Source organism: Anolis carolinensis, chromosome 1, assembly GCF_035594765.1.
Source record: "Anolis carolinensis isolate JA03-04 chromosome 1, rAnoCar3.1.pri, whole genome shotgun sequence".
NCBI lineage: Eukaryota > Metazoa > Chordata > Lepidosauria > Squamata > Dactyloidae > Anolis > Anolis carolinensis.
The window spans coordinates 331,119,270-331,263,448 of NC_085841.1; the positions used below are offsets into that span (position 1 = coordinate 331,119,270).

The 144,179-nt window shown below is 40.4% G+C and overlaps 3 protein-coding genes across 10 annotated transcripts; 2 read left to right on the top strand and 1 right to left on the bottom strand.

The window, feature by feature from the left end:
- Nucleotides 1–14,640: 14,640 nt before the first annotated feature.
- On the top strand, nt 14,641–35,791 carry vash1 (vasohibin 1). Its single transcript, XM_008120950.3, has 8 exons — nt 14,641–15,209; nt 16,857–17,205; nt 24,389–24,477; nt 25,518–25,574; nt 26,464–26,538; nt 27,471–27,852; nt 32,433–32,545; nt 33,276–35,791. The coding sequence occupies exons 2-8, from the start codon at nt 16,927–16,929 to the stop codon at nt 33,346–33,348; spliced, it is 1,068 nt and encodes a 355-aa protein (XP_008119157.1). The 5' UTR covers nt 14,641–15,209; nt 16,857–16,926; the 3' UTR covers nt 33,349–35,791.
- A 9,097-nt stretch (nt 35,792–44,888) lies between these two features.
- angel1 (angel homolog 1) lies at nt 44,889–68,280 on the bottom strand. 6 transcript variants are annotated; one of them, XM_008120772.3, is made up of 10 exons: nt 68,123–68,280; nt 64,695–65,297; nt 61,340–61,566; nt 59,799–59,868; nt 57,210–57,643; nt 55,832–55,958; nt 49,980–50,090; nt 48,987–49,056; nt 47,858–48,021; nt 44,889–46,254 (listed from the first exon to the last, which is right to left on the bottom strand). In XM_008120772.3, exons 1-10 carry the CDS (start codon nt 68,184–68,186, stop codon nt 46,094–46,096), a joined length of 2,031 nt encoding a protein of 676 aa, XP_008118979.1. In that variant the 5' UTR covers nt 68,187–68,280; the 3' UTR covers nt 44,889–46,093. The 6 variants fall into 6 exon arrangements, 5 of the variants coding, with proteins under 5 accessions (XP_008118979.1, XP_008118933.1, XP_008119072.1 ...); XM_008120726.3 differs by having other exon boundaries at nt 64,695–65,300; nt 68,123–68,278; XM_008120865.3 differs by having other exon boundaries at nt 64,695–64,832; nt 68,123–68,253.
- Nucleotides 68,281–72,400: 4,120 nt separating this feature from the next.
- Nucleotides 72,401–104,414, top strand: lrrc74a (leucine rich repeat containing 74A). 3 transcript variants are annotated; one of them, XM_062968338.1, is made up of 14 exons: nt 72,401–72,997; nt 74,671–74,793; nt 76,919–77,094; nt 78,215–78,322; nt 81,502–81,598; nt 83,022–83,071; nt 83,506–83,587; nt 84,909–84,994; nt 91,817–92,011; nt 94,523–94,618; nt 99,969–100,112; nt 102,087–102,194; nt 103,192–103,277; nt 104,194–104,414. In XM_062968338.1, the coding sequence occupies exons 1-14, from the start codon at nt 72,961–72,963 to the stop codon at nt 104,258–104,260; spliced, it is 1,455 nt and encodes a 484-aa protein (XP_062824408.1). In that variant the 5' UTR covers nt 72,401–72,960; the 3' UTR covers nt 104,261–104,414. The 3 variants fall into 3 exon arrangements, with proteins under 3 accessions (XP_062824408.1, XP_062824409.1, XP_062824410.1); XM_062968339.1 differs by lacking the exon at nt 94,523–94,618; XM_062968340.1 differs by lacking the exons at nt 91,817–92,011; nt 94,523–94,618.
- The last annotated feature ends 39,765 nt before the right edge of the window (nt 104,415–144,179 follow it).

Below are 144,179 nucleotides of genomic sequence, written 5' to 3' on the forward strand. Positions count from 1 at the left end.
GCATTTTGAACTAGCTGTAGTTTCCTAACAGCTTTGAAGGGCAGCTCTGCATACACTGTTAATCTAATCTGCATGCTTAACTGTAACCATCTCTGCTTTCACCAATAAAAGGTGCAGTTGGTGCATCCACCAAACCTGAAGAAAGGTTTTCTGAATTAAATATAGTTTAGCAGATTAGGGCTTAAAAATATGTATTGCATCACATTTTCCTGGTTTGCAGTAACTTTGTTAACATCACATACGTTAGCATAACTAGCAACATATTTTTAAGTACATAAAACTGATTATTATTTTTATGCTAGTATTATTATGTGTTACCTTTTGTTTTTTCTCCTCTGTAAATATTGGTCTGAGTGTTGGACTAGGACTCTTGGAAAACAGATTTCAAATCCCTGCTCAATCTTAGAAAACTCATAAGGTGATCTTGGGTAAGTCACACTGAACAATGGCCTTGGGATCCATGATAGGATTGCCATAAGTTGAAGGCACCTAACAACAACAACAAGTGATATACTTTCTGAAGACTAAATAAATCTTACTATATCTACTCGTCTAGACCAAAAACTGCAAAACAGGTGCTTCAGTGTGCAGTCCTGTCCAGCATACAATGCTTGTATATTACAGGCAGAAATTGATCTTATCACATCACCTTGAAGTATCTTTAAAAGTTATTGTGTGTCTGCAGTCTTAAAACGATGTGCCTCTGTGTTTCAAGGTGCTACTCTGTCAAAACAAGTTTTTCAGAAAGAGAGCATTATCTCATTTGCTTTGTGACTTTGACACATATGTGGTAAGAAGAGATTATTTTAAATTTCATCTGGATGTAATAATACAGTGGCCGATGTTGCTTGCTGTGAACACATACATAAGCAGAGGAAAAGCAAATGTTGATTAATCCCATTCTAACCAGCTTTTTAGGAGTGCCCAAACAACGTGAAATAAGATTTATTAAATAATTTATGGGATTAAAATCCACTCACATTTATTTGGATGACTGCTTAGTTAATATTATTCAATCTGTTCTAATAAATGACAAAACACACTCTGCAGAAATGAAAGTTCTCAGCCCACCGCCAACAGCCAGGCAAACGCAGCAAAGCAAGAACATTGAACAGTTTTGTAAATTGAAACACCATTTAATTAAATTGAAGCACTCTCCTACAGTCTATGCAAGCATGTTATTTATAGATATTCCTGGGATCGGGGAATAGATTGAGTTTCCTGCCTATATTCTGATAGTAAATTGAGTTCTAGATGACTGAGCTCCTCCCAAAGACTTTGGCAGCCATTTCTTCTTGAAAACATAAACACTACTTTATTGTTTTTAACAAGATATGCAGCACATTTGAAGGCATGTGCTAATTTACCCAGCTATCATTAGGCTTTTAAAAAAGGCTTTGTTATCTGTGGTATGGAGCCCTTGGTGGTGCAGCGGATTAAACTGCTGAGCTGCTGAACTTGCTGACTGAAAGGTTGATGGTTCGAATCCAGGGAGTGGGGTGAGCTACCAATGTTAGCCCCAGCTTCTGCCAACCTAGCAGTTCAAAAACATGCAAATGTGAGTAGATCAATAGGTACCACTCCTGTAGGGAGGTAACAGCACTCCATGCAGTCATGCTTGCCACATGACCTTGGAGGTGTCTACGGACAATGCCTGCTCTTTGGCTTAGAAATGGAGATGAGCACAAACCCTTAGAGTTGGACAATACTAGACTTATTATTAGGGGGAAACCTTTACCTTATCTGTAGTATAGGTTGTCCCCAAAGTCTTCATTCACAGGGAAACCTAACAAACTTGTTTTACATTTTAAATATTTTTATATTTTGATACTTTCAGATACACACTGCAACATATAGAGAGTACTTTGTAATTATTTTGTAAAAATTTGTAATGATTATTTTGTAAATAAGGATACATTTAGCTACAGTTTCCCAGTTACCCTGTGTGTGACAACTTTTGAGACACCCTGTATTATGTAGAGAAGGCTGAAAATAGAGATTTTTCTGGAGAAGACACATTTCCAAAGATACAATTCTATGCCCACTTACCTGCTGGCAGTAAATCCAAATGCTCTGTTTGTGGCTTGCTTCTGAGTAGAATTATATGATTTTGTGATGGTTCGGCTTTAATTTATTCTTGAGGACAAGTCTAGATGTTAACAAGATCCATTATGTCTAGACAGAAGGTAAATATGAGCTCCAGAATTGGTATTTCCGGGAGGGGTGAATGGAAGACTCAGGCATATAGTAGTTATAAGATATGATAATCTACCCCACCGGTCCCCAAATTTAGGTCCCCAGGATGTACAGAAAAGGGACAGGTTTAAGCACTCCCATCTCTGCATGTCCTTCTTGATTTCATTTCACATCTTAACATAACTATTTTATTAAACTTTATTTGTACCCCGCTAGCATCTCCCGAAGGACTCGATGCGGCTTACAAAGGCCAAGGCCTCAACACACAATATAAAAATACAAACAAAGGCAAATTAAAAGAATTAAAACAGTATAAACCACAAGCAATAACAATACGCTAAAACACAATAGAACTGGGCCGGGCCAGAGTCATGGGTACAAGATTAAAAGTGCTGATGTGACAGGTGATATATAAGGCTTATAGGGCAAGTGCAGAGTGCGATATGCGATCTTATGGGACTTGGTATTGGAGATTTCCTATTAATCTGGGAAGGCACATTGGAACAGCCAGGTCTTCAAGTTCTTTCTGAACACTGCCAATGTAGGAGCCTGTCTGAGATCCTTGGGGAGGGTGTTCCAGAGTCGGGGGGCCACCACAGAGAAGGCCCTGTCTCGTGTCCCCACCAATCGCGTTTGCGACGCAGGCAGGATCACGAGCAGGGCCTCCCCAGATGACCGAAGTGAACACGTGGGTTCGTAGACAGAGATGCGGTCACGGAGGTAGGATGGTCCCAAACCGTTCAGGGCTTTGTAGGTAAGCACCTGCACCTTAAATTGGGCTCGGAAAATAAATGGCAGCCAGTGGAGCTCCTTGAACAGGAGGGTTGACCTCTCTCTGTAAGGGGCCCCAGTTAACATCCTGGCTGCCGCTCGTTGGACCAGTTGGAACTTTGTATTTCTTATCATGGCACTGAGTAAAAAGCAGGACAACTAATGACGAATGGATTCAAGAGGGTTACATTGAACAGTGCCAACTAAATGGGGAATCATAGCAGGAACACTTTGACCTGAAAGAGAAAACTGAAGCAACTTAGATGCAAGATCATGTCCTGAATCTTGTTTACTTCAGTAGTTGCATTTTCCACCCAGATTTCTGCTGTGATGGAGCAGAGAGGCAGGAAATATCTGACAATTCTAAGCAGATTATTTCTCCCATGCTTCCATCGTCATTATATCTATGTTTTTTTTTATTCTTGCTGCCATCTGTGGTGGTATTATATTAGTACAGTGCACCAACAGGATTAAACAGGGAATGTACAACAGTTTCACTGGCGATCAGTCCATTTCTGGGAACAACTGAAAATGTAAATCATGGTACACTGTGCTATAAAGTCCTATGCAGATTCAGTCCTATGCAGATTCATTCCTGACTGAAAGACATGTGTCCTTATATGAACCTGCGCAAACTTTAACATCTTCAGAAGGCTCCCACTCCCACCCCAACCCTCTATCATCATCAGTATGGCTGCTCCCCCCCCCCCACCCCCATGTCAGGAGTGACTTGAGAAACTGCTGAGCACACAGGACAGATTCTTCCCAGTGCCTGTGCCCATGCTGTGGAGCTCCCTCCATGGGAGAACAAGGTTTTTGTCATATGAGGCAGGCAAATTTGCATTGCAACAGGATCAACTCTCTTGCACAACACTGTACTTACTTACTTACTTACTTACTTACTTAGGCGATCCCTCGTAGTTCGAGGACAATAGTCTTCCATCCTTGGTGTCTTGGGGGTGGGTTCTTAGGTGGCTGAAGAGACCTATTCTTGACCCGCATATTCTCCCGCAGTGAGGACATCGGTTTCCAGGTGGAAGGCGGTCCCGGTCGGGGTTGGCTTGACGGGCCTTCCTCTTGGCACGTTTTTCCCTTAAGCCCTCCATTTGTGCCTCTTCGAACTCCGCAGCACTGCTGGTTACAGCTGACCTCCAATTGGAGCGCTCAAGGGCCAGGGCTTCCCAGTTCTCAGTGTCTATGCCACAGTTTTTAAGGTTGGCTTTGAGCCCATCTTTAAATCTCTTTTCCTGCCCACCAACATTCCGTTTCCCATTATTGAGTTCGGAGTAGAGGAGCTGCTTTGGGAGCCGGTGATCGGGCATTCGGACAACGTGGCCAGTCCAGCGGAGTTGATGGCGTAGGAGCATTGCTTCAATGCTGGTGGTCTTTGCTTCTTCCAGCATGCTGACATTTGTCCGCCTGTCTTCCCAAGAGATTTGCAGGATTTTCCTGAGGCAACGCTGATGGAAATGCTCCAGGAGTTTGGTGTGACGTCTGTAGACAGTCCACGTTTCGCAGGCGTAGAGCAGGGTTGGGAGGACAATGGCTTTGTAAACAAGCACCTTGGTATCTCTACGGATGTCCCGGTCATCAAACACTCTCTGCTTCATACGGAAAAATGCTGCACTCGCAGAGCTCAGGCGGTGTTGTATTTCAGTGTCGATGTTGACTTTTGTGGAGAAATGGCTGCCAAGGTAGCGGAAATGGTCAACATTTTCTAATGTTACACCGTTAAGCTGTATTCCTGACTTTGCAGAGGGATTAGCTGGTGCCTGTTGGAAGAGCACTTTGGTTTTCTCGATGTTCAGTGAGAGGCCGAGCTTCTCATATGCTTCTGCGAAGGTGTTTAGAGTGGCTTGTAGGTCTTCTTCTGAATGCGCACATACTACGTTGTCATCAGCATATTGGAGTTCTATAACAGATGTTGTGGTGACCTTGGTTTTGGCTCTCAGTCTGCTGAGGTTAAATAGCTTGCCATCTGTCCGATAGATGATTTCCACTCCGGTGGGAAGCTTCCCATCAACAAGGTGAAGTATCATAGCGATGAAGATGGAAAATAAGGTGGGGGCAATAACACATCCCTGCTTGACACCTGATTCCACCTTAAATGGGTCACTTTGGGAGCCGTTGCTGTCCAAGACTGTTGCCATCATGTCATCATGGAGGAGCCGCAAGATGTTCACAAATTTATCAGGGCACCCGATTTTTTGGAGGATGGTCCAGAGAGCGCTGCGATTCACTGTGTCAAATGCCTTTGCAAGGTCAATGAATGCCATGTACAGAGGTTGGTTTTGTTCCCTGCATTTTTCTTGGAGCTGTCGAGCAGTGAAGATCATGTCCACTGTTCCTCTGGAGGGGCGGAAGCCATTCTGGGATTCTGGGAGGGTGTCTTCTGAGACAGGGAGAAGGCAGTTTGCAAGGATTCTTGCAAGGATTTTGCAACACTGTATGCATCCTACTGCCAGTTTTTCTCCTTCCTGTGATTCTCCTGACCATAGTTATTAAAGGGTAAACTCCAATCCTGCAATGTTCCTGTCACCTACCTTGGTGCAATAAGTCTCTTCCACAAATGATGTTAGGCAGTGAGATTCTCTTTCTCTCTACATCCCCCTAACTCTTCCACAGTATTCATCATAGGAACAAAAAAATCTTCAAGAGTGTACTTCCTCTGTTACTTATCACTCAACTTTATTCAATTATCATTTTGTTTCATTTATTTTATTTATATCCTCTCTTTCTCCCATTGAAATAAGGAAGGGCCAGAAAAAGGGCAGACTGGCAGGACTGAGAACTGTAAAGCATCCATGGTACACTGCATTCATATAAAGAGTTACACTAAGGACCTCATCACATGGAGGTCCTTAAGCAGGGAACAGCAGGGGAATCCATTGTGACAGTGAGGGAAACCATTGAGCAGCACCCCACATCACCCACAGTTTCCTGTATGTCCCCGGCTTGGTCCCATGCTGTCCCCATGTGATGAGGTCTTTAGTCCAACCATGTACTAAAGACTTTTCGATCCCACAGAAAAACATGAGGCTATGTATGAGTGATCAACATACAACAGACTACACATGCAGTACTAGTACTAGGTGTTTTGTAAGCACATGGGATAAGGTTAAACCCTTCTAACTTGATCTGACTTTGACTGATGTGACCTATGTGATCAAACCAATCAACTACCCAACACACTTTCCTTCCATGAGACAATTTTTGTTATTGTATCTAGACAATGTTTTATAAGGCTCTTAAAGATCTCTATCCTTTCTTGTTCAAGGGCTTGTGTGAGCTGGGTTTGATGTCTACTTAGCAGAGTAACTGCAACCAATTACAATGGTTCCCATCAATGCACATGCATTGGTGTTATGAATTTTGCAACAAAACATGGAAGACAGATGTGTAGAACTCCCAAACAGAGATTTGTATCACACAGTCTGCTTCATTTTAGTATAGGATGTCATGATTTTTCTTTTGTAGGATGTTCATAAAAGGATTTTACATTATGTAGCTAATTTTTGTTGTTGCGGTGAACAAGATTTAAGAAAATACTCTGTCTATCTATCTGTCAATCTAATGCCCTGTCTTTATTATATGAAATCCAAGATTAAATCCAAGTAAAATACCATTACAATAATTGGGAATATAAAAGGGTTTTAAAAAAAACAACATTATTTTGATACAATGATAAAAATACAGAAGCAAGGTAAACCTCCTTTGAAGACCTTTTACCACAAAAGTCATATGATGAGGCAATTCCAAACAAAACAAGATGATGAAGTATTCAAATTTTAAATTTTCTCAAGTAGCCACTAGATGGCTCTACAGAAAGTTGTGAATGTCAAACAATTTGTTACATGATTTGTTTATAAAATGTCATTCTTTTAGAAAATGCTTCCTCAGGTACTTGTCACTCAAAAAACAAAAGGCAGAACCTCCAATTAACACAGTTAATGAATTACAGACAAGCTATTCCTTCTGGGAAGCTGTGAGGGAATGACTCCAGAAAAGACATTACAACCATTGTACTTGCATTACAATCAAGACTTCAAGTTCCATTCTTTGCATTCCTGATGTCTTTGACGGGGAAAATGTGAATCATATAATTGAGATCACACCAGACTACAGACCTTTCTATGCAGTTAAACACAACACACTGTAACTGAGCACTGAAGTATATTTTTCAAAGAATTGAAGTAGGCTAATTTATATGTGATCGTTTACAATTTAAGGCTGCAGTCCTGTACTTATGTAACAAAAGGAAGGTCCCTTGGGCTCAATTGGACTTTGTTTTGATTTGTTGTTAATTGGTGTGCTGTGCATTTCGACTTATGGTGACCTTGTGGGCAAGAGACCCTAATTCATCAACAGGTCTCCTCAGGGCTGTGGCTTCATTGATTGAGTCTAACCCTGTCTTTTTAGTGAGTCATGTCTTCTCATGGCCAAAATATATCAGTCTCAGTTTAGGACCTCATCAGACAAGTTTAGGGCTCTATTTCCATTTGCTTCAGAAACGGAGTCCAACAGAGGCCATCATACAACATAAGGGCATTTCTGGTGGGACTCTGTGGGGCTCAATTTCCTGAGTCTGTCTTCAGGAGTCTGGTGCTACCTGACACCAAATGACTTAAAATAGCAAAAAATGAGAAGAAGACAGGGAAAGGACATGGGATGGCTGGCCATCACAGAAGATGGGGAAAGTAGCGAACAAAGTAAGGTGGTTCCATTGTTTTTCCTTGGCTTGTGGGATGAAGTCCTTAGTCGGCTTGGTTTCTAAGACGTTCTCAGACTTGATTTGCTCTAGGACACCTAGATGTGTCTTTTTGGCAGTCCATGGTACTTAGAATATGTGTCCAATTCTGGACACTGCAATTCAAGAAGAATATTGACAAGCTGGAAAGTGTCCAAGAGAAGAGTGACCAAAATGAGCAAAAGCCTGGAAACCAAGCCCTATGAGGAACTGCTGAGGGAGCTGGACATGTTTAGCTTGGAGAAAAGAAGGCTGAGTTGGGACATGATAGCCATGTTTAAACATTTGAAAGGAGGGGGCAAGCTTGTTTTCTGCTGCTATGGAGACTAGGAAACAATGGAGCAATAGGAAGAACTTCCTAATGGTTGTTTGGCAGTGGAATATGCTGCCTTGGAGTCTGGTGGAGTCTCCTTTTCTGGAAGTGTTTAAGCAGTGGCTTGATGGCCATCTGTCAGAAGTATTTTGATTGTGTGCCCTTCCAGACAGCTGTATAAAATCCACATTGAACTGGATTATTTGGCAGTATGGGTTCAGATAACCCAGTTGAAAGCAGATAATATCAAGGTTATCTGCTTTGATGGCTGTGTGGAAGGGCCCTGTGTTTTTCTGCATGGTCAGTGGTTGGACTAGGTGGTCTTTGTGGTTTCTTCCAACTCTGTGATTCTAGGATTATCCTGAAATGATCATGCTTCATAGTGAAAGTTTGCCTGTTAAATGCAGCTGTTCAACATTCATGAACCCTGTAACGGATGGGGGAAATTAACATTTCTAATGTATGAAACGTAACAAATTTTTGTGATTATGCATTTCATAATTTGTTGTACATTGCTGCCAAATATTTAATCACTCCTGCATCTGTTTCTTTAATAACCGCATAAAGTACAAGATGATTTGGCTCTTTCACACTGCACAGTGTGATTCAAGTTTAACTACCGGGTGTCATCCAGTGGAATGCTGAGGTTTGTAGTTTAATGGGTCACTAATGCTCTCTAGCTAACAAATACCCCCTAAACTGTAAATCTCATAGGCTGCATCCAATGCAATTGACAGCCATTCAACAGAAGAAGCTTTTTACAAAATAGATAAAAAGAAAGGTGAACAATGGGTTGCATACAGAGATTTAATAGGAAGAAAATACTTGTAGCCAATGGGCACAAACATGACGGCAGTTCCCAGAAAACACTGGGAAAATATATTAATTACCAGTTCTCCACATTGGATAACTTGAGATACACTGTTCTGAATTATTTTAAAGATAGTAAGCTTGGCTTTGCAATTCACCCAGAAATGGAATCTCCTCCTATTTGGTTTGCGGGAAGGAGGAACAGAAAGTAGTTTCCAGAGAGATAGAAACTCTACAAAAAATTTACTAGACTAGAACCCATCACCCCTTTCTGAATTGTCTATGAATGCTGTTTTTGTTAAGAATGTGGGTACAGCCATTTTAAAATATATGCCCTTGATAAAGCTCATCTTTGGGATTATTTCATATGTTTCCTTTTTATAAGATACCGCTGCTTGAATAACAAAATAGCATTTCTTCTCTCGGGTGCTTGAAGCTCTGAGCAGTAAAGAGAAGGCAAAAACCAAAGCAGCTGACAAGCTCCAGGCAAATCTGTGCCAGAACTTTATTAGGTCAGAAATACTTCATTATTAACTGGGGGGGGAAGACATGTGATTTTCCAGATGTTTTTGGATTGTAGCTCCTATAATTCCTCACAATTGTCCGTGCTGATTTGAATTGCAAGAGTTATGGTATGAACAGCATCTACAGGACAATCGTGGCTCATCCTGGATTAACAATTTCTAATCTAGTAAGAGATTTTGAATTCTGAGATTAAGAATTGTTGCTTACCCTTTGTCTTTGTTGTTTTTATGTCTTGTGGGTACATTAGTATAGTTATATAAGGTGGTTTGTAGCTGTAGTGTTAATTTAGGTTAGTTTATTGTCTTTTTGTAGTTTTACTCTATATGTTGTTTTATATTATATAAAATTTATATATTAATAAAGATATTTTTGGAAAAATGCTATAGTCAAATAAGTAACTTTTCAAGCTATGAATAAGGGTGCATCTATGCTGTAGAATGAATGCAATTTGGTACCACTTTAATTGCACAGTTCAATGCTATGGAATCCTGGGAATTGTATTTTAAAGGCCTTTAGACTTCTCTGCTAAAGAGTGCAGTACCTCACCAAACGACAAATCCCAGAATTCCATAGCACTGACCCATGGGAGTTAAAATGGTGTCAAACTGCATAACCTTTACAGTGTAGATGCACCCCTAGTCTTGCTCCCTGGAAGAATCTGGACAGAGAATGGACACCTCAAAATCATCTTTGGGGCCACAGTTTGTACAGCCCTGTTTGAAAAGAAAGTGATTGAGGCAGGAAAGGAAACACAATATAGAAGGCAATAGAAGTCAAGGTCTAAAAAGAAGGCACTGTTACTTTTTAAAGTTAAGGAAATTGTGAGTGTGGGAGGAAGAATCCAAAATCAAGACACTATGCTGCCTTTTCTTTCATTTGCTTTCTGCATTAATGTTCATCCTATCCTTTGAAATAATCGTTTGCTTGTTTGCTGTGTTAGCTTTCTTCCCAATTATTACTATGCACACATAGGTTTGGAGACAGACATGTCAGTTATATTGTCTGCAGAATGTTTTTGAAACAGAAATACCTTTCTTTGTATTTCATTGGCAATAGTGTCTTGAAAGGCAAAAGACCTGATCTTTAGCTCAAAATACATAAAGATCAGCAACGGCAGTTTCCTATCTAGGAACTATGATGTTCTGCATATTTTTATTTTCTCAAGCACTCAAACTGATTTCTGGACATTAGTTATGTTTTTGTTGGGCCTCAATGAGCTCAGATTTCAAACAAAGCAAGAAAAGTGTAATTAATCTTCTTCCCACAAAAGCTGTTAGATCATTTGAAGAGTGCTTATAAAAACAATAATCTTTTTTGGACTACAACTTGCAGAATCCTTCCAACAGCATGACAGCTGGCTATATTGAGTGGTGGATTCAGAGAGCTAGGATTCAAAACAAATAACTTTTTTATCAAACTTTCTTTTCAAGTGCTAATTTATAGAAACAAAGTTATATTGGTTGTCTTTAAAGATATGTTTCTGCTCCCAGCTTCACGTCATTTCTTCTAGACCAAGCATGGGCAAACTTCAGCCCTCCAGGTGTTTTGGACTTCAACTTGCACACTTCCTTAGGACTCACACAATTCCTTGGGAATTGTGGAAGTTGAAGTCCAAAACACCTGGAGGGCCAAAGTTTGTCCATGCCTGGTCTAGACAAATATTAGCAGAGCATTTTTAAAATTTAACTACATTTAACAGGTTTGCACAGACCTCACTAAAAATAGATAAGGTTCTGGAGTGAGGGGCATTGAAAGGTTGTCATATGGCTCAACCTGAAGCTAGTAAGATTATACCATCAGTTTGCAAGACTTACAGTTGGCCCTCCATACCCACGGATTCCTTATCCACTGTCTCAATTATCCACAGCTAGAAAATATAGATTTAAAAAATCCAAAAAGCACGATTTTGCCATTTTGCATAGGGAACATCATTTTACTACATTGTTGGCTATCATGGAACTTGAGCATCCATGCATTTGGGCATCTACACAATCTCTTGAAACTAACTTCAGTGAATACAGAGAGCCCACTATATGAATGGTGCCTTGAACTTACTGAACTAGAGACACTGTAGTCATTGTCTTTTTCTTTGTTGAGGAAGAGGATGTAGCAGGTGGTCTACAAAACTGCATGGGATTCCACATTTTTTAAAAAAATATGAAATAAAAAGTAGGTGGGGAATCAAACAAAGAATAGGGGGGAAAGAGCAAGAGGAAATGAAAATAAGGGTGTGAAGATTATGGCTTTCCTCTTTCTGTCAGGAAGAGTTGGATCACCATATGTTTTCCTAACAATACCTGGAGTTATTAGCACAATGCAATGTTTCCATGGACATTATGATCACTCAAACCTGATTGGTAGTGTGAAGAGAACACATACATTTCTCATTACCAGTCAAGGAAGTAGATAAAGTATATCTCTGTGTGTTATTTCCAACCCTTCCCAAATGTTTATGAGTTTTAAATTGATATTTTATAGGTATGTGGCCCTCCAAGATCATTCAATAATAATAATATGTGCAGTGTGCATAGGAATTCATTCATGGTCTGTCCGTCCCCAATAGAGGACACTGCTCTAAGCCAGGCCTGGGCAAACTTCGGCCCTTTATGTGTTTTGGTCTTCAACTCCTACAATTCCTAACAACCTACCAGCTGGTGTGAGTTTTCCAGGCTGTATGGCCATGTTCCTCCTTTCTGTTGAAGTTTCCACATGTTTCTGGATTTCAATGGCTTCCCCGTTTCTGTCAACTTAGCAGTTCGAGAACATTCAAATGTGGGTAGAGCAATAGGTACCGCTCTGGTGGGAAGGTAACGGTGCTCCATGCAGTCATGCTGGCCACATGAACATGGAGGTATTTTTGGCTCTTCGGCTTAGAAATGGAGATGAACACCAACCCCCAGAGTCAGACACGACTAAACTTAATGTCAGGGGGAAACCTTTAAGTTTACCTTTTATTGCATTTTAACTCTGTGTTGTACCCCACATTGAAACAAAGATTATTATTATTATTATTATTATTATTATTATTATTATTATTATTATTATCCCTCTTGTCTTTTGCTGAATGTGGCATTTATTAGATTTTCTTAGTACATCTGTAGATAGTTTGTGGAGCCCCTGATTGTGCAGCCGATCAAACCACTGACTGAAGAACTTGCTGACCGAAAGGTCGGTGGTTCGAATCCAGGGCGCGGGGTGAGCTCCCGCAGTTAGGTTAGCCCCAGCTTCTGCCAGCCTAGCAGTTCAAAAACATGCAAATGTGAGTAGATCAATAAGTATGGCTCAGGTGGTAAGGTAAGGGTGCTCCATGCAGTCATGCTGGCCACATGACCTTGGAGGTGTCTATGGGCAACACCAGCTCTTTGGCTTAGAAATGGAGATGAGCACAAACCCACAGAGTCGGACGCATCTAGACTTAAGGTCAGGGGAAACCTTTTACCTTTACCTAGAGAACCTCTGAGGTTCTCTAGGTAAACCTCTGAGGATGCCTCTGAGGATGCCTCTGAGGATGCCTGCCATAGATGTGGGCAAAACGTCAGAAGAGAATACTTCTGGAACATGGCCATACAGCCTGGAAAACATACAACAACCCTTTACCTAGATAGTTTGTAGCAGGGCTGTAGCTGGGGGTGGGTGGGGGTTAGAGGTTCAACCCCCCCCCCCCCCAAATTTTCAGGTTAAAAAAAATACCTGGTTTACTCATGAATTTTAACTGGTTAACCAAACCCCCATGCTAAGTCTATGAGATGCAAAAAATTAAGAGTCCCTCCAGGCACTATCTCAAGCAGATATTGACAGGTCTGTAGCGGGGGGGGGGGGAGTGTTAGGGGTTCAACCCCCACCTCGAAATTTTCTAAAACTCCCCGCGAAAAAAAAAATCTGGCTACGGCCCTGGTTTGTAGGTTGTGTTTCTGCATCAGCTTCCCTATGCGGTCTGTGGTTCCCTTGATGAACACTTTTCCTCTGGGTTTTTTTTGGTGTCAGGAGCAACCGGAGTTGCTTCTGGAGAGAATTGGCCGTCTGCAAGGATGTTGCCCAGGGGACGCCCAGATGTTTTGATGTTTTACCATCCTTGTGGGAGGCTTCTCTCTTGTCCCCGCATGGAGCTGGAGCTGATAGAGGGAGCTATCTGCGCTCTCCCCGGGTGGGATTCGAACCTGGCAGCCTTCCGGTCAGCAACCCAACCTTCAAGTCACAAGGCTTTTATCCCCTAGGCCAGTGATGGCCAACCTATGACACGCGTGTCAGCACTGACATGCCTAGCCATTTTTGCTGACATGCTGCCACATGCAGATTGATTGGATGACTAATGTCTTTTGTGGCCAAATTTGGTGTGATTTGGTCCAGTGGTTTTGTTGTTTACTCCATGGGAATTATGCACATTACATTTATATATATATTTCTATTATTATTCTATTATTATTGTAGTATATTATTATATTATTACTATTATAATATTATTATATTATTCATTATTCATGATTACATTGAAACTACAACCGAGCATGGAAACTGCGTGGAAACTGCAAGAGGTACCATAGATTGTTGTACATGGAGATAATGGCAGTAAATAGTTTTTGATTTATTCAATACAGTTATATATTACAATTACAGTAGAGTCTCACTTATCCAACATAAACGGGCCGGCAGAACGTTGGATACGCGAATATGTTGGATAATAAGGAGAGATTAAGAAAATGCCTATTAAACATCAAAATAGGTTATGATTTTACAAATCAAGCACCAAAACATCATGTTATACAACAAATTTCACAGAAAAAATAGTTCATTACACATTAATGCTATGTAGTAATTACTGTATTTACGAATTTAGCACCAAAATATCACAATGCATTGAAAACATTGTCTACAAAAATGTGTTGGATAATCCAGAATGTTAGATAAGCGAGTCTTGGATAAGTGAGACTCTACTGTATATATTTTTGTTGTTTAAACTTTATATATTGTGAAATTATGGGGTTTTTTTTCTCGAAGTGACACACCACCCATGTCATGTTTTTTGGCGAAGTTTGACACACCAAGTGCAAAAGGTTGCCCATCATTGCCCTAGGCCATCGGAGGCTCCTTCCTCTGGGTTGATCTTTGTCTTTACTCTCGTGGCTTGTTCTACCCGCTGTCAGGAATAGTGGGAGCTGAAGTCCAAAACACCAGGAGGGCCGAAGTCTGCCCATGCCTGCCTTAAGCGCTCGCTCCCTGCGCTGCTCTGTCTCTTTAATGAGCCCAGCTGGCCAAGGAGGCACGCATGCGCGGGGAGGGCCGGGCTCCTGGCATAGTGAGGAGGGGGCAAGCCCAGCGGTGTCCTCCGCCCCCTCCCTCCCTGCCTCCCTCGGCTGCAGCCCCCGGGCACTGAAGCCCCTCCAGCAGCGCCAGGGTCGCGCCTGCGCCTTCGGGGCCTGGAGCGGCAAGCCGGGCCTTTGGGCAGCGGCCGGCTTTTGTCCCCTGCAGGCAGCATCTGCCGGCCGGCTTCTCCTCCTCGCCCGGCGGCCAAACGAGCCCGGATCTGGCCAGGAAGAGGAGGAGGACGAGGAGGAGATCGCGTGGACCGCCTTATCTCCGGCGCGCCGCGGGAGCCGCCCTCGTTGGCTTGCCTTCTTCCCTCCTTCTCAGTCCCTCCTCAAGCCAAGATCCCCTGCAGCTCAGCCGCCTTGAATAGAGAGGAAACACCTCCCTCCCTGCCCATAAAGGCGGCTTACTTCAAAGCTTCCCCTTTTGTCTGCCTCCCTTCTCTGGAGAGTCTGGTTGCAGCTCGCCTGGTTCTGCCCTTGGGATGCTTTCTTGGATCTGCTGCTGCTGCTCCTGCCTCAACCCGTGGCCATGTCTTGCTAGGTGAGTGGGGTTTTTTCCCTCCCTTTTCAGGATCAGTATACAGTGGACTCTCATCTAACCAAAACTCTCAAGCAACCGTTAAAAAAGCGAAGAAATAATGATTTCAGTGGACATTAAAAAGAATGGGTTGCTTGCTGTGGGTTTTCCGGGATGTGTGGCAATGTTCCAGAAGCATTCTCTCCTGACGTTTCGCCCACATCTCTTGGCACACATCCTCAGAGGGAGCCATTGAAATCCACAAGCATATGGACAATTTCAACAGAAAGGAGGAAACAATGAAAATGAGCAAAATATGGCTACCAGTATTTAAAAAAGACTCTAAAATCAGGACAATAAATAAGCAAGACTCAAAAACGGGAATTCCAGACAAGAAACAATCAGGGCCAGCTAATCACCTCCCAACAAAGAATTCCTCCACGCAGGAAGCAGCCAAGCTTTGAAGCTGCAAGGCTATTCAGTGTGTTAATCAAAGTGATTAATTGCAATGCTGGACCACTCTTAACAACCACCATGTCAGACTACACAGAGAAGCCATTGAAATCCACAAACATGTGGACAATTTCAACAGAAAGGAGGAAACCATGAAAATGAAAAAAATCTGGCTACCAGCATTTAAAAAATCCCTCAAATCAGGACAGTAAATAAAGAACAACACTCAGAAAACAGGAATTCCAGACGAGAAACCATCAGGGCCAGCTAATCACCTCCCAACAATGGATTCCTCCATGGAGGAAGCAGTCAAGCTTTGCAGCTGCAAGGCTATTCATTGCTAATCAAGGTGATTAATTGCAACATTCACACTTGCCTCCCAAAGACAAGAGTTCTTTCTCCCACCCTGGACCTTCCACAGATATATATAAACGACCTTTGCCTAGGCCTCACAACCTCAGAGGATGCCTGCCATAGATGTGGGAGAAAGGTCAGGAGAGAATGCTTTAAATTACAGGAGTTCTTTCTCCCACCCTGGATCTTCCACAGATATATAAACCTCCTTTGCAACAGACCTCACAACCTCTGAGGATGCCTGCCATAGATGTGGGTGAAATGTTAGGAGAGAATGCTTCTGGAACATGGCCATACAGCCCAGAAAACTCACAGCAACCCAGTGATTCTGGCCAGGAATGCCTTCAACAACATGTTAAAAGCAGTTTTTATAATATGGTAAAACTGTATTACGCCAAATTTGTCTTTATTTGCTTTTAATTTCTCTATTTCAGTATGAGTATCAAGTCAATACAGAGTTTATGGTAAGGTATAGTATTAATTAAGCCTATTTTTAATATTGATATTAAAACCTGGTCTCAAACAATCAGAAACAACATGTATCCGGCCTCTAGCAACCACCATAAACGCCGGTTAACTGGGAGTCTACTGTATAATCTGCTACTTCTCCATCCTCCCTTTAATAAGGGAAGCTCTTAGCATTGTTCTCTCTCTGTATCCAGGGAGAAGCGCTTGGTTTCCTTGTCTCTTTTTTAAACTCAAAGGTCTGGGTTGAGTAAGGAGATTAAAATCTAACCTTTGCTGTCTGGAAAGGAGGGGGGTCTTGTATGAATGAGCCACACCCTAATTGTCTGTCTGTTGCCTTAAAGGGGCCCAGCCCTCTAAACTGCCATGTCTTCCCCCGCCTTGTTGTTGTGCCTCTAGCCCCTTGAAGAAAGCAGCTGGCAATAGAGGAGGTGCTGGGCTCTAAAGCGGCCTCCAAAGGTAACCTCGGATGGATGCAGGGATGCCGGGTGGCAAGGTGGATGCTGGTGGCAATGCGGCCGCCCCACGGAGATCCGAGGCCCGAGACGGGGTGGCACAAAGAGAGGAGGAGCAAGAAGAAGAGGGGGACGAAGACCTCCGAGATGGTGGGGTCCCCTTTTTTGTGAACCGGGGAGGGCTCCCCGTCAACGAAGCCACCTGGGAAAGGATGTGGAAGCATGTGGCCAAGATCCACCCGGAGGGAGAGAAAGTCGCTCTGAGGATTCGGGGAGCCACCGACCTACCCAAGGTGAGAGGGGGGTTTGTGCACAAAGCGTTTGTCACTTCTCATTGTGTTATTGAAGGCTTTCATGGCCCGAATCACTGGGTTGCTGTGAGTTTTCCAGGCTTTATAGCCATGTTCCAGAAGCATTCTCTCCTGATGTTTCACCTACATCTATGGCCTCACAACTTCTGAGGATGCCTGCCATAGATTCAGGCAAAACATCAGGAGAAAATGCTTCTGGAACATGGCCATACAGCCCAGAAAACTCACAGCAATCCACTTATCATTGTCTTGGAAGAGGTCTTTCCTTGCCTTTCTCTAGCCTGGGAGGAACAGAAATGAAATGACACAGATACAGACCAAAGGTTGCTATAGGCTTAGAAGAGAGGAAGTACTGTAGATATGGGAAATGTACGATCCTTCAGATATTGTTAGACTGCAACTCCTATCATCCCTCACCATTAGTTATGCTGACTATAGCTGGTGGGAGATCATGTACAACTGCATCAGAAGATCCACACAATCCACAGCCCTGTGTTAGAATCAACTAGCTTAGGAAATTGTATTCTAGATAAGGAGCTTTTAAAAGATACATCTGCACAATAAAATGAATGCAGTTTGAACTGCAATGGCTCATTGCTGTGGAATCAGTTGCACCTGTACCCTAGGAAGTCAGACTTGGCCATGGTGGTACATACACTGGTTACATCTTGTATAGACTACTGCAATGCGCTCTACATGGGGTTGCCTTTGAAGACTGTTCAGAAGCTTCAACTAGTCCAACATGTGGCAGCCAGATTGCTAATGGGAGTGGCATACAGGAAGTGCACAATCCTCCTGTTGCGCCAGCTCTACTGGCTGCTGGTTTGCTACCAAGCACAATTCATAGTGCTGGCTTTGGCCTATAAAGCCCTGAATGGCCATGACCCAATTTACGTGTCCTAATTCATCTTCCTCTATGAACCATTTCAGAGGTTAAGATCCTCTGGGGAGGCCCTGTTCTCAGCCCCATCAGCTTTGCAAGTACAACTGGTAGGGATGAGAGACAGGGCCTCTTCAGTGGTGACCCCTTGGCTGTAGTACTCCCTCCCTAGTGGGATTAGGTTGGCCCCTTCCCTCCTGTCATTTCGCAAACAAGTGAAAATTTGGCTTTGGGAGCAAACGTTTGGCCCAGCATAATTACCTGTGAAATATAGTTGGAATTGGCTTTGGATTGATGAATATCTGGCTTTGTATCTATGCACAATAGTCGTCTAATGTTTACATATGTTGTTTTAATGTTGTTTTAAATTGTTGCTTAATTGCTTTTAATTGTTGTTGCTGTTCGGCCATGAAATAATGCCACCCGTGTAAGCCACCTGAGTCCCATTCAGGGTGAGAAGGGCGGGATATAAATGTCCTAAATAAATAAATAAAGGGAATTGTAGTTTGACTTGGTTTTTGGCTTTCCTTACCAGGCTTCTAGTACCTCACCAAACTACAACTTCCATGACTCCATATCATTGGGCCATTGCAGTTAAAGTGATGAGCCCCCTGTAACTTGTGGCAAAAATGATAGCTCATTGTGATATAATAATAATATTAATAATAACTTTATTAAGGAGCCTTGTGACTTGAAGGTTGGGTTGCTGACCTGAAGGCTGCCAGGTTCGAATCCCACCCAGGGAGAGCGTGGATGAGCTCCCTCTATCAGCTCCAGCTCCATGCAGGGACATGAGAGAAGCCTCCCACAAGGATGGTAAAAACATCAAAACATCCGGGTGTCCCCTGGGCAACGTCCTTGCAGACGGCCAATTCTCTCACTCCAGAAGCAACTCAGGTTGCTCCTGACATGAAAAAAAAAACCCTTTATTTTTGTATTCGGCCTCCATCTCCCCAAAGGGACTCAGGGCACCTTACACATTTCATAAAGTGCCTAAAACAAATGCAAAAAACACACCATACAATACAAAATAAAACCAATAGCATATAAAACAACGATTTAAAACTGAGAACCGCGCCCAACAACCTATAGTGACAAGTGTCATAAAAACATAGCCAACTGTGGACAAGAAGAAGGGGATGGGGTAGTGTTAAGTTGTAGCTAAAGAACAAGGGCATGGGATGAAAGTTTTGTGCTGTATCATTAAATTGTGGACCATTGGGGGAGGGATTCTCAAAGGCTTGTCAAACATCCAAGTCTTCAATTCTCTCCAGGAGGAGGACAGTGTGGAGGCCTGTCTGTGTTATGTATGTTCCTAGGATCAAAATGAACCAAATTAAATAACTGAGGGAGCTTAGGAAATTAAATTGCAGAATATTTGCACATGCTAACTTGTATCAAGTTTGTGGTGAAGTACATCTAGATCCGAGTTGTGCGCCCATGGATGGAAAAGGTCTCACTGTCTATTGTTAGAAGTCACTGTTGTGTTCTGCATAAAAATGCCAAAGAACTGACTATAGTAGGTGGTGCTGGCAGACTCTTCCACAAAGGAGTAATTCTTCACTTCTATATTGTTTTCTGCTCCAACACAGTATATCTGCACATTTACAATATGAGTTTTATCAAACATGGAGGTAGCTTTGTGAAAGACGTTTGCAAAACAAAACAACAACAAAAACATGGTGGAAAATACCAAATGGTTCCTGCAGTGCAAGAAGATACTGCTTGTGTTTGGTGAGCAGCAATGGCAGATGGCTGAGCTGAGTGGGCAAAGGGAGGGGATTCTCTGGGGATGGGAAGACAGATGGGAAATCAGTTACTAAATGGGAAAAAACGGCAAAGCAGAGGGGACTCCACTCAATATAGACTAAGCTGCCAGTGAACAGTTGTCTTGTACATGGCAAATTGTTATTTATGCTGGCTTTTATGCATCTTCACCAAGGAGACATGTTGTCCTCAAAGATTTCAGCTTGTAGTCTGTATGATCCTGACAGTTTTAATCATAGCATTGATAATCCCTGAAAAGGAAAGATTACAAAGGTGTGGTTGCAGTGGTCAGAGAGTGATCATACAAACTGCTTGTAGCAACACTACCTTGGCTCTCACTGCATTGGCTGTTCCTAAGTATACTTTTTAATTAGAGGCCTCCATTTTGTGGTCTGGTATTGTACCTTCTCATAGACTGGGCACAGATATTATTGAGTGATAGAGCAAATGAGCTCATTATGACATTTTGCTGGGAACAGCAGCCTCTTCAATGATATTGTTGGATGACACTGTGATGCAACTTGGCATTTGGTGCTTACCATGTCACTGGAGACAGGCATGGGATGGGCACTGCTCTGCCATAACTACGTATGTTGAGTAAAGTTCCAAGGCCCATTGGAATCATGAATATTAGTGCACTCACATTCCAGGCTTTGCAACCAATAAATAGCTTGTTAATGAGTTTTACTATGAGCCAGATTGTTGTACTTTGCTTGTTTGGGAAAGGTTCTCTTTCCCTCTTTAGCTACTCTTTGTTTTCTTCTTGGAGAAATGGATGATTTCCCAGAACAGTTGTACGAAAGGATAAATTTGTTCTGAAATGAGAGTACACAATGGATGGAGAGCACAGAAGTACATTTTAGAGTTAGTACTGCTACCTCAGGCTACATAGGAGAGCATGAAGACACTTTGTGTTTTGTTCTGCATTATTGCCATGCTTTGTTTCCCGCAATGCTTTTGGATTTAGTGCCCTGCTGTCTGAATATTGAGAACAAGTGAAACCTGCCAAAACTCCATGGTTCCAAAGCTTGGATGTAATCTTTGTTCTGTAGACGTTTCATGTCTGGATGAGATCCAGTTTCAAGCTCTCTGAGTCAAATATGGGCTTCTGGCAAGTCTAGTGTCAGGAGTTCATATATAGATTTATAACTGAGGTTATGTCTGCTTTGTAAGAGCTCTTTAGGATGGTTGAAAGCAGTGTTTTCTGTCCTGCTTTGGAAGAAGCCAGCAAAGCAGAGCAAATCTTTTATAGTGTGATTTCTCCATTAAAGCACTGTCAAGCCTTATCCCAACCAAACTTGGATAAATTACATTCTTGACTTTTAAAAAAAATTGTGTCAGAAGTGAATTGAGAACATACTGCAAGTCGCTTCTGGTGTGAGAGAATCGGCTGTCTACAAAGGCATTGCCCAGAGGATGCCCAGATATGTTACCATCCTGGTGGGAGGCTTCTCTCATGTCCCCGCATGAGAAGCTAGGGTTGATAGATTGGAGCTCACCTTGTCTTGCGGATTCAAACCGCCAACCTTCAGGTCAGCAGTTCAGCCGGCACAAAAGTTTAACCCATTGTACCACTGTGGCCCCTTGACTACATCTCTCAGAAGCCCTCAGCCAATCAAAAATTAGTAAGTTGTCCAATCACACTCTAAGCATCAAACTCTTCTTTATGGATGCTCTGCACTAGTAACTGGTTGGGAACACACATTACCAACTCATATTGTTACCCAGTGTTTCTCAAACTGTGTTCCTTTTGGTGTTCTGGACTTCAGCTCCCAGAAATCCCAGCCAGTTTACCAGCTGTTAGGAATTGTGGGAGCTGAAGTCCAAAACATCTGGAGGAGCACAATTTGAGAAAATCTGTTGTAACCCAAAAATCTATTCAGGACAACAACCCAAGGAGAGAAGAGGTAACAGCATGCAAGGCTTACTTTCAGCACCCTTTCTATAATCAAAGACAACTTCTATAGGGGAGTGTCTTCTGTTTCTGGGTGCCTATAGGACCCTGGAAGATTAAGAGGTTTGAGCTGAAGAGAGCCTCCAGCAGTAAAAGAGGCTCACCCACTGTAGAAATAAAACGAGAATCACAAGAATGGGGACAGAGGTGAGAGTTGGAAAAGTTACTTTGGAGGCTATAGTTTCCAGAATTGTCCATCTTTGGAATTGTAGTTGAAAACATCCACCTTTATGAGCTCTGGACATAGAGTGCTTGTACTCGCCCTCTGTTGCAAAGAAAATGTAGAATGACTGAAGATTAGTCAGCTTACTAAAATCTCTTTGCAGATGTCTTAATGTGATGAAATCGACCCTAGTCATGTTGATGGGTTTATTATTCATGTATTTGTTATGTTTATTTTTCACCCTTACTCTGCTGAGCTCATGACAGTGTACATGTATCTCCTTTTTCCTACTTTACCCTCACAACTACTCTATGAGGTAGGTCAGGACAAGTAGTTTAAGGGAGAAACATCAACTTAATAGGCTATCTTATGATAGTTGTCACCATTTAAGAGGGGGAAACCATTATAATGTAGATCCACCTACAGTTTGATAATATTGAGACTGCTGCATAGTCAAGGAAATTTAAATGTCAAAGCTGCCTTAAAGGAGTTGTACAGTCACTGAAACAACAATCCTCAATAATCACAAGGAAGAAAAGTATGTTTCCTTTTAACAGTTACATACATCAATTAAATCTTGACTTTGGTATATTTTGAATTGAAGAAATTGAAGCAGGGCAATACCCCAACAAAGCCATTAATGCAGCTTATCAGTTACTTCAGAGATAAGAAGAATAGATTGCTGTCTCTCATCCTGTTCCAGCTACTGCTAAGTGAATTGCTGAAGACCTGAATATGGAGGAAACCTTAGCTCAGTCTGGGCTCCAGGCCCAGGTTTGTATATACTAAATTGTTCATCAATCTAATTGCTTAAGTGAGAGCCTCATTATGCTAGGAGAATCCTCCACACTTTTAGTGGTTTATATTACATTGGCTGGGACTATTGTGCCTCCCCTAGTGGTACAGACCATGGGAAAGAAAAGCAGTATGTGTCAGGACCCAGGCTACGGAGCACCAATAACCAAGCGCAGAGGCCGGATTCTATCTAATATCTTTATTAAAGGAATATATAAAGTCAATAAAAACAAGTGAAGAATAAAGTTCAGAAATAGACCTTTCAAGAAAGGTCAAATATAGTCCAGGAAAATAATGTCCAATATGTGATATTAAGGTCCAAAGTTATAATCCAATAACCGAAACACATACTTTGCCGAGCAATAGTGTGGGGAAATGACAAGGTCTTTTAGTCCATTGGAGCTTGACAACAAGGCTGGAAAACAACTAGATTCTTGGCAAACAAGACTTGATACGAGGCAACAAGAAGCAAGAACAAGGTCCGTGGCGAGGTCCGGGGAAACAAGGCAGGCTTGGAACTTGGTCCTGGAATCAAGGAACTGGAGTTGCGTAGTCCACACACAATCTCACTCCTCAAGCTGACGAGTTGACTCCGCAAGGTTTCCTTCGCGGCAAAACACCTAAATAGGGTCTCGTTTCCCGCCAGAAGAACACTTTCCCTGGAGAACTAAAAGTGAAACCCAACTCTGTCCAGATGCATGACTCCTTAGAATTTCCCAAGGGAAGCAGACCTAATCAGCTAATTGTTTGGCTGCGATTCTGGCGCTCCGGCGATTCGCCTCCCTAGTTCCTCTATCTCTATTATAATTGTCCCTTCAAGAAAACGGGGGAGAATTCTGCCCAAGGCTTGTTTGGCTGACTTCTTGAGGGCAAACATCCTCCAGGTGCAGGGGCTCCGATTCTGGCTGAACCGGTGGAAATCCCATGTTTTCCTCCTCATCTGCCACAATAGTACTAGGAACGGGACTACAAGGCCCATGAGACATCACAGTATGAATACTGTAAACTTGCAAACTTTTGTAAATACTTTTAAAAATTCTGGATATTTTTTCCATCTTAATTTGGGGGGGGGGGTACCATTGATAAGACACTTACTTCTTTGCAATACTTACTTCTTCTGCTGTACTTAGAATCATAGAGTTGGAAGAGATCCCAAGGACCATCCAGTCCAACCCACTGCTATCCAATAATATAGAATCAAGGAAGTCCATCCAATCTTTGTTTAAAGTAAACCTCCAGAGAAGGAAATTTCACCATGTTTGCTTTTACAATAACCTTGTTAAATAGTTCACTCTTCCTACTTTCATAACAGCCTCTATCAGTGTTTCTCTCATTCCTTCTCAAGAGTTTTGAAATAACCGGTCTTGCCTCTTAACTATCTAAAAATGGAGGAATAAATGGACTCTTTGATTTCTTTCTTTCCTTCGCTCATTTTCCCTACGCATGACTAACCTCAGGTAACCAGCAATAAAAATGAGCTATCTCATATAATTATGTGGGGTGACCTCATGTGCCTTCCATGCTGAGCCTGGGTGTGGTCTCTTGTCTTGTCTGTAAATTGAAGTTTTTCTGGTGAGCTCACATCTTTCCTCCCTCCCATGTACAGATCCCTATACCGAGTGTGCCTACGCTCCAGCCGTCCACCCTGATCCCTGAGCGCCTGGAAGCCATACAGCGCTACATCAGGGAACTTCAGTATCCTTTCAACGTTTTGCTAGACTGACCAGAAAATGTATGGGAAAGGAAGGCAACCTTTCTCACTTGAGCATAAGAGAACATTTCTGACCACTTGGTACTCAACTGATACTCAACCGGGAAATGAAACTCCCTCTTTGAGGAAACTGCTGTTTCTTGCAGCCTGTGGTTTTGCTGCCCTACTAGTTTCCTTTCATTTGTTCCCTTGGCATCCTGACATTATCTGTGTAAGCAAGAAAAAGTCTGTTGCAAGCTGCCCTTTCTCTGTTACCAGGAATGCAGTATCCGGACATTTTGTTTGATACACATCATGATTCATTTAGGAAGTCAGGGACAGACAGTAGGAAAGGTACTTGCTAACTTTGCTAAGGAGGAGAACAAGCTCAGCATTTAGTTGTTCATTGCATTTGGCTCTTTTCAATGCCAGCTGTTGGTGCCTATAAGTGAAGCCAGCACCAACAAAAGCAGGAAAGGGGATTTTTTTTATCAATCACAGCTGGACAGAAACAATGAAATCCATAGTTTGGGAAAGTAACTTTTTAGGACTACAACAGTAAGGAAAAGTACATTTTTCGGGTTCTAGTTAAATCTCCTTTGCATTGCAGTCCTGGTGCAAATGGAGAAAGAGGGCTTGCAATTACTGCTAAACATGCACATACCAATCTTGACATGGTTTTTAATGACTCTTAGAATAATCTGTTTTTGTTCTTGGAGTGTCATTTGTTGATATCTTTTTGTACTGCCAATGTATTATATGCTCACACCTAAGCAATTTTTTAGAGTAGTGACTGATTTCTGTGCTATCATAGAGCAGTGTTTCTCAAACTCTTCTCCTCCAGGTGTTTTGGACTTTAGCTCCCAGAAATCCCAGCTAGCTTACCAACTGTTAGGAATTGTGGGAGCTGAAGTCCAAAACATCTGGAGGATCAGAGTTTGAGAGGCTTCCCTGAGCTAAAAAAAGCTGCATTTGTGGTGGGATCTCCCAATAACTTGCAGCCAAGAACTTCCAAACAGTGTAGATCTTAACTCCTTGGTCCCAGATACAATCATACCGGGACACAGTTCTTTGAAATCAAGAAAAGCAGGCCTTTGACTGGGTAAGTGCTGTTGCTCTAGACCTCCTTTAGTTTTTGTTTTATTTATTTATTTTTGGACATTACTTCTTGGGATGTTCTTCTGAGTTTGGCCAAAGGCCCTGGCTCAGCTCCAATCTGGCCAATGACTGACCTCCCAGAGGAAGCTCAGCACAAACTCTAGTGTTGAGCTCACATGCAGCTGCTGAGAGCTATGACTTGTTGCTCTATTAAAAGAGCAAAGTTGTCTTCCAAGTGTTCAGGAACCATTAAACAGAACTAGCATTATCATTCCTAGTAGCTTGAGAAATGCCAGCTTAGTTATCTAAACCCATATTGACTGACATCTCTGTCATCTTGGTTCACATATTAAACATAGTTAGAGTCATTGCTTAGGCATTGCTTAGGGAAACTATTTATTTTGGCTTACAATCCTTGGCCAGTATAATTAAGCTAGCTGGAGAATTCTGGAAGCTATAGTTTAAAAAACAAGTACTTGCCCTATGCTATAGATGGAGGCATTACATTTCTTGATTGCACATGGTATCCATGAAGCAGACTTCTTGCAGGACTCTATTCAACATTGGGCTTACAGTGTTATATGAGAGTGATTGGAGAAGCATTACTACTCCAACTGCAATAAGAATTATTCCAAAGATATTTTGAGGGTGCAATCTGTCTTGGAGAATTTTTGTTTCTGACTCATTCAAAGGAAATTCAGTGTCAGCTGGGAGAAAAATGTGATGAGGATCTGTGTCATAACAGTTAACTTCCTCTTCTTTGAGTGATTAGGCATTCCTTCCCTTCCAACATGCCATCTCCCCCAAACCATCCTCTGTTCCATTTGACAATAGGTTTTTTTAAGAATGGAGTTTGGATTTTGAAAAAGTCTCCCTTTTTTGTCATCCTGTAGGCTGATGGATCTAGCCAAAGAAATGACGAAAGAGGCTCTACCCATCAAATGTCTAGAAGCTGTGATCCTTGGAATGTATCCTTTATTAAGTCTACATGCATTTTCCTTCAGTATGATCCCTGTATCCATGGAAGATGCATTACTGAACTTATTGTGGAAACAATAAACTGTGTATAATGGTAAACCTTACTGAAATGAACAATTTCTCCCAGACATTATCATAGAATCATGCTGGAGGACCTAGCAAATTATCTTCTCTAGGAAATTGTTAGTTGCTCCAGTGCAACCCTATTGTAACTCCAGCCCAGGACCTTAAAATTCCCAGAAAATACATATATTTCATTGAATGTGGTAAGTGAAATGCATGTTCTGGTCCTGTAAGTATGGGAGTTGTACTGTAGTTTCAACAGTACTGATCTTGTACTGTAGAATGTGAGACCCAGATTTGGAGTGTTTTGTGTAAACTGGTGCATCTTGCCAGGAGGTTCTACACTGCACTCTGTTATTTGTCAGTATTTACACACATGAGTGAGGACATTTGGTACTAAAAAGAAATTATTTAGATGGATGTGTGCTATATGTTAACAATAAGAAGTAGTAATTGTGTTTGTAAGTATCTGTTTCTGTCCATCCTCAAGTACTTGAAAAGTTCACAAGGGCAGAGCAATGAGGAACAGTTTATGCAAAGATTTATACTATTCATGGATGAAGCCACAGAAAAAAAGCTGTTGTGTTTCAACCAAGTATACCTCTAAAGCTAGAAATAAAGCCTAGCACCAATGAGAATTTGATTCTCAAAACCACTGCCAAATTGATTGAATGTAGGCAAGATTGGAAAGTCTCTGTAGGATAAGCTTTTTGTTTATATATTTGTATTTTCAGGTAAATATCATGTAGTATCTAAGATTGCCCATACCTAAGACCTGAAGCTAAGTAATCAGACTAAGAGTTTTTATTAAGTTCACCTTTCTTCACTACCAATTTCCTAAATATGTTGCTATTAACAGTTACCTCACCAACAACATGCCAACGCTGGAGCGTTTTCCCATCAGCTTCAAAACCTATTTCTCAGGGAACTACTTCCGCCATATTGTGCTGGGAGTGAACTTTGGGGGGCGCTATGGGGCTCTGGGCATTAGTCGGCGTGAGGATCTCATGTACAAGGCACCAACTTTCCGCACCCTGAGCGAACTCATCTTTGACTATGAGGAGGCATACCGGCGCTGCTGGCACACCCTAAAAAAGGTGAAGCTTGGCCAGTGTGTGTCCCATGATCCACACAGCGTGGAGCAGATTGAGTGGAAACACTCCATCTTGGACGTGGAAAAGCTGGGCCGTGAGGAATTCCGTAAGGAACTGGAGAGGCATTCCCGTGACATGAGACTAAAGGTGAGATCGCTGGAAGAGCTGAGAGATTTTGCATGCTTAGGGCAAGCTCTGTGATCTGCAGGCCAGCTTCCATTAGCAGTCACTTCTTGCTCCAAGACAGATAGGCAGGCAGACAAATAGACAGACATATTGATAAACTTTAATTGGGGGGAAGACAAAACCAATAACAACAACAATATTTTTATGCAACTTTTTCTCTCTTAAAAAAAACCTCGAATGGTTGGAAGCCCATTTCTGTTGTAGAAATAATGGTTTTAAGGCATTCTTCAACTCATTAAAAGGTGAATTGTCATTCTTGGATGCTATCAAAATTCCCAAACTATTTCAGAGTGGTAATTCATCTTTTTTTTCCCCCTTCAACTGTTTAAAAAGTGTCAAAAGTTACATTAAAAGTAACTTTTGAATCAAGAAAAGAAATACAAAACAGAAACACAAGAAGTGCAAAGAAAAAAGAAAGAAAAAAGAAAACATTGATGACCTCCAATATTTCCTCACCTAGCCAATAGAAAACAACGCAGGCACCTCCCTCTAGGCCTCCCAATGTTGACTCCATTTCAAACAAATCCCCCCACCCCTCAAATAATTCTTCAAAACTCAAAATCTGCAAGCCCTTCTCTTCCTTGTGCAAAAATGCATAACAGGTTTCCAGTCTTTCAATTTTTTCCAATATCCCTTCTTTTAGTAAACATATTAATTTGTCCATCTTGGCCAAGCCCATCATTTTTATTATCCAATCCTCTGTTGTTGGTGTTGCTGAGTTCTTCCATTTCTGTGTGTAGAGCAATTTGACTGCTGTGATCATATATTGCAACAGTGTATCATAGACGTTTTAGAAAGCTTTTCAGGAGTCATGTGCAATTGATGCATAATTTTATAAACCTTCTCTTTCAAATTATAACATAAAGTAAATTTTAACCTTGTTCCACATTTTCTCCCATTGATCCAACATTATATTATGCCCAACATTTTGTGGCTATTTTGTCATGCATTCTTTAACTTGCTCATCTGCCATTTCCCATTTCAATAACATCTTATACATTTTAGCAATTAAAGGTTCATCATTAGCACATAACTGCAACTTAAATTCCAATTTACTCATTTCCAAACCAACTAATTGCATGTCTTGGCTAAATCTCTCCATTAACTGTAAATAAGAAAATGGGAGATTGCAGAGTGCATGGGAAGTAAAAGAGGGGGCGGGAGTGAGTGGAGATGTTGGTACTGAGGGAGAACCACCAACACAAAATTGTTTCAAACCATTTTTCCATCGCAGGACCAAAGCCGAATTGTTCTTTTTTCCCTCCTCCTCTTTTTTTCTCTTGTTGGGAGCGCACTCGCTTTCATGAGGTGCTTTAGGAGAAATAGAAGTACAGTAATGCCTTTGAGCCATAGATCCATCTTGCAAAGCTACCATGGGAGTGGTAAGTTTGCAAGATGTTTGGCCACCTTTCACACTAGCTTTCAGGCTAGTTCGCAACTCGGATCTCAACTTGCATCTCAAATAAAAAAAACCCAACAGGGAAGAGCTCGTAACTTTAAAAACCTGCAAGTTGAGTCACTCATAAATCAAGGTATCACTGATATTACTCAACAAAACCCAGTCTTTTATCCAAACTAAATAGCAAGAGGTAAAGTAAAGTTGCAGGTCAGGTGCACCTAGTCCACCCATTCTTTTGCATCTTGTAACATCTTAAAAGTTTATACATTCATTTGTATCACAAAGTCTGCCCGATTATGACAATTGTAACTTATCCCAATATAATAAGTCTTTCAAAATATCTATCCATCAGATTTCACCGTTATTTTGGAGCAGTAGACAATTTTTATTTGTCAAAGTGATACTTCACTTTTTTATTTATTTTAAAACATGTTATTTCTAACCATTTTTCCTGATCTTTTATATCCATATTTTTAGTTAAAACTCTTATTTTCTGATTATTGGTTTTATATTCTGATAAAGATTCAATATCTTTCAACTTTCTCATCAAGGTTTCTATTCCATTCAATGGGCTTTCTAAAGTAATCACCAAATCACCTGAAAATGCTCACAATTTGTATTTTTCCTTTTCCTTATGTTTTTCCAAATATTCCAAAATATACAATATATTACCTACATTGTCTTATAGTTGTCTTTTAGGCAAAAAAAAGTTTGATCCTGATAAATCAACAGCTGAAGTATACATTTCAGTATTTCGGCCAGTATGGTTGTAAACAATTTATGGTCATTATTCAGTAAAGATATTGGTTAATAATTCTGTGGTAAATTAAATCCTGATCGTCCTTAGGTATTAGAGCAATATTAGCTTCTCACCATGTTTCAGGTATATATCCTATTTTAAGTATGAAATCTATTATTTGTTGAAACAGCCCAAGTTCATTTTCAAAATGTTTATAATATGATGCTGGTAATCCATCTGTGCCTGGTGCTTTCCAGATTTTTTTTATTATTATAGCCTCAAATATTTTTTTCGGTGTTATAGACCCATTGATCAGTTACTTTAGTACTTCAGTAATTTTTGGCAACTTTTCTTGCATTAAGTAACTGTCTATGCCTTCCAGAGAGATATGGTCAGCCTTATATAAATTACTGTGTGTTGAAAAACCTGTTGAATATCGATATCATTCATTAATCTTTTATTTTCATGTTGTATCTTAACAATTACATTTTTTTTTGCTTTTCCTTCCTCAATTTGTATGCTAACCATTTTCTTGCGTTATTAGCTGATTCAAAGTACTTTTGCTTTGCACTCTTCATTTTAGTTTCTAATTTACTAACCAGTAACATAGATAATTGCCTTTGTATTAGTTTTATTTGAGTTAGATTGTTTGAATTCAAAGGGTTTTGCTTTAATTCCCCCTTTTTATTTTATCTGAGATTTTTTAGTTTTTTCTCTACACTTTTTCATTTATGTGTTATATTGGATAAATTAACCTCTAATATAAGCTTTACTGACATCCCACACTTTTCAAATATACCTTGATTTAAGTTAAATTCAAAAAATTCTTTCAATTTTGGTTTACAGTTCTTAATTATATCCTCCTTTTGCAGTAATGATTCATTCAGTCACCATCTAAATGTTTCCGTTTTTCCTTTCGGTACTAGGGTCACTGGGTTATGATCTGAAATAGTTTTAGGCAGGATTCCATCTTTAGAACGAGTTGTAAGTTTGGCAGATATCCATATCATATCAATTCTAGAGAAAGTCTTATATCTTTCTGAAAAGTATGTATATTCTTTAATATCCCCATTTACATGTCTCCATATAATCACCACTTCCAGCATTTCCATCATGTCAAAGCAAACTTTTGGTAGTGTGTTACCTTGTGTTGCTTTAATTGTTTTCCCAGAGAGTTTTTCTTTCTTTGGAGATATCACCCCATAAGTCACCAGTTTTCATAATGGAAATCTGCTAACTTTGTTAAGAGTTCTTTTTAAAAAATCTTGTTTTATTGTCGTTTGGAGCATAAACCCCAACTATCAAAGTTTTTAATCCCTGCATAGATATTTCAACCCCAACATATTTATTTTTAATCAGAAAATATCAATTTTGAATTCAGTTGTGGCTTGATATATAGTACAACTCCATTTGTCTTTTAAAGTCCTGCTGAAATAAATTATTCTCCCAATTTCTTATGAAATAAAATAACCTTTTCTCATGAAAGCCCAGAAGCTGCAAAAATTCTTTGGAGGGGGGAACTGTATATGACTATGGACTGCATATTTTCACACACACACTTTACAGTAATGCTCAACCCCATCAGTGAGGCAAAGCCTCAAAGCAGGGATAAAGAACATATAATCATTCATGTATTTTTAGACTGCAGTTCCCATAAGTAATAACGAACATAGCCATGATTCTATGTGAAAGTGCAGTCCTTAAAACAAATATTCCCAATTGTCCAGTCCAATCCTTTTAGTTGCAAGCTCCGTTGTGAAATTTATTTGCTGCCTTGTAGTACAAAGTCCTAAAGAGAAGGTTATGTCAAGCTAAATCAGTCAGGATTCCTCCGCTGGTCCACATTTTAGATCTTAGTTTTGTTTTTTGCATCATGCATGTATATATTGCGTTTCTACCAGAGTAGGAACAACAGCAACACTGGGATCTGTGTGTCAAGATGTGGAAAGGAATTGTTACAAGGAATGTCCAATATTGTTTTAACTTTACCCAACTGTTGATGTTAGAAGAAAGTCGCATTGTATGTGGTACAAATAAATGCACTGTGATGGGAGACATGCAGCATGGGAGTCAATGCCATAAAATAATCAAGAATCTAAACTAGGGCATTTCTCACTCAAATGTTTCTTATCTTTTATCTGTACCTCAACTGTGTTTGCTCAATGGCCTTAGATGTGTTCAGTCTTAGTCCCATACCCATACAATATAGAAATAATTCTGATGTACCTTACAGATTTCTTGTAAAGATACATAATGGATTTGTGTAGTGCTTTGAAAAACTAGGTTACTGCATTAGAGTGCTCATTATAATTTCCCTCTTATTTACTGCATTCTTCCCCAGCCTCCCAAGGGAAGTAGCAAATGGATTATGTGGCTTATGTATCATTTTCTCTCTCCTCCTAGATCAGCAAAGGAACAGGGCCACCATCACCCACCAAGGATAGGAAAAAGGATGTATCATCTCCACAGCGAAGTCAATCCAGTCCACATCGTCGCAATAGCAGAACAGAGAGGCGGTGAGCTCATAATGCTCTTCGTTTTGCATGATGAGCAGTTTTTATTATGGGATTTTCGTCCCCACATATTTTAATTTAAACACTATATGCAAAATGCAGTTTGGCCTTTGCAGCATATATTACACAGTTATGCTTGCATTTTTCAGTACATACAACTCTTTTGCTGTTTTTCTGTTCTTTTGCTTAGAAGTTATACATTTGATAATAGTCAGGAAAGATATCAACGTTGGCTTAGGAGGTAATCATGGTTGTAAATCCCAGTCTAGACTTGGGCATAGACTTCTTTCTGGGTTCCATCAAGAACCTTTCTTTGAAGAACACTTAGGATGGTAAGATGGCCTCAAATCCACATTTAAAAGAGCCATCCTGGATGAGTTCAAAGATCCTTGTAGGCCAGGTTGCTATTCTCTAGAGCAGTGGTTCTTAGCCTGTGGGTCCCCAGGTATAACTTTTGGTGTACAACTCCCAGAAAACCCAGCTAGTTTGCCAGCTGTTAGGATTTTTGGGAGTTGAAGACCAAAACATCTGGGGACCCACAAGTTGAGAACCACTGCTCTAGAGACAACCAGAAGCCTAGAAGTCCACAAGGACAACCTAAGCGCAATAGCACTTTGCAGAACACCAAGAAGAGGGAAGGAAATGTTTTCCCATACTGGGGATTTCATAAGTGAACAGTCTTTAAGAAGGTCTCATAGTTTCCTTTTTGTTGTTTTGTTTTGCATTTTATTAGACCATCTGGAGAGAAGAAACCCGCAGAGCCCAAAGCCATGCCAGATTTGAATGGTTACCAAATCCGAGTGTAAAGAATTTCCTACTATTTGTGGACTACTCTCTGGCCAACATTTTTGAACCATTTCTATCTGCAGTATGCACAATGAAAGAAGAGGAGGCAACACAGTGGGCACAATGTCTTGTGAGTGTGTGTAGTTTCTCTCTCTCAAGGTTTTTCCTGCATTATTGTTCCCAGAGTTTTAGTCTGCAGCATACTGTGCATTAATTGTCTGACATCCATGGGGAGATCTTTTTTGATGGCATGGCTAAACTCTTAAAGTATCAGACCTGCTGACCAAGATAGGGGATCTATGCTCTAAAAGCCCTGATGAGAAAAGGACTATCCCAGCAACCTACTGGTCCATGCAGAGCTAGAAAGCTTTTAACTGTTTCTAGACTCTCAGTGAACCCCTTTCTCTCCTTCTAAAAGAATGAAGATAATATGGAAACCCCAGAAGAATGCAAAATACAGCTGGGAATGAACAAACAAGTGCTAATCCCTGTAGAAGGATTTCTGAATTTTTACTGTCTTGACAATTTTAATATTTTTTAACAAGAATGGGAAGGGGCGAGGGACAACTGTATCTTCACATATCACTGACTTGATGCTTATGCTCCAGTTTCAAATGATGGTGTGCCTTGTATGATGACAACTTGCTCCCCCATCACATAGCTCCATCAGCCAGCCAACTGGCTCAGTCTCCAGGAAATGGGTCTTTGAAGGAGGCAACTCAAGTGGCACCTGAGAAATCAACTAAAGGACAGTGATGGCTTAATTGTCTTGTAAGGACAGTTTCCCATTGCAAAAGATGCAAGAGGATTGGTTGGAGACCAGATTTCTATATCTTTACTTACTGGTGCTGATTTGTTGATTGAGCATTCTAGCCTTTCAAGTGACAGGTGCCAGAGGGAGAGAAAACAGATCCCTCTGAATAGATTCCATATGTATGTTTGCCTTTTGATGGAAAAATGTCTTACTCTTTTTCTAGCAACACACACCTTGCTCTGTTCCCTTACCAAGGTGTGTTTGTTCGTACTGTATGAAGATCACATATTATTTTTATTGCTTTTAACAATTGAGTTATCTGGCTATTGATGTATGAAGGGGGTGGGGGGCACATTATTTTCTGTGTAGGATGTGTCATGTTTTGTGCTCCCTAGTCTTTCTCCCTAGTCCTTTCCCCTGTCTTCCTGACTTCTGCAACATTTTAACAATTGCAGGGTTTTCTTGAACTGGTCTGGACCAAAGTCTTGAGCTGCCTTTCTCTTTGTCCTTTATATTTCAAGTGACTTTACACCTTACTTAAAAAAATCTTGATAATTAAACATGATAGCTGGTTTTAGTAGAAGCCTGCTTAAATATGGACACTTTGAAAGCATATCTCAAACTTGGTTCACAACTTTTTATAACCAATCTGATTGGACAGAAGTATCTAAGTAAAATTCCATAAATTGAGGGCTACTTTAAAGTAGACAGTAAGGATACAACTTTTTTGCCCATTTGCAATTTTTGAAGGAGACACTTCATCCAGGTAATGAGGGTCTGGTTTAATAAAGGACAAAACTGAAAGGGGAGATGGGATTGTCTGGTCACAGCATTAAGGAAGCCTGTATTGGGAGAAGAAATGTGGTAAATACTGATTGAGAGAGCTCTAGGGGAATGGACTTCCCCCATCCTAGTTGGATATCTCATTCAATGGGAACAGTTAAAGTTGGGAAAACTAATCTCTTAACATTGTTAAAAGAGAATAAAGACCTATCAAGAGCTCATGTATTATGTACAGAGGACCTGCACCATGCTTTCTATACGGTGTCTTGTTTCTCTGTTCAGCCTGACCAGCTCAGGCTACATTTCAATCATCACAGGAAATGTGATTGCTTTCTTTCACTTTTCTATTCTTCCTCAACCTCAATAATCAGACATTTTTAGTCTTTAATTTGGCCATCTTTTCACAACAAAGTAACTCTGATCTATCTAGTGAACAGCTACGGTGTAATTAAACACTTTCAGAAAGTATGTGCTGTGGATATCTCTCACTGAAGAAGCTGGGTGTATTGTTGCCGATCAGGACCATGTTTTTGTGTATATTGGGGAATGGGTGTGAAACAATGTGATGTGAGTTTCCAGTCCTGTCCCACTGAAAAGGTGAGACTTGCAGTATGCTAACATCAAGTGAAGGGAGGGAGGGCGGGGTAAATCTACAATTGAAATATTTATGCTACAGAAATTGCATAAAGACTTATGAGCCAGGTGCAAACATATCATGTATGTCCACAAAGAGTATTAAGATGTTTGGAGCATTGTTTAGGGCACTGTGCATCATGCTTGTGGCTAGTTCCTTTTTGTCTCTACAAGTAAAAAAAATACCACTTTTCGATATGACTGGATCATATTTATATCTAAAAATGGATATTCTTTTTGTAGTTTACAGTGAATCTGATTTTTGGATAATAAATTGTGGAAACTACTGCAAATGGGGCCCATCTTGATCTGTCCACAATTGCTTCTGTGAAGTGTCTTAAGAGTAAAATACCTACTCTTGTTTCTGTTTTTCTAGCTTGCTACTGGCTAAATCTGTCTAGAAAAGATGAAAAAAAAGGACAGGGAACAGGAAATGGTTAATATTCATTACCAGGCCATAATCTGTCAACAGCTGACATAATCTTTATATTTGTGTCATCCTTTTGATCTTGAAAAGTTGAGCCAAGTTCTAGGAAAGATGGTATTAAATGATTGGCATTCATCATTTAGTTGAGCCATTGAAGTGAACCGTTAATTCCCATTAGTAATTGCTCTCTAAGAAGATGCCATTGTGAAGCAGCCTACCCCTTTTCTGCTGGTGGTGAACCACAATTAATGTGAAAGTAAACACAAGACCCACATTGAATGTGTTCCTTTGCCAGACATGTAATGATCCCTTTGTGTGTATGTGTGTTTTAGAGAAGTTCAGCTGTAAGTAGAGAACTTGGCAAATTGGGAAAGACTCAGGAAAACTGCATCTAGAGGACTCATATACTTATGTAATGAAAAGGTGTGTGGGAGACGTACATATTTTAAAGGCTCTTCTAAGGAAGAGAATCTGTACTGAATGTCTAGGTTTCATAGCATCCTTTTCCATAGAAGTGCTCCTCCCTGTGCCATGATATTGGCAAAGCATGTGCCAGTGGTACTTTAAGGATAGGGAATTTGTGTCCTTCTACATGGCTTCTTAATTTCCACTGGCACAAATGAGAATAGCAAACAGATGAAGCTAACAAACACAATTTCTGCTTCTGCCATACAATGCTGTTTCTGTTTTACAATTTCTTGACGAAGAATGTGGCAGATCCATCCTGTGAGCCTGGAAAGGTAATATGAATTTTGTTGATTTGTCTCACAAAACTACAAGCTGGGAAGAACCACATTTATTAGATTAGCCTTCAGTCCTACGCTTTGTACAGTCAGCCTTTTTTCATTCACTGGAGTCGGGACAGGATCCAGTGAAAGTGAAGAACCACAGATATTTTAAAAAATGCTCATTTAACCTGAGAAAATATTTCTTGGTTCTCTAATGTGACACTGTGGCCACCTTTCTCTTGAAGTTGGCTGTAGTCACACTGGCAGACCTAGACATTCCTAAAGAATCCAGTATGGTTAACCTCATGAGAAAGTCGCACTGGAGGACCTACAGATTCTAAGAACATTTTAATCAAATCTGAAAAGGTAAAATCAATAAATGTGGAGAGCCATCTTTACTACTTCAAAGACTGAATGCTGTACCCTGGAGTTGAGTTTCAGTCCACGTACCTCTCTCACAGGTAATTATACTAAATGTGTTAAAAATAGGAACTGCTGCTATCTCAGAACCACAGCTTGGAAAAATATGACCCCAAAAGGCCATTAGCTATAGGCTTTGGGGTAAAGTTGTCCAACATACCAATGTTTCTGAGGTTGGCACAAACAAGTATAATAATGGCTGGTATTTGGCATTAGCAAATGCAGCATAAAGTTCCATATCGAATAATGCCCTGTTGCCCTGACTTATCCCCATAAGATTCCTCTACGTTCTGCAACACTCTCCCAACATGACCTTGTAATTGCTGAAGGGGAACTAGAGAAGTGGGGCAGAAGGGAGTTTGACGGTGTTTCTATAGCTTGATGCACAATAGCAGTTGCATCCTCCAGAACATCTGGAAGACCTAGTGCTTTTCTGTCATCCCCAGGAGGTTTTGAGAGGGTAAAGGTAGGTACGATGAGAGATGGTTGTTACTGGTTTGAGTGTTTGGGACTATGACTCTGGAGCTGCTGCTGCTCAATTGCATAGTCGTTTCCGACTCTTTGTGACCTCATGGACCAGTCCACACCAGAGCTCCCTGTCGGCGGTCACCGCCCCCAGTTCCTTCAAGGTCAACCCAGTCACTTCAAGGATACCATCCATCCATCTCGCCCTTGGTTGGCCTCTCTTCCTTTTTCCTTCCATTTCCCCCAGCATTGTGATCTTTTCCAAGCTTTCCTGTCTCCTCATGATGTGACCAAAATACTTCATCTTTGCCTCTAATATCCTTCCCTCCAGTGAGCAGCTGGGCATTATTTCCTGGAGGATGGACTGGTTGGATCTTCTTGCGGTCCAAGGCACTCTCAGGATTTTCCTCCAGCACCAAAGTTCAAAAGCATCTATCTTCCTTCGTTCAGCCTTCCTTATAGTCCAGCTCTCACAACCATAAGTTACTATGGGGAATACCATTGCTTTGACTATGTGGACCTTCGTTGCCAGTGTGATGTCTCTGCTCTTCACTATTTTATCAAGATTGGCCATTGTTCTCCTCCCAAGAAGTAAACGTCTTCTTATTTCCTGGCTGCAGTCTGCATCTGCAGTTATCTTCATGCCTAAAAATATAAAGTCTGTCACCGCCTCCACGTTTTCTCCTTCGATTTGCCAGTTATCAATAAATGTAGTTGCCATGATCTTGGCTTTCTTGACGTTTAACTGCAACCCAGCTTTTGCACTTTCTTTCACCTTGTTGATAAGGCTCCTCAGCTCTTCCTCACTTTCGGCCATCAGAGTGGCATTATCTACATACCTAAGTTTGTTAATGTTTCTTCCAGCAATTTTAACTCTGGCCTTGGATTCGTCAAGCCCCACATGCCGCATGATGTGTTCTGCGTACAAGTTGAATAGATAGGGTGAAAGTATGTTTTATGTTTTATATTTTATACTGTATTTAATTGGTTGAAATATATTTTTATATGTTATTGTTTTTAATGATGTATTGGCATCGAATTGTTGCCAATTGTACGCCGCCCTGAGTCCCTCCGGGTGAGAAGGGCGGGATAGAAATATTTGAACTAAATAAAATAAATAAATAAAAAGTATGCAGCCCTGCCGTATTCCTTTCCCAATCTTGAACCAGTCTGTTGTTCCGTGATCTGTTCTTACTGTGGCTACTTGGTCTTTATACAGATTTCTCAGGAGACAGACAAGGTGACTTGGTATTCCCATACCACCAAGAACATGCCATAGTTTATTATGATCTACACAGTCGAAGGCTTTAGAATAGTCAATAAAGCAGAAGTAGATGTTTTTCTGAAATTCCCAGGCTTCCTCCATTATCCACCGGATATTGGCAATTTGGTCTCTCATTCCTCTGCCTTTTCTGAACCCAGCTTGTACATTTGGCAACTCTCGCTCCATGTATTGCTGGAGTCTTCCTTCTAGGATCTTGAGCCTTACCTTACAGGCATGGGAAATAAGTGCTACTGTACGGAGGTTTGAGTATTCTTTAGCGTTTCCCTTTTTTTGGTATGGGGATATAAATTGATTTTTTCCAATCTGATGGCCAATCTTGTGTTTTCCATATTTGCTGGCATATGGCATACATCACCTTCCAAGATTTTAAACAACTCAGCTGGGATCCCGTCGTCTCCTGCTGCCTTATTAGCAATGCTTCTTAAGGCCCATTCAACCTCACTCCTCAGGATGTCTGGTTCTAATTCACTCACCACACCGTCAAAGCTATCCTCTATATTATTATCCTTCCTGTACAGATATTCTGTATATTCTTGCCACCTTTTCTTGATCTCTTCAGCTTCTGTTAGGTGACTGCCATCTTTGTTTTTGATCATGCCCATTTTTGTATGAAATTTGCCTCCGATGTTTCTGATTTTCTGGAAGAGATCTCTTGTCTTTCCTAGTCTGTTGTCTTCTTCTACTCTGGAGACTAGGGTTCAATTTCACACTCAACCATGGAAATTGGATAAGTCACATACTCCCAGCCCCAGAAAATCCATGATAGGGTTACCTTAGAATCACTATAACTTAGAAAATGACTTGAAGGTACATAATAAAAATAGGAGCAAATATTGAGGGAAGATTTTGAGTTCCTCCCTCTATTACAACCAGAAAAAGATATAATTCTAGCATTATATTGGTTATTATTATTATTATTATTATTACAGCAGAGTCTCATCCAACACTCGCTTATCCAACATTCTGGATTATCCAACGCATTTTTGTAGTCAATGTTTTCAATATATCGTGATATTTTGGTGCTAAATTCGTAAATACAGTAATGACTACATAGCATTACTGCGTATTGAACTACTTTTTCTGTCAGATTTGTTGTATAACATGTTTTGGTGCTTAATTTGTAAAATAATAAACTAATTTGATGTTTAATAGGCTTTTCCTTAATGCTTCCTTATTATCCAACATATTCGCTTATCCAACGTTCTGCTGGCCCGTTTATGTTGGATAAGTGAGACTCTACTGTAGTAGTAGTAGCAGTAGCGTCAAGTTAACTTATATGATACCTTCTCAGGATTAATTTTAAGTAACTATTAGCTATTAAGAAAGCAAATGTATGCAGAATCAAAGGTAAGAGGAAAACTTAGTAAAATCTCTTGTGACTCAGAAATATGTGTGCTTAGTTTAAATTTGTATTCTTTAGCATTAAATCTGCCTATGTACATGTGGCCAGACCTTGTTCAGCGCTTATATGGTGGCTTAAAAGTATGAGTTACCAAACCTTTTGCCTTCAGGAAGCAGTCCTTTCTTCATGCAGACTCTCTGCATGTTACAAAGGTTTTGAAACATGTCTTAAGATAAACTATTGTTCCCGTGAGGGTAATCCAATGCATTCTGTTATTCATAAATTGCAGGGGTAGCCCCAAATTATGGAGAAATACGTACAAGGCCAGGGAAACTTGTCAGTTGTTGCTGGTGTCTTACTGAAGAATCCTGGACAACGAGTTCCTTAGAATATAGTTCAAAATCAAATAGGAAAAATGAGGAAATTGCAAAAAACAAACAATCAGAGCTCATGCACTGCATAGGGCAAATGCAGACAGGAAACAAGTTTGTGAAGACTGATGGTGGAATTCACATCAATAAAATGCCAACATCACACCATTGCAGCTAGGTGTGAACATGATTTCTTAAATAGTACAACTGTGGTGAGGCAATAGACTGGTGTCATAAAGTCCTAAAGGGATTAACAACACTCAAGAATCATCTTCTATCTCATTTACATTTGTCTTTCTTTTAAGAAATATATAAGGAATTTGTGACTCAGTTTGTTGTCCTTGAATGATATTTCTGCCCTGTCAATAGGCCAGACAGCTAGCTCAGCTGGGCTCCTTAGGGAATTTTGAATGAAGTGTGTATTGTTTATCCATAACCCTAAATTTAAGGTTTTGCTGAATTACTGACTAAAATAGCTGTCAGTGCCTGTAAATTCAGCGGGGCAAAGATCGTCAGCCTGCTTTTTAGAAACAAGAGAACATTAACATGACCTGTGGGTTTGTTTCCAACAGAATCAGTATTTATCTGTGGGCATCTTCTCCCAGTCCAAATAAAATCTGGTATATTAGGGTTGAACCAATGGGAGAAGGATTCCACTGGGATAAGAGTAGTGTATAAAATTAAAAGGATGGAAGACAACCAGATTACACTCTTCAAGCCAAAGGACAAAGTACATTTCCATAATCCTCGTTACTGTTTAATGTACTAAGAACTGCAAAACATAATAAAGCATAGATGAAGTGTCAAAGCAGATGCTCCAAGTTGTAAGCTAGGAGTAACTAGCATGAAGCCGCCTTGAGTTTCCAATCACATACCATGAGGTTCTCTAAATGCTCACACCTAATTCACCATGACCATCAGTTGGTAGATTCTCAGCTTTTCTATGTTCTCCCTTCCCATCCCAAAAGGCTGAAAATGCTCTTATCAAAGTTTAGCCACTAGCATAGTGGTTATCAACCTGGGGTCTCCATATGTTTTTGGCCTTCAACTCCTAGAAATCTTAACAGCTGGTAAACTGGCTGGGATTTCTGGGAGTTGTAGGCCAAAAACATCTGGGGATCCCAGGTTGAGAAACCACTGCACCAGCAGTAAGAGATAAACATGACACTTTCCACCTCATATTTTGGCCTTTTATCCTAACGATCATTGGAATATATACGCTCCTTTCCTCCACATTTCTAAAATTGAATTCTGCCCATGGGACGAAGTTGATTCCTTACCTTTGACCTACGCAAACAACTGGGAGTTGTAGGCCAAAACAGCTGGGGACCCACAGGTTGAGAACCACGGCTCTAGGGCTTATTTATCTTTTTGGCATTCCATGATACCTATTGAACTTGTGTCGTGCACCATATGTCAAATGAGTAATTATTTCACTACCTCCCAGCTTTTTTTCCACTGGCCTGCATTCACAATCATATATGGAAATAAAATAGAAAAATGTGACTTCAATATTCAATTATAACTTTGTACCTCAGGGTCTTGTCTAGTTCCTTCATAGTTGCCCTTCCTAGTCTTAAATCCTTGACAGCAGTCCTTGTTTTGATATATGACTGAGCTGAGGTATGCAAAGTTTTTAAATACAGTACGACCCCCATGTTCATGCGCCTAGACTTTGTGCATTCATGAAACAACAGATAATAGTGAACTCTATTATTTTTAATATGGCAAAGAGCAGAGGTATTGAGACTAGGGTGTCACCTGTACAGGAGGCCCCAAGTGAGTAAGGTGTAAGGAAAACACTTGCCAAATATTAAGCTTTATGATCCTGGCTCTTCAATTGTTAAAATCATATTTCTGTGCTCAAGAAAGTTCACACATGTATTTAACTACTTATCACCTCATTAAGTTTTTCTGTTAGTTGAAAGGAGCATCAAACTGTTGATGGTTTTTAAAATAAAATTAAGAAAGTATTTACCCCTGATAGGGTTAAAATCTGGGGGAAAGCTCGACATTGCAATGCAACTTCTTTCAGCCCTGGTCAGCACAGCCAATGCTGGGTGAAGTCACTATAATCCAGTTCAGTATTGTAATCTGCATTAGCATTGTTCTTACATCTGATCCGATACACATCTGCAAACAAGTTATATGTAAGATTGTAAAGATAGCATTTGGAAGCAAGTTGAAAGCAGGTAGCTTTAATTTTTCAAGACCACCTGCTTTAGACTGAGAAACTAGAATTATTTATCTACTCAGGTAATCAGGCTAAAAGCCTCCCATCAGCCTTATAAATACTTGAATAGCTAATGCATAATGAACTGCAGAAGTCTGCAACCACTTTAAAGGGGATAGGTACAATGTTTGGCTCTAAGACATTTAGATTTAATTCTTATAATACAATGTCTTCACAACAGGATTGCAACTTTGTCTTTTTTTTCTAAAGAAAGGATACATATCTCTAACAGTAAAGGATTAAGAGCAGCTACCTGTTCAAAACAAGCAAACAGTCTAGTCACTGTTTATCTACAATGTTTTGATTTCAGCTGCTGATCTACAGCACAGGGTTATACATTTTTACCCAAATGTATGCCCCATTTAGTTTAATGACACTTATGCTTGGATAAAAGTTTATAAAATTTAAATTTTATGCAAAAGTCCAAGAGAATCCAAAAGAAAAATCAGCTTTAAAAATCTGTGCCACTTGAGGCTTCAGCGCGTATCTTAAATAGTATATCTGTTTCACTGCTGATTACTGGTGTGGATTTAACAGAATAAACTGCATGTAAACTCAGCCTTGACAATTTTCCATCCACTGCTCAGTTCTAGAATTACCTCTGTTCAATAGACCATTTTGTAGGCGCGTGTATCCCATCAATTTAAGGTAGCAGTAAAACCTCACACTAAATAACTGTTGCCACCAAAGGCTCTCTCCAATAGGTTTCCCTGCCACTTTATTATATGGTGTTTGCTATTCAAAGGTGGTGGTCCATGGAACTAATACATGTCAGTCCATGAACCACTGTGTGAGTTTCTAGGAAAGAAACGTTTGTAGACCAAGGCCACAAATATGAATCTCGTCCCAGGCACTCTTCATGATCTTCAGAACACAGGAAACTATAGCAGGCCAGAGGGCTATCTAAACTAGCATTTTGGTCACATTTACTCCCCCCCCCCCCCAATTAACTGTGGGAAATTCAGAAGAAGAAATTTTGTTTGAATTATATTGCTTCATGAGTTTTTACAAAGACCTGGCTAGTGCCCTCCTGGTTTCTCCTTCTGGGTAACATTATTTTTCACAACATTATTACCTAAGAGAATTATGATCTTCACATATAATTAGGGATCCTTTTTTCTTAACTGAAATGAACACTATTTTGGGCTTCTGACCAAAATATACCTTAGAATTGCATACAGTGGTCAGAGCTAGATGCAAATAGTGCCTTTGAGAAGTGAAACAAGATATAAGTGACTCCGGACAATACCAATCACCTCTTGCATTTTGTGACTTCTTGCACTTTACTTTGGATATTATGTAAAGTTGTTGTTGCATGCATTCAAGTTTTTCTGACTTATGGCAACCCTAAGATGAATCTATCACAGGGATTTCTTAGTAACATTTTCTAAGAGGGCATTTGTCCTTACCTTCCTCTGAGGTGTGCAAACATAACTTGCCCAAGTGGATTTCTGTGATTAAGGAGAATTCGAGTCCTGGTCTTCAAAGTCTTAGTCCAAAGCTCAAACCACCACACTACTTGGTTTTAAAAATTTTATCTACCCAGTTCCACTTCTACACTAAAATTACTGCATACCAGGAATTCTAAGAGAAACCTTTAACAACGGCCAGCAGAGCTGCATAAAATGGAGTCAAAGCCAGCTCAGCAATCTTCCTAGGGACACTGGGCCTGAAACACTCTCAGGCACAAATGTATTTGCTATTTTTCCACTTCTGGGATGTCAGCTGTGTCAGGACAAGCTCTAGCAGTAAATAATAATCTTCATTCTGCCTACCCCTGAGATTGGGTGTAGTCTTGGCAGTCTTCTCCATTTATTACTAAATATTCTGAGAAAAGGGAGCATCAGCTCTTTAAACATGTTTTATCTACTCTCATTCTGGTTCAGAAATCACCTGACACACTAAGTGTTATTAAACATAAGGTAAATTACCCAAGCTGCAGCATTCAATGTTTTAAGCAGGTTTTTCTAGCACCTGGGCATTGCTGTGAAGTGTGAACATGCATCCTAAACCTTTTTCACTGTGACCACCTGAGGGCACCCTTACAGCCAGAACTCTGTCCTCACAAAGCATTTCTTTCCATTCCCATTTCTTCAGTCCCAACTAGTAGTTTACAACATTTCTGAAATCATAGAATTTTATTTTTTGAATTTAAGAAAAACTTTAAAAATACAGAGAACTCCCAATACATTTTCTTTTCCGAAATAAAGTTGGCCCCCACATAGCTGACATTAGATCTTGTGGTTTCCATGTTTCAAAGAAAGGGTGGGGTTAATCTAAAGCTGACCACTTACTCTGTAGCCACAGTCCATCAGTACTGAAGGAAAAGAAATGAGCATCAACTGCCAGGCCCAGCTGAGGTCTCAGTGGCATGGCCTCCAAGCTCCAAACAGACAAGCAAAACACAATCAAGCACTTTTCTTTTTCCTACCAATTTTAGCAGTCCTTTCTTCTCTGGATGCCATCAGAGGCAACAACGATGTCCCAAAGCGTACAGTGAGAAAGAAAAACAAAAGCAAACAGAACCTGAGAATAAAATGCAATGGGGCTCTTAAGAGTTGAGATATCACTCCTTCACAATGTGGGCTGAAAGCATTCAAATGTCTCTGGCATTTTTGCAGAAGAACTGAAGCTTGGAATGGGAAGCCTGAATTAAAAAGTCTCTCTGGTGTGGTCAGGTGGCACCAGTTGCTTTCATTTCATTTCAAACTAGACAATAGGGAAACACCTGTCAACAAGCACCTACCTCTGAAAGGTAGGAGCAGCACCACCACCAAAATTGCTGTAATTTGCACACTAAAACTAGGCAGCACCACCACTTTGACAGGAGTGCCATGGAAAATAATAAATCTAACTATCTCCTGCTGTTAGCAGCATAAAGCAAAAAAGGAGACCGTGTAAAAGATTCAGCCTAGCTCTTGCCCTTTCAGTCAAGATCTTTGTGGTGTGCACACAACAAGCCCTTCCACCTTCTATATAAAGGTAGCAAAACGTATTCTCACCAAACAGAGAAATCTGTTCACTGGCAGGATGTCCTTCCCAGAGATGAAGTAGCAAACCAGAGAAAAAGAAATCAAAAACTAGAAGTGAAGTTTGGACTAGAACTGCAGCATTACAGGGTAAATCTTAGGTTATCCTCTTATGGAAAAAAGAACAATGGGAGAAAAGAACAAGGACATCTTAAAAATAGGGGAAGGGTGAGGAAGGAAAACATTTCTGGAGTAGGTGGGGGTTTTCTTTTTGGTTAGTTGATGCAAACTTCAAATGGCATGATTTTTCCAGTCAGACTAATTGATGTGTAAGTCCCAGAGATCTGGCACATGATCAGAAGCTGGAGATCTCTAGGCCGAAACTGGCCAGCAGACACAGATGATCTGATGAATAGAAAGGGTTCGGTAAGCCATTTGCTGACCAAAGGATGTCTTCAGAGAGGAGAGAAAGACGTCCAAGTAGCTTCAGGGCTCCATCTTGATATAGCCTGGGACCTAGAAACGAACCAGAATTCAATGCAAAAAAAGCTCTCAAATCTAAAGCTTGGAAAATATTTGAACTACAACTCCCAGAATCCCTAGCCAACATGTCCCTCGGCTGCAGGACTGTGAAAACTGTAGTCCAAAAAATTAACAATGTGAGGCTCTGCTTATACTCCACATAGAGATCTATGTGCTCTAATCACAAACTGCCAAGGAAGCCACAAAGTGTTTTTAAAAATGCACAATTTGTCCACAGCAACTTAAGAATCAATTTCTACAGACAGGGTTACATCTCCCCACAAAATAATTACATACTGTGCCCCCAAGTGCAATCTAGACATTAATTTACACAGCACCCCCCCTTGGTGTCATTTGCTTTCATTCTATAAAAATCTGCTATGATCTTCCTTGTCTAATGAGATCACAATATCCCTACAGTTAATCTTTCTGAAAATTTCAGCTGGAAGAGCATGAATAGCTGAAACATGCAAATATTTTATTTATTTATTTATTTGCGACATTTATATACCGCCCTTCTCACCCCGAAGGGGACTCAGGGCGGTTTACAAGTATATATACATACAATATATTATATTATACAACTAAATCGCAATATTATTAGTAATATTGCATGTAATATAAATATGCAATGCCACACAGTGAAAATGTGGTTCAAGAACTTGTAGTTACCCTATAATTGCCATACATGCAACCTATAACCAGTTTTCATCTGAGCTGGGGAGAGTTACTTTTTGGACTATAAATCCCAGTTTATTTTTACTGTTTTAAATTGTTTATATCAACTTCCATTGTATATTGCCGTAAGTCCTGCTGTTATAGAGTGTGGTGAAAATATCTGGAGGAAGAGACATAGACACAAGCATGTCCCCATGACATCCTCTAGGACAGAAGTGATCAATAGTGGAAGGGTAGAGGGTCATATTAGCTCCCCAAAACTTGGAGGATTGCATCTCACCACAAAATGATTAAGTACTGTGCCCCCAAATACGATCTAGTGGTCATGAGGACATTTCCACCATCTTTTAAGGTCTTTCTGAGACAATTTAGGCCTAAGAAGAAGGGTTGTTTTTTTAAATAACATGAAGTTAATGGAAGTAACTTTCTAGGTCTAACCTGCCCCAAAGTAGACACATGGTATTATGATTTGCAAAGAAAATGATGCCAGGAAGAAAGTTAAAAACACTTTAACTTATACTGATCTACTCTAGGGAATAAACTGCAGATATAAACAAAAATGTTGCTAGGAAAATGCAGCAAGAACAGGTCAGAGCTGAATTATGATAAGGAAAAAGAAATGATGTCAAGAAAAAGGAAAAATACTTTAGCCTATTTCTGATCATAATTCAAGGAAAGGCCACATGGGGTAGGACAGGTATATTATCTACATATTACTACAACTCACTGCAGAGCTACACCCAAACGGAACAAGAGGATCAATATATTTTCTGACTTCTGTGTCCACTATTAAATCAATGGATAGATCCAAGGATGGGGAGAAGACCCATTAATAGCCTTAGGAAGATCATCATATGCAGGCTATAGCCACCTCATCGACTAAGTGTGTCACCCTCACATTCCTGATTATTACACTCACATTCTAGATTGTCATTCTTGATTGGCTTTGCTGAGTAGAAGATGTAATCCACAGTGGCACCCACGCCCATTGGCATGGTTGTGATCTCAGGGCGACCTCTTGTGGGAAGGAAGTGGTTGTAGACAGAGGTCAGATTGAGGACATGTTGAATACTGCCTGGGTAGCTGCACAAAAGAAAGCACTCCCCTTCCCCAAAAGAAGGGGAAGGGGATACAAAATTCAACAATGGAGTCAAAAGCATGGAAATTACAACTGCTATTCACAAACTATGGTCTACAACAATATTTCATCAGTTACGGTATTTAGAAATAACAATGCTTCTCTGCATTTAACTCCTGGAGAATGAAGGTGTTAATGATTTATTGGAATTTGGGCTCCGGACATACAAATAGAATTAAGTCTTTTTCTTCCTGCTGCAATCCAAACAAAAGCTGTGAATAGCAACAGGAGGAATTAATTAATGGAGCATCTAGAGAATAACAATTTCGGCATTTTAAACATCCAGATAAGTATGCAAGGATTGTTTTTATTGATGGTATATGATCTTGGCAGTGAAAAAATTGTTCTAAACCTGTGGCTTAGCCTGTGCATGCTCAAGTCTCCTGACAGAACTCTCATTCAGTATCTCAATTTTAGTCTGAAGAAAGGACTTTACTTAGGCCAGTAGTTTTCAAGCTGGGGTCCCCAGATGTTTTTGGCCTACAACTTCCACAAATCCCAGCCAGTTTACCAGCTGTTAGGATTTTTGGGAGTTGAAGGCCAAAAAACATCTAGGGACCCCAAGTTGACAATCACTGACTTAGGCCATCCGAGTTGGCTAAATGTATTAAAAGGATGGGGGAAACATCTCTCACTTCACCTGATGAGTCTGTGACAACTGGGAAGATCCAGTTTCTCCAAGAACTGCTTCTCAGCCTGCCTCTGGCAATTCCCTTCTCTTGAGAAGGCTTTCTTGGGAGGGGGGGGGGGGAACGACTCATCTATTGCTATTAGCTCTTCTATTGCAACATGAGTGTTATGATTGGAAACACACTATCTCCAGTAATATCATTATCTAGTCTTTGCATATTATTGGTTATGAGCCTGCTTTAGTTACTGAAACCCCTGTTCTACTCCCCATTCAGGTTACCTTGAACAAAATAGTTCTGAATCAGAGTTGTTGACTACAATAGGTTCCTTAGGCCAGTATGCAGGACAATCTGCAATACAACACAATAAAATTAAAACAATTATCTATACCACTGAGTTTATAGTATTGAGTATGACATGCAAAAAAGGCACAAAGTTGCTGCCTATCGCAACCCCATAGTTTAACACCAAAATTGAAGAAGCACTAGTTCCACTGTTGAATGCGGGAGCCCCCAGTGGCGCAATGGGTTAAACCCTTATGCCAGCAGTACTGCTGACCGAAAGGTCAGTGGTTCGAACCCGGGGAGCGGGGTGAGCTCCCGTCGGTCAGCTCCAGCTGCCCATGTGGGGACATGAGAGAAGCTTCCCACAGGATGGTAAAACATCCAGACATCCCCTGGGCAACGTCCTTGCGGACAGCCAATTCTCTCACACCAGAAGCGATTTGCAGTCTCTCAAGTCACTCCTGACACAAAAACCCCCAACAAAAACTGTTGAATGTAAATTGCCTTTATTCTTCTAAGAAAAATGCTGGCAGGTCCTCATATTCTTTCTTGGCAAACACTAGCAACAGGTCTACATGCCCTCACAAGGAACACAGAATATGCAAGGATTTCTCATGTTACACCAGATCAGGCAGGTTCCACAAAGTAAATTATAAGAATATTTTAAAAAACTGATATCCTTCCTCAACACAAGAGATGCTGTGAAACCCTCATAAGTTGGACAAGTTTGGTAGACCAATTGCCAAACTACATGCAGAAAAACATGTCAGAAATCACCTATCAGTTGTAGATCAAGCTAAAGACCAGAGCAGGGGGGGCTGACCGTTACGCACATCCCAATGTGCCTGCCCAGACCCCATTCATACAGAAACATACGGAAGGTCTCACCTTCTTGGGATGTATGAAATCATTAACTATTACAAGATCTCTGCCTATGAAGCATATCATGGCTACAAGCAGCAGAACTGGGTGAAACCATGTTTGGGTACCTGGTATGGCATCCGTCACACCTTCCAATAGGACCAAGCCTGAGGGTCGTTCACAAGCAGCATCACAGTAGCGGAACTGAAGCAAGAATGCACGACTGTATTTGCGCCTGTCTGCAAGGAAAAATAGTTCAGGTGTTCAAACTGATTACTTATATGGAATTAGCTCTTCCTCCTCCTCTTTTTGTGAATCTACATTGGAAAACATCTAGGTTACAACTTAAAAAACATAAAATCTATTAGGAGAAAATAAATAAAAATAAAATTCAGCCCCACCGATGATACTGGAAGGAATACACACACAATAATGAAAATGTACCCAAGTTTCTTATATGGCAAGGAAAAAAAAGTGACAAGCCTTATGACCTGAGACGTCTGTACAACGCAAAACCATAGATTTATAACTTTCAATGTAACAGAATAATAGAGTTGAAAAGAACACATGGGCCAACTAGTCCAACCCCTATCATGCAGGAAAAGCACAAAGCACTCCTAACGGATGGCCATCCAGCCTTTGTTTAAAAGCCTCAAAGGAAGGAGCTCCCACCACACTACAAGGAAGAGAGTTCCACTGTTGAACCGCTCTTACAGTCAGGAAGTTCTTCCTAATATTCAGGTGGAATCTCCTGTCCTGTAATTTGAACTCACTGCTCCGAGTCCTAGCCTCCAGGGCAGCAGAAAACAAGCCTGCTCCACCTTCCTTATGACATCCTTTCACATATTTATACATGGCTATCATGTCTCCTCTCAACTTTCTCTTCTGCAGGCTAAACATCCTCAGCTCTTTAAGTCACTTTTCACAGACCATGGTCTCCAGACCTTTGATAATTTTAGCTGTCCTCTGAACACGTTCCAGCTTATCAATATCTCCCTTGAATTGTGGTGCCCAGACCTGGACACAGTATTCCAGGTGAGGTCTGTCTAAAGCAGAATAGAGATGCAAAATTACTTCACTTGATCTAGACACTTATATCCCTTTTGATGCAACCCAAAATCCCATTGGATTTTTTAGCTGCTGCATCACACTGTTGCCTCATGTTCAACTTGTCCTCTAAAATGTCAAGATCTTTTTCACATGTTCTGCCATTGAGCCAGACGTCACCCATCATGTATCTATGCATTTGGTTTTTTCTACCTATGTGAAGTATCTTATACTTCTCATTGGTGAAATTCATTCTGTTAGTTTTGGTCTAGCAATCTAATCTGTTGAGGTATTTTGAATTCTGACCCTGTTTTCTGGAGTATTAGCTATCCTTTTCAATTTGGTGTCATCTGCAAACTTGATAAGCCTGACCTCTAAACCTTCATCTAAGTCATTAATAAAGATGTTGAACAGCACCGGACCTAGGACAGAACTTTGTGGCACCCCACTAGTCACTTCTTTCCAGGATGAAGATGAACTACTGGTGAGCACCCTTTGGGATCAGTGGCTTAACCAATTACAAATCCACTTAACAGTAGTATTATTTAGTTCACATTTTACTAGTTTGTTTGCAAGATGATCTTGGGAGATCTGATCTTTTTTCCCTTCAAAAGTTTAGATCAGGATGCACAAAGTGTGGTCCACTAGCAGGAGGGTGGGGGTGGATTTTTAAAAAATCCTGTTTTTCAGGACTGGCAAGTAAAAAAAAAATGGGGGAAATTAAATTGGAAATGGACCAGAAACCACTTCCTATTTACATTTGTCATGGGAACTGGAATTCTGAGACCTAGGGCCACCATTATTGGGTTTTCTTGGCAGGATTTATTCAGAAGAGACTTATCAATGCCTTGCTCTTAAGATTTCCCCAAGATCATTTAGTAGATTTCCCTCATTAATTGGAAACAATAGGGGGAAAAAACACCAATACAGCAAGAAGAAAAGAAAGGTGCTGATGGAAGGGGGACTCATTGTTCATGGGCATAGAGGGAATTGTGTGCCAAACATACAAAATGAAATGGTAAGTGTGCTGTCTTCCTGTGCATATGTAACCAATAATAATAATAATAATAATAATAATAATAATAATAATAATAATAATAAAACTTTATTTATACCCCGCCACCATCTCCCCAACGGGGACTCGGGGCGGCTTACATGGGGCCGTGCCCAGAACAATACAATGTAACAAAATATAAAAACAACATATCATAACACAATTAAAATACAATAAATAATAATGTACAGTACAACACGAGATCAAAAAAGCAATATAACATGGGCGGGCCGCATGAACACTAAGTTAAAACTCGGGGTGGGAAAGAGATAAGAATAAAAACCACGGGGAACAGAGACATAAGATAGTAGAACAGTCTAGAGGATAGATGTTGAGGGGAGTAACAAAAGAAGTATATGACAGTTACTCTCCAAAAGCGCAACGGAAGAGCCACGTTTTAAAATCTTTCCTAAAGGCTAATAAGGTGGGGGCTTGCCTGATCTCAATGGGCAGTGAGTTCCATAATCGGGGGGCCACAGCAGAAAACGGCCCTCTCCCTTGTTCCCACAAGGCGGGCCTGAGATATAGGCAGTGGTGACAGGTTGTCAAAGCTCATCAAGAACAAATAGCAGTACCCCTTTCTCCTAATTCATGTGGACACCAATGTGACTGCAAATAACACTTCTCAGCAGAAAACTGAAGAGTGTTCTGAGTCCCCGGTGGTATTCTCACCCATTTTGCCAGTGAGATATATTTCTACCAATTGTACCAGTTAAAGATAGAGACAAGAATTTGAAGACCTTGTAGGAAATGACTGGCTATGCAGATGGTATTAATGGGAGAAGTTTGTCTTCTATGAAGGTTATCTTCATTTTGTAGACAAAGAATTATTAGTTACAGATGGGCTATACCTCACAAAGATTGACCTTGGTTACATCCAGACTGAATTACTGCAATGCTCTCTACGTGAGGCTGCCCTTGAAGACAGCCCGGAAACTGCAGCCCTATACGGCTCAAACCCTGCATATCTCAGTGATCGCATCTCCCCCTACGAACCGGCACAGGCTCTAAGATCTACCGGGGAGACCCTTCTCTCGCTCCCGCCACCATCACAAGCACGGCTGGTGGGGACAAGGTAGAGGGCCTTCTGGGTGGTAGCTCCCCAGCTCTGGAAACCTGGTGCTTCCTGCGGATCTGGAAACCTGGTGGTTTCTGCAGCTCTTTGAGCTGGGTTAGCCCTTAGACCTCCCTGTTATGACCCCGCTCAGCACTTTATTTATTTCCTAGCCCTATGCCATTCTGTTGCAGTTGACCTGCCTAGCACCTTATAGTTGGTCACCCCAACGCTGAACCCCTGGTTGCTATATCTTGGCCCATTGATGGAGTATTTTGTTACTAGTTTTAATTCTGTCGTTGCTTTGAATTCTTTATTTAGTGTACTTATGTTCATTATTTGTATTAAGTTTTAATTGTTGAATGGTTTTAAGTTGTTGTATGGTTACCTTTGCTATGTTGAAAACCACCTTGAGTCCCCTTAGGAGACAGGGTGGTATATAAATAAAGTTTTATATTATTATTATTATTATTATTATTATTATTATTATTATTATTAGATTGGGAAAATATATTTGGCAAAAGCATGGCAATCTGATCAAGAGGGAATTAAACTAAATCCTTTGGAGTTTGGAAATGGTAGGTTGAACATCTATCAAATGTTATCTTCCAAACAAAAGGATGTGGGAGAATGGAAAGCATAGTAAAACTCACAATAGAATAAAAGATGAGAAAAATGCTCTTGATGCCTATACACCAATGCACAGAGTTTGGGGAACAAACAAGTCAAGCTTGAAGTTCTTGTGCAGGAAGGTAAATATGATTTTGGGGTTATAATAGAGACTTGGTGGGATGATTGCTACAATTGGAGTATAATAATTGAGGGGTATAGAAAATGAAGGAGAACATTAAATTTAAAAGACAAATTAACTTTTCCATAAATCCATGCAAGTGATCAAACCAGTGGGAGACCAACTGGATAAAAATAAATGGAGAAAGAAACAAAAACAACTATGTGGTAGGAGAATTTCAAAATAGAGAACCCAAAAATATCACTGACCAGATGGCATAAGAAAATTAAGGGAGCTATAGCCACCTTAACAGTATTACATAACCACAGAACTTTAGGTGCTCTTACTGCCTATTATAAAGAAAACCAGCTGATTCCTAATCCATCCAAAACACAGAAGTGTGCTTTTCATCTTAAAAACAGATCTCGAGCTCTGAGGATTACCTGGGAAGGTATCCCACTGGAGTACTGCAGCACACCAAAATACCTGGGAGTCACCCTGGACTGTGCTCTGACTTAAAAGAAGCACTGCTTGGCTATCAAGCAAAAAGTGGGTACACAACCTGGGGATCACAACCAGGTACAGTGAAGACATCTGCCCTTGAGCTTTGCTACTCTACTACTGAGTATGCACGCCCAGTATGGAATATACCTCACCACGTCAAAACAGTGGATGTGGTTCTTAATGAGACATGCTGCATTATCATAGGATGGCTACGCCCAACACCGCTTGAGAAATTATATTGTTTAGCTGGTATCCGCCAGGAAGTAGCAGCCAGCAATGAAAGGACCAAGACATTGACACTCCGGCCCATCCTCTGTTTGGTTATCAGTCAGCATGCCAATGACTTAGAAACATCTTCCTAAGATCTACAGAGATACTTGCAGGAACATCTCACTCAGCAAAAATGGCAGGTTAAAAACCCAGAACCTCAATCAGTAGCTGATACCAGATGAGAAATTCCCTCCTGGGTACACAGAAGACTGGGCAACATAGAAGGCACTGAACAGACTGTGCTATGGTACGACGAGATGCAGAGTTAATCTTAGGAAATGCAAGTGTGGAAAAGAGCATAGACCACTTACTACAGTGAAGTGAGCCCTGCCACATGCAAAATGGAGGACCTTCTTACAGAGACACCAGAGGCACTTGAAGTGGCCAGCTTCTGGTCAAAGGAAATTTAGTTGAATGCCAAATTTTTAATTTTGCTTTTTATACATTATAACTCTATCCCCAATTTGCTTCTGACACAATAAAAATAAAACCACAGAACTAGTTGGCAACTGTGGAAATAACTCTCCCACTCATTTCTGAATTCCATTATTGTAAGGAGGTTAGGACCAGTCAGTGTTACATTAAAGATTTTGAGGAGTGCTTCTGAAGAACAGTGCAACTGTAGACACAATCCCTGTCCCTTTTCCTAACTCAAGCTATGCCTTATTTCTCTAAAGCTGTCTCTGAACCTGAGAAGCATGATGCAGGAGATAAACCTCATCCTGCCTCCTTTGTCTGGAGCTAGGTCTGTCCAGAGCCGCAGTGAGTTCTGAAGGCATAATCCAAGGGGAGAGACAAATCCAGCCTCTTGGGAACTATAGGACTGAAAATTTTGGTTGACAACTACAGCCAGTCAAAAATTGAGAACCCTCAGTATGCATTTACTCGTATTTGTTAATGAGGGACTTACGGCATAACCATTACTTTACACTAAGGTTAAGAAATCTGAACATACAACCTGAAAAGTACCTTGTATTCTCTAATTCAGCACATAAATAGGGGTATGAAGATTATCACTAGTTTCACCGCAGTAAAAATTACTAATGGACAATGAAATTGTATCCATGTACAGAAATAAACCGTATTCAGTTCAATTGGATTTATGTTTAAAATTTTAGGAAGACAGCACAAAACATCAAATGTTACAGTCATTCCTTTCAGCAAAGAAGTGAGTTTGGGAAACTGAAAAAGTAGCAAGGCAAGAAGGCTCCTGACTATTAAAGAAAAAAAAAGGAAGGAAATAAAATAAAAAGAAATTCTACTTTCAAATGCAATGTTTGTGGAAGAAAGCATAACTATGCAATTACCCCAGGAAGCTCACCTGACTTCTTGCTTTGGCACAGAGTGGCATATTGGCAGTTATCAGTTATACCCAGGCAGCTAGGCCAAAGGGGTGTCAGCAGTTTCCGTTGGTGTAGATTCTGACAGAGTTCTTCCTGTCCAGACACCTACAGAGGCAGAAAAGGCAGAACACAAATACCTGAAGAAGTCTTTTAAAAGGCATATCCTCTTCTCAGATACAGCAAACATTGACAGTAGGTGCACATGCACCTTTAATTAAGATCCAAAAACAAAGATATACCACTTCCACTGGTAGGCCAACTGTCATGGTTTTGTGGGCTTCACTGATTCCTCACCAGAACAAAACTCTGGAATGTTGCAACCCCCATTCCCTTCACCCATTTTACATCAGAATGCCAGATGGACACTTCCTACTTGAAGACAAATTTTGTTCAAGTCTCAAAATGCTAAGAGTACAAAAAGCCCCCAAACACAGCTAAACGGCTAACAGCCACTCCATCCCCAAGACTTTGGGGAATTTTGGCCATTTTTATCCATCCCTCCTCCACATGAAAATATAGGTTAAAGATTCACATGTAACCCATTGGCTGCACATTCTCGCCCTTGGCCTGCAAACTAAATGTGTTTTACAATTCCAGTAGGTACATGGGATGACGGAAACTTAATGATCACAAAGAAAAAAGTGGCCCAATCAAATCTGGTCATTTAACGACTCTGGAAACCTATCTGTTTTGCAGATGGTAATACTGCAACCAGGGACAGACAGAAATTTAGAATGCAATAATCTTAAAAATTATTAATACACAAGAGATGTCTATGTGCATCCAAATCATACACCTACATCTTACAGTTGCCTCTTACTTGCCACTGTACACTATGCAATTTCCATACCAGGTTTCATATTATCCATTACAGAAAAAAGTGTACCTATTTGATCTCCCTTTTGTTTTTTGTCATTTAATACCATGAGGAGTAAGCCTAGCATATAATGGAACTGGGCAAAAAAATGTTTGCTTTGATTGAAAATATAATTACTGCTTACCAGTTTTGATTTAATTTTCTGACAAGTTTTAAACTTGATTGTTCCATATTTATGTGCCTCCTTCATCTACTTCACACACATCCTACTTTGCATGAGTGTAGAGAAACAATAATGGAAATAACAGTCAAGCAGATAAAACCCTCAATTTATAAAGACTTTGGCTTGACTGCTCTCCTTTTAATGGAAATGGAATTAATCAGTTTTACTGAATGAAATAATTAAAACTACAAAGAGATACAAAGAAAAAGCAAGCAGTATTCTTAGGTACTCCTCTAAGGCCACAGAGAAATGGACTGCACACTAAAGAGCTAAATCAAGCCAGCTGCCACTATCTACTAATCCTTTCTCTGCTTACCTTCCAGGCTGGCATCCCATGGTAATACAACTGGCCGTTTCGAATGAACTTATACAGTGGTGAGTCAGGTACAGAGTTCAAGTCACCGCATAAGATGATAGGACAATAACTGCCATCAGCCATTTTTGCAGTCTTGTCTATTTCTGCTAGGAGTAAAGCCATCTGGGCTAGTTTGATATCTCCTCGACGAGGATTGTACAACACATGAGTGTTTGCCACACATAAGGGACTGACTGCTTTGTCTCCTAAACCTTCTGGCAGTAAGGGCTGTAGCAGTAACACCAGACCCACATTGTCTCTGTTGAGGATGTCTAAGCCAGGCCGAAAGAATTCCACAGGGTTTGAACTGATCAGCTGGAACATGTTCTGTTTGTAGCAGATGGCACATCCATCTGTCTTTCTTCCTGTCCGCCGCTTGTAGATACAGGTAAAGCCTAGCCAAACCACAAAAGCCATTGTTAGAACAATTTAATCCACTAGGTACTTCAGGCTGCAGCCTTAAAACACACACTAACTGAAATTCAATCAATTGTTGATTAGCCAGTCAACACATAGGTGTATCCAATTGGTTCAGTGGCTCTACTCTGGTCAAACAGAGCAAGGTCCAGGGAATTCTAAGTAAAAGCACACAGAATTAGGATTCAAGTGTCTTTAAGCATGATGAAATAATATACAGGTTCCATTCTTCTGACTTCTGCTTTTGTGAACCAGCTTTGAAATATTACTCCCATTCTCCTTAGGAAACTGTGCAAGGTCAGATAAAATCAGATTTTCATGAGCACTGAGATGAAGTCTGAGCGTGGAGTTCTTTTGTTAGGATACAAGCAAAAACCATCTAAAAGTCAAAAGCTCCCAAAGTCTTGTGACACTTTATTTGCAAAGCTGAACTACACATAACACTGGACACATATTAACAGTTTCTAGATATAATGAAGTTCTACAGAAGTAGGAAATGTAAGCAGAGGAACACCAGGGACTACCTTTCATTTCTGTATATTGTTCTGCTTTAAATCAATCCCCTGACCATCCACTGTTTATTTCCAGGCCTACACTTGGAAATTTCCCACTGCCACAGGGGAGAAATGACATGCAAAAACAATCATTGTTGTGTACCTTCTCCCACACATAGATTAAACTCCCATTGGTTGGGACAAAACACTGGGATGAGATACAAAGCCTTCTCAGTGGTAGCCCCTCGGCTCTGAAACTCCCTCCCCAGTGGCATCAGGCAGGCCCTCCTGGTTTTTAGGAAAAAATTAACATCTGGCTTTTACACAGGCGTTTGGTGAATAGGAAACTACGGAATGAGACTTTAACAGCTTGAATAATGGACTATGGATTTTGGAAAACAATTTCGACATGAGATCATTTTACATGGTTTTAACCTGTTAATCGATTTATATGTGTTTTAATTGCTTATATTTTTAGACAGTTTATATTTTGATGAGATGTGCTTTATTGTTTACCTGTATGGCATTGAATTTTTGCCGGATTTGTAGTAAAGGTAAAGGTTTCCCCTGATGTTAAGTCCAGTCATGTCTGACTCTGCGGGTTGGTGCTCATCTCCATTTCTATGCCGAAGAGCCGGCGTTGTCTGTAGACACCTCCAAGGTCATGTGGCCGGCATGACTGCATGGAGCGCCGTTACCTTCCCACCGGAGTGGTACCTATTGATCTACTCACATTGGCATGTTTTCGAACTGCTAGGTTGGCAGAAGCTGGAGCTAACAGCGGGCACTCACTCCGCTCCCGGGATTTGAACCTGGGACCTTTTGGTCTGCAAGTTCAGCAGCTCAGTGCTTTAACACACTTCGCCACCAGGGCTCCAAATTTGTACGCCGCCTTGAATTCCCTCCGGGGTTGAGAAAGGTGGGGCAAAAACAAAGTAAATAAATAAATAAAGGTGAATATATGTGATTTCTCTGTTGGGATGGGGAATGATCTGATTCTTTGCCACTCCCACGAGAATGTTTTCAAAAGCTAGGATGGTGTTGAGTATCTTCACACCAGTCCATTTTCAAAAAGATCCCAACACTTAGAAAAGAGATGTGAATATTTCTATTCTTACATGACAAGAAGAGTGAGTTTGGGTGTGAGGACTATGGGTGTGTTTCACTGAAAGCAAAGGCAAAGGCAATGCATGTTCAGACACACATGCAGCTCATTTTCCATCCCTTCATGCAGGCCTCAGCAGTAAAAAAAATGTCTGCCCTTCTTGCCCCATGGAAGAAATCTGTTTGGGTGGGGAACAGCGGTTTGTATAGAAAGTTAAACAGCTCCTTTCACCACCATTGCTGCACTCTGACCGAAGCCATCCACATTCTACAATGTCTACATTGGCCCCGATGAAGAATTTGGTTCAACTCTTTTCAGAAACCCATAAGGAGAGAATAGGGAGAACAAACTTCTGAGCTAGTTCCCAAATAGAGAAGTACCCAAAGAAATTTCAAGAGATCACTGAAGCTTCACACAACCATGCTTCTGATCAAACTAAAGAGGGAAAACAAATAATCAAAAACAGATTGGCAATGTTCAGAGGCATCAGAGGAGGCAGTCTTGGGCTGTTATTATGAAAATGAAAATAGATACCCATCATTGTAAGTGCTGGTTCCAGCTGCTCCCAAAAGTGATTCTCCTGAATTTCTTGGAGACAAAGAATCTGGAACAAGAAAAAAGAGCGCACACACACATATATATAGCAGTAGCCTTTATAAATCAGCAAAACAGAAAATATGTCTAATCTTGACTCCTTTTATCTAAACAGTTTCTCCCCCTCACTTTCACTTGCTACAGAATACTAAAATACAGCATCCTGGGGCACTGCACATTTCAATTATGTATTCAAACATGAGCAAGAAATGAGGCGCAAAGATTTTTGAAAATGCAGGGGACTAGAACTGCAGAGTCTCACAAAAATCAAATGTGGAACTTCAGTGGAATTCAACAGTAGAAACACCAAAGTAGATATTTCAAATGTCCTGCAGAACAGTACTCTGGAACTCCATTATCAGTTACTAACAGTATCTGATAATACAAATATATTATTATTATTATTATTATTATTATTATTATTATTATTAACAGAACAAAGAGCATCCTCAAATTTCATTGAAGGGAGTAACACCAGCAGATGGATTTTGGAATCCCTAATAGCTTCATGACCAAACATTAGCAGCTATCCCCTTCTCCTCCTCTGTCTCACCCCCGTCTCAAGCATGGCTGGTGGGGAAGAAAGAGGGGGCCTTCTCTGTGATCACCCCCTGCCTCTGGAACTCCCTTCCCAAAGAGGTAAAAATGGCCCCCTCTCTCCTCTCCTTTAAAAAACCTTTAAAGACTCATCTATGCACATTAGTCTATGGAGAGAAGCAGGTTTAGAACTTCTTAGAACATCTCTATATATAATCCCTGGACACTGGAAATGCACTTTGGCGCTGTTTAGCAATCATACATCATCATAACTGTTTGTTCTATACAACATTAGTCACCATTATTTAGTCTTTTTATTGTGTCAGAAGTGACTTGAGAACATACTGCAAATTGCTTCTGGTGTGAGAGAATTGGTGGAAATGGGAAGTCACTTGAACCTCAATGGCCGAATGAGGATTCCTGAGGATTATGTCTACTTTGCAAGATTTATGGTGAAGATGGAATTCTGAGGTGGAGAGACTAATGTATGGATTGCAGACCAAGAGTAACAAGACATTTGGCTGTTAGAAAGGAAAATATTCCCAATGAGAATTTTGAAAAAAGAAGTACTGCAAATGTGGAAGGAAGTTAATATGCTACATGTCTAAGCATTCAAAATTTTGGTGTGCCTGACTGAAACTCAGAGCGGTGCTGGTTAACCTTGATATGTCTGTATGAGTTAGGATGTTTTTGATAAGTTTTATAGAGGTCAGTCTTTTAACAGCATGGGGAGGATCTCCTGAGTTCCCATGGCTTACTGCTATGGCTAGGCAGAAAACATTTCTTGACATGATTTAGGATACCTTAAGTAAAAGCTGAAGTGCATGAAAATATTGTTTCAGAGGAAGGTGAAGATCACATGCATTTTTTACTTTGTATTTGTCAGTAACAATAACTTTGCCATTTTTAAGTGTACCTGACAAACCTGAAATTTCACTACTCACATCAGGATCCCAGTGCTGGATCTCCTGTAAGATATTAGTGAGACGATAGCTCCAATTCAGGATGTCTGGATGACAATGCATGTAGAGATGAGGGCTCTGTTCTATCAGATCCTGGGCCAGAATGTTGTAGGACATGACTCTGAATTCAAACAAAGAACTCCCATCTGAGCCCAGCTCTGGGATGCAAGCCTGAGCAGAAAGATCTTCCCAATCTCTCCACAGAATCTCTATGTAAGAAAGGAGGAAAACAAAGCTTAAGCGTATATTTGCAAGCAGCAAGAAGAGATATAGACAGAGGGAGTTGCATTGGGATGGTTTCTCAAACTTCCTCCCACCAGGATAACAGTTTCAAGTCCAATTTAATGTCCCTTTAACTTTTTTTAAGTGTATGAGATACTGATCACAGCAACAGTATTTTGATTTCAATCCTAAGGACCATATAAAACATATTAAATCCATTTATCATGCAGCTTTTTCAAAACAGTTATAACACCACCAGTGGGGGAAAAAAACCCTGCATATAGAAACTACAGAGAACCAATTTTCATCAGGACCTCAGCATGAAAAGAAAGGATTAAATTCCTCACTCCACATCTGCTTGTTGCTATTCTAATAATCACTAGACTTGGGTAGCTGCTGCTAGAATTTTTTTTTAAAAAAAAAACATGAACATTAATTGCGGTTGCATTTGGTGTCATTTCTACTTTTGTTCTAGACTCAAAGAGCTGGAAGAGACCCCTGAGGTGCCAGACATGACGGAAATGCCACCTAAACCCCTCTGCAGTGTATTTGGGGCAATTCTGGAGCAAAAACTACTGTCTCACATGGCTCTATCCTTACTGGAAAGTGGAGCTGGGGGATTCCTTTAATTTCTTAGCAACTGGCCTTTGCATTCTCTCTTTGTCTTTTCCCTTCTTATATTTAACATATATATGAAACTACTGGGAAAGGTTGCTAGAGTTTTGGGCTCAGATATCATCAGTATGTTGATGATGTTCAGTTGTATTACTCATTTCCATCTAATTTCAAGGAAGCTGGTAAACCAGTACCCAAATCATATAAAGGACTAAAGTGAAGCCTAATTCAGACAAAAAAATAGTGCTCCTGGTCAGTCAAAAGAATACATATACTAAATGGGGCTGCACTCCCCCTGAAGTTGCAAGTTTGTCTCCAATTCTGGAGGTCCAGGTTTCACAGGTAACTAGTAGTGAATTTGCACAATCATAGCTAGTACACCAACTGTACAAATTCCTAGAGAAGTCTTACCAAGCCATGGTATCCCATGCCATGGTTACAGTTCACTTGTATTGTTGAAATGCAAGCTACAGTAGAGTCTCACTTATCCAAGCTTCGCTTATCCAAGCTTCTGGATTATCCAAGCCATTTTTGTAGTCAATGTTTTCAATATATCATGATATTTTGTGCTAAATTCGTAAATACAGTAATTACAACATAACATTACTGGGTATTGAACTACTTTTTCTGTCAAATTGGTTGTATAACATGTTTTGGTACTTAATTTGTAAAATCATAACCTAATTTGATGTTTAATAGGCTTTTCCTTAATCCCTCCTTATTATCCAAGATATTCGCTCATCCAAGCTTCTGCTGGCCTGTTTAGCTTGGATAAGTGAGACTCTGCTGTACATGGGTGGCCTCTGAAAAGTGCTCAGAAACATCAGTTCCCTCAAAGAGCTGTGGGAAGATTGTCAACTGGGGTTGGCTATGAAGAGCTTACAACTCCCTTCTTGCAACAACTCAAATGGCAGCCACTCAATTTCTTGACATAATTCAAAGTGATGGTGATGACCTATGAAGTCCCATACTACTCAGGTCCAGACTCTTTGAAGGACTGTATCTCCCTAAGGAGTCTGTTAGAGCTCAAATATCTTTAAGGCCCTTCTGTTTCCCAGACTTCTTTATCAAACTCATTTGATGGGAGCAAGGGAGCTGCCATTCTTAGTGGCTGCTTCAAGGCTTTTGGGCTTCCTTCCTAAAACGGTTACATGGATCCCCTCCTTATTTTCCTTTTGATAGCAAATAAAACATTCATATTGTTAGGCTTTTAGAAATTACTTGAAATTGACTTCTAATTGTGTACTGTGTTCTTCTGTTGACTTCTTATATGGACTTTTAATTCATTTTGAAGTTTTAAAAACAGATTGCTTAATTGCTTTTAAAATAAATTTTATCATTTTACTGATGTCTTTATAGTTTCCAATCTATACTGGTTTTATTTTTTTAAAATAAAGTGCCCCTTTTTAAGAAAAGGGCAGGATATAAATAAATATAACAACATTTCTCCCCTTAATCATTTCTACTACAGGCTGAACACATGCAGTATTTTATAGGATTTGGTTTTTAAAATCATCACCATCTTGGTTGTTTTTCTTTAGATACAGTCTGCCAATGTTCTTGTTAAAATTGGGCTAGGAGTAGGCACTGTGAATACCCCAAATTTGGCCTCACTAACATATAACAGAGTAGAATGATTACCTTCTGTAATGTAGACACCTCTTTTCTCTTAATGCAGTTCAAGACAGCTTTGTTAAATACTTATCACATTGCAAGGCCATGTTTAGCTAATGATACACTGAAACACCTGAGCTCCTTTCATGTCAGTTTTGGCCAAACCAAGTCTATACCATTCTGTACTTCAATATTTCTTTTTCTGTAACGCATGCATGACTTTACATTTAATTCTGCAGAATTTCATTTCAATATTCCAAAATGAAAAATGATTGATTTTAAATTCTACAGCATTAGCCATTCCTCCTAGCTATATGCAGATTTGCTCAATAACCACTCTAAAGACTCACCCAGTTTATTTGTTAAAATGTTGAACACCACAGGACCTAGAACAGATCCCTATTCCATACTGCTGTAGACATTCATCAAGGAGAATACTGAGCCTTAAAGAGAATACTGAAACTCACTGAATAAAGTTGATTAAATAGATGAATCCACCTAATTGCAATATCATCCAACCTTCATTTTACTATCTTATAAAGAAGAATATAACAAAAATGGGGTCAAATGCTTTGATAAAATTGAGCTATACTATGTATCATAATTCACTAAATTACTAACACTAAATAAGGAGATAAAGCTAGTTTGACATGCTTGTTCCTGACACAAATACCTTGCCTCCTGGTTACCTAGGTGGCATTAAACAGAGGAAGAGTGCATTAAATTAAACCAGAAATTCTGAAAATGTAGCATGAAAGGACACATACATCTTGAAAGAGTCCAAGGAAAGATAAGGCTTGTTTAAAAGCCTTTTCGGCACTACCTAACATAACTAAGATTCAGATGTGCGAGAAATCACAATGCCATGCCATACCTGTGTACTCACCATGATAAGGTATCTCAATTGGAAGTGGCTGAAATTGACCTGTGTTCTGAAAAGGCCACATTCCTCCCTCCACTGACCCCACATCACTCTCCTGAGCAGGACTCCAAGCTAAGACAGCAGGGTCTTCAATCCACACTTCTGTGGATAAAGGAGAAGCATCAACAATCTGAGGAGCAGCATGTGTCCTTACTGCTGTCCATATTGCATTGTCCCCTAGAGCATCTCTCTCCTCTGCTGGTAAATTTGACAATGTAGTTTCTACAAACTCCTGTAATTCAGGAGACACTTCAGTCTGGTCCACATACTGTTGCTGTGGCTGCTCCTGATCACCAGACTCTGGTGATATGTTCAGGTCGCTTAAGCTCGTCATCAGTAGCTCTGGGCCTTCCCGCCACTCAGTAGCCAGAACGGCTGAAACCTTCTCTGGTTTTGAAGCACTCTCATGGGGATGTACCTCACCAGCTCCTTCCTCTAGCCACTGCTGCAGCAGGGCTTGCTGCTCCTCTGAGACTGGCTTTCCACTGACTGAAGCAGAAAAGTTGTCTATATGGGTGGTCGCACTCTTTGCCAAAAGCACGTTCTTCCGACATGTAAAGAGAGCATCTGCTAAAAGAAAATTTTTTTTTTTAAAACAGCGTGAACTGAAGAATTAAAAACCTACATGATTCCCAAATGAAGCAAAATTAGGCTGGTTAAAGCTATTTAAACTCGACAAGGGAGTTTGTGTGCCAATTCAGGGGATCAGTTGGCACAGAAGAAATACAAACAGTCTGAGTAATATTTTCTACATTTTTACAACATTTTCATAATGTTGCAGTTCTGATTCATTATTTTGATGGCATTTAGCAACATTTTCTTTATCACTTTAGCTGAGCATGAGTTCTGAGCGAGTGAAACTTTTCTACCAGTTAAAACAATATGTATTGCAATGCCAGCAATAGCATATGTACAATTGCATACATTGCCAGAGCAGAGAAGAAATAAGTATTACTCTCACTGGTTTTACACAAGAGGCAAGACCCTCTAAAACAGTGGTTGTCAATCTGTGACTCCCAGAAATCCTAACAGCTGGTAAACTGACTGGGATTTCTGGGAGTTGTAAGCCAAAACATCTGGGGACCCACAGGTTGAGAACCACTATTCTAAAAGACCTCAGTTGTCAGGCAGGCAACTCTACACTGTGTGAACTTCAGCAGTCTAATTGTGAAGTTACTACTTGGATTGCGGTTAAGTTATCCCAGAAAAAGCTATTGCTAGAAGCAAACAGAAACTGAACCACAGAAACCACCTGGGGCCTGGAGTGACAAATATAGATCCAAGTGCACTCCTAAGCAACACACCTGATACTTCAAGGAGAGTGCAAATGCATCCAAGTCATGTTCTTTACACAATTCTCAGGTCTGAGAAACGCCTGTCCACAGTTCCTCCAGCTTTTCCAGTCTCAGCTTTAGTTTATTGGCCTTAATCCAGCCCATTAAAGATTCCAGGTACTACACTAACCCCAAACAACTTGAATGACAAGAAGTACTGGTGAATGTAATGAATATACTGATGGAACCCAACACCAAAACTCCTAATGCCTTCCTCAGGGAATTCATATTGGTATTGAAACAAGATATGGATTTCATATCGATACTGAATAGCATAGGAGATATAAAAGCACAGTGGACTGTGGAGAGAAATGGGTTCTCCCCTCCACTAAATGCTATACTCTGGACTTGCCCTCATAGACTGGAACGGAACCCATCATAACACAGTGCCTTCCATTCAATGGCACCAGTCCAATATGATACCAAGATCAAAACCAAAAGCCATTTAAAGGTCTACAAATATCAACAGAATAGGACACTCTCATATTTCCCCTGGAATACGTCCCCAGCCAGGGCACCCCAAGCTGTCTTAGTACCATACCCTGGCTTGAAACCAGAAAGAAATGAAAGTCTGTGTAAGTGTACTTAAACAACAAGCCTAAAAGGTATTTTCAAGCCTCTTAACAAGTGGAAACTAGTTGTTCATGTTTTTTTTCTACCCACAGACTGCTGATTGGGCAGCAACTTGTTAGTTTATTACTGTTTTGTGTTTACTGCCATGATGGAGATATGTTGTCGAAGGCTTGTGGAGGAGGAGATGCTTGTGGGAGTTTTTTTTGTTTTTGTTTTTTTGCCCAAGATGCCAAAGTAACTTGAACACCCTTGACTACTATAAATATCCTGACTTGAGGTAAGTGAGGTTGTCCTAGCAGTTCTGCCCTCAGGGAGTACAATGTCTTGAACTTGATAAAAACTACCCTGACAGAACTATTCCAAGGATTAGTTAATTAATTAATTTGTTTGTTTGTTACAGTGAACCCCAGATAGCATGTGTGGCTCTTTCTTTCCACTTTCTCTCCTCACAACAATTCCAGAAGCAATTCGGGCCACCAAAGCAAATCAGGGAATATCATGGCTGGATCTAGAAGTCCCATTCTAACCACTAGCTCATACTATTGCACATCCACACCTTCAGATGCACCTGCAGTCCAGCAAATATTATACTGAATTTTTTTTTTCGTGTCAAGAGTGACTTGAGAAACTGCAAGCTGCTTCTGGTGTGAAATATATGAGCTATTCTTAAAGGTTACACAAGGCTCCTGATCCCCTTTCTGTCCTGAAACAGATTAACACAGCTATCCCTTAGAACAGTGGTTCTCAACCTGTGGGTCCCCAGATGTTTTGGCCTTCAATTTCCAGAAATCCTACCAGCTGGTAAACTGGCTGGGATTTCTGAGAGTTGTAGGTTCAAACACCTGGGGACCCACAGGTTGACAACCACTGCCTTAGAAAATAAACACTATGCATTTGGCAGTGTGGTGTGAGCGTTGGCTGCATCTACACCAGACATGGGCCTACCAGCTGTTAAGAATTGTGGGAGTTGAAGTCCAAAACACCTGGAGAGCCAAAGTTTGCCTGTGCCTGTTATACAGCGATCCACTCTCGGCCTCAGGGGAAGGCACAGGTAACCTCCCTCTGAAGACATCTCTGCGAAAAGGGTCGCCGTGGACCAGAAACGACTACAAGGCACACCACAACACTGGCCAAACCCGCCTCTCCCTTCACCCTCCATTATGGCAAATTAGGTTCAAGCATACTGTACCGAGTCAGGGGCTTCAAAGGCAGGTATGGCGGCCTATGAAGGGCAGCAGCGCGTCTCCTGACAGGCCTGCTGCTGCTGTTGTTGATGATGACGGGGAGGCGCTTCGTGAAATCAAAAGGCTGTCACGCGCCTCCCCAACAAACACCGACAACGGCCTCCGAATTCCCTCAGGCTTCCATTCCTAGGAGAGCGGCCTCCACTAGGAGCCTCTCTGTGAGGAGGCCCAGGACTAGGCCCAGGACTTTTAACGCGCCAGGAGGCCCAGAGGAGATGGAGGAGGAGGAGGAAGCGGTTACCGTGTAAAGCCCGGCCGAGCCGCGTCAGGGGCAACAGGACGTAACAGAGAAGCGTCCCCAGCATACTGCTGTCGACGTCCCTCCTGCCAGGCCAGGCGGCCACGCGGGTCGGCCTCGCCCCGCCCCCACGTGGAGCTCCTCGGCCGTGATTGGCTGAGGCGGCGGGCTGAGGGAGGCCTTGTGCCCCACAGCGCCATTTCCTCCCCTACAGGCCGCTTTGGGTTGAAGATTAGCAAGGCGGACTGAGGGAACACCTGTGCTGTGGGACGGGTGGAGGGCAGTTTGGCTTCACTTACTGAACTGCTATGAATCTGGGAGTTGGAGTTTGATACTAGGAGCCTCCGATGGCCTAGGGGATAAAAGCCTTGTGACTTGAAGGTTGGGTTGCTGACCTGAAGGCTGCCAGGTTCGAATCCCACCCGGGGAGAGCGCGGATGAGCTCCCTCTAGCAGCTCCAGCTCCATGCGGGGACATGAGAGAAGCCTCCCACAAGGATGGTAAAAACATCAAAACATCCGGGCATCCCCTGGGTAACGTCCTTGCAGACGGCCAATTCTCTCACTCCAGAAGCAACTCCGGTTGCTCCTGACACGAAAAAAAAAGTTTGATACTCTAAAGCAGGCATTTTGGAAAATGGCATTCAAAACCATTTGGAGATCATTTTGTAGTTTATTTGTTCAGTTGCTTCCGACTCTTTGTGACCTTATGGACCAGCCCACGCCAGACCTTCTTGTCGGCCGTGGCCACCCCCAGTTCCTTCAAGGTCAAGCCAGTCATTTCAAAAATACCGCCCATCCATCTTGCCTTTGGTCAGCCCCGCTTCCTTTTTCTTTACATTTTCTCCAGCATGAATATCTTCTCCAAGCTTTCCTGTTTTCTCATTATGTGGCCAAAGTACTTCAACTTTGCCTCTAATATCCTTCCCTCCAGTGAGCAGTCGGGCATTATTTCCTGGAGTAGGGACTGGTTTGACCTTCTTGCGGTCCAAGACACTCTCTGAATTTTCCTCCAACACCACAGTTCAAAAGTGTCTCTCTTCCTTCGCTCAGCCTTCCTTATAGTCCAGCTCTCGCATCCATAGGTTACTATGGGCAATACCATTGCTTTAACTATGTGGACTTTTGTTGACAGTATGATGTCTCTACTCTTCGCTATTTTATCGAGGTTGATCATTGCTCTCCTCCCAAGAAGTAGACGTCTTCTGATTTCCTGGCTGCAGTCTGTGACTGCAGTAATCTTTGCCCCTAGAAATACAAAGTCTGTCACTGCCTTCATGTTTTCTCCCTCCTTTTGCCCGTTATCAATCAGTCTGGTTGCCATAATCTTGGTTTTCTTGATGTTTAACTGCAACCCAGCTTTTGCACTTTCTTCTTTCACTTTGGTGATAATGCTCCCCATCTCCTCCTCACTTTCAGCCATCAAAGTAGTATCATCTGCATATCCAAGTTTGTTAATGTTCCTTCCAGCAATTTTAACTCCAGCTTAAAGATCATAACCCTTGGAGATCATAACCCTTTGGAAGCGTTTGATCTTTCAGAGAAGAGCCAAAAACCTGTTTGAGTTGAATCTTCTCATTATGGTATATTACTAAATGTAATATGCAAGGCAATGTTGTTAATGTCTTCAGTTGAGGACAATTTCCTCAGTATTGACAATCACTGTGCCAATGTACTGCTTAGTGCCCATAGTTGGTATAAATTCTTCTTGCTTTCCCACCTCCGAATTTTTCCTTTTCCCAGTTACAATGCAGCACTTTATTATCTATCTCCTCAGACTCCTAATTATGCCCTCCTTGCACCTTTAGCTCAGTCTTTTATCATTTTAAATCAGTATTTTGCTCCTTATGGCAGTTCTATTCAACCACTACATTGTTTTTATGGAGTTTTTATTCAGTTTACATTTTTACTGCTGATGATGTTTGTTTGTTCTGATTGTATTTTATTATGTGTTATTGTGATTAATTGGGCTTGGCCTCTTGTCAGCCACCCCGAGTCCCTGCGGGGAGATGGAGGTGGGGTATAAACATAAAGTTATATTATTATTATTATTATTATTATTATTATTATTATTATTTGTTTGACTGAACCTATTGTCTCTGATCTGTTAGGAAAACAGAGATCATGCCAGTGCATAAAAATAGCAGAGTTCCAGAAGTGTTTTTGCAGTGGCCCAAAAATGTATTTATTCACCCTATTTGTATCCCGCCTTTGTCTACCCTGAAGTGGTATGTAAGTGGTATGTAATATGGCAACTATTCAATGCCCCAAACACATACAAAACATAAGCTTAAAATAAATTGAATTAAAATTAATACATATCAAAAATTCAAAAACATTATACCTACTCCCCTGTAAAACAACTAGGTTTTTTTTTATCATGCACTTAAGAGACAAAAATGAAGTAGGCTTTGGTAAAATAATATATTTGGTTTACTCGCAACTTTCATGTGTTTAGCATAACACAGGTACATAGCTTATCACTCCAGATTCAGATATGTTTGAGATAGTTTCTCTGTGCAGTTGACACAGGGCATCTTTCTTACAATCAACAGCAGGTGTTTGCTCTTAACAGTCCAAAGTCTAAGAAAAATCTAAAATGGATTCTGAGATCTAAGCAGTCTCAGATCAGATCATGTGGTCTGTAGCCTTTCCAACAACCTCTCAAGAAACATAGAGCAAAAGAAGCTGCATTTCAGAACATACACACAACAGTAAGCAAACAGAACAATAGATTAACAATATAGGAGGCTTGAAGAAGGTTGTAATTTCCAAGAAGGCATGAATAAACTTCAGCCCTCCAGGTGTTTTGGACTTCAACTCCCACAATTCCTAACAAAGCACCTGGAGGGGCGAAGTTTGACCATGCCTGCTAGACCCACCCCATGAATCCAAGATGTCAGTATTTGGATGATAGCAGTTTTTAGCATGTGCATGATCTTTTAACGTTAACTAAATATTAAGGGGCACAATCATGCGAAACTGCAAGCATAATATTGGTCAAAAATTAAATATATTTCACACCTCACTTTTGAGTGCCTGTTATATATAGAGAGAGATGATGATTATGATGCTAAAGATGATACAGCTTTTGGGGAGTAGTAAAATCACATTGCAATATGCAACCATGGAGTTAATATAAACAAGTCAGCTTGGACTATAATTGCGGGATTAGGTACTTTTAACATTTATTTCATGTATTTATATGGTTTGTTTTTTATTTTAATGCCTGATGTGTTGTGTATTTGTATGCTTCTGTGTCGCAATGTGGCATTGAATTATTGCCAAACTGGAAGCTGCTCTGAGTTCACTTCAGGGTGAAGATAGAGTGGGGTAAAAATGCAGTAAATAATAAATACATTTTGTTACCTGCCTCCCCACACGACTCAAGACAGGGTACAACACAATCAAAACACATTGACATAAAATACATATATTAAAACACGTATATTACAATACATGGCACAAAGATAGAATACAAACTGTGTGCAAGTCTAAATATTATGGCTGGAAATAAATCTCAAAAAGATGTCAGCTAATTATGAAGTTCTGTGACTGAATTTAAAGTGTTTCTAATTGTGATGTTATTTGGTCACCTTTTGTCAGAAACATTGGCAAGGAAAGGGGGCTTCTAATAGGTGGCTGGACTTTGGTTGTGCAAGTTAGCAGAAGTAATATACCAAATGAAGTATAGTCATAGATTCCCAGAGCTGGAAGAGACCCTAAGAGCTATCCAGTCTAAACCTCTGCTGTGCAGGAACACACAATCAAAGCACTCCAGACAGATGGCCATCCAACCTCTGTTTAAAAACCTCCAGAGGAGGAGACTTCACCATCCTCAGAGGCAGCAGCATGTTCCTCTGCTGAACTGCTCTTCAAGTTCTTCCTAATACTGAGGTGGAATCTCTTTTCCTGCAATTTGAATTCATTGCTTCATGTACAAGGGTGCATCTACACAGTAAAATTAATGCAGTTTGACACCACTTTAACTGCCATGGCTCAGTGCTATGCAATCATGGGATTTGTAGTTTGGTGAAACAGCAGCACTCATTGGCAGAGAATGCTAAAGACCTTGTAAAGCTACAGCTCCCATGATTCCATAGCAGACAAAGTTGTGTCAAACCGCATTAATTCTACAGTGTAGTTGCACCCCTCATCTCTAGAGAGGCAGAAAACAAGTTTCCTCTTTCTTCAACCTTCAGATATTTAAGCATGGCTACTCTTCCCCTCTCAACCTTCTCTTTTCCAAGCATAACATATTTTTCCTTTATCTTTACCAGCATAGCTCTGACAAGTCAAAAGATGGACAACGGTTGCCTTCCAAATATTTTTAGCCTCAATTCCCATCAACCCTAAGTGACACAGCCAACCATCAGTGACTATAAGAGCTGAAGCCCAACCCTTCCTTCCATGATCAGCCCCACTACTTTTTGAAACGCAGCCTCTTACCTGTATTCTGATCCATTTGGATGCACTTCGGCAAAGAAGACCCAACACAAGCCTGACCTATGTGACCACAGGAGATACAGAGACCATATCCCTTGCGTCACAATGTCTAGGTGAGGTCATGGAATACTTGAGATGAAATTAAAGTGACATGATCCCAGGAAGGGGCAGACAGCATGTATAACACACAGGCAATATCACAGACTTGGAAATGGAGTCTTCCTAATCGGAAAAAAATATCATTGCCTGCTAACACCACAAAAATAGTTGCAATTGGATGGCTCGGATAAAGAGTTTGTTTTAAAAGGTTTTGAAAGAGAGTACTTCATATAACTGATAACATAATAAGAAAAAAGAAGAATCAAGTAACAGATTGCCTGGTCCCTTCAAGACAACATGGACTATTTAAACTTTGACTATGAAGAAGATGAAGGTGAGAGTGTTATGCGTACGCTCTTTAGAAGAAAATTGCCCAGAGAGTTCTCATTAGAGCTGAAGCACACATTGCAATTATACAATGACTCATGCATGAAATCCAAAAGGGAGAGCTGTGTGTATGTGTGTGTGTGTGTGTATGAAATGTGAAGTATTCAAAACAAAATCCCTCTCCTTTCCCACCAATACTTTTCAAAGAAGGAAGCAGAACTTAGGTGTGACACAAAATGAGAACTGCAGATGGATGAAATAGCAATAAGCCTATCCCCTTCCCACAAGACAAACCCTTATAACACTATAAAAATATATATTCTAAGAATTATTGTATGAACTGGAATAAAGGAGGAAATTAAAATGTTAGTGTACAAAAATATTCAGAAGGAAGTTGCTATAAATAGACATGTTGGATTTTTTATTGTATGGGTGGAGAATCAATGGTTCCCCAGATATTGATAAGATTGCAGTCCCATCATCCCTAACCAATGAACATACTAGCTAGGGCTGATGAGGAGTGCATTACAACATCATCTTGAAAGCTATAGGATTCCCCAACAAAGCTTTTCTTTTTTGTTTGTAATATCATTTATCAGCCATTTAAGCCATTGCCAGTACTTACCAGATCCTTTGGTTTAGAAAAAAATAGTTTTCAATTCAGGTTATTCATGTATGTCATTCACACATTTTTGCCCTAGTTTAGAAATGAAGAACTGTTCCAATAAAATGAGAAAGGTATCTGCCAATAGCCACAGATAGTACTCTCTCCATGTGTCTGTAAGTAAATGGTAGATCTCATGTCAGGCTTGAATATTGAATAACATGCTTAAGAAGGGGCAAAAAGTACAGGCAAGTCACTAATCCATTAAACTGAAGGAAGAAGACACACAATACCTTTGATGTTGAAAAATACAATTTTTATTTCTGATCATCAAGGCAGGGCAAGCAGCAATAATGTTTCTGGAAGCTCTTTTACAACTCGTGTACTCCTATAGCACAATTTACCAAACTGTTAATTGTAAAATAAATTATGAATCGGAGACTAGAGAAGGGGTATCACATCTAAAGGCATCTGGTTACAAATCTTGCTTTAAGTGCCCATACAAGCTGGCATGCAAAGCATTTTACCTTATTGGAAAGAACACAACACCCTAAGACCTTCTCTAACAGAGGAGGCAACTGACAAGTATTTAAATTAGTGGCAAGAAAGCAATACTAAATAGAAGGAAAATTACTGTCATTTTAGTTGAAGGTCAACCAAAATGTAGGGAGCACCATAGTAGCAACTGATATAGTGTAAAATACAAATCAACTGGATCAGAGAAAGTGGTTTCCAGCAGGAGTAAGGATCTCACTCAAAAGAATGCTACTTCTTTGAAACTGGGTTGCAGACAACCTCAAGACATAGCGAGAGGGCAACTTTTGTGGCTCCATTTTGGAGAGCTCCCATTGATCTCTGACAACTTTTTGGTGAGTTCTGTGGACCATGGAGAGGAGGGCAGCCATTCAAGAATGGGAAGAACTAATTCTATATTAGGTACTCTGGAGGGATGGAGGTTCAACGGTGATTTGTTGTTGATAACTAACATGGTTTGACTGTGTACTGCATTATATTTTAGATAATTACATGGTGATCATGTTCACATTTGGGCAATGGATGTGATTTTTTTTTTCCAGATGAGAATGCCGAGATGTCAGAAGGCACTGTATCTGTAGAGATACAATCTCTCACCGAAGCCACTGACACTGCAGAGGAGAAGCCAAGGGAAGATAGTTCTGACACAGACCTTGAGATAGAAGGTGATAGTTTACTGTTCTGTCTTCCATCCAAACCGCCCCCATCAGCCTCCTCCTAATAATCTGTGAGATAGTGACTTCTCCAAGGTCACTCAGTAGCTGTAGCTTAATTGGGAAATAGCTCCCTTAGCCTCACTATAGCTCATCAAGGAAAACAAGGTATAGATAAGCTACGAAATAGCCTTATAAAAGCTCTTGGCAAGAATAGCCTTGTGCAGATTTGGGCTTGACTCCATCCATTTTTAAATGGTCTGCCCAAAACATAATAAAACTATCATAACCCTATTTATATCAGGTAGCCATCAAAGAAAAGGGGGAGTAGGAATGTACTAGACTGGGCACCTCCATCACACCCATATGTAGATTTTCTTTTTCTGGGTATTCAGTTAATTTTGTGGGATTATTTTGGGCATAAGTAAGCATGATATCTCTACACCGGTATTTCATGTATTGTAATTCAGGGTTGGTATATTTGAAGAAAAGGTTAGCTTTGCATAATACGTAATTATGTATTTTCCTGTAGTTTGCACATTCACAAGATACAAGAGGAACAATTTCAGATTTGTGTTCTTTTGAGAGTAACCATTGCATCTGGAGGAAATCTCAGGATGTGTCTGACCAAGCACGGGCTAAAGCTGCTATTAAGGCTTACTCCGTGGCTTTGCGAGCAGCCAGGAAAGCTTTCACGACTGCCCGCATAGCGTCTGTGGCCAACAGGCCAGCGGAGCTGTTCCGAGTTGGTGGGGAGCTCTTGCTGCCTCCTGAGACCCAGGGGCTTCCCAATGACTCGGCAGCTAGGTGCAGCGATTTCACGCACCATTTTGCAGGCAAAGTTGCTCAGATACACCATGAGTTGGACTCCAGCTTAATTGTAGTTCCAGCGGAGGTAACCGAGGTACCTGTCTGTCCGATCTTGTGGGATTCTTTCCGGCTTGTTCTTCCTGATGACGTGGAGGGGATTCTTGGGTCTGTGCGGGCGACCACTTGCGCTCTGGATCCTTGCCCCTCTTGGCTGGTTAAGCTGGCCAAAGAGGGGCTGTTGGATTGGTTTGTGGCTATAATAAATGCCTCTTTGGGACAGGGGTCAGTTCCATCCTGCTTCAAGCAGGCGGTAGTAAAACCGCTATTAAAAAAGACCTCGTTAGACCCATCTGTATGTAACAACTACAGACCAATTTCCAACCTCCCGTTTTTGGGCAAGGTTCTGGAGCGGGTGGTTGCCACGCAGCTCCAGGAGTTCCTAGATGACACTGATTTTCTGGACCGCTCGCAGTCTGGCTTCAGGCCTGGGCACAGTACCGAGACGGCTTTGGTTGCCTTGGTGGATGACCTCTGCAGGGAACTGGACAGGGGGAGTGTGACCCTGCTGGTTCTCTTGGACATCTCAGCGGCTTTTGATACCATCGACCATGGTATCCTTCTGGGGAGGCTTTCTGGGATGGGGCTCAGTGGCACGGTTCTGCAGTGGCTCCAGTTCTTCCTGGAGGGCCGTTCCCAGATGGTGAAGCTGGGGGATACCTGCTCGGACCCCTGGCTTTTGACCTGTGGGGTCCCGTTGCCCATTGAAATCAGGCAAGCCCCCACTCTTTTAGCCTTTAGGAAAGATTTAAAAACATGGCTCTTCCGGTGTGCTTTCGGAGAGTAACTGTTATACACTTCTTTTGTTACTCCCCCCAACATCTATCCTCTAGACTGTTTTTCTATCTTATGTCCCTGTTCCCCATGGTTTTATTCCTATCTTTTCTCACCCCAAGTTTTAACTGAGTGTTCATGCGGCCCGCCCTGTTATATTGCTTTTTTGATTTTGTGTTGTACTGTACATGATTATTTATTGTATTGTTTAATTGTATTATGATATGTTGTTTTTATATTTTGCTATATTGTATTATCCTGGGCATGGCCCCATGTAAGCCGCCCCGAGTCCCCATTGGGGAGATGGTGGCGGGGTATAAATAAAGTTTTATTATTATTATTATTATTATTATTATTATTATTATTATTATTCAAACATTCCATTAATACAACCCAAACAATTGTCCCACTGGATCCTAGGTTAGGCGTGGCTTTATTTCCCTTCTAGTTAAGGTGGAGGAGATGTTTAACCAACCAGGCTGGTTTGTCTTTGCAGATCCCGAGCGTTCATTTGCAACCATAAAGGGCCCAGAGCTATACCTAGAAGCTTGCAAACTGGTGGGAGTAGTTCCTGTCTCATATTTCATTCGGAACATGGAAGAGCCTGTCATGAACCTTAACCATCATGGGATTGGGCCCAAAGGAACCAAAGCTCTTGCCATTGCCCTGGTTGTAAGTAAACATGTAGTTTTTATGGCTTCATTCAAAGGCAACAAGTATTTTTCTCACCTAAAGAGGGAGAGGAGCATTGTTACATAGGAAAGGAAAAGAAGAAAAGGGTTGTTTCATTTCTATATCTGGTTTAATTATATAAAGTAGTTGGCAATGTCCACAGGCCCCAGATCTACCTCTCATTTCAAGGGTTTTAAGTGGATTTGCAGGTGCAGCTGGTCTTTGCAGCACAGCCAACATGCTAATCAGTTGATTGTTAAATAGATAATCATACTTCAGTATACTTTCAGTATGCTTTAGTGTCATGCAACTACCTCGGCTTATTTTCTTTTAAATGTACCCACAAAATCTACTAAATGTTGCATTATTCAGGTGTAAATAACTCTCAAGGAGGCTTTATATCTTGAAGCTTGTTATTTTAGTACTGCAGAACATGGCATCATGCTGAAGCTTTTCCCAAATTCTCCCTGATTTTAAGTGTTGTGATATCAACATGTCTATGGCAGATAGTTTTCAGTATTTCCTCCTACACACTCTCATAATATGATGGAAGTTCTTTTTCACAACTGTAGAGCTCAGGGAAAGCAACTGCCTTCAACATATTATTTAAACTGTATTAAATAAATTATGTAGTTGATCCTTATTTTTTCTTGCACACAACTGGTCAGCTTTTTCATGAGGACCAGAAATGAGAATCTCTTTTTTTCAACTAGAAAGAAACAAACCATTTGTTCTTATGATCTGCTCTTTTAATTTTATGCTAGGCAGAAAAAGAGAGTTAGCTCTTTATTTTGAACATTCATTGGACCCCAAAAATTTCTCTATGTATGTGTTTGTGTGTGTGTGTGTATATATATATATATATATGGTAATTCACAAATATATATACACATGGCCACATAATGTGTGACTTGGCCCTAATGCTTGCTGGCCTGCAATATATTTTAATAGATGTATTGGAAATGACCCTTGACTTATTCATGGGTCATATCAAAATCCATAACTTTGGCCCTCAAATCAGCCCTCGACATACGTGAGGTTGACTTATATGTAAGTATATACAGTCATTTTGTTAATTTGTCTGTACAATTCTGTTCTTTGATTTTTTTCCATTTTGTAGTCAAACACAACTATCACTCACTTAGAGCTGGAAGATAACTGGATTCTGGGTGAAGGGACCACGTACCTAGTACAGATGCTGCGTGAAAACTGCTACATTCAGGAGATGGTACCCAACTTTTCACAGTATGGAGGATAATGGGAATTCATTTATATATTTGAGTACAAAATGAGCTTTATTGAACAATCCGCTTAGCTATTTCATTATATTTGGCATTAATTATGTTTAACAATATACAGTATGTATAGTGCTCAACAGTATTATGTAGTAGTTTGACTGGTGGACTAGTAGACCAGCACTTGAATATCTACTGAGCCAGGGAAACCTTTCGGCAAGTCACTTTCTCTCAGCCTAAGAAAAAGACCGTGGAAATCTTCCTTTGAATAAATCTTGTCAAGAAAATCCCATGAGTGAGTCACCATAAGTTGGAGTTGATTTGAAAGCACATAACAACACAAAAGTGTTTAGAATCTTACTTTGTTTGCAGACTAAGATATAGACTAAACAATTATCTTAATTGTTACTGTTAATATATTGATATGCTGTCTTGATGCCAGTCCATTAGTCATGGACTGCCAGCACATGACGAGCTTCCAGGAAATAACAATTGTAGCCAATGAGCACATATATGGGATCAGTCTCTGGCATTTTAGGAGGCAAATTGCTAGGCACATATTTCATTCAGAAAGCTTGAGAAATATTGGCATACATTGCTGTCCTCCCCACTTTATCTTCACAAAAACCCTGAAAGGTAGAATATCTTGCTCAAGGGCACCTGCTAAATTGAATGGCTTAATGAGAATTAGAGCCCTATTCTCCCATTTAAAGTTTTACACTCTAGCCATTACTTTGCATAGCCCAAACTGCACCATCTGCACAAGAATAAGACATCAGCCAACTGGAGGAAACCACAATGTTTACAAAAGTACCAAGGATCTCTAGAAAAAGATCATCTGGCGTAGAAAGAACCCGCAAAGAATCCAGTCAGTGTTGGGCATAGAATGTTGACTGATGTGGGAGGAGAAGCAAAATTTGAGAGAAAAGATGGAATGGCTGGAATCCCAGGAACAGCACTGCACATTCCATCATTTTGTTATAGGTCCCATTCATTCATTACAATTTCTCAACCTGTCCTCTAGATGTATCGGGCTATAATCCATCCTCTCCAAGCCTCCATGGTACAGGTGGATGGATGGTGATTGTAGATAATACACCTAGGGAGCACAAGGCTGAGGAGAACAAACTTGGCAATATATAACAGGCAGTCACCGGGCTTAAAGCTAACCTTAAAGTGGTATAAACACCAAGAACTGGTACTCGAGTGTTGAAGTCAGCTGTTACCACATGGTGCTATGGATTTCTATGGATGGAGGGTGAAAGAGAGAAATGTGCCAAGAGGAAGGCATGTCAAGCAAATGTTTGTTGTGACCACCTTCCATTTAGAAATCGATGTCCTCATTGTGAAAGACCATGTGGATTCAGAAAAGGTCTTCACAGTCATTTATGGATTCACCACCAAGAGTCTACCTCTGGAAGATAATCGTACTCAGCCATGAATGATCACCCATGATGATGAAGATGATGTACAGTGTTCCCTCACTACTTCGCGGTTCACTTTTCATGGATTTGCTGTTTTGTGGTTTTTCAATAAACTCTAAAAGAATATTATAAATCATAAAAATTTACAATTTACAGCCTAAGGAAGGAGAAGCCAAAAGGTGATAAAAGGAACTCAAGTGGCAACAGGAGGAGAAGGAGGTGATTTATCAATACACGATTGGATGATAAAGACTTAAAATAGTGTATAACTACTAAAATAATGTATAAATATTAAAATAAATATAGTGTCCCTACTTCACAGATTTTCACTCATTGCGGGTGGTCCTGGAACGTAACCCCTGTGATAAGTGAGGGAACACTGTATATACTTAATCTATGTACTACTATTACAGGCCAATATGTCATCACCATAACCTTCATGTAATGTTATGAGGGAGCCTATATCTGAAATCTTCATAGTCCTTCCCAGTGTCTTGCTTGCTGGATGTATTTGGATTATAAGAACCATCAACCTGTACAATAAGTTGATAAAGTTGATTGGAATGCTGCCCCAAACATCAAGACAGCTCCAGGTTGGAGAGGCTTCCCTCAGGTTCCTCTCTCAATTCCAACAGGACTAAACTCAAAGGTAGTGTCTTCCATGTCACTGGGGCGGTAAATCCACTCTGAGTTTTAATCTGATTTTTTAGGGAGTTATCTAAGATTGTCAATCTTTTCTTTTTAGATAAGCATTAGAAGTTTGCATAGCTTTAAAGCTCAATTGTTACCTAAAGTTGTATATCAGCCAAAGATCAAATCGATCCTCTTGATGTTGGGTATATGGCTTCTGCCATCCTTGATCCCTGGCAAAGTGATTGGACTTGATGGGACTTGGAGTCCAACATTTGGAGGGCCAGAAGTTCCCCACCTCTGTCTTAGTAAATTAGAACACAAAAGCTTGAGGCCACACCAATTGCATTTAAATGTACAGAGATTTTTCTTCAGATATAAATGGAAACTATGAGAGACAAGAGCAGAATTTGGATTTCAGGGGTTACATACAGAGCTTGATATGTTATTGTTTACTAGTTATTTACTCATTACTTTGAAAGGTAAGTCTCAATATTATTTGTTACTAACAAGTTATCATTACAGTCACTATAGTGTCATTAGAAAATTCTGTTATGATTGTGCCTACTATTAACTAAGGTACACCTATCAGAAGAAAAGCACCTGGAAAAGGGGAGGGGGATTTTGAGTGGTAGGTAGCAAAAAGTTACACATTCTGTCTCCTCTTTGTTGCTCCTTTCCTCTCAGTTTCAAATTCCGAGGCTTATTTTGATAAAATAAACAAATTACAGAGATATATTACATGCATTCATGTGTAACAAACATGTGGTCTCAGAAAAATGTTCATCCCTGATTCTGTTCTGTTGCATTTCTACATTACTCATGACTTAAAAAAATTATTAAATTATGAAATGTAAATACATAATTAATTACACATTTAATAATTATATTCTATTGTAATATTTATTTAAGTGCACATTTTGACACAATTATATTGCTAATGCTCAGGAAAGTGCAAAAACGTGTTCTGATCCATACTTCAATCTGAAAACAACAAACAGTATGTTTTATATGGGAAAGCATAAATGCTGTAAGACCATTCTTAATTAGGAATACCTTCATCCTCTGAAAGCTTTTCTACTCATTCTTGTACTTTTTCTTTCTCCTTTTAATTTCAGAATATTTCCAATAATCACCTCAACACAGATGGAGCCGAAGCTATCTGCAGGATGTTCTACCATAATACTTCTAATATCAGGGCTATTCAGCTTGCAGGTATGTTTCCTATACTTATGGACACACATAGAATGGCAAAATGATGCTGGTACTTTGGGTGTTCAGAAAAACCTTTAGGGATCCTTGACTAGCTTCTGTAAATGGCAGAATGATCTCTACATCTGCCTTGACATAATTAAGTGGTACAGCACAATTCCTTCATTCAAAGTATCATCCCCTAGTTTTCAGTTAAGTGTGTTATAGTAATGTGAGTGTTGGATTAGAAGAGCAAGGTTCACATCTTTATTTGGCCATGGAAACCTACCGAGTAAGCTTGGGAAGTCACGTTTTCTCAGAGGAAGACAACGGCAAACCCCTCTTAATAAGAAAATCCCATGAGTTGTTCACCTTAGCGTTTTTCTAAGTTGGAAATTAATTGAAAAAATAAAACACCCCTTTTCAGTTGAAAAGGGTTTAGATCAAGAATAAGACCATTGTTATCTCCAGCCATGCAGGGTAAAAATGAAAAAAGGGGAATAGGGGTGTCATGGAAGGAGGGGAAAAGCAAATCAGGTCTGCATTTTAAATTACAAAGTTATGATGGTCATAAAGCTGATCTAAGCAGACTTTCTACCTTGTCTCCCTCTGATGTCTGTGCAGTATTACTAGTTAGTATGGATGGGCATTTCTTAGCTGGAAAAGGGTCCAGTTAAAATGGAAGATGACCAATTGCTATTTCTATGACTACAATGATAATTATTTCCCTGCATAAGTTTCCCAAACAGATAGATTGAGAGTTAAATGGTCTTGAGCACTCCTTACCACAGGCTATGCTAACTATGCCTTTTGGGTCTTGCAATCAAATAACATCAGAGGGCTTAAAACCATGGCAGCCACAAAATGCACACCACCAATACACACTGTAGCACACATTTAAGGTTTTATAGCACATTAAAAGAAATATCAGGAAAGTCCAAGTTCTGATCAAAATGTGCTGGAGCAGATGGCAGTGTATTCCAGATTCAGGGCGAAATCGGTTCCTTAAAGTGTGGAGTGTATTGTAGACACCCACCCTGAATGAAGTGCAGTAAAGATTCCCAAATGGGGGCTGCCAAAAATGCTCCAAAGGCCCTTGGGAGGAGTAACTGATTACCTCCACTGCTATCATTTTTCCTTTTTCACCCCATATACCTCCAGTGTGCTGGTGCGCATCTCTGCTGGAAGTGTGTGGGGGAGCCTGTAAAATGATTTGAGAACAGATTCTGTGGGATTTGATCATCCATACAGCGAAACTGATTCTACTCAAACTGGTTTTAAACTGGATTATAATGTCAGTGTAAAAGCAGCCTGAGTATTCCTTGCCTAAATCCATTGAAATTGAGAGACTACCATAAGTCGAAGAAACTTGAAGTAACATACACACACACAGTAGTCTTGTAGGTTACAGTCTGCTATTCTATTAAAACTCTCTTTCCTTCTTCAGGAAACAACTTTAGGGAAGAGTCAGCACAATATTTTTCTGAATCATTAATGGTAAGTAACATTCCAACAGAGAAACTAGAAACAAACATGAATGTATACAATGCCATAGGGGAATATTATGATGGTCTCTTCAAAACATAGGTGGCGATTTGCAGGTGTACCAGTAAAGGGTTGTTAAGCTTGTATTACTACACCCACCTTTTTCCCATTGTCCAAGTGGTGAGCATTGATCTGAATCGCTGGTAGGGGAAGAGAGCAGCATAATGATCTCCTAATCTCTAGTGCATCTGCTGCCAAAATTACTAGTAGTGTCAGAGAAACAACGATCACAGTGAAGAACAAGGGGATATTGTAGGTGGAATTGGCTAACATAAAATGTCATGGCTGTCACCCTGGAAGGCTTTAAAAGTGGATTAGTGAAATTCATGAAATATAAGCTCCTTTGGTCACTAATAACCTGAAGGCTTTACCACATTTTATCGCAGGTCAATTATCGAGTGATAGAACTGGACCTCAGTCACAATGAGTTTTTTGAGAAGGCAGGAGAACAGCTGGGACAGATGCTGGGTAAGTTTATTTGTATTATTCACTAGGCTACCAGTAAGTTATATATCATCCACTCCTTAGGGCATACTAAAGGACTTGGGTTTGGCTTTAATTTGGAGCACAGTTATATTAGATTTATGGTAAACTAATTTAGTATGGATAGAAGCAAACAGTATAAACATTGCTAGCATGCAAGAGATCTATTTATGATAGGTCTCTTATACAGTAAGTAATTACTGTATAAGAGACCTATCATAAATTAGTTTCTGAAGCAAATGTGCCTTAGGAAAAAAATGAAATAATCAATTTTAAATAAAGTATAAGCATTCTGATTTGGATGAGAAATGATGGAATTTCTGAAATGAAAAGCATGCATTCAAGGGCACATATACATTGTCTCCTGATTTACATTCTAGCTTGTGAAATGTAAGATCCAGAAAACAAAGTGATGGGTTTACCAAGCATAATGTAAAAGCAAAAAGCTTTAGGTATTGGGGAATGATATAATAGACACTGTCTAGTTAAAGGCAGAAAACCAGTACAAATGCTTTCAAGATAAGATAAACATTGACATTGTAATAAATCCTAAACAGTTGCCACACTAAAGAGAATGACTGATACAATCAGATGGATGATGTAATCTGATGGAAGGCAACCATGTGCTAAGTGTACCTGGTGTTATATCACCTCTAGGAAGAACAGTAATTGTCAACATAAATGGAGACAAATAAGCATCTCTTATTGTATTGGACAAAATCAATTGACACCCAAACAGATACAGATTAGGTGACAAGTGGCAATAAACCCTGAATCCCTCGATATAAAGAGATGAATTGGAAAACCACACCTATTTCAGGCTGATTACATGTAGTGATTTTATAGCCATTACCTAGTAATATGCCCTACAAAATTCACCAGAATGAATTTCTGAATAGGTATGCAACCTCTGCTAGTTGGTATGTTCTTCATTATTAACACTTTTTGTCATTTTGGCCAAACACTGTTGTTTCTTTGTCCCGTTTGTCCCAATTTTCCTCTGTGGAATATTGGAGGGTAGGGAATTTTGTTTGAAAAGGCTGTTTGAGTTGTACATTTCCCCTGTAACAGCCAGACTTAACTTACCAAAAGATTAATTCATTTTCCTGATTTTTTCCCCATCTCCTCAATTTACAAAAATCACTAGTTTTAGACTTTTAGACTAACAGCCTACAATTGTCTTTGACTCTCTGGCTTTTTCATGGTTCCAAATAAGTGACTTTTTTTTCACTCATTCCTATCTCTTGCTTCTCAGCAAAGTGCTTTCTGGTTTATTGTTTTTGCTTTTTTTCCCCACCACTTTCAGCAAACAATGAAGCACTGGAGGTCCTCAACCTGAGCTGGAATCATTTGAGGATGAAGGGGGCTGTCGCCCTGAGTGCTGGCCTCAGGGTAAGAATTTGTTTGATGTATTTTCGTCTTAAGTGTTTTGCAGAAGGGAGAAAATATTAAAAGGAAGGTGAGTATAGATAACAAAGAAACAAGAAACCAAGAGGGAGGATGACTCCAAATGCAGCCAATGAAGAGTAATTGTTCTCAGAAGTGCGAAACTATTTTCAGGCTTGACCCAGTAAACACAATTTCCTTCTTTAGGGTCAGCCTGTAAAAGTAAACTGATTCTGCCACAAAGAACTTATATTTGTCATATCAAACCTTAATCAATTTTGGAACTTTCAAAATCAACAACAACACAAGGAACAACAGCAACTTATTGTATTTCAGCCTTGGGCTGCCCCATCACCACTCGTTGCTTCTGCATTGCAGTGCAGAAACAAAATGTTAATCCATTTGGGTGCTGTTTGTATAAGATAAATCAGTACCATAACCATGTTACTGTATGTCCCAGCACGGTGTACAGGAGCCAGGGTTCATGAGATCAAAGCCTCCAATCTTTTGGTTTAATACAGTGGTTCTCACCCTGGGGTCCCCAGATGTTTTTGGCCGTCAACTCCCAGAAATCCTACTGGCTGGGATTTCTGAGAGCTGTAGGCCAAAAACATCTGGGGGCCCTAGGTTGAGAACCACTGATTTAATATAATCATTGAATCATATAGCTGGAAGATACCCCAAGTACCATACAGTCCAGCCCCCTACTATGCAAGAACACACAATCAAAGCACCCCAACATATGGCCATCTAACTTCTGCTTAACAACCTCCAGAGAAGGAGACTCCACTATGCTCAGAGGAAGCACTTTCCACAGCTGAATAGCTCTATGGCATTAACAGGGACTATGACATCATATTCCACCCTGCTTATTCAACTCATCATTTGATTTTTTAATGAGCAATACCCACAGTTGCTGAATGAAAAATAGATTTGCTCAGCAACAGTGTCTTAATATGAATTACCCCAATGATTCTATGATTCCTATGCAATCCAAAATATTTTGAGGAAATAAAAATGGCAAGAAGTGCTTTTTATATAGGTAACAACACATTGCCTGCAACTTTTGAACTCTTTTTGGTGTGGCATGAAGAAGCACTTTACAGAAAAATTTGTCAATATACCATTAATGTGTCCCAAATTTATCCTGACTTCTGCATTTTCTCAACTTACATGAGTGTAATTGTGCTCTCTTTCATGTTCCTTTTTTAAAACAATGTTTTTATCCTACTTTTTGATTAATTTCCAGAGTGACTTGACTTAAAATAAGTTTTAAAAAGAAAAACCATTAACAGCCTGTCCGTCACCATCATATGGTACATTGTATTTTCTCTATACTGGTTTTACTGTAAAGCCGTGGTTCAAAAACCTTAGTTCTCCAGGTGTTTTAAACTTCAGCTCCCAGAATCCTGACCATTGGGCAAGCTGGCTAGAGTTTTCTGGGAACTGAAGTCCAAAACACCAGGATGACCAAAGTCTAGAGAGACTGAAGTTATTCTCAGTTGAACCTACCCATATAGTGCTAAGGGCAAAAGTCATGTCGCATCAGTTTTAGAGATGCTACCTGGCTGGCAACTTGATTCAGTTAATACAAAGGGTACACTCTGAAATCAGGGAGAACTCTGCCCAATTACAAGAGAGTGCAATGCTGTTCTCAGACTTGTCCTCAGTATCCACAATCCTTGGGCAATGTGTGGATAATATTGTTATATAATATAGTCACTAGGTGACGATGCATATAGCTCTATCTGGATGGAATTGAGAGTTCCCTATTGCTGTCCAATGTCCATAAAAGAGATATTAACACTAGTTTCCTGACTGTTCCAGGCCCATGGTACAGGTGGGTATGCAAGCCTCCATTAAAGTTTCCCTAATATTCCATAGTGAAGCTATGGATGCATCTACACTGTAGAATGAATGCAGTTTGACACCACTTTAACCGCCATTGGTCAATGTTATAGAATCACTAGTTTTGCCCGGCCACGTGTTGCTGTGGCTTATGGGAATCATTTGTTGGCCAGGTGGAATAGCAGTGAATAGCCTTGCAGCCACAAAGCCTGGTCGTTTTCTGGAGTAGCTGGAGTAGCACCCTCAATCAAAAAGCCGCTTTGAAGCCTGGCTACTTCCTTTGTAGGGGAATCATTGTTTGGCCAGATTGAATTGCACTGAATAGTCTTGCAGCTTACAAGTCTGGCTGTTTTCTACATAAGGCATCCTTGCTAGGCCAGGTTGAATGGGACAGAGTAGCCTCATGGCTTCAAAGCCTGGGGATTTTTCACCTAGGGGAAATCTTGGTTGGCCAGGTTGAAAAGCACTGAATAGCCTTACTGCTTGCAAGCCTGGTCGCTTTCTACCTTCCGGAATCCTTGGTTGGCCAGGTTGAATAGCAATTAATACGCTAGGTGTGTCGGGTATGAATGCTGCAATTAGGCACCTTGATTAGCATTTAATGGCCTTGCAGCTTCAAAGCCTGGCTGCTTCCTGCCTGGGGGAATCCTTTGTTAGGAAGTGTTAGCTGGCCCTGATTGTTTCCTTTCTGGAATTCCCAATTTCCCTGCTTTCAGAGTGTTGCTCTTTATTTACTGTCCTGGTTTTAGAGATTATATTGTTCTGTATTATTATACCACAGTAATTATTTCATATTATATTTATAATCTTATATTATCTGCTTAGAAGTGGATTATATGAGGCCCCTTCTACACAGCTGTATAAAATCCACACTGAAGTGGATTATATGGCAGTGTGGACTCAAGATAATCCAGTTCAAATCAGATAATCTGTATTTTATAGGCAGTGTGGATTAGGCCTAAGTGCACTCCGCTTGTGCCCTGGGTGCCATTTTGGCTGAGGGAGTTGCTAGGATGCGAAGGGGGCGGGGCCTAAAGGCAGCCGGGGGGGGGGGGGGGTAAAGGCAGCAAAGCCTACCTTTCTAACTGGCAGTTAGGGGGAGAAAGGCTCTTCCTCATCCTCTGTAATTTGGGCTATTTTTCTAGGGTTTTTTGATTGAAAGACATATTTTGGATGACTACGTCTTTTGTGGCCAAATTTGGTGTGATTTGGTTCAGTGGTTTTGTTGTTTACTCCATAGTAAACCAAATTTATTTATTTATTTATTTTTTACATGCATTTATACCTCACCCTTCTCCCCGAGGGGACTCAGAGCGGCTTACATTGTGCCACGAGGGCCAGCAACAAATATACTATAAAAACAAAACAATTAAAACATGATAAAAACATGATAAAACATGATAAAAACATGATAAAAAGTATACAAAAATTAAAACGCTGCAAACATTACATTTATATATATATAGATGGGAGTTGTTGCTTTACAAGATATTTATAGTCTTCTTTGCCAAAGAGTGCTGGTGCCTCTCCAAACTACAACTCCCAGGATTCCATAGCATTAATCAATGGCAGCTAAAGTGGTGTCAAATTGCATTCATTCTACAATGTAGATTTAATCTATGTCAGATGTTCTGGGGCATTGTGGGAAATTTAAATGGCAGTCCCTATGGAGCCTTGAAGTGCTGCTTCCACTGCCTAGTAAATATGAGCCCACCAGAGACTACTTCATCCAGGAAAGTTTCAAACTCAGAACTGACTTTGGTTGCTATCATTATAATGGATTTTCTTAGGCACTAAAACTATTTTTGAAACTGGTGTGAAAGAGAGGCAAGTGTTTCAGGATGTTTAAAAGAAGGCAGTATTCCTCAGATTAGCCCCAAATCTTTTGAACTGTCTCTGTTGATGGCCAATGCATTTAACATATTGTCTCTTAAGCATTGCTTCAGTGTGAAGACCTTGACAGCATTTCAAGAGATAAAGGCAAAACCCTTTAAATATTCTATACCTTCCAACTGGCCCTTCATCTCAGCTTCCTCAGTAGTTATGGGTGGTCGGGGCAACAGTATTCGGCACAGACTTTTCTCAGTATTCTTGAGAGGGAGGAATGCATCCTCCAAACCAGATTAGTGTTCAAGGGTTTGGCAAAATCAAAGAACTTTCAGGCGAGGATGAACTTGCCTTTAAAGATGGGGGTACCCAGGGAATTCTCTTTCATGCATTCTTCTAATGGGGACAAAAAGACTTGTTGCATCTTCAGCAAGCAGCCCAGTGGCATTTCCTTTATAATTAGGGTCCTACTTTATCATAAAACATTGATTTTTTTAAAAAGGCATGTGGATAGCTTCCAGAGCTAATAATGTTATTGGAAAATTCAGAGAATAATTACCTTCTGATATGAACTTTGGTTGAGGAAGTGCAGATCAGGGCAGTTTGCCTCAGAATTCACAAAGATTAGAGTCATTAAATATCAAAGCATGAGAGGTGAAATTGGGGAAAGAAAATGTTTAAGGCAGTGGTAGCCCTCAGCCTCAATAGCTTTAAGATGGGATTCAACAAATTCATGGAAAATAAAGCTATCAATGTAGTAGGTACAGATGGTATTAATTGTGAGCATATATTTAGGTGTGTTGTTCTTTGTTGTGTGCCTTCTAATAATTTCTGACCTATAGTCCATCTCATGGTTTTCTTGGCAAAATTAGTTCAGAAAAGGTTTGCCTTTGTCATTGTCTTTCTTTGAGGCCGAGAGAGTGTGGCTTGCCTAAGGTCATTCAGTTTATTTCATGACTAAGTGGGAATGTCAGCCCTGATCTGTTACTGTTTAATGATGTATGCAGACCAGCTGATGAATAGCCCTTTATATATTCAAAAATGAGCCACGTAAGTAGAAGAAAATGCAAAACTCAAATTTTATGCTTGTGCATCAGAATTCATGAAAAACAGCAACTTCAACACAAACCTTCTAGTAATAATACAGTCACAGTTCCTTGGCTGTATCAAACTCACGTAAAGCCCTTGCATTTAATTCATGCAATGCTTTCCATCAGAAAATATATCTTCTTCCAATCTTCATTTCTGGTTCATGGAAATGACCATGGGAGACAAACTTGCCAGCATTAAATACGCTGCAAGCTAGGAGTTTATGCCAAGTAAGCCTAGGAACAAACATTCAGTAAGCCCAAAATCACACAGCTATAACCCTTCCGATGTGTCCCAAACTTATTGACCTTAATTACTTCAGTTACTCGGCCTGCAGGTTGTAATGAAACAGAGTAAATCTTTTTCTCTTAACGCACATTTGGTAGTGATCGCACAAGAACTTATCCATGTACCTTAACATGATCTCCAGTCACCCAAACCTCTACACCTCACTGGTTTTGTAGTGCTTCTTACAATATATTTATATATATACACATGCACACACACACACACACACACATATACATGCACACACATGTTCCTATATATTATCTCTGATACTAAATGAAGACAGGATGCCCCTGAGAACTGATTAATGTGGAATATAAATGGAAAGATGTCATTGCAGATCCTCAGAGAGCTAATGTGATATAGTGGTGTCAAGACTGGACTATGACTCTGGAGACTAGGGTTCAAATCCCTGATTGGCTGTGAATACCATCTGGAAAGCCTTAGACAAGTTATATTTTTACAGCCTCAGAAATTCTTCTGAATGAATCTTGCCCAGAAAACTCAGTGATAGGGTCATTGCAAGTGAGAAGTGACCTGAGGGCACACAACAACAAATGGGATCAAGATAGCTATTTAGGATGAACAGGAAAACAGAGTGCACTATATACTCATGTATAAGTTTAGTCGAAGAATCAACTAAAAAAACTGACCTATCTATGTGTCAGTGTAAGTACTGTATCTTAGACTCTTATTTAAAAAGGAACCATTCCCTTTTCAGATATGCAAGAGCTTAGTCTATTCCAGGAGAACCTAAAAGCATCAACCCTGTCTTCTGCCTTGAAGACTGGTGGAAGCTCCTTCGCTGTTAAACAGAGGCTGTATGGCCATCTGTCAGGGGTACTGTGATTGTACTTTTCTGCATGGCAGTGGGTTGGACTAGATGGCCCATATGATCTCTTCCAACCCTATGATTCTAATTTCCACTATGATGCTGCTTCTGGCCTTTATGAATGCCTAGAGGGGAGATCTGCGAGAAGGCCTTACATTTATTATTTAAACTGTTATGTTTATTCGTATCATGATCTCATCACCATGCTCAATATATCCCATATGCATGAGGGTATTGGGATAACGATACAAAAGGTTTGCTTGGCATAGATCCTCTCTCACCCAGACTCAGCCCCCCCGGAACCAAATTCCCACCCCCACCCCCAATCAAAATCCTGGCTACGGGCCTGCATGGTCATATCAAAATCCATAATTTTGGCTCCAAAACCTGCCCTTGACTTATACATGAGATTGATCCATACATTAGTATATACAACAAACTTTAGGTCTTTTGGTTTAAAATGAAGCATTGGCCTAAGATAGGGATTTTTGATATTGTCTAATAAGACAGGGCTCTTCTTACTTATATATTTTATTGGAGTATAGTAATGAATTTAAAATGAATTAAAATAAAAATTAAATAATTTTAAATTACTGACATTAATTAATTAATTATACTCCAACCCACATCCAAGGATCTGAGAGTAATGAATAATAAAATTGATTTAGATGATTGAAAACAATTGAAAACAATAGCAACAATTTAAACAGACTACAAAACTATTCAACAATTTAATACTCAAATAAGGACAGTTTAAAACCAGTTAAAATGGTTTGAGACAATTTAAAATATTTACTTAAATCAACGAACAATGAAATACATTTTAATTCAAAATATCTTTACATTTCCCTGCACCAAAATTAATTTGCGGGGAGGCAGGGATGCAAAGACATCTAGGTAAAACCACGGGTGAATGTTGATGTCTCCTTTCTGTCTTTGTGGAGGCAAATGGAACATTAAGGGTACTTAACGTTGCGTGGAATGGCTTTGGAAATGAAGGTGCTTTTGCTCTCGGAGAAGCTCTCAAGGTCAACACATCATTAAATGAACTGGATATCACCAGCAACCACATCAACAACGAGGGGGCTATAAAGCTGTCCAAAGGACTGGAACTTAATGGAAGTCTTAGAATCCTGAAGGTAGGATTTCATTTTCTCATCCAATCTGGATTTGTGGAAAACCCTCATGTTGGCTTGACATGCCCTGTGTGAGCCCTATGTGACATCAGTGCTGTTTTCTGCAACCTCTGAGTTCTTGGCAGAATTCCATTCTTTTGAAAAAAGAATATTTTAGAGATCTCAGAGTTCCAAGAGCTGTTTGAAAATGATAGCAGTAAAACGTACTGAAGAATAAAGAGGAAGGAAAATAAAAAGGACCTGATAGATCACAATGACCTTGGGATTTTTGTGCCTTTATCAATATAGCTGAGGGGATATTTCCCACACAGGTTTGGAGTTTGATTGGATTAGATTTGTTTTTATTTTTTTGGATTAGATTTCTTAACTGGCCAGGGCATAAAAGCGTAATGGCCTTTAAAATAAAAACAAAAGTGTGTTAATTATAGTGTTATAAAAAGAGGGATTCTGTGTCAGTTAACAGCTAAGATCTACCCTTCAGTTTGCCAAAAGCAACTAGACCAGTTTCTTGACTCCCTTACTAGTTTACACCTACCGGTAGGTCCCAGATTTGATAATATTGAAGGCTAGGTTGACGTTATTCCCACATTCAGGATGAACAATTGTAAAAAAAAAAATCCATCATTTTAACTCACTTTCTTAGCCGCTATGTTCAGAAATGTGATTTATTTATAGATCACATTTCCCAGCCTTGGGACTCAAAGAGGCTTACAACAGCTGAAAAGTCATATAATAAAAACTACCAGTAAAATTAAAAGCAAATTATAGGCATACTATTAAAAACAATGTTAAGTGCCACTAAAATAGGAAGATTAAGTTCAAGCCGCAGTTGATGGATGAATGTCCATATTTTCACTTCTTGAGCAAGGAAACTAGCATGGCTAACATTAGTAATTGGCAATGCTTCAAAAACCACATGCTCAAGAATATTCTATTTATTTATTAATGTATTAGTTCCATTTGTAGCTTGCTTTTCCTCTAATGAGCTAATGTGACGGCACATGGGGCTCTCTTCCCATTTTATTTATATAACAATCCTATATGGAAGGACATGCTGAGAGAGAAAGTCACTTGTCCAAGGTCCCTCATTGAGTTTTATGTGGGGACTTGAATAGGATCACTCAGTTACAAGCTAATGCACTAAGCCAGACATGGGCAACTTGTGGTTCTCTGTATGCTTGTGTACTCTATTTCCCATCAGCCCTTGCTAGTATGGAAACTGGTGAGGATTGATGGGAGTTGCAATCCAACAATATTTAGAGGACCACACATTTCTTCCCCAGCACTCCTCCAAGCACTATACCACACTGATTTAATGAAAAACCAAAAGTGCTTCACAGTGTTGCTGTTGTAGAGCAGATAGCAAGGGATGGGCACAAGCCACACTAGTGTAGCACCAAGGAAATAGGCCTGTAGCGAGATGGGGGGGGGGGGTTAGGGGTTCAACCCCCTCCCCCCCGAAAATTTTCAGGTTAAAAAAAAAACCTGGTTTACTCATGAATTTTAACTGGTTAACCAAATCCCCATGCTAAGTCTATGAGACGTAAAACATTAAGAGTCCCTCCAGGCACTATCTCAAGCAGATATTGACAGGTCTGAACCTGGGGGGAGGGGGGGGCGGGTGGGTCAGGGGTTGAACCCCCCCCCCCCCCGAAATTTTCAAAACCCCTCCCGAATTTTTTTTCTGGCTACAGCCCTGCCTAGCAGTGCCAGGATGGTAATGTAAGGAAGTCATAACACACAGGCTCCATGTGACAAGATGTTCTGATGATGACCCCGCTTGACAACTACTTACAACTTGCAATCCTCATCTTGTTTGAGGACAGAAATGAATTTCCAAGCAATAATATATTGCAGAAAGCAATTGTTATGTGACCCCAGGCATGCATATGGGTTAAAATAGCTTCCTTTTTTGCACTCAGCTTGGGGCTCTTGCTATGGAAACTAGTGTGCACTTCAAAGTTTATCGTCTTCCGGCAGGAGAGCAATGCCATAATTAGCACATTCTATGCACTACTGACAACATTTTTCGTATCTATGATCTACTGCTCCTTGTGTCCCCACTTTCTAGAGTGGTGGTTCCCAACCTTTGATCCTCCAGTTGTTTTGGACTTTAACTCCCAGAAATCCCAGACAGCTTACCAGCTGTTTGGAATTGTGGGAGCTAAAGTCCAAAACACCTGGAGTACCAAAGGTTAGAAACCACTGTTCTAGAAGTTCATGTCACTGATCTCGCCATCTCTCTGTTTTATCTCTATCATCCATTGTAAGCAAGTAGATGGTCAGTGCTTTCTATTTGCTGACAATCATCCCTCACTGTTGTTCCCATATACAGATTGAGAATTGAGACCAAAAGTTCATGAAATGCCTACGGCCACAAAATGTCTGTGTCAATAGGGATAAGTCCAATGCCCTGATTCAAAGCAACTCTCAGTATCAGAACCATGGCATATTTGTTGCACACTTATTTCAATTTTTGGCTTAATCAACTGCCTGTATTTCTTTTCTTTGTAGATTTCTCATAACCCCATAACAGTAGAAGGTGCATTTGCTCTGGTCATGGCAGTTAAGAGGAATTCAAAATCCAGAATGGAAGAAATCAACATCTCAGTAAGAGAAGTCTAGGGTTGGGAGAATGTTGAAATCCAATCAAATTGTTCATGATTTAATCTGACCAGATAAGAATGAACTGAGTTTAAATATGACTGTTCTTCAGTTTTCTCAGTTACCTGAATGATTTGCAACATTTTCTCTGTGATTGTATAATTCTTTATACATCAGAAGCAATGTCTCATGGCAAGGATGCCAGATGACAGCCAGAAATAATAATAATAATAATAATAATAATAATAATAATAATAATAATAATAATAATAAAACTTTATTTATACCCCGCCACCATCTCCCCGTGGGGACTCGGGACGGCTCACAATGTTACAAAAGTAACAGCATTAAACAATATACACAGTTTAAAACACAAATACATTAAACAATATACACAGTTTAAAACACAAGAAGATGATAAAACAGAAGTTAAAAAAAAGGTTTATATAATAGTAATAATATCAAACAACCACCAATGCAAATCCATCAACTTCAAAGTTGGGGGGGGGGCTATAGCAGCAATATAAGATAAAATCATTAGATTAAAATACCCCGATGAAAGGAGCCTAATAACATTCAGGATAGAATTATAATGAGGCTGGTCATCCAATGGCTGTCTCTCCAAAGGCCAGCCCGAACATCCAGGTTTTCAATTGTTTCTTAAAGGATGGTAGGGAGGGTGCCAACCTAATCTCCCTGGGGAGGGAGTTCCAGAGCCTAGGGGCCACAGCCGAGAAGGCCCTCTCTCTCGTCCCCACCAGACGTATCTGTGAGGAAGGCGGAAGTGAGAGGAGGGCCTCCCCGGAAGATCTCAGAGAGTGCGTAGGTTCATAGGGGATGATGCGGTCACGAAGATAGGCAGGTCCTGAACCGTTTAGAGCTTTATAGGTAATAACCTGCACCTTGAATTGGGCCCGGAATATTATCGGCAGCCAGTGGAGCTGCTTGAACAGGGGGGTTGACCCTGTTCTAGAAAGAAAAGTTCTAGAAAGTCTGCTCTTCACATTTAACTTCCCTCCGATTTACTTTTAAGTAAATTGCAACTTCTTCAGTAGGATTTATTTGCAAGTCAGTCAGTGTATTGAATTCTAGAAAAAACCAAAATGAACAAAATTCAAATTTGATCATGATGCTTATGAGACTATTTTAACAGATGGGGTGGTCTGAGGGGACATTTCATTTTTCTGTGCAACAGTGGATTCTACTTTTCAGAAAGAATAACTCTGCCCTTGTTTAGAGGATTTTTGAAAGAGCATCTCAGTTTTACCAGGGACCTCTCTTGCTCTTAATTCCAGCACTCACTTGTCAGGAGTGCTTTGATTGTGTGTTCCTGCAAGTCAGGAGGTTGACCTGGAGGGCTCTTAGGGTGAGGTTGGCCTCATTTTAGGAGGCAACCCCTGGCAGTGAGACCGGGGAGATGCCTATTTTCAGAAACCCAGGCAAATGATCAGCCTGAGCAGCCCATTTTAAGTGAGTCCCTGCTTTGGCGAGCATACAGAATACAGGCCCAATTGAAATTAGCCAGCAAGCAAGGAGAAAAGGTGATTTTCAGCCAAGGAAGATTTTATTATCTGCAGATAAGATGCTAGCTAGTGATTCATTCACAAAGTAGATAGCATACAGAATATAGTTTCACAGTCCCTTTTATACACAAGCTGGCAGGCTGCAACCAAGCCTCTAATTCTGACCAGTCACAGAGAGGGGCTTGGCTCACTGGCCAGCGTGGGTTGGGACAAGGGATGATTAAGTGATGATAAATGAGGTTCCTTTTACTGAACAGGAAAAATAATAAAGTGATTGAGGGCATTTTCTGGCCTTACCCAGGAATGCTATTGTCTTATGAGATAAACATGGCATGGCCCATTAATAGGGCTGGGCTGGCAATTCCAGACCCCAGAGAAACAAAACATCATATATTAATACAATCATGCAATAATGACAGAGGATGGGTTTTGGCTGTAGAAATGCTGATTCCTTCTGATGCGATCGGTCCCATTCATCAAATGCGCAGAGTGGTGAAATTGGTTCTTCCCCAAGGGCAGGGAACTATTGTGTTGCAATGTCCAGGTAAAGTCCAAAAAAAAAAGGTGAAACTGGGAACTTGATGAGGAAGTTCCCAGCTTAATTCCCCCCCCCCCCCCCCAGGCTATACAATTGTGTGGGATGCAAGACATCTTTGGGTTCAGGAACAAGGTTTCCCTCAAAGGGAAGGAATGGGGATCTCAGGAGCATAAAACATTGGGTTAACACAACATATAGGCAAAATAGGAACACATAGGAGAAAACATGGAGTGTTTAGGGCAAATTATATACATGAGAGACATAGTTTTCCAAAGTACCTTTAACAAGCCAGGCTTCCCAGAGGAAAAAGGGGAAGAAAGGCAGGCAGAGTGGAAGAAAAGGAGGAAAGGAAAAAAGGGGGAGGTAGGAAAGAAAGGAAGGGATGAAGGAAAAGAGGAAGGAGGAAGAAAAGGGGAAAGGAAGGAAAGGAGGGATGAAGGAAAAGAGGAAGGAGGGAGAAAAAGGGAAAGGAAGGAAAAGAGGAAGGAAAGGAGAAAGAAAGGAAGGGAAGGAGGAAGAAAGGAAGGAAAGGAGGTGGAAGGAGGAAGGAAAAAGAGAGAAAAAAGGAGACTTCGGTGAGTGGGGACCTGGCCCAGGTAAACTAGACATCCCAAGGACCTAGGGCTGGTTTTCTCATGCAACAGTGATGCTATGATTCGGTTACTGATTCTTGGACATGTGTGCTCCAGTTTTACCAAAAGTGCAGAAAATGTTGGAATTGGGGTGCAACACTGCTATCTGTATTCCTACAGGGAGCAATCATGTTAGAGGAAGGTAGCTAAAGCCCCCTGGAGTGCTCTCTTTATCTTGCCTAATCTTTCTCTTCCTTTCCAATACACTAGCATTCTCAGAACAATTTCACTTCAAACCGCAATCTCTTTCTTCATGCCTTATAGCTAGAAGTGACCTCCCCCAATTTTGTATTTCTCTTGCTAGATGTAAATAAATGTGTTTATCTTTTGCTCAAAACAGTTTGGCGTTTATTGCAAGTATCAGCTTTCATAGATCCCCAACAGAGCACAGAATACATTTTTGGGTTTAGCTTTCCAAGTGTCCTTGGTTCTGTAATTTAAAAGAAAATATCTACTCTTCTAGCTTGTGAAAATGTGCTGCATAGTTTATGAGCCTGATTTGCTAAAATTGCCAGAGCCACAGGGGGCTAAACAGAAATCCTAATAGATGAGCCCACAAAATTCCCCATGAGTAACAAACCACCAGAAGCTCCCAGTGGCGCAGTGGGTTAAACCGCTGAGCTGCTGAACTGGCTGACTGAAAGATCAGCAGTTTGAATCCGGGAAGCGGGTGAGCTCCCGCTGTTAGCCCCAGCTTCTGTCAACCTAGCAGTTTAAAACCATGCAAATGTGAGTAGATCAATAGGTACCACTTTGGCAGAAAGGTAACAGTGCTCCACGCAATTATGTCGGGCCCATGCCCTTAGAGGTGTCTATGGAGAACGCTGGCTCTTCAGCTTAGAAATGAAGATGAGCACCAACCCCCAGAGTCAGAAACGGCTAGACTTAATGTCAGGAGATAACCTTTACCTTTTAGCAAACCATTATGCAAACTAGCAAAAAAAGTTGAAGGAGGGAATCAGCATGGAAAATAAATGCATGGAAAATATATGCATTGAATTATGTATGTGCTGGAAGCAGATACCAGATTTTTTAGATACTGAATTTGGATTGCCTAGATTCAGAATTTAAATTTAAATAAGTTAGTTACAGTGCAATTCTACTCAAGACAGACCTGTTGGATTGCATCAGATTGAGTTTCGAGGCATTTATGGCAACTTAACTGACTCTCCTTATGCCAGCATAAATCTTCTGTGCCACTTAAACTCAGGGTTTAGCCAGTTGTGAGATTGGCAGCACAAGGGCTAAGATCAGCTGACTAAAGGACTGGGGATGGTGAAGGGCTGGGGTTGGAGAGGTCAAGTTATGTGACATCTATGAGTAAATCTCATCATCTTAGATACATAGCCTCTTTGTTGTCACAAAAGTAGGAACAGGTATGGGTTGATTTAAGAAATTTGCAACACATGGAAACCAAATGTGAGCTGCACCAAAATCAAATTCTGGGGCATGAGCCATCAGCCTGAAACAGATCTCTTCTGACGGGACTGAAATTTGGAGTCAGCACTTCAGTTGACCTAGGACCTCATCATATTGAGGTCCTTAATGCAGGGGAACCACTAGGGCAGTGGGGGGAATCTATCACCTGGCACCCCACATCTCCTGCACCATCCACTTGCCCATCACATGCCGGAAAGCGTACTCAAAAAACATGTTCAGGTTTCCTCCTCTTACCACACTTCACCAACGAAGCCAGCACGAAGCCCCACCAGAAGTAGATGTGCGTCATGTGATGAGATCCGGTGGGCTCTTCACCAGCTGCAACAGTGAATTGTGGCAGGACGGGATATTTAATGTGATGAGGCCCCTAATATCATCTTAGCTGGCTCTCTTGGACCATCTGTTGAGTTAGCATTACACTGTTAGCTGATTGAATTATTGATTGATTATATATGTTTAGCTTGGTTGAGCAGCAGACCTGTAGCCGGGGGGGGGGGGGGGGTAGGAGTTCAACCTTCCCCCCCCCCCCTGAAATTTTTCAGGTTAAAAAAAACCTGGTTTACTCATGAATTTTAACTGGTTAACCAAATCCCCATGCTAAGTTTATGAGATGCAAAAAATTAAGAATCCCTCCAGGCACTATCTTAAGCAGATATTGACAGGTCTGAACCCAGGTGGGGGGTGGGTGGGTCAGGGGTTCAACTCCCCCCCCCCCCGAAATTTTCAAAACCCCTCCTGAAATTTTTTTCTGGCTATGGCCCTGTTGAGCAGTGACATGATAGCTATGTTTAAACATTTGAAATGATATTATTTTGAAGCTGGAGGAAGCTTATTTTCTGCTGCTCCAGAAACTAGACACATAGCAATGGATTTAAACTGCAAGGAAGCAGATTCCACCTGAATATTAGGAAGAGTTTTTTGATGCTAAACGCTGTTTGACATTTGAATATGCTGCCTCCAAGTGTGGTGGATGCTGCTTTTCTGGGGCTTTAAACAAAGGCTGGATTGCCATCTATCAGGAATGCTATGATTATGTATTTCTGCATGGTAGAAAGTTGGGCCAGATGGCCCTCATGGGCTTTTCCAACTCTCTGTGGTATGTAGACCAGTTGGAGAGACATAATGAAGCTGAGTTCTTGGAATCTTATCTCAACAAGCCTAAATATGAGAATGAAACCCCTTCTGTCTATGTTAAGCCTGATCTCTTTTCTGCTCTGTTTCAGAATGTTCTGGTGAGCAACAGCTTCATCAGACTGCTTGATTCAGTCGCAGAGGCACATCCCGAGCTGGATGTCATCTATGGAGGAGTTGGAGGCCACATTGCAAAGAAACCACTACAGCGTCCTGATGCGATGAAGCTGATTCAAGTGAGGGTCGCTCAATTCTCTTGATGCGGGGGAGAGTGCTGCTTTCAGAAGCTCCTTCAAAATAAAACTTTGGGACTTGAAGAACTAGGCCACAATCAGTGTAGTGATCAGGAAGTCACCAAACAAGAAGGAATGTGCCATATAAATCACCTTTCTCCATTTAAGACAATTTTATGAAAATTGAATAATACACATTTTCATATAAAGGCAGGTTATCTCTGTGAAACCATTAAATACAGGGTCTGAAATTATACAACTACACCAGTTATCAGGAAAGGATTAGCACTGGATATAGCAAAAAGAAGATACTTGGTTTTCTTAGATGAAATTCAGTTTTTGGAGCAGTAAATTCTCTTTGTTGTTCACAGTCTGAACCTATACATCTTCTCTTGGGACTGCACTACTGTCACAGGCATACCTTAAGTTTCCCAATGAACTCATTGGAAATTTTAGCCTGATGTTCATTGTCCATATACATGGAAATAGAATTGTGTATACAGAGCAGTATTTTCCTATATCAACCATGTTTTTATATCTACTCAAAAAAGTGATATTATTTCATATTATTTATCCCTGATGATTTTTCAGAACACATTATATTGGGGTTCAGCTTTGGAAAGGCAGATCTGATGGTATTTTAAACGTTCCTAATCAAACAAACAGCTAAGCAGTTAACATGTTATGAAGAAAGAAGTACTCTGTATGCAGAATAGCTCAGTGTTCATCTTCTGGTGCATCCAGAGAAGACTTGAAAAAATACCTTAGTTAGAAACTCTGGATAACCATTGGCAGTTAGTGTAGACAGAACAAAAGCTAAATAGATTAGTGGCCTGATACAAAAAAAAAAAATCAACCAGTTTTATTACATACTAGTTTGGGGACTCAGAGGTGCCCGGGTTATTAGAAGAAGTCATTGTTTGTTTTGGGATGTTAGGTAATATTACTTAGGTTTGGTCCAGATCTGTCATTGACTGAGTTCAGTGCTCTACAACTCCCAGATTCCCAGGGCAATCACTCCCAAACCCTAACAGTATTCGCAGTTGGCCAGGTTGGGTCTGTGTGCCAAGTTTGGTCCAGATTTGGGGTCGGCTGGGTTTAGTGCTCTCTGGATAAGGGGGAACTACAACTCCTAGATTCCCAGAACAATCACCCCCAAACCTGGCCTGTATGTACATTTGGCCAAGTTAAGTCTTTGTGCCAAGTTTGGTCCAGATCTGACATCGGCTTTGTTCAGTGTTTTCTGAAATGAAAAAGATATGAGATATAAACTTTCTAATCAAATGAGATATAAACTTTCTAATCAAACTGATTAGTTAAGTGTGAAATATACAGTAAAAATTTAAAAACTTTTGCTCAAATCCTTTTGGGACCAATAGCAAATAAAGATACTTAATTTAATAACAGGAAGATCTCAGTACTGTCAGTGCAACTTGTGATTTCAAAACCATGCCATCTATGCAAGCTTCACTAGATGGTGCTGTTGGGTTGGATAATATTTTTACGTACTTTTGGAGAGCAAATGATACAGTATTCTCGTTTGACCTATTTCCTACATCAAAGCACAAGGTTCAGAAGTAAAAACCAGATTATCTGATTTGAACTGAATTATATGGCAGTGTAGACTAACGTAATCCAGTTCAAAGCAGATAATCTGGATTTTATATTGCAGTGTAGAAGGGGCCTAAGTTGCATACGACGCTAAAGCTTATTGAATATCACACTGCAAAGGCCATTCTAATTTGTACAATGACAGATATGCACATAAGTGTTTTGTAAATGTTTGCATGTAAACTGAAAGGAGAATAATTAGTTTTATCTGAAAGGCATGTTTCAGCAGGTGAGAAAATGTACTTTTCATGTTAGAACTGTAAGATGCAAATAAAATGGGATATATACGTTTAATATCCATAGGAAAATAATACAGAGTTTAATATCTGTGATCTCATATGTGTTTCTCTTCTTTTTAATTACTAGTACTACTTGGATTCAAACAAGCTGAGACTCTGGGATTTCTTTAAGAATATGGACAAATATGGCAACATGAAGATCCCCGTGGCAGAGTTTCGGAGAGCTATGTTGTGGGTAGGATTCAAAACACAAAGCAGTTTGAATTCCTAGCAATGCAAATGCATTAAGTAACTGAGAGTTGTATGTTTGGAGGTTTCCAGCCCCTTTCCAGAAACACCCTTTCCATGTTTTCATAACTGGAACCTTAACAATTAAGACATAGCCGAAAGTTTATTTATAGTGTAGACATGATCTTCAGGCCACACAAAGCCTTCAGGGTTCTCAAACCCTAGTAGACGGGTCTAGGTGAGCTTACAGTACTTTCTTTAGTTGTTAGTGTTTAACATGCTTAGTGTTTGTACTTATATACATTACAGTGTAGATCCAGACCCAGTTTTCTCTTCTCCCAGCTAAACATATCCAACTCCCGAAGACATTTCTCAGAGTTTTTCTAGAGTAATAAATCATTTTATGATCTTGGTCACCCTCTACTAGATAATCTTCTAGCTTGTCCATGTCCATCTTGAAATGTGGAGTCTACAACTGGACACTGTACTTCAGATGAGATTTGACCAAAGCAAAATAGAATCGCCTTTATTCCCCTTATCTTGACACTATGCTTCTTTCAATACAGCCTAGAATTGCCCATTTTGAACTTCACATCATACCACTGACTCACATTTAGCTTGTGGTTTACTAAGCCCCCTAGATCCTTTCATGTATATGGTTGTAAAACTCATACAGCTGTTGGAATATTGTGTACATTATTTTACAAAATGTGGCTTTATAAGAAGGCCCTTGAAGATGTTATTGTATATTACTATACATATTTCAAATTTTGATAAGCCAATCGTGCTGTGTCAGGAAGCCCTCCTGCTCAGTCTACTGAGTGAGACTAAGACATCTGCCCAGGTGACCTGCTGACAAAAAATGGTGTCATCACTACATCATAACTTTCTCAGATACTAGTTAAGACAACAAGGAGAGGTGAGTGATCTCACTTTGCAGAATGCCAGCAGAAATATTTAATCTCCAATACCTAACTCTTATTTTATTTTTGTTATGGCCCAAGCAATCAAAGATTCCCCTGAACCGGGAACAGGTCACAGAACTAGTACGCAAACTGGATCGTGGCAGGACAGGCTACGTGGACTACAGGTGAGGATTATCAACATTTATATTGAGCAATACAATAATAATAATAATAATAATAATAATAATAATAATAATAATTTTATTTGTATACCCCGCTTCATCTCCCCGAAGGGACTCGGGGTGGCTTACATGGGGCCAAGCCCGGACATCGACAATATAAAAACAGAGCAATAAAACAGATCCACCAACAATAAAAACAAGTCATAAAAATCACATAGAAAATATACTGATAAAATCTTGGATTAGATCCAAAGAAACTGGGCCAAAAGTGCAACTTATGTTGGTAACGTTCTTCTGCCTGTCTTCCTATTTGCTCAGTTGCTAAGTCGCCGAATAATATTTATAGACATCAAAATATGTATTACCTAGATCAAAATATTAAAGCAATAGAAGTCAATTAAAAGTATGAAATAAAAGAAACAAAGCAAATAATAAGAAGGCAGAATGGGAGAAACTTTTTTAAAAAGCAACCAGTATATGAAAAGCTTGGCTGCAGACATCCAATTTCACGCTTTGGACACATATCTATAGTATGGTTTTGTGAACGTTTGTGTATTTGACACAGGGCGGTGGATGCCTATGACTATGAGTTAGGAAGCAAAATGCATGCAAAGAATACAAGCACTTCCCTACAGTACTCATACTCCCAGCATTCACTTTCTTTTGTGGTTTATTTCCACTAGTCCTATACCTCGGGTTCAATCAGAAATCATTCCTGGGTATCCAGATGACTTTATTGGATTTCTGGTTGGTAACACGGGGAAAAACCATTAACTTGTTTTTATCCAATGCTAGAGATATTAGGGAATGCCCTGGAGTTTTGGTAAAGTTAGATTGTGGGGCAAGGGGGAAGGGAGCTGAGTTGAAGGGGTTTCTTTTTAAATAAATCCTCACTGTTTTCTTTCGCTTTTCAAATTAGTCATTTTAAAGTTGAGGAGCCAGAGCCGAAGCCTAAAGAGGAGGAGGAGGAAGAAGAAGAAGTGTAATGAGGTCCAGCAGTCAGGTCAGCTGGTGAAAGATGGAAGGATAGTCCTGGCAGGAAGCTAAGACAATACACTCTGGGTTGGGACTAAGTCCTGCTGCAGAGAAGCTTTTGGATGGTTGAGGTTTTGACTTTAGAAAATAAACTATGCTACAGTATTGGCTTATTTCGGAACCTCTGAAAAGTGGGGATCGTAGGACCCAAAAACCTCTGTCAAGAGGAAGTAACACTATACCCCCCACCCCCAAAAAAGGATTTATTATTTTAGTGTTGCCATGTGGAATAAGACACTTGTCATAGGCATCTATTAGAGATTGCCTTGATGTTACTAGTGAAGCACAGCATGACTTTCTTGCCTGTGCTTCTGTGATTTTGTTTGAGTGAGCTTTAGTTCTTTTGTCACCATCAAATATTTATGGGTGAAGGCAGCCATGCTGCTGTAAGCATGGCAAAAGCCGCTTCAGTGCTCTTTGAATAGATACACATTTTGCAGTTCTGAAGCAAGCTCATTTAAATCCAACTGACAAGTGACACATGAGCAGCTCCTCATGCCAAGGACATCTTGCAATTCCTTTATTTTTAAACCCTTCAGTAGCAATGGTTTTTTTCCCTGCTATACAACTTAAATATAGGAGCTCTTATTCATATTTAAAGTATGAACCTATGCAGAGTGATTTAAAAGTAAGATCTGCTGAGTTTTCCCAGAGCTTTGATCCAGTACTTGTAGGAAGGTAGTTTTAAAAGGGAAAGGAACAAGCCATATTCTTTCCTCTATCCAGCGCCCTGCCCATTTATCCCTTTTCAGTTTTTAATTCTGTAGTATGAGAAGGAGGGAGAACAATATTTTTTCCACTCCTGGACTTAGTGTATTAAAGAGAATGAACAAGATAATAAATATTCCAGTATGCACGCATACACAAAAACCACAGTAAAATTCCAGTGTGTTTATAGAAGCAGGACACGGTTTTTCATAATCGTTTAAAAAGTTCTCATAAGTTAATATAGCACACAGAATCATATTATGCCACAGCATTTTTTGATTGAGGTCAACAAAAAACTTCCTCCTAAGTCACCACTCTTAAGAGTTATGACAAAAATAAAGTAAATAAAACCAAAGCAATGTGACCTACATGTTAAGCATGGGGCCATAGCTCAGTGGTAGGGCACAGAACATGGTTGGTATAGTTTCCATTCCAGGCTCAGTCATTGGCATCTTCAGTTGTATGAAGCCCCATTTACACTGCCATATAATGCAGCGTCATAATGCAATTTAACTGCATTGAACTGCATTATATGGCAGTGCAGACTCATATAATGCAGTTCAATGTAAGTGTAGATGAGGCCTGAAAAGCCCTATATCAGAGACTCAAGAAAACTGCCGCCTGTCAGGTTACTGGGCATAGGAATAAATTATTTGACTCTCATAAGGCTGCGTTCAATGCACTTATAAATATATGCATCATTAAGATCAAATGTAAATGTATGCAACATTAAGAATCTTCATGTTGCCATATTTAAGAGTAAGCTTAAAACTGTATTAATCCGCCATTCTTGTAATGGACTAAGGTCACTGCAGGGAGCAGAATACACTGAGTTGCTGTACCTGTGGAAAAGTGAAATTTAGCAGGATTGTTGCAAACCTGGCCTGCCTACATTCCCTCTTCTGCACAGTTATGAAAGCTATACAACTGTCTTTCTCTGCACTGTATTTCCTAATCATCACATTTTGAAGTGGCCTCTGCAGCAAGGTATGTCCACAGTGTCATGTTAGACATCTCCAGGTAGCTGAGATCTCAAGTTCTTCTCTTGCTTCAACATGTTAAAAGAGCTAACTAGTCTGAAAAAAAGATTGCTAGCTGGGCAAAATGCTAACTTGTAAACCAACTCTGCCACATTCTCCAAGAAGGCCCCTTTACTGGAATTTTACCAGTCATTAGCTTAAAATGGAAGAAACACAAATCTGAGGTTATTGTAGTGGAGTCTAATTTGTTTCTTGTAATAGATTTGCCTTTGGGACGATAGTGAATACTTGACAGAGAACTGAGTTTTATGCTATGACGTTTATGGCCTTGGTCAATCCAGAATATGTAGTAGGGAGTGGAGACCCTGGAATAGATATGAAATATGTGTGGTTATTTCTTTCGTAATGCAGGTACCTTCATTCTTAATTTGTTGTTGAATGCTTTCAAACCATTTATGACTTATGGTAACTATCACACAAACCTGTCACAAGGGGGTAAAATATGGTCAGAAGGACTTGGCCTTCCTCTGAGGCAGAGGGAATGTGATTTGCCCAAGGTTACTCAGTGGGGCTCCTTGGCTGAGCAAGGCTTCAAACATTGGTCTGTAGAGTTGTCACCCAACACACAAATCACTACACCACACTGGTGCTATTCATTCTGAGTACTGACTCCCTTACAAAATACATTATCATACTACAGTGGTTTCATTAAAGCATCTTGATTTTTTTTCCAGTCAAGGCCAAAAAAAAGCAAAACAAAACAACCCCCCCCCCCCCCCACACACACAATTTTTAAAGAATTGAAGGATATATTTATTCAGGGAAAAATAAATGGAACACAACACTCAAGTATATAAGAAAATGCAGACCAAAATAGCATTCTGATGTTGCTAAATCTCAGACTTTGCAAACAGTGGGAATTGCTTTACCAGAGCAAAATCACAGTTGTCCATAGTTTTTCTCTATTCCCCATTTCTTCATTTCAATATTTATTTATCTGGTTAACAAGATTTCTGGTCAAGGTAATGCAGCTATCTCATTCCCCAAAAACTAAAATTTCCTGTTTCTTGATCTTCTTTTGTGCTGGAGCACTCCACTTCCATCCATCTTTTCCACCTCTCTCACATTTGGTACACATTTAATTTTGGGAGGCTTAGCCACATCTTTATTTACTAATTTTGTTCCACTCCTATACATGGTACAAAGTCTGTTGTAGGATGAGTCCAGTATCTGTCATAGGAGCCCCCGGTAGGTTAAACCATTGTGTTGGCAGGACTGATGATTGAAGGTTGGGTTGCTGACCTGAAGGTTGCCAGTTCGAATCCAACCTGGGGAGAGCGCGGATGAGCTCCCTCTATCAGCTCCAGCTCCATGCGGGGACATGAGAGAAGCCTCCCACAAGGATGGTAAAAACATCAAAGCATCCGGGCATCCCCTGGGCAAAGTCCTTGCAGAAGGTCAATTCCCTGACACCAGAAGCGACTTGCAGTTTCTGAAGTTGCTCCTGACATGGAAAAAAAATCTGCAATCTGCAGATATATATATATATATATTATCAAAACAGCTCAGTTACAGAGTATGTGCTTTGTACACAGAAGATCCTAGATTCATCTATATGGTCTTCAAGTAGGACTCGGAAAGACAACTTCTTGAAACTTTGGAGTGGGAATGGACAAAACTGCGATAAAAAAATCTGGCATTTGTGGCAATTTCCTATAGTCCCAAATATCATCTTTTGTTTCAGGATCAGAAATCATGAAGTTCTCTTACCGTTTCCCACCATTGGCTAGAGTTGTTAGGAGTTCAGTCAACTATTATTGTTAGTTATTTTCATCTTATCCTCAAGACTTCCAGATACCCCTGTTCACTCGGGGACCTGGTCTTCTTGGACAAGACAATGTGTCTCCTCTTTTAAAGAATGTATCAGTGTCTCCTCTTTTAAAGAATGTATCAGTAAAACGATCTCTGATTTGGATGCATCCACACATCCTTTGTCATTAATCTTATCAAATTCATCCTTTGTTCCAGGAGCAAAAACCATGAAGTTCTCCTAGTAGTCCTCACCATTGGTTAGGTTGGTTGGCTAGAGCTAATGGGGCTTCAGTCTACTATTACTGTTAGTTATCATTATCCCATTTTGTCCCCAAGACTGCGGCTCAAAATGGCTTACACATTAAACAGATTATGATATATTTATAAACACAGTAAGTCAACATTAAAACCATATCCTTTGAAAAAGATTTTTTAAAAGAAAAACAATACAGTCTTTAAAGCCCTTTTCTCTGAAAAAAAAAAGTAATTGGAGGAAGCCGCTCTGTTCCAGGAGTGGGTTTCACAGCCTACTCCAGAGGTAGTCCCTCTCTCATGTTCACAGAAGTCTCACCTATGAGACATCTAGAAAGATGCATGATACCCAGCCCTGCTTCTAGATGTCTTTATTTATCCCCATGGCTACTTTGCAACAATATTTCCATAGTATGCAACATCATAGTAGGTTTCAGTCCACTGTTTGGAGGTCATTATTGTAGTACAAAAAGGTAAATTATTTTAACTCATAAAAACGTCCTTTATTTTTCTCCTCCCCTCATTCCTTCTGTTGTTTCGAAGATGTTTGGTGGACACAAGGAACCAGATGGTTCGTGACCAGAGACGTCAGCTTAGGCTGGAGGAGTCACGACAGAAGAAGGAGAAGTACAAGAATGACCGTGTACTAGAGACCTTCAAGAGTGCGGTAGAAGTAGCAACACCACGCAGCTCTGTGGTGATATCACCAAACCAGAAGTCAACTGTAGCCCCAGAGTCAGAAAGCCCTCCTCCCACCCAGTTCTCAACTACCCCTCTGAGCTCGTGGTACTACCCAACTACAATGGGCCTGTCTAACAGCAGCCAGCATTCTGCTGGTCTAACACCTTCTTCCAACAACCCACTCTCTGAGAGTGAACCACACTCTGCCTCAAGGGACATGCCGACCTCTGACCTGGAAGTGAAATTCTACTCAGAGCCTAATCTGAGTTGCTCAGAAACTGCAATTTACTCTCATTACAACATGACAGTCTCAGTAACAGAAACAGATTCCAATACTCAACCAAATGTCATGGCTAAATCCTACAGGGTCATGCCTGAAGGGAGTAGAAATTTTTCTCACAAACTCCATTGTCATTTGGCACAAGAACATAATACTATTCTCTCAATGCAACAAAAACTCAAGTTAAAAATTGCAAAGAAGAACAGATAATTGAGTCAGTGAGGATTTATTATAATCCTATTAGGAATGGAGCAGGATAGTTCCAAATGAGATTATATTCAAGACACGTTTCTTTGTCTTTGATTCCCACCGTTTGTGACAGAGTTTCCACTGTCAGGCACTGCTTCTAGATATGATTTCCTTAACTAGCTTCCAAAATTCATATATTTAACATTGGTTTGGGATGAAATAGCAACTAGCATATAAAAAGTAATGAAATAATCTTCTCACTTTTTCTCACAATAGAAGATAAAAATTAGAGCTGGGGATGTTGCTTTTGTGGACTGCAACTCATAGAATTTCCCTATTATTGTAGCATGACCACTGTGTGATTCTTGGAGTTGCAGAACAAAATATTGTTCCCATATTATGTGTAAAATTGATATTAAATATGGGCTTCACTATGGAACAAGTAAAGAAAATTCATTAATTGCTCAGTTATGTCCCTAGGATTAGATTATAATATAATAAAATGGGAATGCCTTCTAATAAAAGATCTTCTTTTGTTAGCTGGGGGAAACAGGTGCTTTGTGAATACAGAACAATAGAACAGCACTGAGTTGCTTGTCTGCAGTAGGCATTCCACAAGGGAACAGTAACAAGAGCACATTTTTCCTTGTAGAAAGTTCCAAGTTTAATTCCATGAATTTCCTGTCAAAAGACTCATTCCCTAGAAACTGATAGTGGCATTCCAGTATCAGGAACAGTTTTCCTTCTGGAAAGTCATCTGGAGCAAATTTTCAAACAGTCCAGAGTATGGAAAAGCAGTAAATAGATTAGGGTGAGTGATCCATGAGCAAGATGTAGAATGGCCGTCAGCATCCTCTCAACCAGACATGTGCAAACTTTGGCCCTCCAGGTGTTTTGGACTTCCAGCTCCCACAATTCCTAACAGCCTCATGCCCACTTAAGCAGCTGAGGGGGGAAAGGAAAGGGCCTGAGGGTGTTAGGAATTGTGGGGGCTGAAGTCCAAAACACCTGGAGGGCCCAAGTTTGCCCATGCCTGCTCTAAACACACACCTCTGTGTCTGCCTGCATCCTCACTATCTTGGAAGAGGGAAGAAAAGAATACAGATATTATAGTTGCAGCAACCTGGCTTTCGTGCTGCAGAAAAAAATATTGGGCTTAAGCGGGCTTTTCAATTTTTTCAATTCATGGTGAAACAAGTGAGCAAACAAAAAAAAATCATGGGGAAGAGAATGTGAAAACAGATGCCCATTCCAGTCCATCTTCCATTGTGCCTTTTCTCTGTCAAGTAATCAGAAAAGAGCTGGGCTACACACTGCTTTCTGCCTCTGTTCTCAGTATTGAAGAGCTACCAAAAATATCACGAATTTTCTCGTTCTTCCATCTTTGTATGTACCTGCACAGGAAGGAGAAGATGAAAACTGCATTGCATGAAAGCTGTTTCATATCAGTTTTAGCCCTTAGGTTGCAGGGCCAGGAAAGACGTTGACCACTGTTGTTGCATGCCTTCAAGTGGTTTTTCAATTGTAGCAATCTTAATGTGAACCTATTATAGGATTTTCTTGGCAATATTTGGTCAGAAGGGGTTTGCTTTGCCTTCTCTGAGCTGAGAGAATGTGCCTCACCCAATGTCACTCAGTGGGTTCCCATGTCTGAGTGGAGATTTGAACCCTGCTCTCTGGAGTCATAGTCCAACAGTCAGACCACTACATCATATTGACTTATTTGTCAGCCAAAGAATGCAGAGTGGACCAACAGATTTTATGAAAAGTTTTTTAAGTATTACATTTTTAATCAGTGAGAAAGTATATTATTCCTATTCTGGAATCAGACAAGATACAAGATGCAGTTGTTACATGTCACTCAAAAGTGTCTGAAGCACTGCAACAAACATACATCAAGAGTTTATCAAGTGATGGGATGTGAAGTCAAAATAAGCAAGAAGATTTCTGATCCAAGGATGGAAATAATAGGATGTCTGCTTTCCAGTCTGTACCTCTTCATCCTGCAACCTCATGCACAATTGCTTAAAAGTCAGTCCTATTCAAATCACTATAGCTGTTCCTGTTAGAGGAGGCAAGAATGGTCTGCAAGTCATGCTATAATATTTCATGAATATAGATACCACATAATTTTATTTCAGTCTTCTGTCTGTTGTGAGACTTAGCTTTTGTGATGATTTGCAGACTATAAAGCAGTTGTAATCTGAACTTTGTTTTTAACTCCTTGTAAAAAATTCAGCAAGTCTAAACTGTCATAATTTAAGAAAACATCTTGGAAACAGATATTAGTTCCATACAACTAAATGTATTTTTAAAATAACTAAGTTGTACTTTATGCCAGAAACCCATCTGTGCTATACAATTGGAAAAGAGAGACTTCCTGTATTAAAATGGTGAAATGGAAAATGCTTTCTTTGTTTTGTTTTCAAGCTTAGAATATGCCCAAATATGAGGGGAATATACAAAACAGTTTCCTTTCTCTCTTTTCAAAGAGTGTTTCAATGCTGACTGAACTTTGACATTTTGCCAAACCGTGGTTTTGCTCACTATAAATCATCCATGCCATGGCTTGAGTTTCCAGTGGTACAGAATCAGTTAGGATCGTTTACCTGGTTTCTTTTCCCATATGCTTAGTGATTTTGATATATTCTCTCACATGTCTGTGATGAAGCTCCCTCTTGAGGCAAAGTCTTCTATGTAAATGTGGGTTGATATTCTACTTTGATAGCCTTTCACAAACCATGGTTTCAGACTCATGGGTTTGAACTTAAAAGGGTTGATCTTGGGGTTTTGGTGGAGAATTCAGTCAATTTACCTAGTATGGAAGAGTTGTTAAAGAGGCAACTTTTGTGTGATACAAAATGGTTGATATAACAATGCATTTGTGCCAGAGGTGCTTGCCATCAAGGGTCCTAATCTGGGGATGGAGGTGTGTCAACCAGTTTTGGATGGGGTCACAATCCCCATGAAAAACTCCTTGCAGCTTGGAAGTGCTCCTGGTTCTGTCTCTCCAGATGTCAGCCTAGGTAGATGCGACGGTCAAGAGTGCTAATTATCAGCTTCAATTGATATGCCAGCTGCGCACCTTCCTAGATTTGGAGGACCTAAAGATGGTAGTGCACACACTGGTAATCTCAAGGTTGAACTTCTGCCATGCGCTTTATATTGATTTATTTTTGTACCAAGTTCAGAACCTCCAGTTGGTTCAAAATATGGAAGCCAGATTGGTTACAGGAACATCCTGGAGTGGGCATATTACACCTATCCTAAAGCAATTCCACTGGCTGCCAGTTAGTTTCTGGGCAAAGTACGGAGTGTTGGTTTTGATCTTTAAAGCCCTACATGGTTTGGGTCCAGGTTACCTGCAGGATCGCCTTCTCCCACACAATACGCCGTGAACACTTAGGTCCTCTGAGGGGCATCTGCTCCAGCCCGCCAGAACCCGACTGGCAACTGTTACCCGGAGGGCCTTTTCATCAGCCACCCCAAAACTTTGGAACAACCTGCAGGAATTTTAAATTTGTGTCTTGTGTCCACTATATTTTAATCATTTTTCTGTGTATTTTAATATAGGTATTTTGTAAGAATATATTTTGTTATGTGTATTTTTTATAATTATGTGTTTTTAGCATGTTGTAACCCGCCTTGAACCACAAGGAGAAGCAGGTAAGAAATAAAATGATGATGATGATGATGATAAAATGTGAAAAAAGACAAACCTATGGTTATACAGAGATTTATAAAATACTATATGGTATGAAGGAAGTAACCCGCCTTGAACCACAAGGAGAAGCAGGTAAGAAATAAAATGATGATGATGATGATAATAAAATGTGAAAAAAGACAAACCCATGGTTATACAGAGATTTATAAAATACTATATGGTATGAAGGAAGTAGAAGAAGAGAGAGAAAAGGCATTATTGATTTCTCATGCATTAGAACTGGAGCAATCCAACAGAACTAATGATAGACTGACAACTACTTTTTCATACTATTTTAAGTCATTACCATGAGATGGTAATTCTTTCTTCTTATGGCATAAAGCAGGAGTTAAAGCCTCCCCAGGGCTGTCAGCTTGTACAATACTGGACCTAGCTAAGATGGCTGCTGCCAAGAAACATTACGATTGTTTCCAGGACCACAAATTCTACAAGACCAAGTGAGAGGAAAAGGCATTATAGCAATAAAAAATAATGATCCTATTACTTGAGCAATATAACACTTCGACCATAATTCCTGAATAGGAGAAATTGGTGAAAGTTGGTTTATGAAATGTTGTAAGTCTAAACCCAGGATATTTCAAGAAAGAGTTAAGATGCAAAATGATGAATATTCAGGGACCTAAAAAGTTTAAATACTTCCAGGGGTGTTCCTTCTTTCTGGGTAAGCCCTCAGTCTTTTTGATACATCAAAGAGTGTATTAAGTGTAGTTAGCATTATAGTTAAAATCTACTTATTCACTTTCTGAATACAGTGGGGTCTTGGTATCCAATGTGGTTTGGTTCCAAGACCATGATGCTGCCCCTGATACCAAAATCCAAGGATGCTCAACTCCCATTATGTACATTAGTGTAGTAAAGTAGTGTCCAAATAGGAAATGTCAACATCACAGTTTGCCTTTTGCATTTTAAAATATTTTAAGCTTTGGATGGTTGAATCCATGGGTGCAGAATCTGTGGATATGGAGAGCTGACTGTATTCAAAAGTAACTATGTTCAATTATTTTTTTAAAAAAATCAAGCTGATAAAAGGCATGCTGTTGATCTGTGCTATAAAACACACCTGGATAGTGTTGTCACACTTACCTAAAAGTAAGGAAAAACATTAGGCCACTAGGTGTCAGGGAGGTACCAACATTAAACAAAGCCCCCCCCCCTTTTTTTTTTCTTTTTCTTTTTGCACCGGGGTAAATCGCTGAGCTGCTGAACCCCAGCTTCTGCCAACCTAGCAGTTTGAAAACATTCAAATGTGAGTAGTTCAATAGGTACCAGCGGGAAAGTAACGGCGCTCCATGCAGTCATGCCGGCCACATGACCTTGGAGGTGTTTAAGGACAACGCTGGCTCTTTGGCCTAGAAATGAAGATGAGTACCATCCCCCAGAGTCAGATACAACTAGACTTAATACCAGGGGATAACCTTTACTTTTTACTTACTTTTCTAAAGTGAAATTTCTCTCAGGGATAACAGTCCCACAGCCTGCAGTGAGGACCTTGGAAACAGCTTCTCTTTAATAAGAATAAGAGGCTTTAGTATGTGCTCTCCAGGCTCATTACATTTATTTGTGGCTATGAATAGCAGTTGCTTCATATTAAAACAGAACCGGCTGCACTTCTGAAAACCTGATTTATCTTTAATTGAAAATATCTATCCCCATTACTCCTAAAGTACAAATCCCAGGATTGCATAAGATATTGTCATGACAATCAAAGTAAAATCATTGTGCTCTCATTGTGCTGCTCGAAAGGGCTCCAGGCGATGCCCAGACCCCTGCCTCCAGAGGCAGCTGACAGCTTCCGTGTCATCTAGTTCATACTTTATTGGGAGCTATCCAGCATGATGAACCTTGCCCCTAAATAAATTCAGCACCATGGGGAGCTCCTTTATCGCTCAAACCCACACCATCCAATGCATTATCTCACTGGCCTGGAAATCCACCCTTTAACTGCTTCTGAGCTTGAAGAGTTGTGTCCAGCTAGAACTGAAAACAAGACAGTTAAATCTAATCAGGTTATAAAAACAGGTGGCTATATAACCATTTCGCTGAAAGGTTTACCCTACAAACATTCCTAGTTCAGAAAAAAAAGATGTTGCAGGGAGGGAGAAGCTATTTCGGCTTTAGAAGGTTTCAGCTAATTTTCAATATGGAGAGATTGATTTATTTGTTTGGTATGGGACTGCTTTCGGCCTCACAGTCTAAAGTGTTCGAGTGTAGATATCTTTGAGGTCTATTGCCTTAAAGTAGACACTGCTGCTTGTGTCTTGTGAATAGGATGTGCCATGGCAACTGTATTCATCAGGGGCCTGATGTTTAACAACCATAACAGGGAATTGTATTTCCAAGCTGCTCTTTTTAAAAGCTTTTTATTAAACAATTGTTCCTTCTTCTCTCCCCTTCTTCCCTCTCCCCCTCCTCCTCCTCCTCCCCCTCCTCCTCCTCCTCCTCCTCCTCCTCCTCCTCCTCCTCCTCCTTCTTCTTCTTCTTCTTCTTCCCCAGAGGCCTCCATGCTTCCCAACTGCAATCTCAAGAGCTGTCTCCTTCTATTTGTTCCTTTCACCCTCCGATATCTATATTTAGACAATGACAACAAATTAGTGAACATTATCCTGGAGGTGCCTGGCAAAATGAAAGGGAAGTAATAATGGACTGAAAACCACAGTGACACCTGTTGCATTTCTTTTCACATGGGGGTTTCCTTTCTTCTACCTCCTTGCACCAACCTAATTTGTTTTTAGAGGCAATGACCGCATATGCACCAACATCAGGGGTCAACACTGACTGGCAGCTCCCAAATACCCATGATTTCTGAAGAGGACCCAATGATAGTCCATAGCTGGATATCAGCTATGGCAGAGATATAGGATCAAATGAGGAAGATATCCTTCTTTCTAAGACAAGAGTGGGAAATTATGGTTCATCAACTGCATGTGCTTTGCAGAGCCATTTTTGGCTCATAGGGTTCCATCTTTTTGGCTCTAAAATGCTCTCTAGTATTTCACGGGGAGCAATATTGCCTGTCTCTTCTTTTTTGGCCTAGCAAATGGAGTGAAAGTGAATCCTATATCACTTTCTCTTTTAAGATAGATGCTTACAAAGGAAGGATATCCTGGTGGTAAGATCTGTTTGATAGTGAAATATGATATTTGGAGTACAGTGGAGTCTCCTTTCTCTGGAGGTTTTTAAGCAGAGGAGGATGGCTATCCATTGGGGGTGCTTTGATTGTGTGTTCCTGTATGACGGGATTGAACTGGATGGCCCTTGTGGGCTCTTCTAACTCTGATTGTACGAACTGCACTAATTCTACAGTATAGATGTGCCCTGAAAGTCCTAGAGATTATTAGAATATCTAGAGAAATCACTGGCATACTGTAAGTTTTCTCATGCCCAGTAAGTGAGCACTAACTGAGGAGGGAGTCAATTTATTTCAGTTAGTCTTTAAAATACTCTACTCTTAAATTAATCTCAATTGGACTTTTGAATGAGACGGTCAGAGGAAAAAGAGAGGAAGAGGCACAGGTATAAAGAACAGTGGTATTTATCTCATTGTCTGGATAGGTCATTTTCTGATACACATGGAGAAATCCAAGATTTAAATGTACACCAGGCTATCAAATAAAAAACAGTGGCAAAGAAAGGAGTTCCTAGTCTTTCTCGCTTTTGCCTTCTTAAGTGTAAAATGGGGTGACAGTTCAACTCATTACCCAGGCAGAGTAAATTTGAAGGCAAATGTAGTTCATTGTCTCCACACTGCAGGTTCCAAAAGAGAGGGACTGAAAATGAATCAGCTTTTGACAACCTGCCAGAATGTAATTTTAGAAGAGGAGCCATGGCTCACTGGTAGAGTAAATACACTGCATGTAAATGGTCCTAGCTTTAATCTCAATTACAGCTTGGTCGAAATACTCCAGATCCCATCTGACTTTGAAAGCTAAGTAGATTCAATCCTGACTAGTACTTGGAAAGACGACTGCAGTGTCAACAAATCCCCTCAGGGCTGAACCATCATGTTTCATTGTGCTGAAGTAATGTCATGTCCCTTCTGGGTATCCTTCTGGCCAATTTTCAGCCTTTTATTGTTTGTTTGTTGTTTTAAGAGAGAGCTTGAAGAACCCTGTAGGAAATAATATGTGCCCTTTGTGGCTAGTTTAGGGTGAGTTTGAGCAAAAAAAGAAACCTCACCTGAAAACAGCATGATTTTTTCAGCGAGACTCTTTATGAAGGCTTCACAGACCACACTGCATTTTTCCCACTTCTGACTTGGAGAAAGGATTTTATAGCTTGCTGCTTAAATTAAGAATAAAGGCTTATTCCAAGAGAAGAGTGGAAATTTCCGTGGAAAAAATAAGGGGGGTGGAAAAGAAAGACAGAAGAGTTTCCAGTGTTTAAAGCAATTTCTGGCTTCAGGGGATTTGTGAGAGAAAGCTGGTCTGTGCGTGCATACTTGCACATATGTTTACAATTGTGCGTGCATGTGGAAAGCAAAAGTCAGTTTATCCATCATCTGTTTATTGCATGGTTTATTGCTCCATCCTCTGAAATACCATCAGGTACTGGGATAGAAGGATCAAAAGTCTGATCCATTACAGTAATTCTTGGATTCCAATGCCTTATGTTCTTGTGAAATACAGTGGAGAACTAAATGAATATGTATACCAGATGGACACTATCGCCCAATGAGTGGGGGCACTGTAACTTGAGGAAGACCAGCCACACTGATCAGAGCTTCAAAGTGGTCTGAGTGTTGTATTGCAGGAAGAAGCTTCTAATTGGAAGAGCTTTGTAATCGGGCTTGGAAAAGAAAATGAATTACAGCAAAATAATCAAGGCACGATAACACATATCAATGAGTGTCTTTTGCTAGAAATGACACTGGGAAGATTCATATAAGGCAAATGGGAGGAGGGTGTATTTTCCAAGCCATAAGAACCATCCCACTCCTATCAGATTTCTGAAGTCAAACAAAGCCAAGCCTTGTGAATGCTTAGACAACAGGCCACGAAGGAACCTCTACTCAAAAGCATGAAAATATCCTGCCTGAAACCTGCTCTCCTACCAGTGGATTTACTTCTCATTAAACTCAGGATCAAACCAGATTATACATTTAGATCTTTGTTTTTCAAAGATGGTCCCCCAAGTGGTAGAAAACATCTGTTTATCATTGCACATGCTTTTCCTAATTTCTATATCTTTCATTTAACCCACATTGTTTCCAGAATGCTCACACGAAAAAAAAAACCAGGGCTGAATTTGAAAATCTACTCAGACATGGATCTCTGAAGAAATCCCTTGAGTAGAGAAAAATAGGTTAATCTCCAGAAATTGTTGATGTTAGCTGCCATAAAATTGTCTCTGACTTATGGTGGTCTTATGAATAAGATGCTCCAAGTCACCTTATCTCCCACAGGACTGCTCAGGTCTAGTAGATGCAGACCATGGGTTGCCTTTGGAGCCCATCCATATGTAATGCAATCTTCTTCTTCTTCTTCTGCCTTCTACTTGACCAAGCATTCCTGTCTTGTCTAGTAAGTTGTGTATTTTCATTATATGACCCAGTGATTCCCAACCCGTGGGCCGTGGCCCAACAATAGGCCATGAGAATGAAAATCCGGTCTGCGAGCCTCCTTCTATTTTATTTCATTTCATTTATTTCCACTCCTTTCCATAGATCACATCAGTTCTAGATTATTAAATATGGTTTTATGTGGGCGAGCAGTTGCGGACTACTGGATGGCATATGTTCTGTATCAGAAACTAGAGCTGATGTGGTCTATTAATGCAGTTTTCTGAATCAACACCCCAAATAACCAAAACGAATCTAAAGTTGACCAAAAACTTATTCGTAACCCTTTTGGTACTAATGTTGGAGAGTGGTCCCTGTCAAAGTGGGTCCTGGTCAAGTGGGTCCTGGTCAAAAAAAGGCTGGGAACCACTGATGACCTGAGTACAATGGTCTCAGTTTAGTCATCTTGACTTCTGGGGAGAGTTCAGTCTTGATTTGCTCTGTAACTCATTTATTTGTCTTTTTAGGCTGCATGGTGTTCATAGAACACTTCTCCAGCACATTTAAAATGGCATGATTGTCTTTCTTTCTTCACTGTCCAATTTTCACAACTCACTATATTGTGTTGTCTGTTGACAAGTCATAGTTTAAGCATCAAACAATGGTTAATTAAACCCACAGCTACTGAGATATGCAAATGCATACTTTGTTTCTTATTTTCTTAACTGTTTCATATATATTTCCCAAATGACTTTCCATGTCCCATAATATTTTGTATAGTTTAAGTTCAACTTACACATGATGCCCTGATGCATGGTCCTTTCTTCCAATCATTGCTTATTTTTAATGTAAGCTAGGTGGAAGAATTCAGGTTTGAGATGAGGAACAGCATACTGAAGGGCTACTTCAACCTTTCTTCTCTAGCCATTTCTTGTACTCAGTTCCACAACCTCCCCATCTGCTTTTCTCACAAAATAAAGGAAAGGGGTAATATGCATGCCACTACACATGATATCTATTACCATCATCTGTAAGCGGATGTAAAGCTGATGTGTGTGTAAAAATCGAAATGTTCTTCAAAAAGATATACATTGTGGTCTCTAAAGAATAATATAATGTTCTTTGGAGTGCAATGTCCATGAGTCACTAATTCAAACATGAATACGCTGGCTGCAGAATTCCAGCCCTTCACTCTCTGGTTGCTCCTAAGAATTCAGCATTTGTATCAGGTCAAATAATGCAGATTTCTTTCCACTCTCTTGCCTGTGGACTTTTTCCTACAAGATGGGGGCAGAGGTATGATGGAAAACAGAATTTTTCCTGAGCCTTTAGCTATTGTGCAGAAGGCATTTCTACAGATGCAGCTTGTGTAGCATTAGTGGAACCAGGGGAAAACAGATGTTTACAAAATTATAGAGATGTGAATGCCCTTTCTCCATTGACTTCATTTCTGTTATTACACTGCATTTGTTCTGATATTCATTACTTTGCTCTTTCACAAATTTTAAAATTAATTTGATGCTAGTTTATTTTATTTTTCATTTTTATTTTCTTATTTATTTGAGTGGAAGGAACGGCTACTCTTTTTCTGCCATCCTACACAACAACAGGAGTTTGACACCAATTAAATTTTCATGATTCTGTCTTGTGGAATCCTGGGACTTGTTATTTCATGAGAGACTTTCCCCCTATTCCCGCAGTTCAGAGGAGATGCCACATCTCTCTAGCAGAGCATGTTGTTCTCACCCAGGATTCCATAGGGACGGAGTTACAGGCATTTAAATGGTATTGAACTTCTAGGATGGCACAGTGTGGAATGTCAATGTGAAATGGGAATATAAAATCTGTAGTCATTATGTTACTACAAGGTCTACCAAATCTCTTGGTGTTGCCTTGTTTCCACATGAACTGGATTTTGCCATTCTCCATGATCATCCTTATGGAAGATACAGCTATTAGTGCCGACTACTCATTACTCTCTGTTACCTGTGGAATCAGGCAGTAATTCTGAATACAATAGGCCTTCCTGGAAAACATAGAACTTCCTACAGAGGTGTCCTCTCTTGAAATCTCTAGGGCCTCCAATGCAACTTTACTGTTAGCTTCCATGGGGTATCTGGAGAAAATATATTAATAACATTCAGAAATAATCAAATCTGCAAACGTTAAATTTACAAATGTAGAGAACAAGCTGTACCTGTTGCTCAGGAACAGGAGGGAGATGGAGCGTCCCAGTTCATATCCTCCTCGTCCACTTCCCATGGCCATTTCTATGGGAACAGAAGGATGAATCAGATAGACCTTTGCTCTGTTCCAGCACAACATATATTCTTAATAGTCAAGGGATTCTGGCAGCACATAATAGTATACTAATAGCCCCCTTTATCATCTAATATTGACATAAGCCTTGTTTCCAGAGCCTTAAGGCCACTGTTGGGTGAAATAAAAGTGCTTTTAATAACAGCCACATCATTGGCGACACGGCATCCAAGTGACACCCAAATGATGGGCCTAATCAAAAAGAACATTACAAGTCGAGTTTACCAAGATGACCTCATGGAGCTCTGAACAACTGTGAAAAGGAACATTTTCAAGGACAAACGTGAATATTTCCCACCCTGCAGAGTATTTGGGCCATGTTATTAATGCTAATGTTCTTCACAAGACAGCAGGAAAGGTCAAAGCCATAACAGATTTCTCTGGTAGTTTATAAATCAGATGTGTTCTTCTCTTACAGATGACTCATTTCTCTTCTGGCTACAGTCCTAAAGCTTCTCCATGGTTTGTTAAGTCAAGGAAAATCCTGAATGTACAGTAGGCTGTAGATGAATCAGACAAAGTGTCCTGAAAGTCATGTTCATGAAGCTAATTAAGAAATAACCTCACCTTTAGCTCTGGGTTAACTATTTTTTCACCATTTTGCAGTGATCATGAAGTTGACAGCATTCACTATTCATTTGCTGTGTATCTTCTTATTTCTGCTAGGAGCACTTCCCTGGCTGGCACAAGTTCTTGCCAAACTTCATTTCAATTCCATTGCAATGCCACATTGTTCCAATAATTTTTGGCGCCCGCGTATTGCTGCTAAAATGTATCAATGGGTTGTGGCTTCCACTAATGTCACCTGCATTTTGCTTGGGCCCAGCATGTGCACCCCATCATGACTTTCAGGATTATGGTCAGGCAATGGGATTCAATGTGTTCCATTTTTATACACAACAACAATGGAAATATTTTTAAAGAAAAAAACACATATATAAGAATATGTTATGTAGACTAGGTAAGTCTGCCAAAGAATGCTTTTTGTTTTTACAAACTCCGTTTCTCCTGTGGTTTTATGCCTTTTGTTTTACATTTCATAGACATGACTGGAGGAAGGGCTGGTTTTCAGAATTTTGCTCTTTAAATGACACCAAATTAGGAGAGATAGTATTCCAGGGGACAGGCTCAGAATTTGAAATGACCTTAACAGATTGGAGAGCTGGGCAAAAACTAACAAAATGAATTTCAACAAGGACAAATGTACAATACTACACTTAGGCAAACCCCCCCCCCCCCCGAAAAACAAAAACAAAATGCAAAGATAGGGAATGGAGTCTTTGTGGACAACAAGTTGAACATGAGCCAGCAGTGTGATGCAGCAGCCAAAAAAGCCAATGGGATTTTGGATTGCATCAAAAGGAATATAGTGTCTAGATCGAGTGAAGTAATTGTGGATCTCTATTATGCTTTGGTCAGACCTCACCTGGAATACTGTGTCGTATTCTGGGCACCATAGTTTAAAAGAGATATTGACAAGCTGGAAGGTGTCCAGAGGTCTGGAGACTATGCCCTATGAGGAGCGTCTTAAAGAGCTGGGGAGGTTTAGCCTGCAGAAGAGAAAGTTGAGAGGAGACATGATAGCTATGTATAAATGTTGTCGACCGCGTTTTAGGGGATCGGGCCCTTGAGGAGAGACCCGATCCGGTCCTGAGGGAACGGACCTTGGCGAAGCCAAAAGGAGAATATAAGCCGCAATACAACCTGAAGCCCGAAATGAAGAAGGTCCGCCAAGGGTGAAGGAAAATCCGCCAAGGAGTCTTTATTGAGCGATTCAGCTGAATGGACACTAGTAGCGATCATTCAATCTACTAGCGTATCATATGTTTCAAATAAAGCCATATTTATACAATATTTCGGTCTGACAGCCCTTTGAATTTCCCGCCCCGCTCCCCCGCCCATCTGATCGCGGATAGGCTGGGAGGTTGAACGAGGCGGGCTTTCGTTTCCCGCCTCGCTCTGCTGGCCCAATGGGGAGCCGCTTTTTTGTCCCCACTCGGGCCAATCAGGGAGGAGGAGGCGGGAGCTATTGAAACAATGAAGTGACAGGACAGGAAATATCAGATTAATCCTGGCCCAGCCGATTTCTAAAGGAATTAATGGCACCCATCAAGGATGTCCGGGGTCCTGTCACGTTCACAGATTTTAGATATGCCTTGGGGTGTCAGGGGGAAGTAAAGAAGGGTGGTGATGAGCCGTCATTGACGGGCTCCACAGGGGTGCCTTCCTGAGGCGTCCTGGCCTGGGATATGACAATGTTTGCCTTGGGGGCGAGTCACCTTTAGGAATTTGGTGACTCAAGCCCTATATTGTCCATGCGATCGGAATGAGATTGGATTAAACTGTGGCAGATTATCCTTTTGTTTTTGGGAAGGGAGGTCTGGATCATGGGGACTAGGGTTTACGTTGGGGTCATAATATTTCCCATTTGATTTCATGATTTGACAATTATATGGGATAGAATGAAAATTAAAATAAAGTTGGAACATAAACCCAGCTGGGAAAAACACATATTTTCCGGGGATCCCAAAGAGTACAAATACATATAGGCAGATAGATAGATTTCATGGAAATAAGGGAGAATCCATAAAGGGGGTTACATTGCATAAAGGGGAATCATGGATGATATAAACAATTGAAAACATTTGATAAGAATGAGGTTTACAACATCTGGGGAACCCAATATGGAAAGTCATAGGAGTGGAGTTCAAGCAGCATGATTTCACAATTCATGAAGTTAGCCCAACGATTAGAAATTCATACAACAGTGGGTCATGAGGGTGTCCAGGTACATAGAATATGCAAATTCATGGATACATGAGGGAAAAGAGTTCATCTGTGATGGGAGGAATTCGTAGAGATGGCATGGGGAAGAGGCACATGTGGGTTGCAGTCTTTGGAAGTATAGGATTTCATAAGTCCAGGGGTAGGTCTGGGGAAGAGTGTTCTTCTCCTTCATAAAATCAAGAAAGTATGAATGAAACGTGGAGGGCACCCGTCCGGGCACCCCCTGGCAGCTGTAGAGAGGGTAAGAGTTCTTGGAGAACTATGTTTCCCCAGCGAGAGAGTGATCTCCCCATCCCCAGTTCACAGAAAGGGGCTAGGGATCTCTTAAAACCACTCCGCGAGTCGCGGGAAAAGGAAAGTACGGGATAAGGCTGGAAGAGAGCAGTCGGTCCCGTTTGACAGTCAGCTGTTGAGGTGCCGAAAACTGGACCGATTCCGGTTCCGCTGGTTGTCTTCGAGTCAGGAGCCTTAGAAAGGGTTAGGACTAAAAGAGGAGCGTTCTAGGGGTAATTTTGATAGAGATATGAGCCAATTTGTATCGTCCGCCATATTAATCTATGGCGGAGAAACCTCAGCCGGAGTTAAAGGGACGGGAGAGAGAGAGAAATTGCATGCAAAGGAAGGAGTCAGAGAAAGATACAAAATAACCAGATAGAGAGTGCTATTGTTAAAATAAATGCTACTTTTATTGGGGGGATTTGTTACATAGTTCAGGGAAGGGGAAAGTGAAAGAAAAAAAGGATCTTTTAATAATAGTCTGCTGCGGTCCCGTTCCGTTCCTTTGGTGAGCGATCTGCGGAACTCTCCGCTGCGTTTTCAAATTAATTTGAAAGCCGGGGTGACGGTCATCATAAAGGGTGTCATAAGGAAGCAGGAGCAAGCTTGTTTTCTGCTGCCCTTGAAACTAGGACTAGGAGTAATGGGTTCAAATTACAGGAAAGGAGATTCCACTGGAACATTAGGAAGAACTTCCTGATGGTAAGAGCGGTTCAGCAGTTGAACTCTCTGCCTTGGAGTGTGGTAAAAGCTCTTTACTTGGAAGTTTTTAAACAGAGGCTGGATTGCCATCTGTCAGGGGTGCTTTTCTTGCATGGCAGGGGGTTGGACTAGAGCTCAAAGCAGATAATCTGGATTTTATATGGCAGTGTAGAAGGAGTCTGAGGGAAAATGAGTCAATTTAGTGACATATATTATTTGCCCCATTTGAAAGATGCCACCACCTTATAGCCACCAGAGAGCACTCTGCTCTCAGAAATGGGTTTGCATTTGCAGCATTAAGCCAGGAGTAGAGCTGAATTTCCACAAGCAAAGAAGCCTCTCTTTTTCTGTTTTTGTTGCTAGCTCTCAAGCATGTATACACGCAGGCTCTATGCACGCACACCTCAGACGAACTCTACACTTGAAAACAGTTTCCTTAAGCCTCTGGAAGCCTAGCCAGACAAACAGCTTACTTGCAAGCCAAAGAAGGAGCATGACATCCTCCCAACTAGTTGGCTGCCAACAACAATCTGCAAACCTTTGATTGAACTCACAAAGTTTCTTCAGTGGTGGCCAGTCCCAGCACCACAGTCCCTTAAGGGGTCACTGGGCCACAGCTTCCCACTTTTGAGAATGCTTACAGGGCATTATTTTCATGCCTAAAGAAGGCAAAAACATCTCTCTCTCCAGGAGAACTGCAGACAGACATAAACATGGCTTGGAAAATCAAATCTTTAATGTCCTTTTCCACTGAGGAGAACATAGTTGTACTACTTCCAACCTGTCTTTTCATTCTTTCCCCTTGGCTGCAGGGAAGTGTTTCTCTCCCACAGACAGTCTTTCCCTGCTTTGCACCCCAAGGGCTTGTTGCATATCAAACAGGCTCCAAAAGAGTGAAACACAAGCACCTTGTCCTCTCTAGCAGCCCCTAGCATAGTCACTCAAGGGATCAGATGTCCAGCATCATTGTGGTGGCACAGACACAAGTCTCAAATAGTCTTGCCTCCCACTTTTCCAGGAAAGAAAACTATTGCTTTGCTCTAGGATGACTGACTATATCTCATCCTTCACAGAGGGCAGTCTTCAATTTGAAAGCTTGTCAAATCCAGGTCTGGTTTTAAGATTTAAGAGTGCTAAGAAGGAAAACAAGCAAAGGCCCCTGAAACTGAATGTCCACGATCAGCATTGGGGTAATAGACTGAGCAGATACACATTTCACATGGTCACAGTATATTTCCCATTGCATCAATACATTTTTCAAAATCAATATAAGCAAATTCTATGCTAATCTGCTTCCATTTCCTCCATTTGTTTCAGTCTGGCAGGGACAGTCCAGATTAATCATCTGCGGTTCCAATTTTTAGCTGCTTTTAAAATGTCTTAATTTCTCTTTCCTCTTTCCACTTCCTCAGTTTGTCCCAAATTTGCTTCTGTTGCTGCAAACTGAAGTGCAAAAGTGGTTTATATATTTATTTATTTACCATGTTTGTACCCTGCCTTTCTCAGGGGGTCTCAGAGTGGCCTCACATATCAACAACAATCCAATGCTTTAAAATAACATACAACTGGCAAACATCTACATTAAAAAAATTTAAGCATTTAAAAACAATTACATCCATTATTAAAATCACATAATCTAAAATTGTAATCCAGGGCCATTCCAATTGTCATTGAACAGATTCTATGTTTATTGATTGCACTGTAGTTATTCTCCAAAAGATTGGTCCCATAGCCGTATTTTAAGTTTTCTACTCAATTAACTCAGGAAGAGGAAAGGACGGTGGGATTTTTCCCTCCCTGTAGGCTCAGGCGAAAGCAAACTGCTGTATCATCTTTTAACTTGTATGTCATTTGCCATTAATCTTTTTTTTTATTTTCTAAAGGTATTCTTACACTTATATATTAACCTGTAAACTCTATTGTTCTTGGGGTGGTAATGTACAAGGAGTTCCCAAGACCTATCAGACCTTGTTGTCACCCTCCTTGAATGGAGAATATGACATAGAATTCAGCCAGTACTCTTGGCTGGTCAACCATTATTATTTCAAGTTGGAAAACAACTTGAAAAATGATCTCCAGTAAAGTATAGTAACTGAGCCGGAGGGAGGGGGATGGCACCCAATTTTGGCTAAGAAAGAAGCTCCAGATTAGACAGAATCCTTAAAAGGAAAGCAGTATAGCTATGCTTTTTAAAAGCACACATGCAAAAAAGAGTTCTTTTGTCTGCCCAAATTGAGCAGTGGGATGGCTGACGCAGAATCAGATCAGCCCCAAAGGCTTCAGTTCACTTTTAACGTCAGGCATGGGGCCAGAAAGAAAACAAGTCAAGCTGAGAATTCACTTTGCTCTGGTAGGTCCGGGCTTTGCATGGAAATACCAGAAGGCCTCCTGAGTCAGCAGCTCCCTCCTCCTCCTCCTAGAATAGTTGAAATTCCCGGACAGATGCAGTAACTTGACTCTCGTCTCTGGCTCAGAGCAGTTGCCAGCTGAAAGGCAAACTCCAGCCTCCGCCTGGACTATTAAACAAGGCCTATTCTGAGTTCAGAAGAAACCAGAACCACTGATGAATTCCTTGGCTTAGAGGCTCTGACAAGGGCTGCTGGGTTTATTCCCTTAAAAAAAAAAGAAATCAGCAACAGTAGCTGTAATTATACTAATGGAGAGGAGAACATGTGGGAGACGGAAGCTGACTGCATACACTGAGACATTTCACAGATGAAAACCAGGCCTGGCAACATCAAAGTATGGACAAGATGAAAAAAAAATCTTGATAAGCAAGAACACCCTAGTTAGGAGAGGCAGCAGCGGCTTGCTTTTGCCTAATCTACTGGGAAGGGCAAGATTCCACTCCATCGTCTTTTCTTTGGAGTGCAAAATAGTTTTGCCTTTTAACTCAACTTAAGTAACTTAAGTAGGCTGAGGACAAAGGGGGAAAATGAGGAGGAGAAAGAAACTGGGACATTTTTAAAGCAGCTGGAAAAATAGGATGACAGAGAGGCATAGACAGTCCCAATCAGTTGGAGGATATGTGGCTGAAGGCTGGAGCACAGAGGAGCTGTAGAGGCAAAGTTTCACATAGATGTCAAAGCTGTTGGTCAAGATGTTTTGGGAACCCAAGTCACTGTGCTGTTCCTGAATGTTTTTTCCAAGCAGCATCATGGGAAATTCAGTGCTTTTTTGGTTACGTTGTCTTTGGTTGTTCTGAATCATTGTGACATTTGTAGAATGTAGAACAGAAGAATTCTTGTAGAACAGAAGAAGTATACATTTTATATTTAATAATGTATTTATTGTGTCAGAAGTGAACCGAGGGTACAAGTTGTAATGTATTTGAAAACACAAACAAAGTTTAAAAACTTGGCATCATACTAAATGTCCTTTGACTAGAAGCTGGCCACTTGGAGTGCCTCTGGTGTTGCTGTAAGAAGGTCTGCCATTGTGCATATAACAGGGCTTAGACTGCATTGTAGTAGGTAGTCTGTAGTTTGCTTGTCTCCACACTTACATGTAATGGACTCCACTGTGTAGCTCCATTTCTTAAGGTTCGCTCTGCATCTTGTAGTACCAGAGCACAGTCTATTCTGCACCTTCCCAGTTGCCCAATCTTCTGTGTGCCCAAGAAGGAGTCTCTCATCCGGCGTCAGCACTGACTGAAGTTTCGGGTTTTAGCCTGCCACTTTTGGACTCTTGCTTGCTGACATGTTCTTGCAAGTATCTCTGTAGATCTTAGAAAACTATTTCTTGATTTAAGGCATTTGTGTGCTGGCTGATATCCGAACAGGGGATGGGCTGTAGATGTCAATGCCTTGGTCATTCATAATGACAGTAATAAATAACAACAAAAATCATAGCAAGAAAAGGAGAAGACCACAATCCCAAGATCACAACATAGATTTTATTCAGAACCACCCAATGCAGGACTTCAGGCATTACAGTTATTGGTATTATCCCATTTATTGTTAAAAACAGACATTGTAGTTGAGTTGGATCCAGATATAAGTGCATGTAACTGGTTGGAAAAAACAAACTTTCCACAAAATCTCATGCTAAAACAAAGACAGTTGTCTTAATGGCACTAATACCTTTGTTTTGTTCTCTCCTCTTTTCATATTCTATTAGAATCTCTATGAAATATAAGTCCTTTGGCATTTTCCCATGTTCTGGCACTCTCAGCTCTTGCAGCTGAAAGTACCAGACTTACTAACAATCCTATAAAGCATTGGATAATATGAATTGTAGCAAACTTCTGGAGAGGCACCAGCTTGCCTACTTCTAAGGTAAAGGACTTAAATGTGTACGAAGAACTGTAGACACTCTATGGGATTATTTGGCTTTGGAGAATAATTGACTTCTTTTTGATGAGAGGTGGGAGGGGATCTTGTGACTGAGATATTACTTGTCACACAAGTATTTTTATCTAAAGCATACCAGTTAGCAGAGGTTTATTTGACTGCTGAGTTCCAGCCAGTTTTCCATTGAGTCCTTGTTGGAGGCCACATTTAGAAGGCTCTTGAGGTGAGCATGACTGGGAAAGCAAGTGGCCTTTTCCTTCCCTTCTTTTCAACAAATGAGAGACAATTATACTCAGATATAAAGAATGTGTATGATAAAACAAGGGTTTCCAGCTATTCTCTGATGGGTGGAGATGTCTGGGCTTGTTCTTCCTGAACAAAAAGCAAACCTTCTCTCCTGGCTAGAGTCCACAATAAACAACAAAGGAAAAGGATAACTACTTGTCAATTGCTAGTGTACGAAATGCTGTTGTAAGGGAGATTTCATCCAAAAGCAGCTATCAATGGCTTCCAAGACTGCACAATGGCAGAAATTGGAAGATTAGGGATTCCTCGATTAGAAATTTGTTGATGGGAAGCCACCTTCTGAAACATCATCTTTGATCTTACTCTACAGAGTGCAGACTTGTGCATGTATTGGATACATACATGGGTAAATTCTCAATCCATCCAGAAAGATGGTTAATTTGTTTTCTAGAGTATGTATCGGTATCTTTTACATCAGATCTATAGGCAACATGTCATCCTCCAGTTGTTGCTAGATTACATTTTGCATTACCCATCGACACTGGCAATGCTGCTTTGAATTGATGGGGACAGTGGCCCAATGCATCTTGGGGTTGCAAACTGCCTGTCCCTGTTTTATTGCTTGCACGTATTTCCAATCCAAATATATGTAGGTATGTGTAACATTCATAAATGAAACTATGCAGGCATCCTTTGAATATGCATATTCATTTCACAGTTCAAAAAACAGCATCTGAAAGAGATCTATAACAGGGTAAAGATAGATATGATGCTAGCTGAATGAATGCATACTTTGTATACACAATTAACACATAGACAGACAGTTAATGAATGAGTACAGATACAAATTAACAGGAGGTCTATAGTCTTGGGATGTATTGGATGGAAAGGAGATCTTTTGCATGTGTTCTCCCACTGCCACATTCCATATACAAATCTGATTTCTCCAAAGTTGCTAATTAATTTCAAGAAAAAGCTCTAATCATGCATAAAAATGCAAGTAGAAGCTTCTGTTATTTCTTTAGAAATTTTATGGTCTGTAAGTCACATGTGGTTTGGTGAAGAGGACTAATCCTTGGCCCTCCTTGAAATTGCTTGTCCTGTGTATTCATTCACACAATGGATTCTGGTTAAGAAACTGAGCTGTGCCTCTTTCAATACTTTCTTGAAGCAGAAGTTTGACAGAATGACACTGGAGCCTGCTTAGGATTTTATTCCAACTGTGATTGCTGTGAAGAAAAAACCTGTGTGATGGAGGAATTCTGACAATCTGAAAGGTTATAGCATTAACCAGATCTATATGTCTAAATCTAGACAGGATGTTGGAAACCAAGGTCACAAAGGTTGATGCCCTTCTTGCCGTTTGTGGTGTGGAATACCACACCATCTCTAATTTCACAGTATGACTTTCTTCCAGGAAAACATGAAAGCACAGCAGACACTATCTCCAGTACTCTGAGAAATCTGTTTGCTACATGAGACAATTTGAAGTTCCTTCTACATTGCTTTACACCAACACCCAGTGTTTCATAGGTCAGAAGAAGTCTTTGGATTGTTTCTAACGAGTTAAGAAATAAATATGTTAGCCATCCCCTTCATCCAAATCTATGAAAATAAACAGGAGGGTGATTCCATTAGTAGTAGCTATTAGAGGTGTGCACTGTGTTTGTTCCATTTGTTTCTTTCGAGTATTTGTTTTGGGTAAACAGTCCTAGTTATGCATGACCTCCTTATCAGTTATCTAGTTATGGATACACAGGCATAATTAAGTAGCTGATCTACTATTCATGACCAAAATCGAGAAAATGCAGTAAGAAAACAAGGCAAAAAGAGCTCCTGCATGGCATGACTAGATGGCCCATGTGGTCTCTCCCAACTGTATGATTCTATGATTCTAGGTCACAGGTAATGGATAAAATGCACTTTTAAATCCAAATGTAGAAATAATTGTTGTCATTTAAACAGAAATACTGTTTACCATAGTAAATATGACTTTTTACACTGGTGTTTTCCTGCTTAATCTGCTGTCCAAGTCCTAACTCTGGATAGGAAATTTCTAAAATCCTTACTTTTTATGTTCTTTCAAAGGGAGGGCATCAAACTCAGAAATGTCCTTTGGGCAGTCTGTGGGAGGTCCATCCTCAAAAAACTCACTGCTATACCTTTCTAGCCTCCAGCATCTGCTGATTGTGGTAGCCACCTTCTTCTTGGATGCCTGACAGTTCCAAAGGAATCAAGTTGGTGGGGATGGAAAAGTGATGACCTGACACATAGAATCATAGAATCATAGAATAGTAGAGTTGGCAGAGACCTTATGGGCCATCCAGTCCAACCCCCTGCCAAGAAGCACGAAATTGCATTCAAAGCACCCCCGACAGATGGCCATCCAGCCTAGACACCCTAGAAACCTTCTTCCAACCAGAATAAATAATAGTGGGCTAAATTAAAGATTGTGAAAATTTAAATTGCCTGAATCCTCCAACCAGCACAGCCTTTGTCCAGTGGTCTGACTCAGGATAAGGTGACTTCTTCACTGCTGAATAATTGCTGACAGACGGAATTGTTTTGATCAGTTATGGTTGGATCTGTGCTATTGTTTCCAGTAGGACCTAGGCAGAAATAAAATATAATGGTTTATGTACAAACCCATACATATTACTGCAGTCTTTCCAAAATAAAAAAAACTTATGGCAACCCTATCATAGGCTTGCCAGCAAGATGTAGTCAGAGATAGCTGGCCACTGCCTTCCTTTTGGGCTGAGAGTGTGAGACTAGGTGACCCGGTGGGGTTTTTTTATGGATGAATAAGAACTTGAGCTTTATGTCCTAGAGTCAGTCCAAAGCTCAAACCACTATATCACACCTGTTCTTCCAAAGATTTTGTCCTCTTTCAAAGTGGCAGAGCATACAAACCTGACTAATAAAATTTCAAAATTAGTAGAAGTTGAGCTGAAGAACTGGGAAAATCCTTGAATGAGCACAAGCATTTAATGCTTTGATTTCATTTTTTGTATTCCTTGTCTCCCAAGAACAACATCATATCAAGGAGTAGACCAGTCTGACCTCAGATATTAGTCATAGAGGGATAGTTGCAGAAAGTTTTATTGTACCTTCCTCCCTATCAATTACATCTGTAAGAACATTGTTAACTAAGATTTAACATCTGAATGTGCTTTTTTCCCTCTTCCCTATCAAACCCTTTTACTTTTCTGTCAATGTCTTTTAGATTGCAAACCTAAGAGCAAGATCTTTTTAATTATTGATCTAAGAAAGCCATTCTGGGAACCTTTTTTGATTGAAACAACAGCAGGATAAAAATGCAAACTTTTTTTAAAATCTAAAAACCACATAAACCAAGCAACAAGGTGGATTACAAAATACAGCAATGAACAACTGTAACTTCAACTTAGCTGTTTCATTCATTTGCTGTGGAGTCTGGCCAGCATTGGCCAGTGTTTAATTCAAAAGTTCCTAAGGAATGAAAGTCTTTTGGAAGCCAATGTAACTTGGCTGGAGAAGGCTGCAATTTACATTTTCCCACATCCCTCTCGTCTGACCAAGAGGTATGAGGCACAGAGCCGGATTCCTGAGTCTCTTTCTAGTGTTGCCATATGCTGTCAGCTTCTCTTCTAGTGAAGTTTGCTGCAAAGCTTGCCCAAGCTGAAAGCAGAAGCTAGGAATGGAATAGTGAAATCCTTTTTCTTTTGAGAATACAAGAAAGATTTGCCTTTAACGTGCAAGAATGTGGTGAGGGCAAGAGGTCAGTATATGCAGATAACAGAATCCAGCCTATGTTTAAATATAACACAAATGTCAGAATCTGCCATCTACCAGCTATTCTTCACTTTTGTTTCAAAACCAGAAATCTGGGCATTGTAGTCCCAAAGGGAATTTTCCCATTTTCTGGTAAAACCTCATGCTACTGCACGTATCTAAGCACATCTCTTCATGCCTAGATTTCTCTCTTTAGAACATAATAGCTTCCCCTTCTCATCCTTGGTGTCATCTATCATAGATACTAAGAAGAAGAAGAAAGGTAAAAAAAAGTTTAACACAGAAAAAAGTGGAAGCATGTCTTTTCCTGCTTGGTCTTCTAACTGCAATCATTTATCACAGCAAGCTGTACCCTCTGAATGTGGTGGGCTGCAACTCTCACCATCCTCAGTATGCCATGATTCTATATTCATGGATTCTTAGAAGTTACAGGTTTAATAGATCAGAGCAATGTTGCATCTTTTATTTCAGTAAGAATTTTGAAAGTTTCTTGCAGACATGCTGGTAAAATGTGGGCTTCACAGTGCTATTCTTCGACAGATTTTTAACTGGTTGCTTGACTAAACCCAAAGAATGTCCTTCATCGGGAAGAGAGATGACTAGTGAAATCCTACAGGGTTCTGTCCTTGGCCTGGTGTCCAACACTTTTATAAATTATTTGGGTAACAAAATAAATGGAATGCTTATCAAATTAGCAGATGACTCCAAATTAAGAGAGGGACTTTGTACCCCAAAGGACAAGATCAGAATTCAAAATGTTTTCAACACATTGGAGAGTTGGGTCTTAACAAACAGGATCAATTTCTACAGGGATAAATTAAAGGTGCCAAATCTAGGTGTTGAGAATGAACTGGACAAACATCAAAGGAATACCTGTGAATCAGATCTACAGGACTGAGTAGATAACAAGCTAAACATAGTCAACAATATGTTGCAACAGTCAAAAAGGCCAATACAATTCTAGGTTGCATCCAAAGAAGCTTAGTGTCCAGATCAAAAGGAGTAATGGCACTATTCCCTTTGGCTTTGGTCAGAGGACGCCTGATGTACAGTACCCAGTCCTGTGCATTAGAGAAAGACATTGACAAACTAGAATCTGTCCAGAGAAGCAGATCAAGATGGTAAAAGTTGTGAACACCAAGCCCTATGAGAAACTTTGGAGCTGGATATATTTAGCTTTGTGAACAGAAAATTGCAGGATGACATGATAACCATCTTTAAATATTTGAAGATATATCACAGGCATGGGCAAACTTCGGCCCTCCAGGTGCTTTGGACTTCAACTTCCACAATTCCTAACAGCCTACGGGCTGTTAGGCATTGTGGGAGTTGTAATCCAAAATACCTGGAGGGCTGAAGTTTACCCATGCCTGTTATATCATGTAGATGCAGCCATCTTGTTTGCTTCTGTTCCAAAGGATAGACTATAAGTCAACAAATTATGAAAATGGAGATTACAAGAACTTTAGGAAGGACCTCCTGGCTGCAAGACTGGTTCAGCAGTGGCATAGACTACCTCAGAGAATAGTGGATTCTCTGGATGGCCTATCTTGGGAGATCTTTAACTGCTTCTTTCCACCATAGCAAGGAATTGGATCAGCGCACTACATGGTTCCTTCCTGCTCTGGGAGTCTACATTTCCATAACACAGTGATTTTCAACCTTTTCTTGACCAGGGCTCACTTGATCAGGGAGCACTTTCCAACATCAGTACCAAAAGGGTTATGAATCAATTTTTGGTTAACTTTAGATTTGATCTGGTTATTTGGAGTGCTGATTCATAAAATTGCATGGGATAGACCACATCAGCTCTAATTTCTGATACAGAACATATACCATCCAATAGTTGCCATCTGCTCGCCCACATAAAACCATATTTAATAATCTAGAGCTGATGTGGTCTATCCAATGCAATGGTCAACTCTGTAGAAAGGAGCGAAAATTAATAAAATAAAATAAATAAATAAAGAGGAGGTTCGCAGACCAGATTTTCGTTCTCATGTCCCACTGCTGGGCCGCAGCCCACAGGTTGGAAACCACTGCTATAGCACCTCAGTCTTAAGCAAAATGCAGACCTGTGACAGTAATGCTGTCACTTATCTCCTCACAATTCTCTGAATGATTTTTAAAATCATCAATGCCCAATTAAGCCTTTGACAGCGAGTATGATTAATTCTGCTTAATGAAGGTTTCACCAAATAACGGCCCAATAAAGGTGTCACCCCACCGTGTAATTTGGATTTTGTTCAGTATGGCCACTCCTGTATTCTTGCCTATAGGTCTGGTTTAAAGACAATGAAACCTAGGAAGGGAAAGCAGCTAGAGATTTTGAAATTACCCGTCAACAATTAGCCTTACCACCTATAATTAGCAGCAGATTGAGGAGGTATGCAGTGCTTTTAGTTATGTTCACCCCCACTATGTGTTATTTCTATTCAAAATATAGCAATTATGTCTGCATTTGCATCTATGCATATAAATTAGCACATGCAAATGTTATGCAAATCTACATCCGTTCTCTTTTTGCTTTCTTTTCTTTGGTGATGTATTTCCAACAGCTACTCCAAGGTATCTGTTGGAAATAGATGTTTAAAATAGACGTTTTTCCCCATACTCAATTGACCTCAGCATTATTATGCATTTATTCCATATATGTGTTTTCATCAATGTGGCATATGAATGATACATATAAAAGCAAATAGAAGAATATCAGTTTCTATAGCAGGCGTGGGCAAACTTAAGCTTAAGTGGCTGAGGGGGGAAAGGAAAGGACCTGAGGCTCTTAGGAATTGTGGGAGTTGAAGTCCAAAACACCTGGAGGGCCCAAGTTTGCCCATGCCTCTTCTATAGGCAGATGCAACCTTGTGAGTGAGCTGCAAGACCCAACCCATATGGAAAAAGTGCCTTTGTATTTTGTGCAGTTTGCATGATGTTTCTTTTTGGCTCTCCTCCTTGGGGGACACTCCATTCAACGCTTATAAAAGGCAATGGTATTATTGCCTCGTGACTGTTTTTTCAGCTCCAGCTCAAGGGAGGGGTCCAGGGGAATGGTTACCACAATTCCAGATGTGCTCATGCTTTTCTTCTAACTACATTGGGAGGATGCAAAGCCCTAGGTTGCCATAGTAACGCCATCCCTGGCCCTGATCTGTACAGCAGTCGGCTGCTTTCTAGCTGGGACAACTATAACAAGGCCTAGCAATTGTGTTAGATGCTCTCGTAAAAATCATAAGAGCGGAAAAGCAAATTTGTTCTATTCAGGGAAACATATCATACCAGAGCAATGAATTAGACCATGCAATGAAATATCCAGATGAGATCACTGCTCCGAAATAAATAAATATATGGATGGATGGTGAATGCCTAGATGATAAGGGCTTCTCTGTAGAAATCTTATAAATGAAGTCAGCATTTGACATTTCTACGCAGAGCTGGTTTCAAAGAATGAATTCTTCTCTTCATTTGCTCAAGAGAGGTAGAACAAAGAAGGATGGGGAGTAATTAGAAAACCATGGGACTGAATTATAACAAATTGGCCATCAGATTTAATAAGGATAGGAAAGAGCTGAATATCATCTGAGGTCTGAAACACATTCTAAAAAGGAAACTGATGATTATGGTGATGATGACAGTAAGAATAATAGCTATTATATTCAAATTCCCAGATTCTATGAAAAAATTGTCTAGTACTGCAGAACTCTGTAGTTTTAATGCTGATAAACCCATCCACTTTACCCTCTCTGCTTCAAAAAAGTCTTTCATATTGAAATGCTAGGGAAAGAATTCCCCCCAGCCCATAATGAGCAGTAACTCCATACTACATCAATTTACCATCTACGTTTCACATTGCCATGTGCTAAATAGTGCCATCACTGTAACAAACCATATTTATCAATGCCATTCTTTCTGGGCACTTAGGAACAACTTTCACTAGCTTCCCCTGACAAGTGTTATTCCTGATCTAAAATGTACATCTGATATAACTCAGAGTCCAGATTCATTCTCAATAAATCCTAATGCAATGTCATCATTTTCAGAAGGCACTAAAATGGATGACATTACCACAGCCACATTTTATATAACTAAATGGACAATGAGAGTCAGCATGGTATAGTGGTTTGGGCATTGGACTGGGCTCTGGAGACCAGGGATCTCTGTTCAACCATGGAAACTCATTGGATGACCCTGGACAAGTTGCATTCTCTCGGCCTTGAACAAACCCCTCTGAAGAAAGTTTGCTTGAAAAACTGCATAATATGGTCTTAGGGTTGCCATAGATTGGAGACAACCTGAAGACATACAAGAGCAACAAATGGATCATACAGATAAAACTGCACAAATGAAGGCTTAATTTTGAGGTATCCATGCTTCTTGTATCTGTTCTCTCGGCACCATCCAGTTGCAATGTCTTTGTAATCACAGATGCAATTGAGTCATTCTGCAAGCTGGGGCTTTCTCTGACTGCTGCCCATTCCTTTCTGTGAGCTCTCTCTCTCTCCACCCCAGAGCAGTTTGCTTCGTTGCTTCTCTGGAAACTGAGAAAGGTTGTGACAAGAAGAAGCTCTATTAGCAGAGACACCCTCCTGGAGGTGTTTGGGAAGAGACATTAGGCTGCTGTCGAAACAGGCACTCATCCTGACGGGCAGGGTTTATTCTTCCTGACGTCTGCTTTCTGAGGTACTGCCATTAATATCAGATTCTATCAAAAGCCATTTTGCCACCACGTTGCGCATTTTCCTGGGACACACATGGCTGGAGGGCTGCACCAGGATCTGTCCAGTGGAAATGACACCAAACACTACTGCAGAGCTTCTAGGGACAGGAGAAAGCCTTAGTTTGTATACAGTTTGAGGAGATCTCCTTTTTCTTCTGTGTTCCCATCCCTCCCACCACTGAAATTTCCAGACCAGTAAGTAATCCACAACCAAGCACAACAAGCAAGTTTGTGTATGTGTTGTAAAATATATGTAATCTTATATGTTGTTCTGTGAGGAGTTTCCAGTTGTTTGCACTCCCACAAGCATTGCACAATGAAGTTCTGCTGGATTGAGACTTAGAATCCAAGAATCCTAGAATTTAGAACTCATGCATTGAAATCAATTTTGTTGGTGTTAACCAGCGGTTCCCAATCATTTTTTGATCAGGGACCACTTTCACAAGGGATCACTTTGACCAGGGACCACTGTTCGACATCAGTACCAAAAGGGTTACAAATCAGTTTTTGGTCAACTTTAGATTCAGTTTGGTTATTTGGGATGTTGATTCAGAAAGTTGCGTTGGATATACCATATCAGCTCTAGTTTCTGATACAGAACATATGCCATCCAGTAGTTGCCATCTGCTCACCCACATAAAACCATATTTAATAATCTAGAGGTTATGTGGTCTATCCAATGCAATTTTCTGAATCAGCACCCCAAATAACCCCAGGAACAGGCCTAAAAATGAAGACACCAAGGCGCTCTTGCTTCCAGGCATCACATGGAATGGCTCCTCTTAGGGGAAAGGAGGAGGAGAAGCAGCAGTCAGGAGGCTTGTTGTTGCGCCTTTTGTGCATAGTCAGACTCTCTTTTCCTGACATCCCCATTGCCTCAGCACTATAAGAGGGTTTCGTGAGACCAGTCGTCTTGTTGCAATTGTATAGCAATGGTGAGGCCAAAGGGACCATATTTTAGTTCTTGGGGACCACTGGTGGCCCACAGACCACAGGTTGGGAACCACTGGTATAAACCTTCAAGCCATTTACAATTTATGGTGACCCTATCACTGTGTTTTCTTGGGAAGATTTTTTCAGAGCGGAGTTGCCTGTGAAGCTGAGAGAAAGGTGAGTTTCCATGGCTGAGTGGATATTTGAATCCTGTTCTCCAGATGTGTAGTCCAATGCTCAGACCACTACACCTCACTGGCTCATTCAATAGGGCTTAAGTTAATAGTGACTTAATAAAGCTATACCACCATAATTTATTGTTTGTTACACTTATAAAATGCTTTTCATTCAGGAAACTTGAAAAAGACTTATAATATCATCTTCACTGGTTTTTATCTTCATAATAAGCCTGTGAGGTTAGGCTGAGAGGTACCAACTTGTGTTCGGTGAGTTTTTGCACTAGATGGGAATTTGAATCTTGGTCTCACTAATCATAGTCCAACTATGTAGCTACTACATCATTATATCTGACTAAATGGGAATCAATCCTATTTCAATAACTAATATTATATTAAGGTACCTACTAAGCAACCATCCTTTGTGCTGACTGTAATTTTTCCCTTTGGTGCATATCCCAATATCTCCCCCATTATGCACCCTTTACTTTCTTTCATCTTATTTTGAATGGAAATGCAGAGTGGAGAGGAATGTATGCTCCATTTGAATGTGGGAACCTTTTTTTTTTTACTTGACCTCTATTTGTCACAATAGTTAATGGAGGATGGCTTCTTTCAAAACAACAGGGCACCATAGAATCTGAATGAATATCTCTTAACTCAGAAGGACTCTTAAGCTCCTAAAAGCTCCATGAAATGGAACAGAAACAATATGATTTTCTTCAACTTCAGTGCATATGTTGTTCAACCATTTTGATCTGGCAAGGATAACTAGGCATATTCTGAAGCAGGGATCCAAAAGTAGCTAGAGGAAAGGAGATTCTGTACTAACTCTTATCACATTTTTGAGACCTCCAGACCTATCGGGAAGAAGAGAGGATTCAAAAATTTAAATCATACAAAGATTGCCAACATGCAAACACACAAGGCCCTAGCCTGAAATTATGGAAGAACATTAGGAAGAACTTCCTAACTGTGAGAGCTATTTGGCAGTGGAACTCTCTGCCCCGGAGTTTGGTGGAGGCTCCTTCTTTGGAGGCTTTTAAGTAGAGGCTGGATGGCCATCTGTTGGGGGTGCTTTGAGTGCGATTTTCCTGCTTCTTGGCAGAGGGTTAGACTGGATGGCTCATGAGGTATCTTCCAACTCTATGATTCTATGATTCTATGAAATACAAGATTTCTAAAGGGCTAAAAGCTAATTTAAAGTGCTAATACTATGCAAGCAGGTGCAGAGGATCTTGAAGAATTGTGATAAGCCCTTTTTCCTTGCATACATTTGAGCGCATACACACTGTTGAAAATACTGCTCTTGTCTGGTCATCCCTCCCCCAGTTTTCCTGTTTCATTCCAATAAATTGTCTGCATCTGTCAACTCTGGTCCTATCCACACTTTAATAAGAGGCAGCAGAGAGCTTGAGATGGGATTGAAATGGATCTCCAAGCCATGATAAGGCAGCTGATATTCCTGGCTACACCCTGCTCAGGTTGCCCCGTCATAAATCATTGTTTGTCAGATCCAATGAGCATCTTGTAAGAGAGTGAGAGGGTGGGGGTGTCTGGAGCTTTACACGGGTGAGGAGCTTCTAAAGGGTGGAGGAAATAGGGAGAAATTCTGCCTATGGAAATACCCTGCAGAATGGAAATGCACTGCTTGTTGTTTGCTCCTCATATGCCTTCCAAATGTGCTGTGATTTCAAATATATGTATTGCTATAGTGAAGAAAGTATTGTAACCAGGTTTTCAAAATAGCAATAGGAAATAGTTGTGATATGTGATTTCAGCTCTGCAGAACTGTGGGTTTGTGGTCCCAGCAAGCCTAGACTTCAAACCAGGCGAAGGCAAGGATCAGAAGTTTTGTTCACTTTGGCTAAAAGTAAATGCTGAAGAGAAAGCACTCTCAAATTAGACATAAACAATGGATACATACAGAGACATTTATAGAAACTTGACAATTATTCAACAAATGGACTTTGGCCACTCTGTACACTGATTGGTGCAAGTTATGATCCATGTGCTGATTGGTGGAGCCACTCTGTCTGCTGATACAGCTGATTGATTTCCTTGTCTGGTGGGAAATTTAATAAACTATCATTGCACAGTTTGAAACTTGTGGCTGTTTTCTGTGTCCATCCTGTTTGAGTGCATGAGCAAAGGAATGTGGGCAGGGTTTGATGATCTTTGATGGGTTCCCAGAGGAAACCCAAAGTGAGCCTTCTGGCTGGTTAGGGATTACCATAATTTACTGTTGGGTGGAAGGGTTTATTGTTGGCCAGGAAGGACAGGCACTGGGTGATTGTGTCAACAACCCAGAGGAATAATGAGGTTAGCCCCGTGTCTCTGTTTGTGTATATGGGGGAAGGGACATCAACCAGTGGGATCCTCTGTGGCCATCTAATCCAGTGCTTCTCAACCTTTGGCCTTCAACTTCCAGAAATCCTAACAGCTGGTAAACTGGCTAGGATTTCTCGGAGTTGTAGGCCAAAACACCTGGGGACCCAGAAGTTGAGAACCACTGATCTAATCAGACCTTTCCAGGTCGTGGATTTTGGGGTCCCAGATTTTTCTAACAGTTGAAATTTATGGCTTCTAAAATTAAACAGGTAGGCAATAGCTTTTTAAGAAGAAGTTTGTCCTCTATCTGAATACAAAATGGAAGGATTGTTTTCAGTTAACTAAGGCCCCATCTACACTGCTACGTAATGCATGGAAACCCACTGGATTATGTTGTACAACTCTTTCACACTCAGCCTCAGAGGAAGGCAAAATCAAAACCTCTCTGGATGAATTTTGCCAAGAAAGCCCCATGATTGATAAGGTTACCTGAGAGTCACAATGAGCCATAAAGGACTTGAAGGCACACAACAATGTATGTGAGTTCAGGGAAACTGATGCCTGCTTGTTGGGGGATGGCATGACTCTACGCCAAACAGTGGGTCAGGATGGAGCCATGCCTGGTGCCCTACAATTGCTGTTCTGCAACCAGGCAAAACCATAGCACAAGGAGCATTTATCCCGGCATCTATCACAATGAAGATTCTGTCATCTGGATCTTTGTGCAGATGCAGACAAAAGAGGGAGCATTAGGAACCTGTCTTTCTTCTTTCCTTATAAAGTATAGCCTTCTATTTGAAGGCATCTTCAGTTTCAAGGTCTGTCCAAGGAAAAAGAGCAGGGGCTTTGAGTTTGTTTTTCAGCATTAGCACCCAGGTAAGCATTCCAATCTGCTTATATTCTTGGAGGCATCTCATCTGGCTATAACAACACATACCTTAGTTACTTTCCATTTGGATTGTCACAAAGCAATCTACATCAGGCAGCCTTTGAACAGTGTTCAGAAATGTCCAATGGCCTGAAGAGCTGTAGCCAGGTTGTTAACGGAGGCTGACAACTGAGCACTCTCTGTTGCAACAAGCTTTGCTGGTTGCCCGTTCATTTCTGGGCACAATTCAAAGTGCTGGCGATGACCAATAAGGCCTGATCCAATTAAGTCCAGGCTATCTGACACAGCATATGGTCTTGTCCCTGCTCTGAGATCCCGAGGAGGGCCACCCCCCCCCCCAAATCTACCTAGATTGGCATCTCTAATAGAGTCTTCTCAATTGTTGCCCATGTGCTATACAAGTCCTTTCCTAGAACACTGTTCAAAGGCTGCCTGATGTAGATTGCTTTATGACAATCCAAATGGAATGTAACTAAAGTATGTGTTCTTATGGCCAGATGAGAATGCCCATTTATTTACTGTCATGTTATAAGCTGGCAAAAGCTTTTTTATTCTGACAACATTTTAAATAGTTATTTTAAAAGAAAAAGTATTTAGGAGTATAGTGTAGTGTTTAACCTGCACTGTTTTGAAACAATTATCTTGCTCATTTAACACTTTTTAGTGTTGATAAAACTTTAATTCTTTTTTAATGCTTTTAATATATATTTAAGTATATGTTTATTTTAATTTGCAAGTCCTGTGAGTCCTAGTTTGAGGAAGATGAAGGGTATTAAATTCATACTAGCAGTAGTACTGGCAGGATCCTTCTTCCTAGATGCTTTGGAAAGCATGAGTATATTCCTCAGGTAGACTATCTATCATTGCGTGTTGAAAATCTGATGATTACGAAATAATATGGCACTCCTTTCTAGAGTGTTTGGCAGAACTATGTGTCTGTGTATGTATACACACATGCACACACAGACACAAAGGGCATTCTGTGTTTGCATTTATTTAAAAAATGCATGTAATATTTGCAGTACTACTATGCCTCTTTATTTGCGCTCTGTATTCTGAAAGTTGGCATGTTGGAAATAACATTTTGTCAAAATGGCTTTTCACCTCTATTTTCCATAAATATTTCAGGTGGTAAAGGCAATCAGGTTACTAATGAAATATTTCTAGAGGGGTTAAGCAAGACTTTTTACCTGGTTTGTTAATATTCAGTCTTGTCTTCACCGACACACCTGCAATTCTCTTTGCAGAGATTATATTGGATGAAACCAAATAAGCCATTAAATAAATTAGGAGGAAATGATGTTGTTTGAATATCTCCTGGGGGTACACATACTGACTTATGTTTACTTGATTGTGTTTTATTGATTGTTATTGTTTAGTTTGTTTAATTGTTTTATATTAATTTATATGTTTTTGTGTTATGTATTTTTGGCATTAAATGGTTGCCTCCATGTTGTAAGCCATCACGAGTCCCCAGAGGGGAGATGGGACGGGATACAAATAAAGTTTATTATATTATATGTAGGTGAATTTTCAGTGTTCTTTGTTTTGTGTTTTGTGGTAGTAGGTATGCCATTGCAAAAGGTTTGATGAATATGTGCATGAACATCTACATCAATGACTCCTTTTATATCCTCATAATTTTCACAGTAATTTATTTCAATCGTTCGAAGATGAAGCCATGCAGGGCGCTATTTCTCCAGAACACTAAGGGATTTTTCCCCTCTTTATGCAGTATTAATGAATACTGGTGAAGTAATTATCAGAAATCTCTAGGGGCCAGGCTGTGAAAAAACATAGTTTGAAAAGAATCTTATACTCTTTTCAGGCTTTTACAGTTGCTGTGGTGCCTCCCCTGCAAAAAACAGCAGAATTTTTTTTATTTTCCAACTTATTTTTTAAAAAGATATTTGATGCTTTGGGAAGCACAAGGACAGCAAATACACTAATGAGAAACATTTGGACCATTAGCAAGAAAGCGCCTGTTTACAAGACTTTCTCCACTTGCAAACTCCACCAGCATTCTCCATCTGCATCTTCAACATAATGTACACACAGGAGCAATGGCACAAATAAGGATGAGGAAGAAGTTAGTGTGGTTCACCTTTCAGCATGAACCTATCCAGTTGACACTTTCCAAACCACTGGCACTGAATACACACTGCCAAATAATGAAGTTTGAACTGTATTAAATTGTCAGTATAGACCCATATCATGCAGTTCGGGACAGAAACTGCAAGATATGGGTCTACACCAGGCATGGGCAAACTTCGGCCTTCCAGGTGTTTTGGACTTCAATTCCCACAAT

Excerpts from the sequence above, each read along its gene's own strand:
- angel1 (XM_008120726.3), bottom strand. The coding sequence starts at position 68,186 with ATGCTGGGGACGCTTCTCTGTTACGTCCTGTTGCCCCTGACGCGGCTC. Across the intron at positions 57,644-59,798 it reads ACCAGCACTTACAATGATGG|GCTTTACCTGTATCTACAAG; the intron begins GTATCTATTTTC and ends TGGTTTGGCTAG. Across the intron at positions 49,057-49,979 it reads TGTGACGGATGCCATACCAG|ATTGTCCTGCATACTGGCCT; the intron begins GTACCCAAACAT and ends GTTGTATTGCAG.
- lrrc74a (XM_062968338.1), top strand. The coding sequence starts at position 72,961 with ATGGACTATTTAAACTTTGACTATGAAGAAGATGAAG. Across the intron at positions 83,072-83,505 it reads ATTTTTCTGAATCATTAATG|GTCAATTATCGAGTGATAGA; the intron begins GTAAGTAACATT and ends ATTTTATCGCAG. Across the intron at positions 94,619-99,968 it reads TGGAAGAAATCAACATCTCA|AATGTTCTGGTGAGCAACAG; the intron begins GTAAGAGAAGTC and ends GCTCTGTTTCAG.
- vash1 (XM_008120950.3), top strand. The coding sequence starts at position 16,927 with ATGGATGCAGGGATGCCGGGTGGCAAGGTGGATGCTGGTGGCAATGCG. Across the intron at positions 26,539-27,470 it reads GAAGCTGTGATCCTTGGAAT|TTACCTCACCAACAACATGC; the intron begins GTATCCTTTATT and ends TGCTATTAACAG. Across the intron at positions 27,853-32,432 it reads CCCGTGACATGAGACTAAAG|ATCAGCAAAGGAACAGGGCC; the intron begins GTGAGATCGCTG and ends CTCTCCTCCTAG.